The 144,179-nt window shown below is 32.5% G+C and overlaps 1 protein-coding gene and 1 pseudogene across 1 annotated transcript; one reads left to right on the forward strand and one right to left on the reverse strand.

Moving 5' to 3' along the window:
* Positions 1-7,805: 7,805 nt before the first annotated feature.
* LOC124534461 lies at positions 7,806-79,364 on the reverse strand. Its single transcript, XM_047110351.1, has 13 exons — positions 78,939-79,364; positions 42,935-43,302; positions 23,183-23,319; positions 22,812-23,012; positions 19,279-19,515; positions 18,098-18,204; positions 17,491-17,710; positions 16,872-17,021; positions 15,152-15,298; positions 13,914-14,075; positions 10,459-10,673; positions 9,450-10,370; positions 7,806-9,122 (listed from the first exon to the last, which is right to left on the reverse strand). Exons 2-13 carry the CDS (start codon positions 43,236-43,238, stop codon positions 8,576-8,578), a joined length of 3,348 nt encoding a protein of 1,115 aa, XP_046966307.1. The 5' UTR covers positions 43,239-43,302; positions 78,939-79,364; the 3' UTR covers positions 7,806-8,575.
* A 6,276-nt stretch (positions 79,365-85,640) lies between these two features.
* On the forward strand, positions 85,641-86,902 carry LOC124534169 (annotated as a pseudogene).
* Positions 86,903-144,179: the final 57,277 nt, after the last annotated feature.

Raw genomic sequence — 144,179 nt, forward strand, 5'->3', positions numbered from 1 at the left:
AGAGAGAAATCTGTTATTGTAAAAAAGAATTTTATCAAGTGATTCGTGACGCACTAGATTGAAAACGGCCCGTAATAGGTCATGATGGGTAGATAGGCAGGTACTACCCACTGATCATTTATTTATCATACAACCGCGAGTCTTAGCGTTTTGTGTTCTAGTTGGAAAAGTTGAGTCAGCTATTGTAACTACACAGCATAAGAGACTTAACATCTAACTCTCAAGGTGGGGGGGTAATATTGATATTAATTGTTATTTTTTCTTACAGCACTAATATCTGGATGGTAAGTAGTATAACGTGACAAAATTTCTCCCCACACAGGTAGTATTTCTGAAAATTCCTTGAGCGATGTTTACCCACGTGTCCTATTCATTGTGCATAGTGGATTACTCAAAAAAGGTTTTACATAATTTGATAACGTAATTTATTATAACGTAATTATAATATTAAATGGTTTTGGAAATATTAAATAAAGAACAATGTTTAATGATAGCATTCAAGGTAATCTACTTAAATGGTTTAAGCTAGATTGACTTACGAAGCTTATTACGTCATAGTTACTGTTTTCTTTGGTCAAAATAATAATAGTGTAATATATATCCATGTATGTAACAGAGCAGAGATAGCCTAGTTGATAAAGCACGTGGTTTTGCAGCTCACGTACGAGATGAATTATAAACACAAATTACGAGCTTAATTTGTGTTTATAATTCACCTCGTTCTCGTCGGTGAAGGAACACGTCGTGAGGAAGCCTGCACGTGACGGATGAAACTGCATTATGTACCCACCATCCACATTGGAGCAATCCTTCTTAATAGGATTAGGATATTTAAGAGTTGATTTTTAAGAGTAAAAAACAAATTTATTTGCATAAGAATTATCAAAATTACTGTACACGACCGCAAAGAAATAGTGGACGATTTCATCACATTTCTTCAAAATGAACCAACCCTCCTGTCACCAGTAGAGGAAATAAGACGATGTGTTAGACGTTTAGTAGAGGTTTTAACACTCATCAATTGTTGTTTTTAATTTTATATATTTGTTAAGGGTAAAAAACAATTGGAATTCCAATAAAATACATTTTTCCACTGTGACCACACTTCGTAGTCGTATATTGCATTTCGTAATTCTTGTAATTAACAAAATAATAGCGACCACATCGGAATATTCATTTAACAGCAACATCAAAGAGAAATATTGCGCACTCGATCGAATGATACGTTTAATTATGGCGATTTATAGCGAGCAATAATGGAAGTGCAGCCATTGTTATGAATTTTTGTGCAAATACAAAAGTAACGATCTTAAAAATAAACGACATTTTTGGACCATAATTACTTCCATTTTCATGAAATAAGTTGCTAAATGTTATTACATGAAAAAGCAATTATTTCATTAATATATTTTTAAATTTAATATTTTCCATAAATTATTCCAAACTTTAATATCTTAGTAAAATTTACACGTAGCTTGTCTTATAATATATAAAGATTTATATATATTAAGTATCAAATTTATTATAAAAATCTTAGTAATTGCGTTTATTTAAAAAAAAAAATTGTATAATAATAATTATTATTGTACTATGATATTTTTTTTTTATGACATAGGTGACAAACGGGCTCACCTGATGGAAAGTCACTACCACCGCCTATGGACATCTGCAGCACCAGAGGGCTAGCAGGTGCGTTGCCGGCCTTTGAGGAAGGAGTACGCTCTTTTCTTGAAGGTTCCCATGTCGTATCGGTTCGGAAAAACCGCCGGCGAAAGCTGGTTCAACAAAGTGGTTGCGTGAGGCAGAAAATGTCTTAGAAATCGCGCCGTTGTGGATTTTCGGACATCGAGTTGGTGCAGGTACAATTCCTCGGAACATTCCCCTTGACAAATTCTGTAGAAGATGCAGAGTGATCCAACATATCTACGCAAAGCCAAAGGATCAAGGAGATCGGAAAGGGCTTGATCGTTGATATCTCGAGCCGCTCTACGTTGGATGCGGTCAAATGGAAGGAGCTGGTACTGGGGAGCACCCGCCCAGAGGTGAGAGCAGTACTCCATGTGAGGCCGAATTTGTGCCTTGTAAGATTTTACGCGATGGGCCGACATGAAATACTGTCTCGCCTTGCTGATCACACCGAGCTTTTTTGAAGCCAATTTGGCTTTGCCTTCCAATTGACCTTGGAACTGTCAACGGTACTGCCGTCTGCATAGCACTGAATGTTCCCGATTTGCAACAAATCATTCATATGCAGAAGAAACAGACTAGGTGATGACCTAGCAAAATAATGAACTCCATTATCTTGGAGAAGAAAGAGGTGATGGCTATAGGCCTATAATTGGACGGATCTGAGCGGTTGCCCTTATTAGGGATCGGATGCACCAAAGCAGTCTTCTTCGTTGCGGTATTAGCCAATGACTCACCGTCCCTGTGCAGAGATGGAAAGGAAGGCTGACAGAAATTCCCTAGGACAGCCTTAGCGAGAGACCAGAACGCACGTGTTCCTGAAGGGAAGCGCACCAGTCTCTCGCCAATTCTGCCAATGTAAAATGTAACTAGAGGCAGAATTATATTCCTTTCTGAATGTGCTGGTGTATGCATCACGAAACGCCGATGCGTTAGCCCAGTGTTGGTAGCGTTCCCATTTTTGCTTTACAGAAACCGTTTTACAGAAACGACCGAACCAGGGCTAGGACTTGCCACCAATGGGCACCGCAGAATATGGAATCAAAAGTTTTTATCTATAATGGAATATTTTAACTAATAACACAAATCCAAGTCACTTTTAGTTATTCAAAACTCTATTAAAAGTTGCTATCACGAAAGTTTAGACATATAAATATTAAAATTGTAAATAAAATGATTTCGTCTTTGAGTCATAAAACATATAAGTCAAAATCTAAATATTATTTTTTGTTGGCTCCTAAAAGCAATTTTTTTAAATGAATATTTGTTTATTTTTATTTGCTTATCACATTTATATTACCATAAAGAAACTGAGATTTGACCTTTAAAAATTATTACTTAACTTATAGTATAAAAATTGGCATTGAATAATTTTGTATGAAAAGCAAATTAATATTAATTATAATTAAGCAGGTTTTGCAGCTTACGTACAAGATGAATTATGGCATAAGTCAATTAAGCCTTTTTACAAAATTTAACATAATATAATAAAAGGTAATTTACCTTATTGACAAGAAATAATTTAATATGATATCGATTAAATAAAATAGAATATTAAATGTAAGAATCATTTTCTTTTACATAACAAGTATGAAACCATAGAAATATATTGATTAAAATTTATACATTGATTGCTATTTGAATGGAAAGTAATAAGCGATAAAAGCACTTTGTAGATTAAATTTGTGCGTAGTTTCTATTGAAGATAATACATTTGCTATAAATTCAAATATCGCACGTTATGTGGGCTAACATTACAATATTAGACAGACTGTCATTTATGCGTATTTTTTATTATTTAATCAAATGAATTTTCTCACACACAAAATTTTTCTGAGATGCCGCCCGTTTCAATGGAGGTTTTAGTACATAAAATCTTCATATAAGAAACAACATTTCGCATATTCCTTTTTTAAATTTGCAGTATCGTTATGACGTAAATTTCAAGTAAAGTGCTTTTGTTTGTTTATTATTTAATTTTACTATTTTTTTTAATTTCGAACTGAAATCAGAAAATTAAATTATATTTTTAAATTATCGAAAAAGTTTCATACCATAAGAGTGCCGTAATAATCTATTAAAATGTTTAGTAAAATATAAAACCTATTTTGTGTTTAGTCTAGTTTAATAAAAGCGTATAAACCATAGATTTCAATCCTCAATTCCAATTCGATCTAAAACGAAAAAAAAGTGTATATCCTCAGTAGGTACAGGTGCACTTTTCAAATGGAATGTGGGAACAAAATTGATTGTGTAGGGTCGTTTTCCATTTAGATATGGAAATTCTGAACGTGTATATGACACCACATTTTCTGTGTTAGATACTAAATATATTCGATGGCTATTTTGCTTGGGCATTTGGTCAAGATTTATCTCTTAAAAAATAAACTACGTTTAAAATATACTAATCTTGTATTTAAAAACTGTTTTACATTTGTGCTTATAATCTTTGATTGCTCGGCGGTAATGAAAAAGATTGTGAGAAAATTAACGTTTATTAAGTTAAATTAAAAACTCTAGCTCTAAACCCAGCCGTGGGATATTTAGGTAAAGTAACATTCACTATTGAATTACAAAAAAAAAAACACTTTATTAACAAAGACTAAAATAAATTTATATGTTTCAAATATAATTAATTGCATGACTTTGGTACGCGAAAAACATTCGGTGACGAATTATATTAATTACTTAGATAATCTGGGATTTGCCTTCAATAGCGAACTAAACTAAATTAACATGACTTTTTTGTATTAAAGCACAAATATAATTCAAAAGCAAATTTAAACATTTGACCGTTCAGTAAATTTAAACTCTGATAGTTAAAATTCTGTTAATTCTTCTGTTCATTACGAATAGTTTGTTTTGATATGAAACGTCGAAAAATTAAATTCCTGAACGAGTGGTTTTGACGGCTAATTATAGCAAAATAACATAAAACAGCTTTAAATATTTTTCCTTTTTTTCATGTGTTTGATTTCATATACTATAATACGTGCTATTATCGCATGTTATTTAATCCGTGTATTATTTTAATTTGTCTGCGTTATTAGTAATAAAAAAATTCCAAACGCCTTTATTTATAAATTGTGATTATTTGTACAATGGTCCTCTTTTGAATAGTAATTCAATGTGTGACGACAAAAACCAAGAATCAAATCAATATAGGTACACTTTATTCAAGTAGAATTTTTACAAGCACTTTTCAATCTTCATTTTACAAAACAATAGTAAGTGAAGCTACCAAGTAAAGCCTAAAATGCATTATATATATAGACCTATATCTAAATCGCCCTTGGTACAGTGACTGGCTTATACGGCTGTGAATTTAGGAATTCTGGAATCGAATCTCAGGTTATACTAATAAAAGTTATTGAGTATTTATCTTTTTTTTTAATTCAGTTAAAAAAATAATACAAGAGTGGAGTTTAGGAGTTGGCAATGTTGCAGTTCAGTGCCTCGAGCTCGTAAAGCCCTGCGTTTGATCTCAATGTCGTCCCATTGAGCTTAACGGGGAGAATGAGTGCATTTATACTAACGCACACTCTTGTGCAACATAATGTTTACTGTAGTTAACTATCTATTATACTTTACTTAAATTTTCATCGTGCGTAAATTTGTTTCTTGTATTATTACACGTCTCGTGTATATTTTAAATTCCATTTTTAATTATAAATTTAAAAATGGAATATTTATGTTTTTAATTTTGCTAAGCACAAAAATCGACGGGACTGATTTAAATCATTCACGCTACGACCATAATGAGGGCAGCAGTAACCATTAACGTCAATCAATATAACAAACTGTGTGTCAAATCAAATTATAATTTGTTTAAAAGGGCTCTGAAAATCACTTTTAAATTAACATTTTACAAACTTATTAATTAAAGCTCTACGAAGGGTTACTCTACCTATTTACGTAGAGCAATTCAGTGGGGGGTACCCCTTTAATAATTTATTCATAAAACCGTAATTATTACAGGAAGTTGTAAAAGTTAAAATTAGTGATTATCGTTGCATTCGAATTTGTTTATATTTTTTGTACTGGTGATAGAGATATACAAGCTAGTCTGATTTGAATTCGCCATATATTACTATATTTATATATGCTATATTTTAAAGGGAAATAACACATGATACTATCCATATAATGGCAGAGAATCGACGGTGTACATTCGGGGTAAGAAAAGGTTCGTCACCTTAAGATATATTTTTATTTCGTATTATCGTGTGCTCAGTATGAGCGATAATCTGCTTTACCGATCGAAAATAACATATTGCGTTGCAATGATTTGATGAATAGATTCAAAAGGTACTAAGAGTTTAAGACTTGCTAAAGGAATTAATTTGAAAACTGACGAAGATTTTCTTACTCTGACTGTACATATTTGTCTGTTCTCTAGCGACAATGTCTATTTTCTCATTTCCTTTACTAATATAAAAAAAAAATATAATTGTTATTTCTCTATATGTCTAAATAATCTTAATAGTAGTAAAAAACGCATGCATTTATAAGCATGTTTCTAAGTGTGTATCGGTATTGGAATATATTTTATTTTAATATTAAAACAGGTCCGCAGTTTGACTATATTTAAGTATTGAGCCATCCTATTAAAATTCTTTAATATTGTGGTCTCAACAGATAATAAAAAACAAAATAATCGCAACGCAATAGGTGCGATTGCCTTTGCGAAATACAAAATTAAATCCAATTGTCGAATGATTCGATAAATATAAGCTTTTTTTTAATAGTTTAAAGTAAAAAGTTATTACTAAAATACTATGTATAACGAAATGAGTGAACAATAGCTTGTATACTAAAAAAGTTTCCAATAAATTAAAATTGCAATTTAATTTTATATTTACATAAGATAGTTATGAAATATTATGGAAAGCAATAATTAATACTAAATATCAAAGCAGCTTAACTCGAACAATGGGATAGAAATTCTTCATCCGTAATATTTCCAACCCTCGTTGTACTCAAGTCTGTTTCCATCAGAGCTTTAATTAGTTCATCTGATAATTTAGTTTGCGCAGCGCTCGTTACGTCAACGAAGTGGACACACTAATGCAGCCTGAGCCTATAATCTAATTATTTGGCGAGACAAATACAAATCAGCTACAACTCTATGAACTTCACGGTATTCGAATGAAAACTCTTACTGTATGTACGTATTTATCACGACCACTAAAACCTCTTTGATTTTCTAAAGACTGAAGTAAATATATATAAATAGTTTTTAATGAAAATTATAGAAAAATACAAACAGTCTTCTTAGTATTTTATTCCAATTTTATCATTTTATTTTATAATAAAAAATCTTGGTTAAAGGATGATAATATACAATTGAGCTTCAGTTATTAGACCAACAGTTACTTACACACGAATTTCAATTGAAGATTACGAGTTTAAATTCGAAGAAGCACATTATATCCACATGCGCTGAATTGTAATAAATTGTGTTGTGTGTGTGTTGTGTAAGCTCAAAAGCCTCTATTATCTCATATCGAATAACTTATTTTTTTCTTAATTTAGTAAACAATAATAATAATCTTCGTTCTTCTATTGACTTCCATACTTTGATTTCTAAGTATGTTCTATTTATTCTTTCCAATTGATTTCAATTAAAATTTAAATACGATTAAATCTGTCTGTAAGAATATGAGATCTTAAAGAAAGAAGAATATGAAATCTTTATACAATTAAACTTTACCATCGCTGTGATAATTTTATTTTAATATAGTATGTAAATTATTTTTCTATGAATTAGAAATTATCCATCATATGATATCTAAAGAGTAGCTTTAACGGATACCTAGCCTACGAACTAATTTCTATTCTAATCCATTCATCAGCTTTGTCGTGATTGAGTAATTTACATACTATGGAACCAAAATGCGAAAGGCATTCATTATATTTGCAAAATATATCATCGATGAGAAATGTATTTCACGAAATAATGTATCTCATAAGACTCGTCTAATTTACGACATCCACAAATAGTGATCTATATTAAAAGTTATATTTATTTTTTATTAAGTTTTTAATTAGAAATTACTAGAGCAAATTTTTTCTCAAAAACAAAAAATATAGGGAGATAAATAAAATAACACGGAAAATGTATTTTTAGAAATGACTTTAATATCCCTTTTACCTGGAAATTACTTACAGACTTTAAAAATTCTTATTCTATAATTTATTTACAATCATTTACGAGTTACATTTACACACATTTCAAGAAACTATATGATACACGAGGAAATTATTCAACCGTTTTAAGTTATACAGCTCTCGTCGTCTTAACTACATTTTTACAACCTATATCACATTTCATTTTATAACTAGTCATTAAAGAATGTTTATAATCAATGCGAATGTTATAAATATTATTACGATGAGTTCGCATTTATAAAACAATAGTACCGTGTTAAAGTATCTGTGTATTCAAAATGTAAAACGCTAACCCTCCACTAATAGTATTACGTTTATAATGATTTAACTTGTCTTAAAAATGTATTGTCAAGCATTTTATGTACATTCAGATATGTTATTTGATGAGAATACTAATTTATAAAGGTATATCGTAGTAAAAAAGCATAAATCAAAAATTTAAACAATTTTAATAGTCATTTTATATAATTATGTACAAAGTAATCTAGATGAGGAACGGCTTACGATCACTTAATAATTAAAAACTTCAAATCAATACATTAATAGGAAAAATAATTAAAAATATATAAAGCACGTGATGTACTGTGAGTTAAAATTGATCAACTGTAAGGTAGGCACTTACGCCAATTCAGTCTTCATTATAATTTTACAAGACAAAAGAACGAGTTTAGAAATTAGTATCTGACTGCTAAACATTTGTCTCCAAAAGATCTGGGGGTCAACAGAAGCCATCTTTGAGGTCGGGGTAACTTAGATCTGGCATCGGTCTTCTGGAGCCGTTGCCTCTATTATTTTCAGTTCTAATGTTGCGACCGGCTCGACCTAAACTAGCATATCTCGTGTCCGCAAGTTTGTCTCTTTGTGCAACTTCATCATAATATCTCGCATCGTTCAAACCCGCACTATACTTTTGACTTAAACTGTATTTATCTATTGTAGCATATTTTTGTACGGTTGCATACTGTCTCGCTGCTTCTGGTACACCGTTAGTTTTGGCTCGATCATATGGTCTTTCCTCAGGTGGTAATGCACCATCTAGTCTTGCTTTGAATTCTTTGTCTTTCCTTCGTCTTCTCTTACAAGCACAGAGGGCGATAGCTATAGCGCAGATAAGAAGACCGACTCCAGCAGCTGCTGCTACATAAGGCGGTGGTAATGATAATTTGAAGGAACAATTTGAATCATCTTCATCATAACCTGAAGGACAATGAGCACTGCCATCGCACCATAGCGTTAAAGGAATACACGCATTTAATTCCGGGCAACTGAAAAGAAAAAAACATTGAGCGATCGTTGATACACTTTGATAAAAATATATATTACCTACAGTTTTTTTTATTTTGTAATATATTGTTATGGACGATTATCTGTTTAGTTCATTTCATAATTATTGGCATTTAAATAATATTATGGTATTACACCCTATTATAAAAGTAACATGTATTTGTTATTCCTAAAAACTGACTGAACCTTACTCCAATAAACAATACAAAATACAAGCGTAATTGGTTTTCAAATAGAAAAAAAAATGATTTCATCCTACCTATGAATATCACATAGCCCAATGACCAATAAAAAAAAAGGATACTTACTTGTAACGACAGTCAAGAGTAGCTGATACAGGTAAAATATTTGTCTCTGGATCGTGTTCAATCGAAGGCTTCTTCATAATTTCAATCCATTTGATTGAATAATCCGCTTGTTCGTGTTGCAAGAAATCTATAACATAACTTCGGGCGTGCGGTTTTAATGACGATTCTATTGTCGTTTGCGCAGACTTCCATCCTGGAGAATACAGTTCCAAGGAACTGGAAATGTCGGGACAAATTTCTCTGTATAAATTAGTGTCGCGTGCTTCATATATGTATAGGCGGTTAGGGGTAGGACAAAAAGGAGAGTTGGAAGTTATTTCATATCCAGGAACTTTTACGTATAGATATCTTCCTTGCATTGGAATCACTTCATCACCCCCAGGTTCTATCAGCCATGGCCTGTGAACGCAAGCTACTTCGGCTCTCACACTTTCTGATATAACATTTCTGTCCCCAACAATTTCTGGTGCAATAGAAACTTCCCTTTTATCGTATAATCTGATCTCCCCACTGCTGCCTCTTAAACGCCGCTCACCCCAACCAGTTGAACAAATAGATTCATCACCAGGTCCCGTTGGAATAAATTTATATTCTCCCTCAAATGCAAAATCGTCATAATCTTCTGTTATATTCATCATAGTAACGGTAAAATTTACTTCAACAACAGGAGCGGTTAACGTATGAACATTTAAAGGTTCTGATCGATTTGTACATAAACAGTCTCTTTCAATTGGAATGCCTTCCCAAGGATATTCGGTAATAATGATTTGAGCTAGACCCTCGCCGCCAATTATCCTTCTCGCCGGTCTATCACACTTCCATCGACTAGTTCGAGAATCTTTATGAGTGCTACAAATCTTATTTCCGAAATAAGTATTGGTAAAAGTTAGTTGAATTCTTTCGCCATGTTTTGCTTCAAATCTGTAAAAAAATGTTATTTTTAATAATATAATGTTTGAATTTTATATTTTTTATCATAAAAATATTACTATGCAGCTGTATTTTTCACCTCAAAATACAAGTAAGATTCTGAGCTCCACCTCTTCCATAATAGAATATGGCACGTGGGGCTTGAAATCTTCCTGAATATGTGAGCGCTGACTTGAAAACCCTATCGCATGCTGATTGAGAGTCCGCTAAAGGTTGTCCTTGCTCACTCACATCTACAAACTCGTACCGTAGTAGAAACGAGACGGGATACAACGCCGAGCCCTGACGCAATTCCTGCGGGAAAATATTACTTACTTAGCTTTTGTTAAATTAGCTGACATCTGTGCAAAGTTTAATAAAGGGTTCCTATCAAACAAATTAACTGTTTACTTTGAATTTGTACTTAAATCAACAATTTGCTCAAACGAAAATGCGTATTGTTTAATTTTGTTTATTTGCAAAAGTTAAAGTCAGCGAAACACGCAAACCATTTTAACAGAAAATTACCTAATTCCATAAATATAAACTTTATATTCATTCAAAGTATGAGTGAAAATGTGAAAGAACCAATTTTTAAGGTGCCCAGAGTTCAATAACGATATGAAGTAAGGCTGTAGTTGCAAACTTCAAATATTTAGTTAAGAAACTTGCTTCAGTCCTTCTACGTTGAATTTAATATTGAATAATAAAGCAGTTCTCAACTTATGACTTTAACAACTTGCTTAAGACCAGGTTTCCTATATTTAATAGGACGCGATACGTTGCTGACTCTCTAAGAATACGAATGTAAACGAGGTTGTTTCTTATTATATGAGCTAAATTCATTATATTATTCCTCTTTAAGGGCATCTTGAATGAAGTGCTTGTCACAATTCTAACTGATAATTAACAAAAGATTATCTATAACGAAGATTAATTAGAACGAAGATATTAAATTATTTAATGGCTTTGGTTATCTTTATAAAATTATGAAAGAGAAATAATTATTTATATATGTAAGTGTAATGTTCAGTTGATCGAAAGAAAATATAATAATTGTTTTAACATTTTTAATGAAATAATAAAAGTGAAAGCTTCAACTATTAGTGTTTGTTTATTAAAATAATCAAATATTGCTCTTTATTTATTGATTACCTGTGGTATTCTTTTTGGTATTCATTGTAATAATTATCAATAAAATAATGTTACGGTTTTAATGAAGTCATCATCTTAAATAAAAGTCTTAACAATATTATAATTATTCGTATCATTAGATAGAATTACAATTATATAAATATTCGAAATAAAAGCTCAATTCGTCATTATAATTGGGATCAATTATAATGACGAATTGATTTCAATAATAATTGCAATTAAACTTCGAAAATTAGTAATACGATACGACGCGTTTACGATAATTGCTGGACCGTATTTACGACAGAATCAATTAATTGAATCTTAAAAACGCTTTCTTGAAAAAATATTCAGTACGTGTTTCATTTAGCTGTCCAAGTAGTAATATCGCGACAGCTATAAGGCATTCCATCACAGAGAGAGCTTAGAGCGGAGAGTTCACGTGCTCGTTGCATTATTCACTGTGGCGAATGCAAGTCTGCGCGTGACTTATCTTTCCTTTACCGTTGAATGTCACTCACTGGAAAAATCCTGCTCATACAATGACAACTTGAGAAATGCGTCCTCTATATTATAATACTTTACGAGTAAAAACTTCATAACATCGTCATCAATTAATAAAACAATTAATCTCAAAAATTCTAGTGAACTTTTTACAGCATTGTTTGTCGTAGATATTAAACTACGTTGTTGGTTGTTTTTAAACCAATAAACGTTTTAAAAAAAAATTAAAACCGTTCGATATAATAATGATTGCATTTTAGAATATAGTATAAAGAATTTATTATAGAAAATGTTATACGATTGCGTAATATAACAGTTTAACGGTATTGAATACTCTATAATATTCTGCTCACGTAATCGACAAAGCCGGGAATATGTCAGCGTCGAAAACGATTTGTGGCTTGTCTCGTGCGTGGATCTGGGAAGACTCGTATTATGGATCAGCAAAATTTTGATGTTTAACTAAGAGAATATCGCACGTTATATTTAAACGAGGATCAGAATGTAATTTTGGAATTATTTATTTTCTACTAGATAACCTACAAAATGGTTCATCGCGCGAATAATTAAGAAATATTTAAGGTATCAACTATCAATTACAATATATTCAGGAACACATTATCCAATTCTATTATGAATACAAATTTTCTTTTAAAATATCTATGTCTCTTATCTCATTTCATTATATAGTAGATAGATAGAAAAGTATTATAACAAAACTTATTAAAATATTTCATGTAATACATATGATCATTCAATCCACTTTTAGTACATGCGCGAACATATCACATCTCCAGCGTGATCGTAAAACACAGCACACGGTCCCATACAAACGGCAAGGCTGCAACTTCTTTGAAACTAATGACATCCACAAGTCGTGTGTCGTGCGTTATTTTTTCATGAAAGTGCAAGCTACATCAAGCCGCTCTATGCATAGCTGAGCGAACCAAAATGGAAGCACAATGTTTGCGATGTAATGAAAAGATCCCGAAAGACCTTCAAAGAAGGATTTTTATAGAACCCCGTTTGTGGAACAAGTACAAGCTTATTTTGGATTCGCTTTGTTTTTTTTAACTACCGACGTGAAAGGAAAATAAATTCTTTAGACGCTTCCAAAATATACGACAATCTATACGAAATTTTAGATCAAAAACTTTGGATATTCAATTTTTCTTATAGGTTTTCGTTTTAATTCGATTATATTCTGTGAATACTAGAGTAAATTGTATTACGTAAATATAATTAGGAATTAATTATAGACGAGTGAACAAAATCCGTTATTAGAGTAGCATCAGCATCGCATTCATCACTCCTGATAGTTAAATCTAAATTTCCCACGTCACTTAAATACACGGCTGTGATACATTGAAGGCACATTAATTGTGGCGAGCACAGTTTGCAGTTCGACGTGTACGTGATTGATACAAAGTGCTTTACAGAATCTTGTTTAGTTTATAACTCGTGAGTTTATTTAAATTAATGGACTTATTTGATAATCAAGGAATAGATCATGAGTCGAAATGGCCCAGTGGTTAGTACGCGTGCATCTTAACCGATGATTTCGGGTTCAAACCCAGGCAAGCACCGCTGGTTCACGTGCTTAATTTGTTTTTATTATTCATCTCGTACTCGGCGGTGAAGGAAAACATCGTGAGAAAACCTGCATGTGACAAATTTCATAGAAATTCTGCCACATGTGTATTCCACCAACTCGCATTGGAACAGCGTGGTGGAATATGTTCCAAACCTTCTCCTCTAAGGGAGAGGAGGCCTTTAGCCCAGCAGTGGGAATTTACAGGCTGTTGTTGTTGTTGTTGTTGAATAGATCATATTGAATATTTACTAAAAACCATTTGATTTATTGCTATGAGAAAGAAAACATTGTTTTTTTTTTAATTTTGGGTTCTTTATAATTACCTGCAATATTGTAAGGGCTGGTCCTGTAGTTATGTAGCTCTCGCTTGGTGCGCAAGGTCTCGTAGCTCGTGTGGCGTTAGAGAGCAAGGCGTGATCGCATAGTCGCGGAGATTCCTCTCGGCAAAACGAACCCAGAAGCGACTTTTTGTCACTCATATCCAACTATGGACAAAATAAATGTTGTTCAAGAGAATCTTTTACCGTACATAGTATCAAGAACTAATTTGGGATTAGTTTCCAACAACACCAAGAAAGATTTTTACGTCCACGATAAAAACGATAAAGCACACTCTTGTTTGTAACAGTCCGCCATATTTAAACACGGTTGCAATAATGTTTTCTTTAGCGTGGAATAAAGCGTGACCTACTTCCGAAGTACACAATCTACGGGCAGGAAGTGATTTGCTCCAGCCAGGTGCACTATTTACTCAGACTATCTGCTGGCGAGGAAACTTTTCTGATTAAAGTGCCAACAAAAAATAACTTGAGCGTAGCATCCATTCTTAATGCAAACCGTGGAATGTCGAATGAATAGAACGAAACACCGCAGTGCAGTCGGGAGAGAAGTCGCTAGTCGGTAAGAGTGCTCAGACACATTAAAGAAAATTAATGTTTGGCTCCCGACGTCAAGTAGCTAGCAGTAGTTGGCAAAGTGAAATGGCACGAATAAAGGCGGTGAGAACGCCACCCAATTTTATATCGCTCTTCGTATTTGTATCATCGCATTAGTCTTCCGCACTACCAAAGTTTCGGTACGCGATAAGTTATTCCACATTTCATTACTCTGAACTAGTTTCGGTTTTGCTGTGGAAATTGTTTGGTTATATTTTAAAGTTTCCGCAGTTCGCGATCCTAATTACTAGAACGAGTCGGTAAATTAATGTGTAAACTGATAACGATGGATTTTATTGGAAATATTATGTTTAAGTCAATATTTGTCCAAAAAATAAGATAATAAGAATACAAGAAAATAAGATAAGTAGTAAGACTCATAAGTAACACTAAGTAAGATTCTATTCATATCAAATATTTCACTATCTCCTGCTCCTCTAAAATGTCTTATTCATGATTGCGCACGTAGAATTTGATTTAAAATACAGTAAATCTCAATATATACCACTGATACAATAATGCCTTAGATAATTTAGCCTACCGACTATGCAAACCACAAACAATATTAAAAAAAAATCAAAGGCAATTTGTCACTTTTTTATATTTCATCATGTAATATAAATTACCTTTCTGTCAAGGTCAGCATCCGGTGCCGCCCCATCCCATATCGTGAGTTGCGAGGAACAGTCCTTTTGTTGATCAAACCCCGCAGGCTCGGTGCCCGCTGCGTGATATTTCACAAACGACACCCATACTATTTCGTTCGGACGACCCTGTAAATATTTCTTCTTAAAATATTGTTTCGCAAGATAGAACCCATTAACATGATCTGAGACAGTGTTTTAATTGTTCAAGCATTTTTGTATAACATTCCTTGAAGATTCATCTTACTCATATTTTATAATGATAGAGTACTAACTGTACTCATACAGACCCATATTGTTATAAAAATATAAAAAAAAAACATTTATTTTCATCATAATTGTTCAATTTTTAGCTAAAGCTTTGTAATCTCTTAAACCAAAATAGCAATAGGATTTAATAAAATAAAATAAAGTTCCCTAGAATTATACCATATAATATTATACTTTGGAAACTAAAGTTGCAAGTTTGTGTTACTTACGAGTAAAGTAATATTTAATGTAAAGTTATTTATATAAGCTGATGGATTATTTAATAAATAAATAAATACAGACGCTAAGCTAACAGCTTCGTACGAAGATCCTTTACATAGGAAATTGTAAAATGGTAACCCTGTAAATACAAAGTCCTACAAAGAAGAAAGTCTTGATTATTATGAACCCTTCATTTATTCAATATAAATAAGGAATTTTTCACTTTTATTTCCTGAGAAAACACATCAAAATAAAACAAACATAATCAAAGCTAAATTTAATAAAACTTCTCGTTTAAAGAATAAATATCGAAATAGTATTTTTTTTATTATCATCCTCCTGACCTTATCCCAATTTTACTTGGGGTCGGCGCAGCATGTCTTCTTCATTCAAAATTTTCCGTCGGACGACATTTCACAAGTATCATTCTTTCTAACTCTATCGTATTTCACACAATCCATCCTAACGTTATTTTTTAAATCAGTTTCATAAAAAAAATACTTTGAAACGACATGTATTGATTCAAATGTAAGTCAATTTCAGAATGTAGACTCTACCAAAAATAATCAACAAGAAACTAATTACGTGTTAGCTAGAATAAATGATTTCTTATCTCAATAAATCGAAAATTATTTACTATTTAAGTTGAATACAATCAAAAAGCCTTTCGTTAAGTTAGTTTTTATTTGCCTACAGAACGATAAGGGCTCGTCGCGTGACCCTCAGTTTTTACTTTCATCAAACTAAGTCATGTTAATAAACAAATATTAACAAGTAAGTTTCGTTGGTTACACGAATACAAAGTTCATTTTGGGCCTTTTTTCTTCCAGGCAATTAATTCCAGTCAAACATTGACATATTTACCGAATCTACAACATTACAAAACTTATGTAAATTAATTCAAATCAAAAGTTGTCTATTGTATCTTCTTTGCGCTACTCTAAAGTTTTTGGGGCACTTGTTACCTTTTATCTTATTAATCTAATGCAAATTTTACAGCTTACTAAATATTGCAACATTTTAGGCAGCATGGACTTTTTGATACAGAATTATCCGGTTTGATGTTGCTTTGTATCATAATTGAATGTAATATTATATGTTTCAGATACATAGATACATGTTTTGATTTCAAAAAATTATGAAATATTCAAATATCATTACGAAAGGTATTGAATAAAATAAACTCTCGTATATTTTTCACGATCAAAACAAACTCAAACGATCCACTTACTTGAAAATAATAAACACAAGAGGTGTTCGGAGGTAAGGAGTGTCGCGGATTCCTCAACACGCCACTCGTCTTGTCGGAGGAGCGTAAAACGAATCGACAGCGACCGTCCGGAGTCACGTACGAGTGCGAGTCTTTGTCCACGTACAACACCTGCCAAGAATTATATTGGTAAGACAAACACTTCGTGAGTTTGATTTGTTAAAGGAACAAATTTTCTTTTTAGTTTTTGCACGAACAAGTTCTATCTTTGATTGGAACAAAATTTTTACACTGCGATATTTTTCTGTTCGAAAATTAATAATTTAATGTCTCGATACTAGATTTTATTCGAAATATAAAAACGAGAATTTATATCTCAAGATGAAGCATTATATTTTAATACACAAAAACATCCTCATTTTCAAGGAATTACTTAAACTCGACGCCAAGTAAGCGTCAAGCTGTGTTAAGAATAGGGACGGAAATAGCCCAAAAGTTCGGGATCGAATCCGCAACTTTTACACCGATTGAATCCGCTATTGAGGCTACTAATATAATTGCTTATAACATTTTGAATAAAATTTAAGACTAAAATATTAAAATTGTGTAGAACAGTAGTTTATATTCACATAAATTTTACCTGAACTTCAAGCTCGAAACCGGGCAAATAGCTCAAAGGAACTGGATGAAACGGGTTGTCATAAGGTGAAGTATGAAATTCCAGTAACATATTTGGTCCTCTGCTAACTATATCCGGTACAGCGTCCCCACCGCAAAGACGTACGAGAACAGGGGAATCCCGGGTCGGACCATCCCACACTGTGAGGTAATCTTGAACCACATTACATTGATCCCATATCCTAAAAGAGTAATTTACTTAAAACATCTTTTCTAGTATAAGAAGACATTAATGTTCCTAATCGTATCGTTCCAAATTCAAAATCAATTTGACATATCGTAATTGTAATTTATTATCGTATATTAATAAACTCCATAGAATATAAAATTTCTGGTAAAAAAACTATGATTGAACAATACAGAAACACAATTACCGAACCGGGTCAACATTATTTTCAGAAAACCATTCAATGCAAATCTATGTACATTGGATATGGAATATTTTATCGTTTGATGACATGGTCACATACGAAATTACCCAGTTTATTCCTTTGTAATATGAACTTTATTACTAAGGTACGAAGAGCTAAAAATTCTTTTAACTTTTATATCCTATTCTTAATACTTACTTGAGAACTCGCTGGCTTCTATCGTATTTAACGATCTGATCTTTGATATGTATTTTGTGGCTGTTCGTTTGTCTTACCGCTAGCAGAACATGTTTATCCGCGGGTATCTGAAAAAAAGAATTTTCATATAATATTTTTGCAGGATAAATAAATGTTTTATTTTTATCGTGATAAAGTCAATTGTTCGAGCTTTGTGAGCAGAGAGCGATGTCATTCATAAGTAATGTTCGTTGTATGTATATAGGAGTGTTGCGGAGTCTGGTGTGAATTTTAAATTAAATATTAATACAAACAGCCGCATGAACCACACGGACCTACGCGATGTGTGAAATGCTCGTTTTAATGTAAATTCGCGACACCCTTAACCCAGATGTGTAAGGGTTACGTAAATTTATACGTCTGTTTTAGGCTTTTAATTTTTTTACACTTTTTATGAATTTACCTGAAAGATAACAATTCGAAATATATTTCGTTTGTATAAGTGAATTATAATAGAATAATATTATAAAATAAAAATCATTTACGTTTTGTTTTTATAAATTCTGTGCTTTGAATTTATTCAATGAATTCTTTCTCATCTAATCGCTAGATCACTCAATAAAATTTATTAGGACGGAAAGATACTGAATGCGACAGTATGTAGGTCGCAATGGCCTAGAATCTACTGGTAGCCGCATGGCCGCATTTCATTCTAACGGGAGACAAACACACCGCAAGCAAACCTTGCTACTCCTCGAAACTCCTTCTAAGGAACTTTGTATACCTTTACATTTCGTTATAATGAATACGGAATATAACAAAATTTATGACATAATAATACATAAAAGGAAGGCAGAGCATTCGTTACACGATACTGCTCAAAACACCTCGGTTACCATAACGGTCTTCTTTATCGCTAAAAGCGTAGAACCTTACCGTAGTATATAAGGTACTATAAAGAAGGTAAGGTACGGTAAGGTTTGAAGAAATAATTTTCGTACTGTTTTGCTGTCGGTATATATTTTATTGTTTTGTTTTTATCGTTACTTTTGGTATGCAGCATCACGATCTAAATTTTTTTGATAACCGATGTCTTCTACGACGCCATTTTTATTCACATTAATGCTTGTTGCTGCTTGTATTCCTAAATAAAAGTATCTGTCTTAAGAAATACGAAGTGTTATTTTATTTAAAATAATTACCTTTGTGTGTTCGATGCGATAAGTACATGTCGCATTACGTGGATATACACCAGGGAAGTTAGGCGACTGAATGCGACAAGCGCGTAGATCGCAGTCGCTGAGTATGCGGTCGCAGTAGGTGCCTTGAACGCGTTCACCCCTCCACGCCCCTAGCGTCACGTTACCGTACCGCAAGCGCGCCTCACTCCGTCTTAGAAACTTGTACGCCAACTTGAAGTCGAAATTGTACCCCACACCCTAAAACCGAAGGCATCGCTGTTAATTGCTAGAACGTCTGTCATTTATACTTGTGTTTGTGTGAATCTTAATTACAATTGTACTGCATGTGCTATTTTAATTTATAATTTTGTGAATTGTATGAGTATTAATGTATGCTCGAGAATGTGCTAACGATGGTATTTTATTACACAATATTATAACTGTCAACAAACATTATAAGAAGAGAACGGGCCGCTTATGTGTCAAGCTATGTTTGTGTAGAAGCTTTTTCAAGAGAGACAGGGCAAAACTAAGTATTAACTAATATGACAGCATATCTCACTATCATTTTAATGAATTAAAGAGATATCTTTTATAAGTCAAGCGTTTAATAAATATGGTTGGGTAACATTTTAAAATTTTAATTAGTGACTTGTTTATCTTAAAATATATTACAACTATATGTCAAGAGGTACGTAAAGAGGTCAAGTGTCATATAAATTTGCAAGGTCAGACATTTGACCTGATCGCCTCGAGCCTCATTATCGTACTCAATAATATTTTTAATACGTTATAACACTATGTTTATCTCGTAAATAAAATTAATGTTATGGAGGTATCGTTTAATATAAATTCAGGATTCAGAAGAATTTGAGTCAAGCTATTAGTGATAAATTGAATAAATTGGGATGTTAATAAATAAAGTTAATAAAAAAAGTTAATATTTTATACTTTCACTGAAAGGTTTGCCAAATTTTATTTCATATCTTAAAGTATCATTAACTAGAACTGTTATACTTACAATTGAGTTGAAAGATTTACCGTACGTACTAAACGCCAAAGTTTGATAAAATTGTAAAAAATCATTCAAGATTTAAGAAAGACGACCTCGTTATTAATACCAAAACGTCAGGTATTCTAATTGAAAGTTACCCGTAAAATCCAATTGAACGAAAATATTTTAAGTGGATTCGTCGACGCGAATAAAATTGCCATTATTAAATTATTGAATTAGGCTGTAATAATATTCATTATCGTAATTGGACGTATCCAGCGGTCCGGAGGGTGTTCGTAATCATCGCTTAATTAATTGATCGAAAGTTCAACCCTTGGTTCAGATAATACGGCTGCTAAGCCGAGATAAAGGAAGGCAACCGAACCGTTAAAAGCGGGTGATGTGAAATATTAGTCAAGTCACAACTGAAAACATGTAGTTACGTTACGTCAGTGAAACATAAAGGGATGCTTAGTAAGATACTCCTAATGAAGATAAATACTGTTGTTCATTTATATGGATTAACTTCGCGTTGTGCCGAAACTGTTAATTAGCGGGAACCGTCTCAAAGGTTGTCGCGTTGTCGATTCTGATGGCAATTATTCATTAATATTGTACTTGTTTGGGTGTAATATTTAGAATTATGGCCTACGCCTCGTAATTAATTAGGACTTCTGACTTCGACTTATGATAATATATTAGTCGAATATTTGAATTTATTTAATTTACGTTATATCATTGATTATATCAAATATTAAATATATAATCAAAATTAAGATTTATTTCTTTTGTAAAAACATGCATTTAAAAATTCAGAAAACCTAATATTTGGGTTTACTAAGTAAAGAGAATTATATATGATAATGACTATTTATGACATGTTTTTCAAAGAACGAAAAACTAGTATACATATACATATATAGGTCGTTTGAAATTGTTGCAATAAAATGTTATATCTAATCTTTATATTTTTTTTACGTGCATTTTTTCTTTGTATTCCACAAATTATTGTTACATAATTATAATTAATTACAAATCCACGAACAACAGTTAAAAATATAAAACTAAATCTATATACTTCGTTATCATATAATTTTACATTATAGAGAACAATATTAACAAAAGATCCTTAGCAGCTTACCCTCCATAAAGTTCGGGAACATAACCACAGTTTTATCGATCCCGGCTTAATTATACCTACGTACAACTTTATAATTACTAATGTCGACGTAGCCGAATAAATAATGGCCACTACAAAATTACCTATACATTTTTGTACTATTGTTTCGATCCGTGGATGTTAAACATGAATTATCATGAGAATCATTACATAGTATGAAACAAAGTCGCTTACCGCTGTCTGTACGCTTAGGTCTTTAAAATAACACAACGGATTGTGATGCGGTTTTTTTTTTGATATATTGTGATTTGAGTGGAACATTGTTTATTAGAATACATTGAAAATATAGTATCTCTATGTCTTTTCTAGTGTCTTTTGATCCTGATATTTTTTTTCATGACAAATCACCTGTGAACTTTGTAAAATATTCTGTAGAATATTTATTGTGAAGCCGGGGCGGATCGCTAGCCAAATATAATTTACATTGACGCATAGAAAAGCTTTTGATGTAAATACACCCAAATTTAACAAATATGTATCAGAATAATTTTCTATCATTAAGTTCAAAGGTATAATGAAAATTGTGATACTATATACTTTGTAACAATGTTACACTGAAATGTAATAATAAGATATCCACGATACTAATTTACGGTATTATATTTTTAATGTGTAGTTATAAAACTTTACCAAAGTCAGTTCAATTTCAAAAAAAATATCCTATTGAATGTATAATATTCTTCTTGTATTAACTTATTGATTGTCAAGAACTGCGGACTTCTATACATATAGATTAAAACAGTATATTTCTTTTTTAAATTGAGTTAATATAGATTTAAATTGTTTGATTAGTTATTTTATTGAGGTTCACATTGGTTGATGTTACGATAAAAGCAGAGCAGAAAAAACAAGATAGCAGTGAGAACAAAAAATAATTATATTAATAAATATAATACTTTGATATTGTTGTGAATAATAATATTAATTATGGTACTTTTTATAAGAATAATAAAAAATCATAACGTGTAAATTTTTCCTTAGTTATGAGCTTTATATAAGTTGTGTGTTTAAATGCTTCTTCATTTCATATTTGACGAATATAATTATCATACATCTGCCAAGTAGGTATAATTTGCATTTGTTTGCATTGTATAATGATATTATTATATGTATTAAAAAACAAACATCAAAATTTCCTTTTTATAAAAACGTGATTCCTACGTTTTTATAAATTTTTTGATTGAAAAATATTTCGTTAATAATTTTAGCAATAAATTATAAATGATAAAATATTGACATTTATCTATAACGTTATTCATAATTTTCATATGTTTATGTTCGAGGAAAAAGCATTGTATTACTGATGCGCTTAAACCAATTATGCATTAAATTACATAGTGACATAAAGTACAATCATATATCATACAGTAAAATGTCTACCTGTTGACTTAGTCTGTCCAATCTTAGTGTCATGTTAATAGAGTCCGATTCGCTGAAGTACACCGTGTAGCCCCACGCTGAGCCGCACCACTGGCCAGTGGGTGGCGAGGGACTCCTCTCCACAATCGTCATGTGTCCGTCTGGACACCCATCGGAGGTGAACGACACGAACTTACCCACTGTGAAAGTGTCGAATGTTAGCTGAAACAAGATTACGTGGTTAGTTACGAAGGGTGTCTGAATCTCGCTTCGGTTACATCCGCAGATGTGGTTGATAGAAATACATTTGAATTAACATATTTTGTTGGGATATACATTAATTAATATTATAAGGGAATTTTGTTTGTCTTTAATTTTATTTATATTCTTACCTGAATAATATCCCCATAGTTACCACCATTGGCAGTGAAGTTAAGGTGACAAACGAATGGTAAGTGGTCTTCTCTCGGCCTGCGCACTTCCAACTCATATGTTCGACCGACATCTCCCATGTAAGTTTTGTTGCACGCTATATAAAAAAAAATATTTTTTAATAAAAAGTATCAATATAATTTTAAGCGCCTAAAACTAACCCTGTCTCCCATCATATTTGTTTTCGTTTTTTTTAAAGTCAAAAGGCATTGACAATGTAAAAGTCTCTACTACCAAAGCATATTTGCATATAATCGTTCCATTTTTAAAGTTTTGTTATCTGTACCAATATTATATAACAATGAAGCATGCTTTAACCCTAACTAGTCATGGTTCCTTTTTAAATTCTTTAAAGAGGTATTGTTGGTTCAAGTATTTTTAGATAATTTTAAGCATAGTTTACTTTTAATAACAGTAAAAACATTTAAAATTTAACAAACGATAACAATTTTATAGAAAATCGCTTTGCAGTAAAATCTTAAGACTTATGGCTACTAGACCATTAATAATAGTCGAAGTAAACATATTACGTAACTCTATATTTTAGCTTCGAGTTTGTGTAATGTGTTTCAGTTGTGGTTACTTATCGATTTTACGATAGTTACGTCTAAAATATGGCATCAAGTCAATATTACATATACTGCTTTTATTAAAAAAATACATGAATCACTTGAAATAAGTCTTATTTTACTCATATATGATTAAGAATATGGTTAATTAAGAAAAATAATAATTTGTTATTAAATTGATTATATGTTAAATGATAAAATTAAAAGCTTGCTACGCAACTGGGCTAAGTCTGGCTTCCTCTCCGTACAAATTTTTGGAGCATACTCCATCCCGCGGCAAAGTGGATATATAAATGGCAGATTTTCAATATGCAAGTTTCCTTTTTTTTTATGGAATAGGTGGCAAACGAGCAGGAGGCTCACCTGATGGAAAGTGACTACCACCGCCCATGGACATCTGCAACACCAGGGGGCTTGCAGGTGCGTTGCCGGCCTTTGAGAAAGGAGTAGACTCTTTTCTTGAAGGTTCCCATGTCGTATCGGTTCGGAAAAACCGCCGGCGAAAGCTGGTTCCACAAAGTGGTTGTGCGAGGCAGAAAATGTCTAAGAAATCGCGCTGTTGTGGATTTTCGGACATCAAGATGGTGCGGGTGAAACTTAGAATTTTGACGAGATGTCCGAAGGTGAAATTCAGCAGCTGGGATTAATTCGAACAATTCCTCGGAACATTCCCCGTGAAAAATTCGGTAGAAGATGCAGAGTGATCCAACATCTCTACGCAAAGCCAAAGGATCAAGGAGATCGGAAAGGGCTTGATCGTCGATAACTCGAGCCGCTCTACGTTGGATGCGGTCAAATGGTACTGGGGAGCACCCGCCCAGAGGTGAGAGCAGTACTCCATGTGAGGCCGAATTTGCGCCTTGTAAAGTTTTAGGCGATGGGCCGACGTGAAATACTGTCTCGCCTTGCGGAGCACACCGAGCTTCTTTGAAGCCAATTTGGCTTTGCCTTCCAATTGACCGCGGAACTGAACGAGGCTCGAAATATCAACGCCAAGTATTCCGATACTACCTGTAGCGGCTATCGGGATGTTCTCAAATCGTGGAGATACGACAAATGGCGTTTTTTTAGCGGTTAACGCGCAAACTTGCGTCTTTTTGGGGTTGAAATGGACTAAATTTAGCCGGCCCCATTTCGAGACTTCGTTTAACGAAGACTCGATTTCAGACACAAGTTTGTTCCGGTTTTCTTCGACGTTTTCCCGAGAAATATTAGCGCGGCCGGTGTATAAGGTGTCAACGGTACTGTCGTCTGCATAGCAATGAATGTTTCCAATTTGCAACAAGTCATTGATATGCAGAAGAAACAAAGTGGGTGATAGAACGCAGCCTTGTGGAACACCAGCATTGACGAACTTTAAGTCGGAGCATGCACCGTCGACAACGACCTTGATGCTCCGATCTGCCAAAAAGCTGGTAATCCAATTGCATAATTTCCCGGGAAGCCCATAGGAAGGAAGCTTCGAAAGAAGCGCTTTGTGCCACACGCGATCGAAGGCCTTCGCTATGTCCAAGCTGGCTGCTAATGCCTCACCCTTGCTCTCAACTGCTTCAGCCCATCTATGAGTAAGGTAAACTAGAAGATCACCGGCCGACCGACCCCGACGGAAACCGTACTGGCGGTCGCTAATCAGCTGGTTCTCCTCTAGATACCGCAGGAGCTGGCAGTTTATAAGGGACTCCATTATCTTGGAGAGCAAGGAAGTGATTGCTATAGGCCTATAATTGGACGGATCTGAGCGGTTGCCTTTTATAGTGATCGAATGCACCAAAGCAGTCTTCCAGGAGTTTCCTGACGAACATTTCTTTTATCAGATGAACGATATGAATAATAAACAAATAATCAGCGATACTTGAGCAACTTTGAACGCATCTTCCATTAAGACTCATATGTTCTTACCACTTGGATAATTTTGGTCAATGAAAAATTTAAATTGCGTTTCAATATTAATAAAGTCTTTATTACGGCGTTTCTTTCTTTTACGATTATTTTAAAAACAATTAAAACTATTTCCATAACATTCTTCCATAAACGTATACGATTGTTTAAGATATATGTATGTTGAGTATGTTGAGCTTTTCTAACGTGATTTATTAACTCGTGACGTAAAGCTGTGAAGTTGCGTTGGGTGATTTTTGCTTTTGTTGATAACGACAAGTTAAATCTCATTTTCCAGCTTATCTTCAGGGAAGAGATTTTTTTAGTAAAATATATGTCGGGTTTATTAAAATTCAGAACGTTATATAGTTTATTTTGCATTCATTGCAGATGTTCCTCAACTTTAAATATTTCATTAAAATGTAATTATATTGAATTAACTGTATGCCTACTTGTTTAAATATTGGAAGTGTTAAGCAGAGCCATTTTTGAAACATTCAATGCGCTCGCATTATACGCAATGCTACGTATAATAATGTAAATTCGTAAATGTGTTACTGTGTGTGTGCTATAAATAATCTTTGCCAGGCTCCTCGTTAAAACATACCTACTGTTTATTACCTCTCCATATATTTTCAGCCAAGCAACAATACTATGTTGAGTTAAGTGCCAGTTTGAAGGGTAAGTGAGCCAGTGCGACTACAAGCATAGGGAACATAATAACTTAATTCCCAAGGTTGGTGCCGCATTGAAGATGTAAGGATTAAAATTTCTCACGGCGTCTAAGTATATAGTTACCGGTCATCAGGTGGCTAGTGGCCCGTCTACGTATAACAGAAAAAAAAAAACAAAGAGAAATAATAATATAATTTCTTTTGTTTTTCTACAACCGTGCGACAAACGGTTCAACAGAAATTGACATTTCCAGCTTTCATTGTTGTTATAACTATTAAGTTGTAGTCGAAAAAAATGAATCGAATATTTTCCAAGAACAATACCATTTTTGGTACCTGTACTATTGTAAATCCTTTCAGCACAAAAATAGGGAAATGAGAAGGAAAAATAATTTGAATAAAGCGAACCGCACAATGGGGAGTCGGCCATATTTTTACAATCTTTTAAAAAGCCTTTTGTCTGTCCTGACAGCGCATTAAGTACACAGCATAAGACAAGTGTTCACTTCGCCACGGAACATTATTGTTCACTTTTATTCTTTTTTTTAAACCTTAATTTTTATTATGGGCTTGTCATTTACGTATTTTTGTTACGTACGTTGCGAAAAAATACGACATGCTGACATTAATATATATATATAACGTAAGTACGTCTTGATTCAAATAAAGAATTAGATAATTTAACTGAATATATGTAATCGATATCTTAACAGTAACACTGAACAGAGGTGTGCAATTTAGCTGAAGCATTTTTAACCTTTTTTTTAACTATTGAATTTCTTCATGTCTCCTATCTAAATCTGATGGTAAGTGATTACTTTGACTGTCTATACAGCATTGTGTACTACTTCAAATCGATTCGAAGATTGAGCGAGCAAGTGTAATTATGTAAACAATAGAGATAACATCATAGATTCTATAATTAAGAGGACATTGACATTGTACGAGCTGAGGCCAAGTTGTTTGATCGCGTACATCTTAATCGATAATTGCGGGTTCAAACCCAGGCAAGCACCACTGAATTTTCATGGGATTAATTTGTTTTTTATCATCTCATGCTCGGCGTTGAAGGAAAATATCGTGAGTAACCCGCAAGTGTCTAATATCAACAAAATTCTGCCACAATTGAATCCACCAACCGCTCGGAGCGTGGTGGAATATGGTCCAAACCTTTTCTTCAAAGGAAGAGGAGGCCTTAGCTCAGCATTGGGAAGTGTTGTTGAAGGAAGTTGTTGTTGACATTGAACATATGTCTTCGTCTATGGGTTAAGACAATGTACTATTAAGTAGGAGTAAGTCATACGATTTGTATATTGTATATTTTTCTTTTGACATCCCTCGGGAGTAAGACTGACTCTTATATGACGGTGTACGGAATGACGTTCTCTTACACCATCATGTCTTGTCTTCGCCGCCGCTCGTGTTTCCTAGTTTGTAATGTCATCGTACGTCATTTTTGCGAATAACTAAATATAATTTTAAAATGGATGTCCGAGCTTAAACCAGTTGGTGTAGCAGTATGAAATTTCGCCCTGGAATGCTGTATGGATCGTACATGAGTATGAGGTTTTTTCAAAATCATCTCATGTGGAGTTAAGAAATTGTAAATTAAATATTGTATGGATATAATCATTTCTAAATATATTTGTTAATTTTTTTAAATGCGGAATTTTGTTTTGGCCTTTTTTGGTCATAAATAATAACACTAAATTTAAACATTTAAACGGATTCTATATTGTTATATTTCATATCATCCTCAAATAATCCAAATAAATAAACAAAACATTAAAATGAGGCATCTATTATGTATCCTATGTATCATTAATCAGCCAAGTCGACGGTAACTTTAATAAATTATTACGAAGAAATGTGAATTGTAACAAACGTGCATATAACTATGTACACAAGCATGTCTAAGTATGCCATTACTCTAGTAAAATGGTCCATTTGTTTCGCGTCGGCATCCAACGGGTTAAAAAAAATTCATCCCTCCGTCCGGAACGAGACATGGCCGTATTTTTTGTTCTTCAAATTAATTTTTCTAGACATTTGTTTAAGTCAAATTATAAATGTATGTTAAGATTACAAATAATTTTTTTTCCACAAACATGTTACTTTGAAATTGCTCTTTATGTAAATTATACATATATAAGAAATAACAATTTGTTAAGAACCCACTCCTGGGAATTTTTTATTCTATAGTTTGGCTTACGAGCAAATGGGTCACTAGCTGTAAGAAATATTAACGGTTCCTTACATCGCCAATACGCCACCAATCTTGGGAACTGAGATCTTATGTCCCTTGTGCCTGTTAGTTACACTGGCTCAATCACCCTTCAAACCGAAATACAACAATACTAAATACTGTTGTTTAGCGGTAGAATATCTGATGAGTGGGTGGTATCTACCCAGACGGGCTTGCGCAAGGCCATAATACCAAGAAAAGCATCCTCGGGATCCACTCCTTTCGGGGATGATTAAGAGATCAAGTACGCCCCCACCTGCATAGCATTGGAGAACCACGCTGCTTTGATTGCTATATACACATTGCAGCATTTCAGGCAAACATAAGCACAGATGTTCTAATGATGGTTTCCTTTACTGCTGAGCAAATTATAGATGAAAATACATATAAAGACTCTATGGTTCTGGCTTAAACCTGGCCAACTCTGATCTTCATATGCATAGAATATATAGATAATACAAAGACATATAAATAAATAAATATGAGACAACATCACATACATTACTCTGATCCCAATGTAAGTAGCTGAAGCACTTGTGTTATGGAAATCAAAGGTACGACGGTACCACAAACACCCAGACCCAAGACAACATAGAAAACTAATGGTAATCTACATCGACTCGGCCGGGAATCGAACCCGGGACCTGAGAGTGGCGTACCCATGAAAACCGGTGTACACACCACTCGACCATGGAGGTCGTCTATATATTATCTCAAAAGATGTTTCCCAATTTAAAAATAAAAAAGGGTCCCGTATTCTCATCTGTAATTATCAATACAGTAATTAAGAGTAAAATCGTATTTCGAATTTCATGTTAAGTCCATCCTCGATACCTTTTAACTTGCTAGTGAATACGAAACGAAAACAACGCCTATTGCTAGTCGATATGAAACTGGAATACGAATAACAAAACAAAACCAACGCTCGTGTATTTTGCATTGAATATTACTTTCGGTGCGTATTCAACGCTCGTTTTCAAAGGATCAAAGGATCGTATATCATATACAACGATATGCATGTAATAATTATTGTGTATATATATATTTTTATTTTTAATTTCGTGTTGCCACAGATAAATGTATTTTTGTATGTATGAAAACGAAGCAAAAATAAATGACAGTCGTTTATATTTCTGTATTTCGTTGAAATGGAGATATATAGAATGATTTAAATTCAGATAAATATGTAATTATCCGATTGTTGACTGTATTTTTTGTGTAGAATTATTCAAATATTAAAGAGTAAAATATTTTGACATTTAAAATTGTCACTTATATAATATATAGGCACCGTGCGTAGCGATGACTCTGCCATCTCGTGATTCATATTCAAAACTTTTACCCTCAATTTCAGAAATTCTACTGTCAAACAACGGAAAATATTTCTGAATTATCGTGTTAATTTTTGATAATTTGAGCTGTCGAAATGTATTTTTGTATTTCTGGATGCCGCAAGACATCCAAAAACAACTTTAAGGGTGTAAAATTTTACTATTTCCCTACTAATAGTACTCACATGCCATGGCTTAAGGATAAAAGAGTGAAATGGATAAATGCAGTTATAAAACACACGTGATTTTATTTACATAAAAATCAATTTTGTGGGTAACTGTTATGGAAGACAGTTTAATTTTCGTCGATCGTTGAATCTAACCTATAACCGTTGTTCTTTTAGTAGATATCCAATTAACTTGTTCCCATCTAAAAATACCACCCTCTGCAGCGCCCATTACTTTCATTGTTAATTGGTAAAAAACCATGTTTTATAATTTTGATCATTGTAAAATCATATTTACAGACTTGACAGCTGCCAGCCTGCCACCAATGTGTCTGGGAAGTTCCTTTTTTTACTCGCATGGTGTCTCTACTGTCGGGATTATAACGCCCTCTATTGTTTCTGCACGGTGCCTATACATGTATTTGTATATAAATGGATTTTAATTTAGTTACTGATTAAGATTGGTAACTTCGCCAAAGTTTTACCGATCACCAGTAAAATTGGTACTTATATGTAATTCTGTATGAAGATTTTTTTGAAATAATACACTTTGTTAGTATACCATCTTCGACTTTATGAAGCATCACACATTCAAATTAGAATTGACAAGAACAATATTTTAGAGCACTTTGTAGTTACTAACAGTTTACAGGTACAATTGCGTGTACGATGTAGAGGTTGGAATGACTAATATTTCATAGAGTGCCAATGTCTATGGGCAGCCATAAAGAAAAGAATATTTTTTGATTTTTCTTGAACTTTGATAAACGTACACTCACGTGCCTCGGATAGCACGTGAAGCTGTCCTGAATGAATTATGAGTTTTAGTATGTCCTGCATTGTTTGGCTGGTCTCTACATATTATCAAGATTGATCGCCATGGCTGAAATCGGTTAGAACGATATCATCATCATGACATTACAATATTTACATTTAAATAACATTACAATATATAAAATATTATAACCAATAAAACTCCTTAAAGGAGTAATTTTCTACTTGTACGCATTTAATGAACGAATTCAAATTTCATCGGGACACTGGATGATATTCTGCATGTTTAATTTTTATAATTTATATTATTTCATATTTTGCTTATTAATTAACGCTTAAAATATAAAAGTTTAGTAACAGAATACTTTTTGCTACTGAAGTTTTATCCTTGGCGAACATAATTGAGACATCGTAAAGTATCCAGTATTCGAATAACTTTTCTCAAAGCATTCAATATTGTTTAACAAATTCACTCTTGAGACGTGAATAGCAAGTCGAAAAATATAACAAAGCTTCGATATTTGAATTAATGTAAAAGCCTTGGGTAATTTAGATATTAGATATTTGAAATATTAATTCACAAGCTTATACCCGAAATATAATATAATTGTTTTTGTTAGGCTCCTTAGCTAAGGTCTGAGGTCAAATTATATCATTATATCACTTATTTTGTTGTTAATTTTCATAACCTTGGCGTAGGTCAGGACTTTGATAAGTTTTTGTTTTTTTTTTTTTTTACAAAACAGTAAAATTAAATAATTAGATCCCTAATTGTCGGAGGTTATCTCCACTCACATTGGAACTAAATAACATGAACTATTGTTCACCTCATACTGTAATACCTTCTTTTTATATCTTAGTGTAATAGTAAAGAAAAATGTGGCACTTGATGGTGTGTGATCACTCACGTCAATATACGTTGGTACTGTTATAAACTCAAACTCTAATAACTTTATTCAATATAGAAGCAATACACTTTCTTATTGATGGACAATTGAAGCACTACCACCGGTTCGGAAAAGAAATTACCCTGACCTGAGAAGAACCGGCGAAAGAAACTCAGCGGTTTTTTTTTTTTTCTTTTTAAATATTCCCAATATCAACAATTTACCACTTGGGATAATTATATATAGAAATATAGATATAGATATAGAAAATATGATATCTCTTATGCCAGTTACACTGACTCAATTACGCTTCAAAATGAAATAAAACAATATGAATATACCTACCACTGACGGTAACTCTGAACGAACTTATTATTTGAAACACATTTTCTGAACGTACCCCTTAAACGTCAAACATAGCCGACCGTTAAACTGTCATGTCATTGAATTGCATGGATTTTATATCGAAATATTTCGAATATATGAATTTTGACGATAATGTTGACTAAAAAAATAATATATAAAATATATTTTTTTAACGGTCTGTAATTTAGGATCGGTTGCTATAGCGTAGAACTACACTAAATTACTAATATAGATTGGTGCGTATTGGTATAATATTTGATAAGTGGTTCGACTTAGCACAATCAAATAATTATACTGATGTGATATCCATTATGTCAACACTGATTATAAAACTATAAATTTTTGCTGCTATAAAGAATTTGATTCGGTGCAACTTGCAAAGAGAACTGCACTTAAACTCAATAACTATTCTTATATTTTTAAATTAAACATTCAACGACAAATAATGTAGTATGAATTATTAGTAATACTAAATCATTTTATGAAATATAACGTAAAAAGAAAAAAAAAGTACGAACAAAATTACATACTCTTGATATGGCAACACCAAAAAGTTTTGTGTGTAAATAACTGTATACCTACTGACATTGACATCTTCGACCACCATGATTACATCAATAGCCGGTATCGCTATTTATCATAATAATAAATGTCAAACTACGTTTGCACATATCTTCATCTGACCGAATATATACTAATCTTATAAATATCAAAGTACTGTGTCTGTTTTTCTCTCTTTTACTACCAAACCGTTGAACCAAATTTGATGTGTTATGAAGCAAACTTGAACTGTAAGAGGGGATATAGGCTACTTTTTTGCCAAACACAAGTTGCCACAACTAGTGCGTTATATTTAATTTTTATTACATTTAGCTCTTTCTTGAGTCATATATATGCTTTCTGCGAGAAAAAAATTAATATAAAGTAAAATAGAATAAATTTAAATAAAATATGTATACTCGCATAATTTGTAACAGATTCGAAATAAACAGTAAAATTGTGACAAAATCTCAAGCAATTAGTATAATTGGATTTTCATCAATGCAAATTCCATTTTAGTTCTAATGGTTACATACGAAATTCGTTTGTAATTACAAGCAACTGAATCAAATCGACTATTTAAAAAACAGTCAGGTTGCACGTATTACCAAACAAAGGCGAACGGCGTTAATTATGTGTAAACTGTAGTTGTTACATACAGGGAAAGGGGTACGTTGACGTGCTAGCGATTAAGGTATCGTCAATACTTTCAAAACTTATATAAGTATTGCGCTTCCCTTATTAATATCAACTTGCATTGGCAACTATTATCATCTTAACCGATGAATGTGGGTTCAAACCCAGGCAAGCACCACTGAATTTTCATGTGCTTAATTTGTGTTTTTAATTAATTTCGAGCTGCATGTTCAATTCGATGTTCATGATTTCAAACGAAATTTTGTCAAATTTTGAATCCACTAACCCGCATTGGAGCAGCTTGGTGGAATATGCTCCAAACCTTCTCCTGAAAGGGAGAGAAGGCCTTTGTCCAGCCGTGGGAAATTTACAGGTTATTGATATTATTTTTATTTATATTCTTACATTTCGCGCGCACTAATAAAGTGTAAATTTATCGTGATACGCCTTGAGTGAAAACGTCTATAACAAATTTAAAATTGTGTGATAGATGTTTATAAAATTATTGAAATAATTAGATATAATTTTATTAGTGCCAAAACGGCGTAATTGTCTCGGTCAATAGAAAAAGTGAAAGGTTACACAAAGATCGCATTTTCAAATTTGGGATATTTATTTTATGTATTTAATATATGTTTATTTATACCTATTTTCTACGACTTGAAACACGTGTCAGGGGAGGGGTCAAGTGTTAGGTTCTCTTCGTTCTTTTCTGCACCGGTAACGAGATTCATGTGAAATTTCAAAAACATGTAAAAGCGTAATAAACAAATGAAACTCACTCTTTCATTTCTTGTATTAGTTAAGATTTTGTACTAATTGGTAAGGACAAACATCAAATGAAATTTCGAATTAAATTCAAATACCTGCAATGAAGCAACATGGTAAAATAATATACATGCCTGTCCGAAACATTCAAAGTGACGTAGTCCTAGCAGGTGAATATCAACCGGTCGTCCTAGTATACGCCCGCATACTTTAGAAAAAAAAGCAAAGTAAACTTTATTTTATGTTAATTAAAATTGGGTGAAGATGAAAATTAGGCTGTTTTTCATTCCATCAATGCTTGAAATCAATATGGAATTGACTTATCATACAATCAATGAAATTAACATTGACAAGTATATTATGCAGGTACATAAAATACACACGAAATGCAGTATAAGAACTCAGTAATTTCAAACTTTTAGTTATAGATAAGTAAATCTGTAGCAGCATAAAAACTCTTAAAAATAGAATATTTTTTTCACAAATTGGTTAAAATTATGACAAACGACACAAACTTTATTATTTTATCATTAAATACGGAACATTTTTTTATTTTTTGTCATGTCAACACTCAAAGAAATGTCACTAAAAGTGAAAAAGTTTATGTCATTGAAATTCACCTTTTTGAATGAAATAAAAATATTATTTATGCTTATGTAAACTTCTTCAAGCCTCACAAAGACAAAGGCACCCACTTATGTCGAGAGTTATTATGAGTTAGAGACAAAAGCTTAACTAAAGTAGACAGTATTTTCTTTTTTCTTCGAGTAACCTTTTTAAATAACAAATATCATCTCGTGACAGAATAAGTACAGAGCTATATTTAGTTGTCTTTAAATTTTAAGTAAGCATATTGCCCCTTATATTGCCGTTAAAATAATTCCAGAATATTCTATAAGAAGTTTTCATCGTTCGTATCGTTAGGGCTATTAACACGCAAATTATTGCCTAATTGACGTTATTTGGAAATTGCCTATTAAATATTACGTAATTAGGCATGCAAACATTCATGTAAAAGCAGCAGTTTTATACTTCAGCAGTACTTTTTGTAACACGAGTTATTACTCGTGTGCCAGTAAGCTTGTGAGTTAAACGCAAGTCTTGACTCGGCATCAGTAAAAAAATCTTGCTTTTTTATTCAGCTCACTAAATATAGTATTAATTTTTACCCAAAATTTGTCGACGAATCCGAATACCTCCGAAATTTCGACCGTTTTGACATTACAAAAAAATTGTTATCGAATACCCCACTTGAAACTAGATAAAGTCACTTTTGAGTCACGTTACAGTGTTCAATTAAATGAAAAACTACCACGAGATCGGAAAAAAGATTCTATCAAGAAAACTGGCAGAAAACTCTGTAGTAACACTTTTCCACCATTTTAATTACATAGTATGTCAGTACAGTACAACTAAATTTTTAAATATCCTGCATAGAAATCAATAGATATTGAGGCGATGCTATTTTATTTTTAATATAATCTTGTATGTATAGTAATACGTCTTACTTATCAATATTTTCAACCAACTTAAAAAAGGAGGAGGTTATCAAGTCGCCTGTTTTTTTTTCATATAGCAATAATTTATAACTACGTTATATAACGTAAATCGACTTTTAAGTAGTCTAATATTTTTCATTTCATTTTACTTAGGAGGACTCTAAACATATGCTACATACGCATTGAAGTCGGTTTTTGTTTTTTTTAAAATTTTTGACATGAGTTTAAAGAATTTTTTGTTGATCAACTTTAGAAGAATGCCCGGAAAAAATCGCCAAATAAAGCCACATTCTGTGTTGGATATATATTTGTATGGGTGAACAATAAAAATTAATAACTGCAACCAAAAGTTGAAACGTTAGCATTGTTAGAACACTTAACGTATTTTAAAGCAGCCACAACACACGAGCTCACGTTTAGAAACGATAAAGAACGTTAAAGGATGCCGTGTCAGATTACATTGGTTCGGAAACGACACGGTAAACTTAACACCTTATTAAACGGTACGCGGGTTTTTTGTTAATTGTAGCCACATTTCTGGCTAATGACTACGTACGTGGGAACGATAAAAGCGAAACCTCGTTTTCACCTACCACTGTAATTAAAAGAGGTTTATTGTTCACCTGAGTTTTTGAGTGTTTAGAATGGACGATAGATTACGTTCTGAATCGTTTGCTGCATGGATTTTTCATGTTCAGGGTTTATTTTTTGTTTTATACTAAGTATTTTTTTTATACAAACGATTTCCAATACGTGAATATTCAGTGTGAATGCTATTGAAAATAATTCTTAGGAAACTTAAAAGACATTATTTTTGTTCAGGAACGTGTGCCTTAAAGGATATTACAAAATAATTATATTTTAGACAACAACACTTCTTGGGATAGAGAAGCGGAGACTGGGGGCTACTCCACGATTTTTATAATTAAATTTTGATTCCATTTACTGTACACGTCAATTTTTATGACAAGCATATGATCTTTTTTCGTTGTATTCTTACCAACACAATTATATCGAAAAATAAAAGAATTTATTTAAAAACTGCCTATTTTAATTTTTAACACAACAATACTGAGTATTGTTGTTTTGTGACGGAATATATGATGTGCTAGTGGTAACTCCTCAGACGGGTTAACAAAAAGCGCTACCATCCATAATTTAATTTGTATGTGGAGTCATAAGATTACATTGTAACACTGGAATTTTATGATTATACTCGTTAATTAAGCTGAGATGGCCCAGTGGTTAGAACTCGTGCCTCTTAACCGATTATTGAGGGTTCAAACCCAGGCAAGCACCACTATATATACATATGTGCTTAATTGTGTTTATAATTCATCTCGTGCTCGGCGGTGAAGGAAAACATCGTGAGGAAACCTGCATACTGTGTCTAATTTCATCGAAATTCTGCCACACGTGCATTCCACCAACCCGCATTGGAACAGCGTAATGGAATACGTTCCAAACCCTCTCCTTAATGTAAGAGGAGGCCTTATCTCAGCAAGGGGAAAATTTACAGGTTGTTACTTTACTTTAATTTTACTTACCCGTTAATTTCAGAAGCTACCAGTCTGATTTAAAGCAAATCTTATTTAGAAAGGTTTTGGAAAATATAAATTAAATTATCTCAAACCACGACCTCAAAGGGCTTAGTAATTATAAATATCAATTGATTTTGAAAAATGTAATTTATACATATTTATTTATAAGGATTGGGACATTTTTATACTTAAGATTACTCGATATGAAACTCTTTTAATAACTCTCAAAGGAAATAAACTTTGAACTTATCAATATGGACAGTGAAATGCAAAAGAAAAGTTTATATTACTTGGACGCGGGGTCTCAGTCTTCGACAGTTATTAGATGATAAAATAATGTTCTAAACTTGTGGAACGTGACGAAGAAAATGGTGACATACATTTTTATAAGATTTAAGTTTTCTTTGTTTACTTTCTTTGATTATTGTATACATAAAAATACAGATACTGCTTTATAGTAATACTAGTTATCACCCGCGGTTTTGCTTGTGTTTTAGAGTGTTGGTTTTCAAGTGTTAGGCAAAGAAGTAGCCTATGTCCTTTCTTGAAATTCAAATTTGCTTCATACCAAATTTCATCAAACGCGATTCTGCGGTTTGGTCGTGAAAGAGTGACAGACAGACAGAGTTACTTTCACATTTATAAAATAAGTGTAGACATATAGATAAGAGTATTCATCTATATTATGTATATAATAATATAAAAGCGTCACTCTGTGTGATACGCTTTTACAGCTAAATCACTGAATCAATTAGGATGAAAATTGGTACAAAGCAGGTTGCCCAAAGATTAACATTTTTTCCCCTTTTTTAGATAAAGAATGTTTTTCACAAAATTAATTCAAAGTGGACAAAGACGGATATTATAATAATAATTATATAACAAACAAATAATAATTTCCCACAGCTGGGCTTAGACTATGCTGATTCAATGCGGATAAGATCTATTTGATTTCAATAACATAATAGATTTTTTTACACCTTTGAAGATATATCGCATCCAATTGAAAACTTCGAAGCATCCTATTAACGGGCAGGGTTAATAGAATGAGCAATTTCCTTCCAACTGAAGCTACAGTTGGACCCGTGCGAAGCCGGGTTCAACTAGTAACTTAGAATTCGATAATAAAGGTATAATCGAGAATCACAAAGCGATTGCCGTGCAGGACGTAAAGAAAAAAAAAAACAATATTTATGTATACGTAGAATTTGTAGTAATATCAAAAGTCAAAAGATAATGAAGTTAGGCCATCTCGTCTGCCATCTTTCCAAATGACGTTGTCCCCTCAAGAGAATCGTGGAAACCGAGAATAATCTAGTTCTTTCAATCTCCTTTGTAAGGACATCTGCGCGGTCTTTTGTGTAAGACAATTATCATTCCGGACGTTTCTCGAATAAAAACGCATTTAAAGGCTGCAAAGAAGCGACGCTAGCTATGGCCTGTTCTTAATTAGGTGTTTTAGAGCTGTTAGGTTAGTTATACGATGTGATTCGGGAAAGAGACTAGTTGAGTTCACTTTTCTTCTTATTTTTCTTTAAATATATTCAATTTCTTAGTACTGTATTCGTTTTGACTAAATAAGTTGTAATTTACGTTCAGTTGTTTATTGGCGACTTGATGTAATGAGGTTATATATGTCGTCAGATGTATGTGTGCAAATGTTAAACTCATACTAACATATCTTGTATTCATACGCTACACACAAACACATTCAAATAATAATAAACCTTTTCAATATCATATCATTTTAATATCAACAATATTTTTAGCTCAGCGAAACAACTATGTACATATGTAGTATATAAATTTTAAACTCAATTGAATGATAAATGTCTTATCGCAGAGATTTAAAACAAGCAATACTTTTGACTCGAGATATCCCAGAAGTTAGAACACGCGAATCTTAAGCGAAGATTGCAGGTTCAATCACGGGAAAACACCTTTAAATTTTATATTAATTACTCATTGCGTGCTTAAACTCCGTAAGCACTTTTGTCAGATGAAATAAGATAAAACTTTATAACGAACTAGCCGTGAACTCGATGCGACATTCCACAGGAAATTTTTATATCAAATGTTATACAGAATCGTATCAAATTTTCTCAATTTTTTTTTTGATTAAATTTTCATATTTCAAATTTACAAATGACGAACTCCCGAATATATTTCGTACTATAAATACAACGCTTACCTAACCCTCTTAAGCGATGATTTTTAAATTAGAATTCTTAATTTATTAGGTAATCAAAGATTTCTTACATTAAAGAATTAACCTCCATAGAAACTTTTTATTTAACCTTCTTAGAATATGAATTTTGAATTTATGTTTCTTTGTGCTCACCTACATTATTTAAGGACATCCTGGGAAATATTTCATCTCGTTAAAACTACCGGTTCAGGCTACGCTTTGTATATCATTCACTTATTCTATTTTTTTATTAAGTACATTGAAATTTTTAAAAGTAATATTTAATTTGCGCACCTTGGTAGCATGACTCGACTTTACGGAATCGAAAATGTTTTATTATGATTTTATTTTTGATGCTTTCCAATTCCAGAACTGGGGTAAAAGTAAGAAAATAATAATATGGAAACAATCCAAGATCATATATGTTTAGTATAACATCGATTATTCCACAAAGATTTCATTGAATGCCAAAAAATAATTATAAGTTCTTTATACCGGTCCGCGAAACTTTAATCTAATGTATTTTGGCAAAGTTTTCGTAAACATTTATGAATATTACATTCAAGTCGAGGCGCAGCGAAGTATATTCAACTGTCATAACTGCTAACGTAAACTCCTGATGTTTATTTTTGATCTAGTTTCATTAAAATACGTAAGTATTTATATCGAAACAAAATAGAACACTCTGCACTCGTTGCTAGTCGTATTACCGACTTTCATTAGTAAAAAGCAAAGTAACAGCCTGTAAATTACCCACTGCTGGGGCTACGGCCTCCTCTTCCATTAAGGAGGGGGTTTGGAACATATTCCACCACGCTGTTCAAATGCGGGTTGATGGAATGCGCATGTGGCAGAATTTCGATGAAATTAGACACATGCTGGTTTCCTCACGATGTTTTTCACCGCCGAGCACGAGATGAATTATAAACACAAATTAAGCACATATATATAGTGGTGCTTGCAGATGCACTTGTTCTAATCACTGGGCCATCTCAGCTCATTTTCATTAGGTGGTGACGGAAATATAATTATTTTAGGTTACTAGCTACTGAAACTACAAATTATTACTAATTTTAAATAGAGATTAAATAAAAAGTGTAAATTACACGGTTTTAATTTTTTGAATAAGTAAATATTACGATCATTTGTTTAGCACTCAACAATAGTGTAGTTTTATAACAGTGAAAAAAAAATGAATGAACCATTAGGTACTTATGGAGATTACCCTACATAAATTTTACCTTTTTTATTATATAACAAAAAGGTAACTTTTACCGAAGACACGATAAAATAGTCAGTTCTTATTGAAGATAGTAATGTGTCTTCGATCCTATATCACGACAAATATATATACAGGTTTTGTAGTCATTTTTGATTTAGGCTCCTGTACAAACATAAAGTATTTTATGTTTCGAAAAAGCTTTATGATCGTTTTCTTTGATCTAAAATGAAATAGTTATATGATAATTTTGTTTCGATGACATGCTATACAATATTATCACGCTTCTCAAAAATTTTAAATTAATTTCGCATTTGCATTAAAAAAATCATTGTTAAATAAAAAAGTCCAGAGATCTTCATTAAAATCATCTTATTCGATGATTCTGGTTTCTAATCATCAGAATATTTTAGGCAAATGTATTCTACATTATGTAGAGCATCTATTTGCAATTTTATGTCAGAGAAATACTTTCTGAATCTATAAGTCCGATTGATTTGAAATATTTTCCCTCTTTCCTTCTATCGATCTTTTCGCCACAAATAACAAGAATATTTGAAAATTTAAGGAAGAAAAATGGAAGAAGTCACTTTATTTTTAAATCGCGACGATTATCTAGATATTATGTTTGATATATTCTACTATATAGCATCTTAATATTTATACAGATTTATGATGATAAAAGATATCAAACGTTTTCAATTTCAAAATATAAATTAATAACATTTTTTTTAATACAATTCGTTATAATTCCACTAGCACCGAAAATGTATGCATAACCTCAAATAAAAAAAGTAAAGAATTGATAGATATTGAAATCTGTTCAATTTTAAAATAGTATTTAAAATTTTAAGTCCTAAAACAGAAATGCGTATTTACAAGATCATTGCTACTTGCAAATTAATGACTTTTTCAAGTAATTCATCACTTTCCATCAAGTGAGCCTCCTGCTCGTTTGCCCCCTATTATTAAAAAAAAGTAAATTGAATTTAGTAATTTTAAGTAAAATGTTTCAAAAAACCCCGATATAGTTTTTACTACTGTTAAGGCACTCAAAAGGCAGTCAATATTATGTATCTTTTTTCTTTAATTACACTGATTAACTTCTTTTGCAATCCAGAACACCGTTATACAAAATGACCTTTTGGTGGTAGGAAGTTTGATAAGAAATATCACCAAAACTTGCACAGAGCCTAACCACCGAATGAAGAACCATTTATCATAAAATTATATAATAAATTATTATATAATTGTATGCTCATGACGTTACTAATATATCTTGTCATTAAATAAAATACGTAACATTAATTGAAAATTTAATAATAAATGTTTTAATCACTTTAGCGAAATTAAACAATTTCCAACCAATTATACTAACAGAATAATACAATCAAATCCCAGAGAATTAGGTCTCTTAGTCTCACTGGAATTAAAAGCCTTCTCATCTAATGAGGAGGTTTTTGGACCTAAGCCCACAGTCGTGCTGTGAAAAGCGACACATTCACAATAATAAGTATTCGTATGTTATAGTTTGCCAGATATTTAAGTTTCATTTATATTATTAAGTAAGATTCATTTTTTTTATGGAATAGGTTGATGGACGAGCATAAAGACAATGACTCTGTAATAAATATTAACTTTTCCTTATATCATCATGCGCCACTAACCTTGGGAACTAAGATGCTATGTCCCGTGTGCCTGTAGTTACACTGGCTCATTCACCCTTCAAACCGGAACACAACAATATGTTATTTTTTATTTAAAAATATATTGTATTTTGAATAAATACGTACCGATATTACCGAGATCTATACTGATAGATAAATACTGATTTATTACATAAAAAATAATTATTTAATTTCATTCAAAAATCAATTTTAACTTTATTCTAAAAATATCATAAATCATTTCTCTTATTTTTCTTCTTAGTCGACTGCGTTGATTTGCAAAAGGGCCAAATTTTAAATTAAGAAACAGAGGCAGCTTTCTTTGTTAATTTAAATAATTGATAAGGATCGTTTGTTTCAATAAGTCGTTATACAATTAGTGAGTTTATAGATGCCATCACGTCTTGGGAATTAAAGGGTCGTTCCTTTTTAAATATAAAAAAATGCTAACAGTTGTTTACTTTTACAAACCAAGTGCTGGTTAGTTTTTTTTACTTTGTCTATCAAGAAAATTATGTTACAATAAAGATTCAATATTTAAAAGAGGTGCGATATGACTGATTCTAAATTTAAAAAAGGCAAACATTTACTAAGATTTGCTAGCTTGTAAATTTCTTCGCTGTATAAGGAATAAGTACATGCGTTGTAACATTGTAAATCCTCAATGCAGATATTTACGGATGCTTTGGTAGTTTAGAATGGCTTAGTATTGAAATAATATATGGGTAAGGTAAAGACAAAACATCAGTATAGATTAACTTACGTGAACATGCTTTTGGCTCGTCGCTCTTGTCACCACAGTCATCCTCTCCATTACAGAACTTATCCAGCGATATACACTGGCCCGTATCACAGAGGAGTTCACTCAACCTACACGGACTAGCGGTGTTCCTCGTTATTTTCGCCTTATTAACCCCCACAACCATACTTATGTCTGAATCTAAATTATCTTCATTGAAATCCTCGCTTAAATCCTGAGGACTGCAGAGTTTTAACGATAGTAACACAATCATGAACAATATAGTTCTGTTATTTGATATTTCGTAGAAACTTTTTATTAAATTCATTTTTAATCTTTAACAACACATTTGCCACAACATCATCTAAGACGTTTCCATTTTCACTTGATACCTGAAACAATAAAATTATATTAATAAACATTCAGTAGTTTTGATACTTTATAATTTTAATAAGTATCAAGAATATAACACTTAAATATTGTATTCAAAGTTTAGTGTATATACAATAAAGTAAAACCTTTTTTGACAAACGACTATGTAAATATTTAATTATTCTAGCAGCTAGTCGATTTTTTTAATCGACATTCAGCTTTTAGCAGCAAGGTATAATTTAAAAAGTTCTCGTTCAATTTGAGAGCTGTAATTTTATTTGTAATATTTTGTTTGGCAACATTGAATTTTCCGGTCAAAAGTTGAACGCTTCAATAAATCCGAAGTTAGAAAAGAAAATAAGGAGAGGGATGTATATAACCGAAATTCGAATTCACGAGATTGTATTCAAAATAAGAATGAAAGATTGACAGTCTAATATATATATTACAAAATCAATGCTGAGCGTTGATGTTTTTCAGTAGAATACTTAGTCATTAATAAAATAAATGTGTTACCTAACCAGGCGTTTCACAAAGCCCTACCAAGTGCGTAATCATTATTTAATTTAACGTGGTTTGTATTTAACTAAACAGTGACAGTTAGATGATCGGACATGACAAATTATAAGGGACGTCAGTGACCCGGCTCCCGAAAACAATTAACCATAGTTAATCCCCATTAATCGCAGGACCAACTGATGCGTAGTAAAGCTGGCTCGTTTAAAATTAACTTTTCCATTAAGCCTGTTGCGCTACCAATGGACTGTATCGTGGCTCGGCTTATGGAGGCTTTACATATTTAATAAAGTACAGCACTAATGTTTATGACGTGCTTCGTAAGTACACAGATCTGATTTGAGATTTTCTAAAAAGGTGTTTCTTAGAAAATTCATTAATGATCTTTATTAGCTTCATTTGTGTTTTATTTGCCATTAATAATAGGTCCTAGATGTATAGAATCTGAACCTATTATATATACCACTATTCAACAACAACAGCCTGTAAATTCCCACTGCTGGGCTTAAGGCCTCCTCTCCCTTTGAGGAGAAGGTTTGGAACATATTCCACCACACTGTTCCAATGCGGGTTGGTGGAATACACATGTGGTAGAATTTCTATGAAATTTGTCACATGCAGGTTTCCTCACGATGTTTTCCTTCACCGCTGAGCACGAGATGAATTATAAAGACAAATTAAGCAAATAATGTGATGTGCTGTGTGTGTGCTTGAACCCGCAATCATCGGTTAAGATGCACGCGTTCTTACCACTGGGCCATCTCGACTCACCACTATTAACCAAAGATATATCTTATACTCTTTCTTCTTATCATATACTCTTGAGAAGTTTCGAAGAGTTATACCACCAAGCTGCTCCAGCAGAGCCTTGGTACCAATACAATACCTACATTCAAATGTTACGTTTTCTGATTTAATATTACTGCTTTTAAAAAAATCGATCAACATTAATCAGATTAAATATTCAATCTTAAGCAAAATGTGGACAAAAGCGTTCAAATTTTCTAGAATAGACGATAATTAAACCGGTTCATTGGTTTGAATAAAATTTGAGACGTAACTGATTACACCCTTGAACTAATATAACGGTGAAGGCCTAAATAAAATGTAGAACTTTCAATATACAGACATTATTAAAAAGAATATTGTTGCGATAAGTGAAAAAAATTGGTACATTTATCTTTTTTTTTTTTCAATTTCAATAAACAATCTCATAAGTATGAAGTGCTGCTGCGAAGCTACCGTTACCTAGATCTCGATAGGTTATTGGAAGATGCTACTCTTATTCCTTGGACGCAGATAGAGGTGTTGTCGTCAATTGACGAGAAGTTGCATTTTCTGTGCTCTAAATTAATTGAATTATTCGACCGACACTCGCCTCTACGCCTTGTTAAAATAAAAAAAATTTCAAACCTTTGGTTTAATGACGATTTAAGAAAAGCGAGAGTCAAGAGGGATAAAGCCTTCCGTAAGTATAAGAGGGACCGTTCTGCTCTCAACTGGTCAGCTTATAAAGCTGCAAGGAATCGCTGCAATCAGTTGTGTAGGAAGCTCAAACGCCGATATATCTTTGACAAAATACGTGAATCTTCTCCCGAGGAAGCTTTAAAATTTTTAAATACCCTCGGTATTGGCAAGTCTCAAACTTTCTCTGATCAATCTCAATTGGATTTAAACAATCTCAATCTTCACTTCTCTTCACCTCCAGTCCTCGACTTGCAAACTAAACTTTCAACGCTTTCTGAAATACATGGCTTGCCTAGAATCACTTCCCACCTTTCAGCTTTTCTCCTATAACGGAGAATGATGTTAAGAAAACCATTCTTTCGTTCAAATCTAAGGCGGTTGGTTGCGATGGAGTAAGTTGAATTATGATTACCCTCATCCTCAATTTTCTAATTCCCTCCATAACTCACATCGTAAACTTCTCCTTTTCCACGAGTACATTTCCTGAGATGTGGCGCAAGGCTTTTGTTCTCCCACTCCCTAAAATATCAAATCCTTCGCTACCTTCTCACTTTCGTCCTATAACAATTCTCCCCTTTTTATCCAAAATCCTGGAGTCCATTGCACATCAACAAATCTCTTGCTACCTTCATAAATGCGACTTATTCAATCCACTCCAATCGGGCTTTCGTCCAGGTCACAGCACAACAACAGCATTGTTAAAGGTCACGGACGATATGCGTATTGCCATGGAAAACCAGCAACTCACAGTGCTCGTGCTAATTGACTTTAGCAATGCTTTCAATGCAGTAGACCATGACCTACTTCTTGCATTTCTTTCCCATGCTAACTTGTCAGAATCTACTGTTGAATGGTTTTCTTCTTATCTTCGAGGGCGCCGGCAATCCACACGCATTGGTCAGCTACAATCTGATTGGTGCGAAGTGAGTGCCGACGTTCCTCAAGGCGGCATATTATCTCCTCTGTTATTTTCTGTTTTTATAAACGCCATCACTAAAATTTTAACTTCGCACTACCATCTGTATGCCGATGACTTGCAGCTCTACGAACACTCTGCTGTCAATGATCTTGCCGCGGCTATTAGCTCCATAAATGATAATCTCCACCGCATTTCTCTTTGGTCCGCTAAATATGGTATCACTGTCAATCCATCCAAGTGTCAAGCCATCATTATAGGCAGCAGGAGACAGTAAGCTAAGCTAGATGTTCTGACTCTGCCCAGCCTAAGATATAATAATATACCGATAGAGTTCAGTAGTAGTGTTAAAGACCTCGGCATTATCATTGACAGTAAACTCACTTGGGGGGAACATATTAAAGAAGTTTCTCGTAGGTTCTACGCCACTATGCATTCCATGATGCGTTTAAAAAATTTTTTGCCCATGGAAACTAAAATCCAGCTCGTTACTACCCTCTTGGTTCCAATTCTTGATTACGGGGACTCCTGCTATCTCGATCTGTCGGAAGAACACCTGCATAAACTTAATCGTCTCCTTAACACTGGCATTCGCTTCATCTTTAGCTTACGTAAATTCGACCACGTTTCTCGTTTTAGGAAACAGTTACACTGGCTTCCTATACGGGAACGTAGATATACTCGGCTTCTATGTCTTCTCTACTCTATTCTTACCGACCCTAATGCTCCCACTTACCTATCCTCTAAATTTTCTCTTCTTTCCTCTACTCATAATAAGTCCTTACGATCCTCTCAATTCCTTACCCTTTTCATACCTTCCCATAAATCTGGCTTTGTTTCCAACTCTTTCTCTCTAGTTGCAGCCCGGCTTTGGAACACTTTGCCTGATTCTATTCGTAGAGCTCTATCGCGCGATTCCTTCAAGCGCCAAGTAAAAGAATTTTATCTGTCGTCTGTCAACACTGTGTGATGTCTTTTCATCAATACCATTCTCATAATTGGATTCATATATAAATATATATATACATATTTATATTTATGTATATATGTTAAATATTTATATATATGTATATGTTTGTGCATATTTATGTATATTATGTATATGTATATTTATGTATTTTATATTATGTATAACATCGATTTAATTAATTTACTGTATTATTATTATATATATGTATAGGGGTCTATAGGTATGTATATATTTTAATTTTTTCTTTAACTTCTGTGCACACCCTACTGACTTCTCTCCTGCACTATTCTGGGTTGGCTGGCAGAAAATGCTGTAATAGCGTTAAGTCCGCCCTTTGTACATGTTTGATCTGTGCAATAAAGAATAATAAAAAAAAAAGTGATATCTATACTTGCTCCTCTGTACTACTTGCACCTAATTGTTCCGTTGAACATTCTCAGTGTCAATGATAGTTACGTCTAATCATTTTTCAACCGACTTCAAAAAGGAAGAGGTTATCAATTCGTCTGTATTCTTTTTTTATGCTTACACCGGCTCTAAATATAATAATAACTACAACTACGTTATATATTCGTAAATAAACTTTTAAGTAGTCTAATATTTTTTATTTCATTTTACTTAGGAGGACTCTAAAAAATATGTTGAATACGCAATTATTTTTATTACTTTTTAGTGCGTATTTATTTGTTTTCAGATAGTGTTTTGTTTGAAGTCGCTTTTTCTTTTTGTTATTTTTTTTTTATTTATTTTAACTGCTTTATAGTAAAAAAAATAATCCATCTATTTTTTTAGCATCCTAATAGATTGATATTAGTTGCCAGTCCACTTAAAATATTGTAATACGTACAAAACATACAACGCATACAAACGGACCTTTTAGAAAGATTTTAACATAACTTCATAGTCTACATATTTATTCAATTACACAGAAATAACCCTTAAAACGTGCTGCAGACATTTGTAATATACGTTAATAACAAATATAATAAAATGAAGCATTATTTCTGTATGGTACGAAATATTACGCAGTCGCGATAAATAATATTCGCTCACTTTCTCACGACATAAATCAACGAAATGTATGTGTATATTAAATTTCTTTATCTAGACACAATCAACTGGTTACAGGTGTGCAATATTATTTATGGTCTCCACATGTCGGCAAGGGCTGAACGGATTGCCCCACTTACTGAGGGTCGATTGTGCCCATGATGGCTGCTTTGCTGCTTTGACCGTGCGATATTTGAACAAGCATTACATGGTTATATTTGTTTTTGTTACACGAAGGCTATTATCGAGTTTTACCCCAAGGGCATTTAAGTGTTTGGTAACTAGTTAGCAATTATTCATCGTTAAGAATTATAGTCGATAATTTTAACATTATTGTTTGTAAAACTAATGAAGGTTATTGTTTAAGGATTTTTGTATTAAATTTAATTAATATTATATAATAAAACACCTCTTCAGTAAGAAATTATCACATACAATTTTAATTGTAGGCACTTCGCTCGGAACCGCATTACCTATAAATGTTGTTTTAGGTTGATTAATAAAACAATGCCTTCTTTTTCTTTCAAATGACCATTCGATGATGAAGGAAAGAGAGAAGAATTAGTATATAAGGCTTGGGAGCTATAATATTATATCTCTTGTACTTATAGTTAGCCTTTCTCACGCAAAATTGAAACTAGAACACAACAATACTACAGGAAGAATTTCACAAAACCTTATCACCACAAAAAATTGTACCTAATTATAAGATTTATGACAATATTTTTCATATTAAAATGTATGAATATATTTATCAATAATTACAACCCTGTAACAAATAAAAATACAACTACCAAGGTATAAAGAGAAATTATGCAGTTGTCATTCTCTTCATCACCTTTCTTGCGAATAAGAACTCTGTTCCCTACGCCGTAAAATTTAACATTTCATGTTAAAAAACTTTTATATATTCTATTATATTATATATCCTCTATCACTAAACGTGTTGTACCTACAATAATAATGTATTTTGATAGTATTATAAAATATTAGTATTAAGAAAGACGAAATTAGACGAAACTCAACAGTAAATATTATTAAAATAAAATTAACAATATATTTAATTTCTACAAGGGATCGTTCATTCCATGCATTTTGGCAGTCAAATATTCTAATACAGAGTATTTAATAAACAGAGGAATTAACTATCAAACATTATATACTCGTGTCCTTAATCTTTAACTCTGTAAAATGTCCACATAACTGTAGATGAAATTAACGAACTTGACAAAGTTCACAAAGCAGACGTTTTAGAGTGATGGTGTTTGCATATAATATTAATAAAGAGCACAATGTGTACAATTTCGGTGCAGCATTTCGGAAGTCGCCGCAACTGTGACACAGCATGCAAATTACCGTAAAAGCGAATTTGTGTTTCCAAATGCAAAGTGCTTACAAAGGGTTTAAATTTGCAATTCCATCATAATAGCGACGCGGATAATACGTTGAAATGTTAAACCGTTGCAATAGTTTGGCGTTCGTTGCGTTCGCAATCGTTAGTTCGATTGGTTTCGCACACCGTTTAAGTCGATTAGAAAACTTGTCAAATTTTAGCTACACTAGTCTTATTATTCAGTTGAGAAATTAACGCATTGTTTGACAATCCATTTTGCTGATAATATTGATTGATGAATATACTTCTGTTTACACGAATTCGACGATCGAATAAACACGTTCGACTTTGCTAATAAACGCTGTTTAGCGGGTGAATAGTTGCACAATGATTTATCTCTTTCTGTCATCTGGAATTTGACATTTGTAAGAGGAGTATGATGTAAAATTCAAAAGTGCGATACATTTGGAATTTACTTAATTACACATTAGAACCAAATTCGTACTCAAAGTTAAATAGACTTGTTTGGTGTGAAAGTAACAGACTGTAAGTAATATTAATATGTATATAGTTATTTGTATTAAATTATATGAAATCTAAGTCATCGTAATGTTGTCATGAAGATTATTATCATTATTATCTTAATGTCCCCTTTCGACACAAAGGCCACTTTTCCTCAAAGGGGGATAGTTTTGAATGCCACCCGCATTGGGATAACCCTCAAAATATATATGTAACATAATTTCATACAAGACATACAGATTTCCGTGTGATTTTTCCTTTTACTTCCTTTTTTTGAATAAAATATGCATTATACGAGTCGAGATGTCGAGATGGCCCAGTGGTTAGAACGCGTGCATCTTAACCGATGATTGCGGGTTCGAACCCAGGCAAGCACCGTTGTTTCATGTGCTTAAATTGTCATTATAATTCATCTCGTGCTCAGCGGTGAGGAAACCTGCATGTGAAAAATTTCATAGAAATTCTCCCAACAGGGGTATTCCACCAACCCGCATTGGAACAGCTTGGTGGAATATGTTCCAAACCTTCTCCTCAAAGGGAGAGGATACCTTTAACCCTGCAGTGGGAATTTACAGTCTGTTGAGTTGTTGTTTGTTGTTGTATGTATTATAAACATGATCACATGCAAAACTTAGTGCCCAATTTTGATCCTGCAATCTTCACGGAAACGTTTTCTCTATCTATCTATGTATCATGTATTTTAGTCATGATTGAGCAACCATAATATAAATGTTATATTAATAAACTTGTTTATCTAATATGTCAATCTATTTCTATGTCATTCTATTTTAAGTCTCATAATGCGCTATCAAATATTTATATATCAAAATGTTAATCTATGAATTCATGACTATTTTAGTTTAGTTAAGCCACAAATAAAAGTTATATTCTATTTATTACTATGGTATAAAATAATTTATATCATTAGTAATATCTTTTTTACTTTTTATTTTAAATTGTCACACATCACATACATTACTCTGATCCCAATTTAAGTAGCTAAAACGCTAGTGTTATAGAAAATCAGAAGTAACGCGGGACCACAAACACCCAGACCCAAGATAAGATAGAAAACTAATGAACTTTTCCTTTATCGACTCGGCCGGGAATCGAACCCGGGAACTTCAGATTGGTGTACCCATGACCGGCATACCCACTCGACCAAAGAGGTCGTCAAATAATAGACTACACATATTATAATAATTGTCTTCAATTGCTAAAGTGCTTGTCAAAACTTGCCCTATATTCAAAATTCTCCAGCTAATATCATGGGGGTCGAAAAGACCCGAGCAAGTGGTACGTACGTGATACGTCATGAGTCAAGACATAATACGATTACTCAAAGTAGCATGTGCGCGCAATGCTTAAGCAACAATAAGAGGAAATAGGGTCAAATTTGAAGAACTTTGCCATAACTACTGACCCATGTTTTAACATAATATGTATTCTCCAAATATTATCTTCTCTTAACTATCTCAGTATACATGTAAAACGTATTTGTGAAGAAAATAGCACGAATTAACGGCTTACCGTCTCAACTACTTAAATAAATCAAGGATTTATGCTAATTGTAATTAACGAAAAACTTTTACGTAAAAACAAAGGATTACCATACCATTAACGAGGATTTCATTCGAAATGCATATAAAAAGCCATACAGTATATCTGTTGATTTATCTGCTGTCAAATAGGACGCTGGTTCTTTAAACAGATAATTTGTCGGACAGTGATAAATTAATGATAAAATAAGCGTTGATAATGATCTGAGGGAGGAACTGTCCGCAGGGGGACCCCTGACAATGAAACGCAATGTTATAAATGAATGTGATCTCAGAAGAAAAAAATAAAGAAGACGTTCGAAATCTATTTTTCTGGTCGAGAAGAAGACAATTTGGCTTCCTATTAAAAATTCGACCCCATTAGCGTGAAATATCATTGGTTTTCTTGCTCGTGTAAGATTTTGCATTATTGATGAAATTCATTTCCATGATGGCTTCGGTTGACATTAACAAGATACCTACTGCTTTTATTTCTTATTCATGTTTTATGTCATTTCAGCTTCCAATAATTTTCAATGCTTCATTATATAAAAATAGTTTTATTAGGTTTTTATTGTATTGCTTGTTTATATATTTTATCATTGTAACCTATTTCTATTGATTCTTGCGTTAAAAATAAGTCGTGTTTTCATTTAAAATAAAAATGAATAGAGAATATGGGGCATTGTGGAACATTACTCCCAGCTTTTGCTGTTACAGAACAAAGGAAACGAACAACATACTAGTTTAAAATTATGAAAAACAATACACTTCTAGGCGCAGCGGCCGTCGTAATATCCTTTGTAGCATTCCATGTGCAGTGGAATCGTAGGCGTTGTTCCATATTATAATAATACTCCACAATATAAATAAAAAATCTTATATAACGCTTGTAAAAGCCAGTACTATATGTACAGCGGAATAACGTACTTCGTATCTCTCGTCCAGTTTTAAATTAAAACGTTGATTATACGCAAGGAAAAAATAATAATGATGTTATTAAATGTTCATTATGTTTCATTTTCGTGTATATTAAAAATAAATAATAAACATGAATGACGTCATTGCTTAAAAATACAAAATTAAATTATGTGTCACGAATACATTCGACGTTTAAATTTTTTTTTTTTTAATCATTATGACGGGCCCATGTAACGTCGCCTTGCGACCGACTGTCGGGTCCTAAGTCCTAAATGATAGTTTCTGTCGCTTTAGATGTTCCTATCTGGGCGACATAATTAATTATATCTTCTTACAGTCTTACTGCAGTGAAACCGACCCTGTTTATTAATGTGGAGCATTATTCAAAAGCAGCCGCAGATGAAACTTGGTGCCCGAACATAAAACACTCTTGAATTATATTCATTCCGCTCGTTAAAAGATAGTTGAGTGGAAAACTTGACTTCCATGATAGTTGCGTTTCTCTTAAGGCTCGCCTTGAATTTCATAATGGATAACGAAAGTGTCAAACTTTAGTCGACTTTTTTGTGACCACGCAAATAAAAGTAATTACACGAAAAAATAATTACACAAAATCTAGGTGAACAGCTTGTATTACATCATTTAAATATGTTATTTTGTAACTGACAGCAATTTATGAAAATTTTAACGTCAAAATTGAATGAGAAATTTACATAATTCATTTACGGTCAATGCTTATGACATTTCAATGTAAAGTTTTTAATAAATAACTTGATAGAAAAAAATCGCACTTCTTTTAAACTTTGTTATTATTTTAAGTAACAAAATTATAATAAGCTGATTTATCGCTCTTTCGACCGTTTCCACTTCAATATGTACACTATTCGATCCTTTGGGAAAACTCCGAAAAGTCGAGAGTAATATTTTAACAAGCGAATGAAGTCAGCCCCAAAACTTTCTTAGCTGATTCGCTCCCAATAGTATCGGCATGCAAATTTCCTAAATACTCCAGAGTCCATTCCGGCAAGAGTGGATAATACGGGGTAAACTGCGTACTATGAGTTCCATAACTTGAATCGTTTATATAGGCTAATCACAAGAATTAACTTCTTAGGTAAAAACTTACTAATTGTGCTTGTTTATGGTCTCTTACTTAGTTCCAATCTAACACTATTTTTTTTATTCTACATAAAATAATGTTTAAAAAAGATTTTTTTTTTAAATATATACGTATAATATACTCTGATTTCAATATTCTAACGTATAATAAACATTTAAAATTAAATGTATACAAAAACATAATGTAAATCATAATTTTTACATTTATAATATTTCTTTTAAAAAGTTGCGTACTTTAAGCATCAAGGACCTCTTCATGGCATGTGTATAATAGCCTCACTAAATAGGTATAATTACTTTCAACGTGCCATTCTTCAACGGCCTAATTATACGCAGCACAATTAAGCTCCTTTGATTCAGAATCCAGGCCAAATCATATCTAACTTTAAAATTAATTCTCTTCAAGCTTAATGTACCTTGAATACAAATAAAAATTATTCCCAATTCCACAGAAGTATTTCTGGATTGAGCGAATTTTATTGAATAAATGCTATATATAATTTACGTTCCTTTGTAGAAAGTTCTTGGACTCAAGTACTTATAAATAAAGCCTGCCTGGCCTGGATGTTGTTTAGTTTAAGGAAACCATTTGACATAATATGTCGTATTTTATTATAAAAGTTATTGTATGTGGTGGAATAAAAAAATTGAACTGATTTTAATACAATGCCGCACCGGAAGTCAATACAATAATTTGTGATTAAAATATGCGAAAAGTAAGATACTAGTAAGTTCATAAACGTGTGCGTGTAGCACACAAGCATACGCATAAACCGATATATAACATACAAAAAAAGTCTTCAAACAATGACATGACACTGACATTCTGTAATACGCAAAATTGTTGCCATTATAATAAATTTCAAATGCGTTTCTAAATGGTATCATTTTCGATATTCTTATAAAAAAGTTAAGATTACAATTTTATTTGGAATGTATTATATAATCCACCAAATTTTGTTCCAGAAACCTTATTACGTAATCGTGTGCTCAGCCATATGATCCAAATTATATGAGCGAGGAAGAAAAATAGATTGTCATTATTCTCCGCAAACTTTCGTCGCTCACAGAGAGTCATGTCCTTTATATTACCAATTTTTCTTACCTGTCAAAATATGTATACCTACGTAATTTTCATATTGTAATACGTATCAACTTGTGATAAATTGTAAAAAGGTTTTATTGTTTCTGTTACAATATCATCGTAAAAGTTTTATGCTAGTTTTCAATTGCCATTTGCGATAAAATTATTATTAACTTTGCAACTAAGCAATATTGTTTTCGAACATATTATAAACGCTTGATCGATGACAATGTATTTACGACCAATATTTTATATTCGATTAAAATTTGAAATTCGAACAAAAACGGAATTCGATTTGAGAGATTCCATTTTTATATATTTTTAGCTATCTTTTTTTTGTAGTACACTTGACGATACTTGACAGGAACAAAAAACAAATCTGTATCTAATGCTAAAAAAAGGTTTTTTTAACGTAACGTAACTGCCGGTTTTTTCGAAATGTCAACCGTTTTCCAATAGCTTTAACTAGGAGCTACAATTGCTTTACAATTAATGAATTAATGAAAAATATAAAATAAAATAGCTAAACAGTGATAGAAATTTCTTGATGGTAGGGCTTTGTGCAAGCCCGTCTGGGTAGGTACCACCCACTCATCAGTTATTCTACCGCCAAATAACAGTACTCAGTATTGTTGTGTTCCGGTTTGAAGGGTGAGTGAGCCAGTGTAACTACAGGCACAAGGCATCTTAGTTCCCAAGGTTGGTGGCACATTGATGATGTAAAGAGTAGTTAATATTTCTTACAGCGTCATTGTCTATGGGTGATGGTGACCACTTACCATCAGGTGGCCCACATGCTAGTCCGCCAACCTATACCATAAAAAAAATCTCCATTATCAAGAAGTTGGTACAGTTAGAAAAATCATGACGGAATGCTGCAATCACATTTTCATTGAAAACCGATTTGTTACAATACTTTTCAATCCGAACTTATGAAATAAACAATACTAAAGGGAATAAACTAAACGGGGGAATAAACTTAGCAACCGCAATTTTCTCAACAAATAGAACATGTTGGACATGCCTCACTTGTTCTGAGCAGTATTGTATTATGTTGGCGGCCATCATTGTGTTTTCGAGCATTCGCTTCCTTACGAAACGGCAGTTAGGAATATTTATTGGGTAAACTTGTGGCGTGACTCCGCTTTTTTGCCAATTTTAGCCATTTTTGTATTGTCGTCTTATGTTTTCTACAGATACATTGAACATTACGATAGCTTCAATAGTCGTTTCAATTGACTTCCTTCGCGAATATTTATATTCGGCCTCATTGTTTTCGTAACAACCATAAATTTTCATGTTAAGTACTGTGTCAAAGTAAATGTAACAATATTTTATTTTTAGAAGCTCGTATTCAATGGTAGCTCTATTGATAACTTACATTATCAAACTTTCTTCAGTTTATCTTTAGAACCATATTGGCACTTAATTCTTACATAATATAGGAAACTGTGGACGTTAATATATTTAATAATAATAGCCATAAAACTTCCAAACCCGAGGGTGGTACGATACGCTATGTGTGTGAGCCACGCACGTGGCCAATTTAGTTTAAGTTACACTACTCACATTGTAATTTCATTTGTTTGCGAAAAAGATATATATTAAGCACGACTTAATTCCTTTTCAATCTTGTACAGCTAAATAAATATGAATTCATTTTTAAATTAAAGGCACAACATTATCGTTTCATAAACAGTATGTATATACAACAAACTGTACAAAATCCTTTATGCTGAAATAAATCTAATCTCTTACAAAAACGTCGATAAATAAAACTTTCACTAATGAATACCCCAATTGATACTTTAAATACTGAATAATCTGAATGAATGGACATTCAGGTCTTATTAAAGTGAACAACCCATCTTGTAACGGACGGGACTTATGCAAATGAGCGAAGGGTTAAGTGCTCCGGATTAAAGGACGAGAGTGCCGGTCTGTTTTTACAATGCCACATGGTGCTAACGCTAAACAATACAAGCAAATGAAAGAACAATACTTAAAACAAGGCGACACGTCACTCTTATTGCATTAAAAATAAAGGTCATTATGAGAAATTCCAAAGCAGTTCGTCCTGTCTGGCTGAGGCGTGAATTATGCAAGATTTTTTCCCGTCTGTCTGTCATTACAATGGACCTTGTGTGTGAGAATTGCAGACTCTAAAAGAAATGCTTTTGTTCACAAAGACTTTCACTTGTCTGCAGTCTGCACACGTTTTCAAATTTGGAAGTATATTCTGAAGTAATGAAGTTTTATCGTCGGTTGTTTAAATATGAGGATAGTGTTGTTTTGAAATGAAAAGCTTCAATCATTCAAATGAAAATAATTCAGAATGTTTTACTGAGATTTAACACCTTATAAAATTTTCTGTATTCAATTTAAATAATTTGTTCATTTCAGTCCAGATGAGTATATTTACCTACTCGTATTTTAAAGCAAAAATCAGCAACGACGCTATTCTCTCCTAATATAAAGTTTTATTAATATTATTTTTATATTACTTAGAGAATATTAAACAGTGTTATTTTCAGCTTTTAAAATGAATTTTACAAAAGAATAGTACAGAAAAATATTAAATATACATTTTAGGATACTAGTATATACTTCATAACATATTAAAAAATAAATAATATTTTATAGACGTCCTACAGATCTAATTCCTCGTTCTCTAAATAGAAGTGTTCTACCCGTGTTCTAATGTAAACACGTAATACACATAATATGTATATGAAAGATTTGAATGCGACGCATTCAGGTGGCCTTACCATAATTTTTTCTTTACCCTGACTGGGAGATGAATTATAAATACAAATAATAAAAAAAATAATAAATAATAAACATCAGACAACATCACATATATTACTCTGATCCTAATGTAAGTAGCTAAAGCACTTGTGTTATGGAAAATCAGAAGTAACGACGGTACCACAAACGCCCAGACCCAAGACGACATAGAAAACTAATGATATTTTACATCGACTCTGCCGGGAATCGTACCCAGGACCTCGGAGTGGCGTACCCATGAAAACCGGTGTACACCACTCGACCACGGAGGTTGTCGTCGAATTAAAGACGATCACTCATTGACATTTGTTTGGGATTAAACCCGCAATATTCACATAAGATTTATGTGTCCTAGCGACTGTACTATCATGATTATATATACAAATATAAAAACATATTTATCAAATAAAAAGAGACAATTTACCGTTTTCCACACAATTTCCAACTGTATTAAATAATCATAAGCTGCGGTAATGTGGGTATCTAACAATTCTATGTAATTAAAAAGATTTGTTTTTTTTTTTTAACTTGAAAGCAGATAATATTATAGTAAGAGAATATCTAAATATACCTTATTGAAGTAGATTACCGTGTTAGGGCACTTAACAGAATGTAAATTATTAATGTACTGTCATCAGCTTAAAAAGCTTAGCAACTATACATACAATTGTTTGATATCATCATATACTTTGTTGACACGGATATAAAAGGAAAAAAAATCCATTAAAGATAAATAAAGATAAGAGCTGAGAGAATATTTTCTTCTTTATTTATCTACACCGTACCGTTAAGATATTTCTAGCGAGGCCGTCTGATAAGTAGGTATATATCGCCTCTAATCTCCTCTCGTGTCTTTGTTTTAGAAAACCTCCCTAGAGCCCGGCGAACGTGTCTCACAGGATTAAGAGTACATTATCTATGTCAATACTACGGAAGGATCATTTTGAGAAAACATTTTCTTATATCACATAAACTCTTAAAATAAAGAGCCGTTTGGGAACTATTAGGACAGATTCCCACACCGCAGAAAAATTTAGGTAAGGTAGAAATGTTATTTACGTACGCCTACGGATCTTTTATTTACCTTTGTCTTCTCGACGGTAAATTCTGAGGGTGGTTTGATATATACTCGTCTTTTATTACGTAATACAAAATGATATTGTTATAGTCTATTACAAACATTAATATGTTATTATATTAACCAATCAAAAAATGATGTATATTGTTTTCTTAACATAAAAAAGACGTTTGGGATTTTTTAAATGGTTAGGTTAACTGGTTCACAGAGATACAGCGGGCATGGCGTGAGACAAATGACGATCATCCCACTAACTATCGACCTCGCGACGCGATTCCGTAACATATTGCGATAAATTGTAGTCAGAAAACTGTTCATTTATCACAATTCATCAATAGAGTCGTTTCCTTTTTATTCGACCGTGTAAAAGTAGATATTGCCGGTGTCAGGACCCGTCATATGACTGACCATTAGCGATCATTTACTGGGCTAACTACGTAGATTCAATCACAGTTTTGCGATGAATTATAACCGAGTTTTATCAAACTCTGCAATATAATTAATGTGTTATAGAAATGTATTACGTACATATGTAAGTCAAGTAACACTATTAAGGATACCGGCTAATATGGTAACGAAATCAGACAAACAAAAATTTGGATGTGTTATGTTATCTTAATCATTAATTTCACTACAGTTTTTCCATGTAAAAATCCGAGGTATGTACCATGAATATATACCTACACTAAGGGCGCAAAGTATAGCGTGTTGGAAAGAGCTCTAATTTTATTATCTTCAACGACAAAAAGAAACCTCCGTCAAACTATATATAAATCTTCCTCTTGAAACAATGTATCTATTACAAAAAAACCGCATCACATTCCGTTGAGTGAATTTAAAGATCTAAGCATACATAAGGACAGACAGCGGTAAGCGACTTTGTTTAATACTATGTAGTGATTAGCGTCAAAAGTAAGCGTTAAAACAAAAGAGCTCCTAATTTTAGGCACTTAGCTGTATTACACTAAGTCGACAATAACTTGTAAGTCACCGTACACAAACATAAATAATAACAATGGTATAACTATTTAAACAGAATTCGGTATACAGACGGCTACTTACGCCGACGTAATCCTGTTTAAGCCGGTACAAAGTAAGAGCTCTAATAAGGACACTATTTCACGTAGATAATTGGTTGGCTGGCGAGCGTTGTCCAGATTACGGACGCGAAAACGCCGCGTGAACACTGCCTTTAATACTACGTTCTTATTGGGAAGTGTTTACAGTTACTTGTTTCATCTAAAATATATACTGTTCGAACATATTCTGTTACTTCGTGATTTTAAACTCGAATGATAATCCTATAGAATACTAATGTATTATACTGTAAGATTAAGTGCAACATTTACACGCATTATAAACTCAACAAGCACTTACATTCTCAATTCATGAGGTATTATATACAAGTCCATGTACAGATACTTAGGCACACTTTTGTAAAATTGTATTGTATTTAAATAAAAATTCTTCCTTAACATGAAAGAAAGAAAGATGCCTCTTTGCCTCGTTCAATATGTTCATGTTCGATCAAAGAAAATAGTCAGAACCAAATAGGGAAGGTACGGTAGCATTAATGATTAAATGAGGAGATGCACACACAGAGAAGCACCTATGTTTGCGCCCTCACGACGAGTTTATATGTCATGCGTAGTTGGTTGAACTCTCTGAAGATTAGCCGCTGCGTCCGAAATCAGTCAAGACGAGAACGAACAAACAGTATAATTTTTATATAAGTGTTTTGTAATTAGATTGGTATATCAATTATTTTGAGTTCAATGTAACTATATTATTTGAAAAGCAAAGCCCTCTAAATGAATACTATAAAAATATTAATAACGCGCCAAGCGAACCCTCCTTTTTTACCCGGCCGAATTACCAATTCCATACATCTTACTACCAGCTCGACGCCTTTTTCCTTATGCGTTCGTTCAAAAACCTTTCCATATCGTCCTTTTTTTAATAATGCGCAATTTATTCTGATAACGATTTAAACTATTTTAAATTGATAACGTAGCTAAGTCAGTCTATTTTTAAATTGATGAAGTAAAGTAACTACTGAGTTTCAATTGAATCAGAACCGGTGGTAGCTTCACTTAATTGTTTAATGACGATTCTAAAGTGCTTCTAAAAGCCTACTTGAATAAAGTTTATTTTGATTTTTAAGAATGACTTTTATGACATTTACAATGTGCTCTCACAGTTTCATCTTGAAGGAATACTCGTTAAAATTTCCAGCGATTGTTATAAAAGGATTTTGAGGGATTTATCCCCAACATCCTTCACGCTCCTAGTTTATGCCTCAAAAGTTTCAAGTAAATCGAATTACTTATCCGTATTGAGGTCTAACTTTTCTTCTTTTTATTTCAAGTGCGTAGGCGGACTGAAAATGGTATATCGGCCACCCAACGCATTGTATTAAATATTAACCATTCCTTATGTCAATGTGCCATCATACTTGAGACACAAGACGTCATACCTTTGTATCAGATTAACCTGGCTCACACTTGAAACCGGAATACAAAAATACTAAGTATTTCTGTTTGATCATAATACATACGATGAGTCGATAGTACCTATACAAGTGGACATGCACAAAGTCTTTCCAGTACCATATATTATTTATACATTTTATTATAATTAAAAACAAAGTTAATTATTACAATCAAATTTAAGAATAAATTGCGAACAATGCGAATGCTTGAAATCAAAATCAAAATATTATGTCGTATAATGGAAATAGTTTAACTTATTCAATACGAATGTGCCTACAAATCTATTGAACACTGCGGAATATGCGTTCAATGATAATAGTCTAAATGATAATTCAGCTCCGATCCCATTTCAACAGATGTAACGGAAAATTACTAACTACGAGACTATAGTACAACTCTGTACCCTTTAGAAACGAAGATTAAAAATTAGTGCACTACTTGTACAATACATTTGCATTCTATTTAAAATTCTAATAAAGTTATATTTCGTATCCCCCAATTCATATCGTTTGATTACTGTTTTGATTACAAAGGGGCCGGTCTATTCATGCTCCGAAGGGCTGAGCATCGGAACGGTCAGTTAATCGATAATATCTCCCTCTGATGGCTCTCTTTCCACAGTTTTTGTATATTTATGATCAAAGCCGAACGAGTAGATCAATGTGAATTTATTATCTGTGTAATTTATTATACTATTATATGATTAGTTTTCTTTTTAATGTTCTTTATTCAATCATATTTCTTTTTTTTTGTTTTTCTTTTATCGTATACATCTCTATATCTCGCAGAACATTTGCTTGGTCGATGCATATATCTAAACTCATTAATTGAATCAGTACTTTTTTCTGTAATTAAACTAAAAATGGACCAATCGTGGCATTTCACAAGCTGTCAATCAAAACTCATGCAAATTTATGACCGCATAATATTATATACATTCAAATTATACATATAAAAATGGCACATTGCGTGCACAGTCGACAGAAGAACTCATTTATAGTATTACTAGCTGTGCCCGCGACCTTGTACGCGTTTGCATTTAACAAAAAAACATAGTATTGTAGCCTAAGTCACGCCTTATTATATCACTTCTCGGCCAGTGAAAGTCCGTCAAAACTTTTCAGCCTTTCCTGAGATTAAGCGGAACAAACAGACAGACAAAAATTGTAAAAAATGCTATGTTGGTATATGTACCGTGTATATACACATGCATTAATTTGAAAATGGCTATTTTAATATTACAAACAGACACTTCAATTTTATTTTATGTATAGATGTTTATACAGCTATGACTTTTATCTAATATTCGAAGCGATATTAGATGTATCAATTTATAAATTGACATTCAATCTAAATCCCAATAACGACGTAGAAATGTCACACCATTACTTAACTGCGGATATTGTCTTACTGGTCAATACTGTTTCACTTACTAGTGACGTAAGGACGTAAGTTCCTTTGTATTTTTTTTTTTAATATTCAATTGAAAACAACTGTGTCGATTGATGGTATGTGTTACCTTTCTCTCTAAAGATAACTATTTCTAACATTGCCAATACAATACAAACCTTCATGAGAGATTGTATTTCCCTTGTACCCGTAGTTCTATTGCGTCACTTAGCACATAAATACTAATTGCGCTGCAATAATATAGACTAATAAATTTGTCTATGCTTGTATTAAACATTAAAATCTTCAAAAAAAATAAATCATCTTGAACGATTAAGCTTGCTAGTTTAGTTCATTGTTAAAATGACATATTTGAATAAAAGTGCAATTTTGGTTTATGACTATGATACAAAAATGGTTAACATTTATGACACATGTCATGCTCGAACCATAAAGCCATGCTGACTGTAATGGCGTATATGTATGCAAATCTCAGAGGAGGAGAACGTTTCATACGCTTTAATTGCGTAACTGATGGGCATTCGGCGACGACCGTTGGGGGAAATAAAATTATACCTGTATTAATAACCGACATTTCCTGGTGATTCCCTTTATAGATTAGTTGAAAATATTACTTTGTTTCGAATTGTTTAAAATGTTGAGCCTTTTTAATGGATATTTGAGGTTACTGTCCCTTGTGAACATTTTTGTGGGCTATAAAATGATTTATATTATTAATTTGTGGAATATAATATTGCAAAAATACGAAGTAATTCCACAATTCATTTCAAAAAGCCTTGTGTGTCATGAATTGGTCATGAAGTCGTTACAATGTATTTACGTTAGTCAATATGATTTTTTTTTTTAAATTGTTCAGAACAGTTAACCCAACGTTGATCACGGTTTATGATGCCCACAACGCTGACTCGGTAAATTATAATTTTAATTTTAAAATCCTATGAATATTATAAATACGAAAATAATTTTCTTTGTTACGCTTACCTTCACAATCAACTATACAGTCAGGATAAGAAATTCGTCACCTTAAGATTCATTTTCGTGTGCTCAGTATGAGCGATAATTGGCTTTACCGATTGAGAATGACATAGCGTCGTAATGATTTGATGTTTAGATTCAAAAGGTACTAAGAGCTTAAGACTTGATAAAGGAATTAATTTGAAAACTGACGAAGGTTTTCTTATTCTGTCTGTGTATACACACTAGTTGCACTATCGTGGTTGGTTATCATATGTTAGGCGGAAAAAGCCTATATCCTTTCATGGAGTTCAAGTTTGCTTAACACACAATTTCATCAAATTCGGTTAATTGGTTTGGTTGTAAAAGAGCGACACACAGACAGTGTTACTTTCACATTTATAATATTACTATAGATACATACATATATATTTATGATACTTTAAAAACTGTTATAATGAAAAATACATTTTATTATATATTTTAAATAAGAAGACCCATTAAATGATCAACATGTTCTGCTTATAGATAAAATACAGCTCGACTTCATTTCTGTGAGCTTGGACAGTTTTTATTGTCCCCTGAGAAATACCTTCGTTCTCTCCGTTTTTCGGAACGGGAAGTATATATTGATCCGGTGTAATTTAATATTACGATGTAACAAGAGTTAAGCTCGCATTCGATACTATTAACAGTATTTTCAATTACTTCTTTATTATATTACATGGTGTATATATAGGAAGCCGCTTTTATATCTCAGACTTGATATTTATATATAAAGTACGAGATATAAAGCGAGATAATTATTAATACAGAGCTGAGATGGCCCAGTGGTTAGAAAGCGTGCATCATAACCGATGATAGCGGATTCAAATCCAGGAAAGCACCACTATATATATGTGCTTATTTCGTGTTTATAATTCGTCTCGTGTTCTGTGGTGAAGGAAATCATAGTGAGGAAACCTGCATGTGTCTAATTTCATCGAAGTTCTACCACATGTGTACATTCCAACCATCAACCCGCATTGGAACAGCCTGGTGGAATATGTTCCAAACCCTATTCTAAATGGGAGAGGAGGCTTTAACTCAGCAGTGGGAAATTACAGGCTGTTACTTTACTACTTTTACTTGATATTTAGTACTAAATGTTTCTTCGTTTATACTGGGTCATGAAGTAAATATGAATATTCAACTCTGAAAGAAATGTAATAACCTTTCCCATCCTTAGAAACCCTCTATCTTTTATACATTTGTTAGAACGTATATAAATACTAACTTGCTCTGGAATATTCATAAGGCTTTCAACGACGACCTCTGTGGTCGAGTGGTGTGCACACCGGTTTCATGGGTACGTCACTCCGAGGTCCCGGGTTCAATTGCCGGCCGAGTCGATATAGATTACCATTAGTTTTCTATGTTGTATTCGGTTTGGATGTTTGTGATACCGTCGTTACTTCTGATTTTCCATAACACGAGTGCTTTAGCTACTTACATTGGGATCAGAGTAATATATGTGATGTTATCTCATATTTATTTATTTATTCAATTATTACATTAAGTACATTGTAGAGGAATTTGACTACTCAACATTTTTAATCTATTTATTTATACTAATATTAAATAAGTAATTTTTTTTTTTATTGTACGAAGGTAGAAGGTAATGTATGTGTTTTCACTGGTAGAAAGCTGCATTATTCCTAAGATAAGTTATATTCATAACATAACATTTTCTTTATTAATCAAATAGATCCATACGAAGGCACGGTAGATCGCTAGGCATTAAAAAGTACAAAATAAAAATTTTACAGGACTGTAAAAATGACTTACCTCACTTTTATCAAGTGTATCAAGATTTATTTTGATTCAGATTTATTTGACTTTTTTATTGCTAAGCTTTAGCCCGAAAAGTTATTTTTAAGATAACAGTATTATTAAAAAAACTGAGCAAATATTATCGTACTCTAAAATCGCCAATAAAACATAGCATAACCACGCTTTTTTTAAATCAAACAAAATATAACTGTCCCCAAATTATTTTACAATTCCACGTATGTTCGTCCATCGGCAATATTTGGACAAATATCTAAATATTTCCGGTCCATGTAAAAATGAATGAAGTTAACCTTTCGAGAAATTTCCGAAATGGATTTTTCAAATATATCAATTACATGACACAAAGGTACAAATATATCGATATAAAAATTTACCCATTGATGTATGGGTCTGAAGTTGACTGAGTTATCATCACTATGTCCAAAACAACATATATATAACATACATCTTTATTTCATATCAAGGTACTTCAATGAGAATTTAAAATAAAATACATATTTGTTAATGAAATTGAAAAATTAATTCTTAATTACTTTTATAAAAGATAAAATTTTATCCGTATAAAATTAATTTTAATCACAAATATAGCAGTTACGAAATGAAAAAAATAATTATTCAATATTTATAAGCCCTCTCTTGAAGTGTTAAAAAATGTTGTTAGATTTTTATATTAAAGTTATGTTTACATTAACTCTGTATGTGATATTTTTGGTAGAATCATGAAAAGCGAATATAATATGATTATTTTGCAGCAACGAAATCGCTTGCAAAATGTTTATTTTAAATGTACTTTGGAGTAGAACATAGCAATGTCTGTTTTCAAGAGATTACTAGTATTTTATGCAACACAAGGTAATGTGTAATGGTAGGAGAAAGCACGTACCGTAGCTGGTCCTGCATCTGATATTTTTCTAGTCACGTGGGGTAATCGGTCCAGCAGACCATAACTGAGGAATATAAAGTCCATTTTGAGTTTGCGTACATATTATATTAATGTACTCTTGACAAACATCGCCGTAGTCAAAATGTACTTTAGGAAAACGTTGTAATAATGACTGAAACTGGATTTGAATACAAAAATATTTCAAATTTCGAAGTGATATCAGAGGTCATGTTGTGAATAAAACTATAAAAACTTATAATTAATCATTTTTGTATTTTGTACGTACGTATTTTCTTTTCTTTCTATTGTGTATGCTGTTGACCTTAAAGGTTTCTACAGCGATATATGTACCCAGAAGCGACTATACAGCGTGATTCAGAGAATCGACATTTCAATCAGCGCCATCTACCGACTCACAATTATAAATGTTATATAGGTAGTTAACATTTAAGAATTGTTACCTTAGAAGTTTATTGTCATTTCAAGGAAATTGTATTATTTTCATAGATATGAAAGTGGTAAATTATAGTTTCTGCAAACAGCACATTTTTAAAAGACGTAAAGTAAAAGTATCTTTTAAATTCAATCCAATTTCCTAGCTGAGTTTTTATCATAAATGGCGGCGTTGTCTCATGCAATCTTAACGAAATTAGAACTTATTAAAGACCCAGTCCATATAATTATAATGTTTAAATTATTATTAAAGAACTTTTTTCAGCGTATAAAACATTTTAAATTAAAAATCGATACGATTCCAATCATAAGTAGTCTCTGGGAATATTATTGAATGTTTGCATTCCCAGAAACCTTTTACTACGTTCAACGTTTGTGGATTCATATGATGCTCAACAATTGCAATTACATAGAAATTCAACGACACAAAGTATCGCGTAATCGAAGTGACCGATTTATCATTGAAAAATTTATTGCAAAAAGTCGTGGTAGAACTTTATATAAACCCGCCTGGGTAAGTACCACCCACTTAAAACTACCATCAATATTCTACCGTTACGCAGCACTACTCTATAACTTAATACTTGCTTAGTATATTGTTGTGTTCCGGTTTGAAGGATTAGTAAGCCCATGTTACTATGAACACAAGGGATGCTCCTACTGTCGGCGATAGCTATGTAAGAAATGGCAAAAAATTCTACAGGCGCCAATGTTTGTAAGCAATGGTGACCACTTATCAACAGGTGGCTAATTCGGCTACCACACTAAAGAATTACGATAGCAGCAATTCTACGTTAAAAAACAATTTTGATTCGCTTTATGAAAAAAATACTATTCTCCTTTCATCGATTGAGCCTATAAAAACCTTGTGATATCTTTCTTTACATAGTATAAAACAAAGTCGCTTTTTCTATCCCTATGTCCCTATGTATGTTTAAATCTTTGAAACTACGCAACGAATTTTGATGCGGTTTTCTTTCAAAAAAAAAAATCAAAATCAATATAAACTTTATTCAAGTGGGCTTTTACAAGCACTTTTGAATCGTCAATTTACAATTAAGTAAAGTTACCAACGGTTCGGAAAGTAGATTCTACCGAGAAGAACCGGCAAGAAATTCAGTAGTTAATCTTTTTCAACATTTAAAAAATTTAATAGACAGAGTGATTCAAGAGGAAGGCTTTTGTATTATACGTAGCCAATATAGATAAGTAACACTGATAATTTCAGAGGTTTCTAATATAATATCGTCAATAAACAAATTATGTAGTATAACCAGTATCAGTATTGCACCCGTGCGAAGCCGGGGCGCTAGTTTTGGATAAGATAATAAATAATTTAAAATAGAATTTACTGTTTTAAATAACACAAAATAAGAATGTTGCTATTACATAATATTAAAAATTAATAATAAAAAGACTTATTTAATAAAAATCACGTATTCAAAACCAATCGTATTGTAGACTATCCAAAGAAATGTTTCTAAATAAAGTAACAGAATATAAATCGTATACGTTTTTTATATATTAAATTTTCCCAATTGTAACTTTTTTTATCTCTCACGTCGTAGTATCCATAGCAGTTATAAAAAAAGCTTTGCAAACATGGCGTTTCAGTTACAGCAAATTTGTTCAAAGTTGAAACGCGCATCCATTCAAAATGACTGAAAAAAACAAGCGCGCATATTGTCGTGGTATTTTTTGTCTGTGATACATTTTCAAATTCATTTATTATTGAAGTCATGTAATATCTACATGATGTAAACACTTTCATTAATTATGCTTTTAAAATGGCAGTCAACAGAATATTTTTCAGCTTTTTATATATACAATATACCTACGAAATTGTCTATAAAGTTATTATAAATATTTACTTTGAAGAAACTGATGAAGACGATGATAAAATATCATTTTTATGTATCAAATAAAAAAAAAATTTTTGACAGTCTTTCTCGTTAATGTTCCGTAAGTATAAGGGCTATTTATATATTATAATTATATATAGAGGTGATATATATAACTAGGTTTATTATTTCATAGTAAATCACGTCTTCCATAATACTTAGTCACGACGCAATCACTTTTTTCGTATGTTTGTTAACAACGGACTAAGCGGTTATTGATCCAGTACGTCTAAAAGCACACATTTTAAATTCGTACGTGTTCTTTTTTCATCTTCAAAAGAAACATGCATTCATATTCTGATGAATGGGAGACTGTATCACACTATCTAACGAGATGGTATCATGGAATATTCGTAACCATAACGTATAGATGTGTAAATGTGTTCGATGTAGGCAGGCGCTATGACATTTCTCTCAACAATGGAGTTACGCTCCGCTCCAAACAATGACTCCAGTCAATCGAGGTATCGCTTGTTCTGTAAACAACGACATTCGTATAACCATGCTTTTCAGGTGGGTATTGTATGCACAGTTCCAGACATGTACGGTATGAATATGAAATTTAAAAAAGTCGTAAATGTAATGAAATTAAAAATGGAACAAAAATTGAGTCTTTCAGATCATTGTATGGCAAATACGTTGTTAAAAAAAATCTGTAATAATGTGTATTGTTCTTTATATATCCAGCGTGAACACGTGGACACACAAGAAACTTATACCAATAGGTGAAATTGATTAATAACTTATTAAAATTGTATCCCAGAACTCGTCCAAGTGTTCTCCCTGCGTTTTTTATTTGATGGTCGAATATAGACGATTAGATGAAAGATTCGACGGAACTATTTGAACTTCATACAAGATATATGTACCGATACTTTTTGCAAACATATGGAAATGCCTTTATATTGTAAGAGAGGTAAGATTCGCAATGACGTCTGCACATCGGTACTCGTTATTGAATTTTGTATTGTATTCTGAGAAATATAAAGTTCGACCGAATATCAAGCATTGACGTGCGATACAGTTTTGAGCAATAGAAAGCTTAATGCAAATATACATTTATACGAAAGCCGCAGTGACGGTTGAGCAATCGTTAAATAGATAGATAAATTCTGAATGCTACCGTTATCTTCGGATGATTGACACAGTAAAGGATCTTAAATGACTATACTTCGAGTTGCTTTGAAATTATACTTTTTTATTTAACTGTTCCTTAATTGGCTTGGCCCAGATCTTTAAAACTCTCGTGTTGTTATATATAGCGGCTTTCAATAACAAGTAACTATTCAACAATTGAAGTGAGTGTTAGTTGATATATCTAGGGAGTGTGCAAAGTTTTTGATCTTTTATACTACACTAATCAATTTTAGTATTTAAAATTAAAGTATTTACAGTTCAAATTGGTCTGTATAATTGTTTCATATATATGACATATTATTCGATCATTGTATTATGATGGTCTACAATCTGTTGAAAGTATGATATAAATTATTTTTATTTGAAGTTGCTTTATTATTTCGATGATTGAATCAAAGATAAGTTAATAATAAATAAAAAATCTCTTTCAGTTACATGTATGGATTCCGCTCCTCAATGATTTATTTAACACGAAGAGCCTCCCCATATAAGCAGTCATTTCAAAGATATGTAATATTTTCGGGATGCCAATTAGCATTTATTTATGTAGGGCTTCAACATAATTAGCTTCAGTGAAATAGAGCTGTAAATTCAAGGGTCCAATTTTAAAATCATTTACTGAATAAATTATTTCAAATTTAAATTTTAAATATATCAAAATTGTAAATATACAATTTTATAGGTTAACTATCTGTGTACCCATAAAATAGATATTAACACAAATATTATTCAAAAACGGTACCAAATAAGCATCAATAAATCACCAATTAATCATGATAATGTATTAAAGTAACTGTTTCAACTGGCTTAAATTTAAAAGTGTTGCTCTAAACATTTATTTTCATATTTCTGACATCAAAAAGGCGAACTTCAATACAAACTTAGAAACCCACGTTAGCCATTTCGATGACATCTGTTGGTATTTTAAAAAATGAAGCTGTAAAACAATGTTTGACTCAGTAATAAAACACCAATTTTTGTGCTTCTTCCATCCCTTAATCGATGAAAGTTGGAACCCTTCTTATGACTAAGACGTAGGTTACATTCCATAGAGCATTTATTTGCGAAATTTAATTATTTTACACTTACAGGGTACAAACTGCGCGTTTATAATAAAATAAATTTACTAGAAACAACAACAAACAAGAACAGCCAGTAAATTCCTACCGCTGGGCTAAAGGCCTCTTCTCCCTTTGAGGGGAAGGTTTGGAACATATTCCACCACGCTGTTCCAATGCGGGTTAGTGGAATGCACATGTGGCACAATTTCTATGAAATTTGTCACATGCAGGTTTCCTAACGATGTTTTCCTTCACCGCTGAGCACGATATGAATTATAAAGACAAATTAAGCACATGAAACTGCGGTGCTTGCCTGGGTTTGAACCCGCAATCATCGGTTAAGATGCACGCGTTCTAACCACTGGGCCATCTCGACTCACTGGGCCATCTCGACTCTATATATTTACTAAAAATATTTACACTTAATTCTTTTCAATATAACTGGAAAGCGGACTAGTTGATAAGCCATCACTGCTGATAGACACGGTAAAAATGTAATTAAGGTGCCTACCTTAATTATGCCTATAAATTGCGCATTCAGACTCAGAATATTTGACGCGCAATGAACACCTAATTAACTATTTAATAAAACTCAATTCAGAATTTCCTTTTAATTTCACCATTATATTTTTTTTATTTTAAGAAATTACAAAAGTAGTCCAAATACAATTTAAATGTGCAAAATGTTTTTCCAGAGACGAAAGATCATTTTTTCTTTATTAATTTAGGTTTAGGATAACGATATTTGCGATGTTACTAGTATTTAAATTATATATCCATAACTTTACATACTTTAATAATATCTGTTCACCTATGGCGGTCAATCTTAATATGTTGCGGCAAATATATAAAATATTTTATCAGAAGTATGCGTAAAAACAGCACTCTGCATTGTTACTTTTTACCTAATTAGTCTCATAGTCAAACGCGACAGGAAAAAGATTAGAAACAAGGCTAAAAGTGTTTTCGCTTTTTAATTCAGTATCTAGCGTTCACTGTAACATGACATGATTATATTCCAACAATAATACAAAATGCTATACCAAAGAATACCATATACACAAATCCAAAGAAGTCTTTCAACCTCGGCAGAATTGTACCTTACGCACGCAAATAAATAAAATTATCAGACTCGATAAATTTCGACGAAATAACAAACCAAAAGGCAAAAACCTATCGCAGATCCAGACAAGCCCTTACAAGACGCGAGTAATTTTAACCAATAAGAATTCGTTGTTCTTGACCCAAATGTATGTAATCCACTTAAGCAGAATTTATGTTATATAACGCTTACATTTTATAGCCATTTCTGTATATAATTTATGACTTTGTTTAATTTACTGAAACTCGGCTAAGCACGCTCAGTATTAAGTGGAAGGATTCGTGCTGAACCAATACAAAGAGTATTCTTAAAGTTTACGATCAATAAAACGTGAAACCTGAAACAAAAGATCTGTAATACTGTGAAGTAACATTTATGGGAACTACTCGAATCAGCTTTATTTTATTAAATTCTCAAACAACCTAAATTAAACAAATATAACAAATAAAACGAATCGAATTTGCTATCCTTAATTATTATTAATTGATAATAATAAATTCTTTCGGAATTAATTTGCCGCTATTTATTTTATATCTCATATCATAGAATATGTTCTACATAGCGTCATTGATTTTCGAACTTACTATAAAACTATTGCAAATATCTTATCCGGTTACTTTTGGGGTATTTAAACAAAATATTTATAAATAAAAATTTTTACAAAAAGAAAAACCGACTTTAAACAAATCACTACTTTTAAAGTAATAAATATGCACTAAAAAGTAAAAATAATTGCGTATTCAACATATTTTTTAATGAAATGAAAAATATTAGACTATTTAAAAGTCGATTTACGATTTTATAACTTAGTTACAGCTATTGTTATATTTGGAACCTGAAAATGAAAATATCAAAATCGGTCCAACCAGTAAAAAGTTATGAGATAACAAACATAAAAAAAAATATAGACGAATTGATAACCTCCTGGTTTTTGAAGTCGGTTGAAAAGTAAGAAGTACATTGAAAGTTTATGTGATAACGCATAAGATGTTATTGTTTTGACGTTGATATCTTCTTACGAACCCTTATTACGTGTAGCGAAAAAATCATACGTACAGATATTGGTAACTCAATTATATAGAAACTCTATATTACAAATACATACATTTTAAAGATAAACATTTTAATACACTTCTTAGTATTTCTCCTTTACAATTTATGTTTTTACTAGTTATTTAGCAAAACCAAAAGGCTTTGTGTTGTATTAATGACCTTTTTAAAATAAAGGAACAAAAAGGTTATATTATTTTTAAATTCATATTTAAAATAAAAACACAAATTTAAAAGAATGGCAGCACTCAGCAATGACCAGTGGAACATTTACATGCTGTTACAACTTGTAACTTACAAGTAAGTCACTTCTTCACTAAAAGCAAATATGTATTATTATAAATATATAATAATAGTAAAAATAGTTATTTATGTATTTAAATAATAAATTGAAAAAAAAATCTATTCAATGAAACTTCGATGAGTTTTTTTTTAATTTTCAATAATATTTTAATTTATTTATTACCGGCTTGGAATGTAGGATTTATTAAAGAAAACCGATAAAAACTTAGTATTCACTTTTTACGTAAGCACAATTTTATGATCGATAAAACTCTACAAAAAAATTAACCTAAGAATACAAACTTAATTTAAGTCTGAAAATTTTAATAAATATTCAATCACATACATATATACATCCTGATTTGTATGCATATTGAATACGGACTCAATATCCTGAGTGAGCATAAAATTATCCTTTAATCTCACAGATATTAACTATTATCGCGGGTTTTATTGACTAGATGAGTCAGAGATGCATTCACAATTATGAGTGGAACCTGTCTATCTATATATCCTTACGACTAACTGATTTATCAATTTATCATCGCTGAACATAAACTATTAAAGTTAGGGCCATGATATTTAGTGAGTAGAATCATTTATTGAGTAGGTAAACATCCGTCATTTATTAATTTAGAAACATCAAACTTTATTATTGTAATATTTATTAAAAATAAGTAGATATGTATTGAACTGTTTCCGTATATTATTCCCTTGGGACGTGAAATACATACCGGTGTGGTATACAAAGAGGTCTTAAATCAACGTCATATTTTAAGTTAATCTGTAAATATATTTCACTTGCAAGTAGGCAGAGCCGGGAAACAGCTAGTACAAGGTAATATAATGATCATAAGAACATTTACGACGTGTAATATATAATGATAGAATAGTATAGGATGCACTCTGATATTATATATAGAACTAAAATACCTGACTCTCGACCCCACTTTCTCAAACAAAGAAATCGCGGACAGAAGCTAGCATTAGTATAAAAGTAACAGAGTCCCGAATACAAGTATAGATACTTCCAGTTAAAATAAGCTTTGTCACGTTTCTAAAGTAAGTTATAGCTAAACTCCTTCTACAAGAATCCGAATAACATCTAAATCGATACCTATACTATCTGCCACAGTGCACTTTGAAACAATACGAAAGTCCAACTGTAGACAAGATATTTGTATAAATAGCAGAAAGAAGGTTTTATTCTTTAAAACGAATATACTTGTTCTATGTGTAGTACCTACAAGTAATATCAGTACATTTAATACTAGCGACGGCCCTTCGTACGGGCAAAATTAATTAATAAAGAAAATTTATGATTAAAATATATTTTATACCCCACATCAATCGAGAATTCAAAGTAAAGTAACAACCTGTACATTTCCCACTGCTGAGATACTTCCATTTAGGAGAAGGTTCGGAACATATTCCACCACGCTGTTCCAATCGATGAAATTAGACAAATGCAGGTTTCCTCACGACGATTTCCTTCACCACCGAGCATAGTGGTTGAGCTTGCCTGGGTTTGAACCCGCAATCATCGATTAAGATGCACGCGTTCTAACCAGTGGGCCAGCTCAACTCTTCGAGAATCCAATCAAGAAACATTTTCAAAGATTACCGTTTACAAATTAAATTTGCCTCATCAAAATATTTGTATAGGAAAATGAATAATGATAGGAAATTTTTTTATCGTCATATACATATAGTACATTATATAATACCTGGTGAAGACTTTAAAAGAAGTTTCTCATCCATTGTTCAAGCGGTAGTAGAAATATGTCCATCTACAATACCCTAATATACCGCTGAAGGTTGTATAGTCAGATTAACTGAAAAGAAGATGTTAAGGTTACATGCGTGCATTACAGGTGCATTACATGAATTATAATCAGGAGAAAAGATATGCCCACCTGGGCAGGTACTATCCAATCATCATAGTATATTCTACCGCCAAACAGCGATACCATATTGTCGTATACTATTTTCACTCTTAAATCTTATTATCACCCTACATGGACTGACTCTCCAATCGACTTTGGAAAATCTTATTAAACTAAATTATCCTTGCCAGTTTTAATATGTATCTGTGTGTGTTTCCTTTAATTATACATAAAAGTAAAAGTAAGTATGCTTACACAGACATTATACTTACTGTAAAAATAACTTGTATTTATTGTATAAATAAGTGATTTTAATTCTTTCATATTAAATTTTATTGTTGGGTATAAAATTAATTATCATTTGAAAAATTGTTTTATAATTAAATTTTATAATTATAAAAACAAACAGCGGTTGAATTTACAATTCGATTGCGCCTTTTCGGTAATTAACGTAGAAAAAAGTGATTAATTTCTCAATTGTTAGCATTGTTGCCAACTTTTTAACTTATTATGGTCAGGCTTAAAGCCAACAATCCTTAGCAATGAAATTCTTTTAGTTTTTGCCAAGATGCTCACAATGCAATAATCATACATACTATTAATTTTGTACGGATCAAAATTATTACTAGTATAATTATGTCAGGTTAAATAATATTTTTTCTTAAGTAGATTCTTAATAAAATCCCTTTTTTGAAACAATGTAATTATTTATATATTAATGATAGTAATACCTGGGTGGTACGGTTCAGGTAACACCTACTTGTCAATTATTATACCACCAAAGAGTGCTAACTCGAATTGTAGTGTTCCAGTTTCGAGGGTAAGTAAAACCTGTAGAATTACATGGACCTAGAATATGAGGTTTTAGTTCCTGTAGATGGCAGCGAATTAGTTATGTATAGATTCATAGTATTTCATACTCCACCAATGTGTAATACAGTTTAGTGGACCACTGGCCCTTTTGCATTTCTATAAATTATGCTCAATTTAATTTACTCAAATTAAAATATTTGAGACAGCCCAGCGTCCGAATTTGAATAAACGCGTCTTGGTTTTCCTCTTGATGTTTTCCTTCATCGCTTAATACGAAATGATTTATGAACACAAATCAGCAAATAAAAACTCGGTATTACTTTTCGGGCTATAAAACCACAATTGTCGGTTATGATTAACGTGATCTAGAACTGAGCCATCATGAGCCAACATGAGCCAGCATAAGCCATCTTAATGTAATTATTATAATTTACTGCAACGGTGGAAATGATAATTAAAATTACCTTTTTAAAATGTTTATGTAATCTTTTTCATATCTCGTTTCTATTTAAGAGATATTTTAAAATCTGCCAGACACCACCATAACCCGCTAGAGCATTGTAAAACAGGCCTTACCTTCTTCTTAAAAGAATAAAAAAAAAGGGCCACGCAGATGGATGTTTTGAATTACGTATTACATAGTCTTTTATCAAATAACATTTAAAATTGCTGCCTACTAAAAACAAATATTAGTTCTTTCGAGTTACATTTATAATTTCCAATTCTATTATGAATAATATCATTTTCTTTATTAACCGACTTCAAAAAAGAGGAGGTTATCAATTCGTTTGTATTTTTTTTATTTATAGTTTAAAAAATTATACCCATATATTTATGTATCGGAATAAAAATTGCATTTAAATAATTAAACAAAAATATTACAATTAAAAAAAAAACGTCCTCCGTGGTCGAGTGGTGTGTACACCGGTTTTCATGGGTACGCCACTCCGAGGTCCCGGGTTCGATTCCCGGCCGAGTCAATGTAGATTATCATTATTTTTCTATGTTGTCTTGGGTCTGGGTGTTTGTGGTACCGTCGTTAGTTCAGATTTTCTATTACTATTTCTACTAGTGTTTTAGCTACTTAGCTTGGGATCACATTCTCATATTTATTATTATTATTTATTTATTTAAAAATAATCGATAACACACAAAAGAACACTTCCATTACATTCATTTATATAAATAAATTTGTGTATATTGCACGTATTATCGCTTATATAAAGGGCTTTGTAACGTTCTGTCATTAGAAATTCGAATTACCGATTCTATAACATTATCATTATTATTTATTATAATTAACACTAATACTAGGCAGTCAACTAACATTTTATGTCGCATCCAATATATGTGTATGTGTATATCATCATTGTGGTTATGTCAGGTATTCTGAACGCATTGAATTAAATAATTAACAAAATGAAGGCTTACTTAAAATAATATTAAATTCAATGGATTGCATTATTTTTTTAAGCTTATATTATTAGTATAAAATTAATAAATTGTTTTAGAAAAACATTTTGGACATAAATTAATTAATATATTAAAGACAATACTGTTCCTCAACGGGGTATTCTCGGTATAATCAATAATCTAAATCGGTCCAAATGAACGGTAAAATTAAGTCTCAAGTTCTTGGTATAGCCTACTTCAATGAAGTTGTAATTAATTTTTGAATGACGTCCTATTTTTAAATATTTAGGAATAAAACAAATTGTTGTTGTTGTCATTTTACTTGTAATTTAGACATAAGTTGATTCATTCAGACTATATTAAAAGAACAGTTCAGATAAAAGGCGACTGGAGTACAGTTAGACATTACATCATCTAAGCTGTTAAGCCGACTAGACATTCAAACACCTAGATTGCATGCACATGAATACAATTATGATCACTACTATATTATTTCAATACTAGATTATTTCGATATATGGGACCAACAAAAGGTGACATACAGAATATATAATCAATTGTCTGATGGATATTTCGAAATAAGAATGAAAATTATAACATCAAAAAGAAATTTTAACTCTCATTAATGGTTGGCTGAGTTTTTTCTAAAAGACTTTTAGAAATCGCGAGTGATACCCCATTAACGAAGTTCTTTTGTCCGCTCTCACCGTAGTATCATTAAAACATAGATACGGTGTTTCCGAACCGTATTTTAATAATAGGTTCAAAAATATATTTCGACAAGACTCGTTTACATCACGTCTCATCGGGTTCGTGATAGTTGTCTGAATGATATTTTAATTTAACAAAACACGTTTAGTACAAAACAACAATCGAAACAAAAGGGTCAAGTAAATATTAACCTATGTGATTAAATTATATAACTATTCACCTCGAGAATACGTTAAATGATTTTTAATATTAGTAATACATTATTTCGTCAACTATAATACAGTTTCCGTATTTCACACATGTCTCTTTATTTAATATATAAGCGATATATTTAATACATATGAGTATATATCTATGTAATAAATAGACATACTTTCCTCGAGCGTGCGTTTGACAACTTCGTAAAATTCATTGTGAAATATTTTTACGGTACCGAGAATGACAAGTAGAAAACAAGCGAATATAAGGTTTCGCGTTCGGAAATCTTACTAAAGTGAAAGTCTGAAAAGTATATAAGAACATGATAGTTGTAAAAAGTATTAAGAAGATAAGGTAGATAGGACTTTTTTATTATAAACAAAAGTGACCAATTTTTAAACTACAAATATTTAAATTAGTTAAATACTCAATATGATCGGATACCAACGTATATCATACTTAGTCACACTACTATCAAAAAAGTTCTCTGGAATTTTATTAATTTAATATTTCAATCAATAAAATAAAGCAAATGTAAGTAAAGAAATAATAAGAACACCTTAGCTTCTAATATAAAGAACAAAATTCAAATGACGTTTTTTGTCAGATGTTTAACATAAAATTCTAATTAAAAATTTTCAAGTCAAGAATCAATAAAAACAAAAGATTTAGGACTTAAAAACTTATATTAATACTTAAATAGATCAATTAGAATAAGCTTTTTAGGTTTAACGTATTTTAAAACATCGTATTTAATATTAGATATGATCGTTTACCTCATGTGTCGTAATAAAGTATGAAATTCCATAGAAACTTGTAGTTCAATAGTTCGCTTTTAAACGTTCCACAACACTGAAACGTCACACGTATGTTTTTCCTTATTTATTTACACAGTGTTTCCAAAATAATAAAGAGCTTACTCTCTAAATAAATTAAACAGTTCCAATCCAAACTATAATCTCACATCGTTTTTGTATTTATATACGAAAATATTACGTAAACGCAGCGTAATAATTGCTTTCTAAGGGGACAAAGGCTGTCCCTTCGAAGCATATTGTCTCTGTATTTTTACGAGTCACAAAGCTTTTGTACACATTTGACAAAAAATAACAAAACTGGTTTCGCCGGCGGTCCTATTGTCCGATTATGAGGGTAGGGAACACATAGAATCGCTACGCTGTAAGCGCGTCGTAGTGTCGCTACGGCCGGATCGCCACTGGCGGGGGCTACGAGCGCCCGGACCGTGCACCCACACCGCGACGCGACGCTACAACTGAATCTACGCACTCACACAAACGATTGGATTACAAGAGGCCCGTGAGAGTAAGCGGGAAAGTAACATTTTTGAGCTCGTAAATGATGTACACACTAATGGTTATTCATTTACACACGCGCGTTCAGTATACACACTAGTGAGTTCGAGCTGTACACAAGGAAGCGATTTAAAGTTGTAATTCCTAACGATAATTTGAATTTAAAGATTTTAGCTTATCTTTAATAAAGCGAGACAAGTACAGAGACGTTTGTATAATTTATTTAAAAACTTCAATTATATAAAACAAAATAGATACGACACGAATAAGGAGATCCGATTTTATAATTATATTGAAATAGCTGTTTTTTAGCAACTCTTCCCCAAGTCAATTTCTTTCTCTTAAATCCCTTAATTTACATATCATTACAGAACCCGGGCTACCTCGATGTCAAATTTTATTATGATCGCTTCAGTTGCTTAGTCGTTTTAAGGTAAAAAAACAAAGAGGCAAAGTTACTTCAACATTTATAATGTGAAAGTGTAGAAAAACTCATTGATCTAGCAACTTTATTATGTTTATATGTATATGTTTTTATATATACATATAAATTATATTAGTGAAATTAATAATAAAATATAAGTCACGATTTGAGAAAAAAAAACGTGCTTTTCGTTAATATGTTGCAAATTTGTGCATAATATAGTACTGTCATATACATAACACGAATATTGTTTAACTACAGATTTTTGCGCCGATTTTCTCAGTATAATTTATATTCTGACTGTGTAACTAACTTAAGTTTAATGTGGGCTTAGCCTCCTTATCTAATACAATTTGATAACATAAAACTTAATTAAATAACTATTTACCAGTATTAAATGTTTATAAGTCTATAAAGTAATTACAAGATCATTACATCTTTAAGAAAAGGTATACAGCGCATTATCGGACAAAGATTTTTTAAGTAATATAGTTTCAGTATATATTTTTACTAATCAATGAAGATTTCAACCTTAATTAATCGATGATTCTGAGTTCAAGCTCGAAGTTAACACCATTGAATTATCATGTGCTTGATTTGTATTTATAACTCATTTAGTGCTTGGAGGCTACCAACCCGCATTGGAGCATCTCAGTGAAGGAAGCTCCAAATATTTAGAATTGAAGAGTTCTTACTCCGTAAAGGATCATACAAGCAACCATTAAAATAAGGCATTGCTAACGCAAAGATTATTTCATATAAACATCACATAATGTTATAATAAGCCCGTAAGCTTTTACTCAATTACAAATGCTTATTGAATTATAAAATTAACAAAGCAGAATACATAAATACAATAATTATAAACCGTAATTATTTCCTAATACTCCTATTTAACTCATACCAAAACTTAATTAAATATACCTATTTTGAAGCGAGAGCATAATGCTACATTCGGTTTCACTGATTCGTTAAATTTTGTAGTATATCATATAAACATATAACAGTTTAAATGTACTTACTTATATTAATAGTGATGAGAAATTCGATAAATATATTTTTACTGTTAAAGCGTGGGAGTAGGCTCGCGAATTATCGGTTACGAAAGATATCTTTCTTATATGACAATTCGCGAGTTTACTTGGTATTACTGCTTTGTGCAAGACTCTCTCGAAAGTACACACATATCCATAATACCGTTGTGTTCCGGTTTAAAGGTTGAGTGAGCCAGTGTCAGGTTGTAGGCGCAAGGGTCGTAGTTAGATCATCTTCGTTCTTATGGCTAGTGGTTCATTGGTGTTGTAAGGATCTCATATTTTTAACGATGCCAATGTCTACAGCAATAGTGACAAGTATCCTCTCAGATGGCATATTTGCCTGAGCTACTTATGTTTAAAAAAAAATATTAAGATCAAGTAAAACATGATTACGAAAATATCTACAAAGAATAAAAGGTATTTTATGTTTGTTCTTTAATCGGGTGTGTTAATTAAATCTAGAGTTTTTAACGTAACTTTAGTTTTTGATGACATGTTATCAAATTAAGTATATGCCTCAGAGGCAAAACTACGATTAAAATTAAACTATGTTAAAATGTTAGAAAATTCTTTCGAGGGTAGGTCTAGTGACGGTATAAATTGATAAAGAGCACCGCAACTCTGTATTGTGCACTCAATATTCTCAGAATGCACATGAAGAACGGTTCAGTATAATAAATATATTTTTTATGTTCAGAGTTTTCCATGAATTTTTGTTGAACAACAATTGCAGGTTGGTGAGGTATTTTTCTATAAACCTCACAAATCCAAGGCTGATGGGTGACTGACGCCTCACGTTCCATTTTTTCCAAATAAAATTAACTTATTTAATTAAAATGTATACAAATTTAAATCATGAGATCCCTCTTTACAAATACTTAAGCAACATTAAGCTTTATATTAATATTAAAATTAGCGTGTAAATAAAAAATGTAATATCTTTGCGTCTTTTGAACTCCCGGTAATATTTTTAAGGAAATGGCATTAAAAGGCACTAATGATTTATTAATTAAATTGAAAACATAGAAGTTTTTTTAACTGTAGTACATCAAAAGCATAATTATCTTCTTATATTTTATCTATAAAAAAATTGCGAACATTTGTTTGAAAGTATCGTTGATTTTTTATTCTGTACTTAAATTTCATCATGATAGACTTTTAAATTTTGAGTTACTAGAATCAGTTGCATTTTGCTATGCGCAACACATTTGCACGGATGCAAATTTTGAATTTCGAAGTCATTTTAGGCCCAATAAGAAGAGAAATATATACTACGAGCTGATTTAATTACAATATTATACAATGCTCTTGAGACGAATTACATAATCAATAGATAACTTTCTGAAATCAAGACAATATATTTTTGGAGTAGCTTTCAATTGTTTTAAAGGAGCAGTAATTTCGTCCATCATCAAATCGTTCTCTTGTCTAATTGGACGCAGAAATCATTGACTACGCCTTTTCACGTCTCTATTCGACTGCTTGACGTGAAAATTTGTCAAGAATTACACCCACACAACAGCCATTATGACCCCCCCCCCAGCCGAGTTTATGATATACAGTATTGTCGAAGTTCGTCGGGAGAAAATTTTCAGATATTAAAGTTGACTGAAAACTTTTCAATGAAGATGTCGCAATTAATTTTCGATAAAATTTAGCTCGTTAACGTTTGAAAATTACAGGCTTCGAAAGAGGCTAATTGAAATGTACAAAAGTTTTTTCATTAAGCAACGACCGATCTACCCCGGGCGTGTATCAATACGCGAGCCGGAGAATTATGTTATTCTAAAGTGAATTTGTCTTAATTAGGACAATGTTAGGAACATATCACAAAAACAAGCCAATTTAAGACCATTAAGGACATTTGAAACATTACATAAAATGTATAAAGTATTTTTTTTGGATTATGTAATTTTTATTATTATTTTACATGTTATCATATGTGTGTAGGATTTAAATTAATTTACATAATTACCAATGCATGTTAAGAAGTCTTTGTTTCTTTGAAATAAATAAATAAAAGCTATATTGTGAGGGATGACAGCTGGAGCCCTCGATAATGTAGCAAATGTTTTAATTGCTTGCTTCGTTTCTTCCTTACGTTAAAACTTTTCAATGAAGATGTCGCAATTAATTTTCGATAAAATTTAGCTCGTTAACGTTTGAAAATTACAGGCTTCGAAAGAGGCTAATTGAAATGTACAAAAGTTTTTTCATTAAGCAACGACCGATCTACCCCGGGCGTGTATCAATACGCGAGCCGGAGAATTATGTTATTCTAAAGTGAATTTGTCTTAATTAGGACAATGTTAGGAACATATCACAAAAACAAGCCAATTTAAGACCATTAAGGACATTTGAAACATTACATAAAATGTATAAAGTATTTTTTTTGGATTATGTAATTTTTATTATTATTTTACATGTTATCATATGTGTGTAGGATTTAAATTAATTTACATAATTACCAATGCATGTTAAGAAGTCTTTGTTTCTTTGAAATAAATAAATAAAAGCTATATTGTGAGGGATGACAGCTGGAGCCCTCGATAATGTAGCAAATGTTTTAATTGCTTGCTTCGTTTCTTCCTTACGTTAAAACTATTAAATATTTTAAATAAAACAAATCTTAATGATTAAATTAATTATTTTAATCTTATTTTTTTCTATTGTGATATTTGTAACACAAGTGCTTTAGCTACTTACATTGGGATCAGACCAATGTAAGTTATGTTGTCTCACATTTATTTATTTATATCAATTATACACCGTAAATAAATGAACTGCCCTCGATAAATTACAAAACCGTAAATGGTCGCGATATAACAAAAATAATAAAAAGTTACATATTATATCAACAAAGAGACAGACAATTATATTATTTCGTACATTGTTAATACGCTTCCAATCACGGAACTAGAGTAGTTACGTCACTCTTGCCTGTAATTTAACTAGCTCAGTCACCCTTCACAACACAAGGCTATTCTGTATGAAGCAACTCGACACTAGCGGTAGAACTAGATCATGAATAATGATAAAGTGATATACTGTTCCATCATGACTCAATAGCTGAAATATTTAATGGGTCGATACTCGGACATCAAAGAAGTGTGTTAATTAATTAGTTTTTAGCGAATTAAGACGATTGATACGTTATAGTTAAGAATATTTGGCAATTTCTTTATCCATATGAAATATTTTTACTATATTAAATACTTCAATGTAAACGAAAAACAGGAACAGCGATGACCCAGTCGCTAGAGTGCACTACTGAATTTTGATGTGCTTAATATATTTATAATTTATCTCGAGCTCAGTGATAAAGGAAAACATCGTGAGGAAACCTGCATGTATCTAATTTCAACGAAATGTTGCCATATGTGAATCCGCATTGGAGCAGCGTGGTGGAATATGCTCCTAACCCTCTCCTCAAAGGGAGAAGAGGCCTTGGCCCAGCAGTGTGACATTTACTATAAACGAAATAAATAAAAAATAACTGTTACAAAATGTTTTCTGTTCAAAGTAGAGAAGAATTATTGCTACATTATTAAATATAAAGCCTCCTATTATATCTTTATATACCTATTTACGTATCTTCCACACGTGTAACTGAATTCTTCCAAAAACTGTTGGACCGATATCGATGTTTGTTTTTTATTTATTATTCCTTGGATGGCTTAGATTGAACCCAGTAGGTGGTACTTCAATCGGGTATAAATGTATGTTACAAATAAATATCGATGTGAAAAAAGATAAGTACAAAAAAATAATTTATATAAGTTTGTTTTTTTAGTGTTAGTTACGTGGTTATAAGTTTAAGGCCACTGCTCAAAAAGAGCAGATATGCTGTTACTCTTTAATAACAGAAAAAGTATATTATAAGTTCAATTATGTATTTGTCTTAATGGTCTCATAACTCGTAATTTAAATTTTGATTTACTTATTCATTATATTCTAAATAAAACATTAAATAAATTAATGTTTTAAATTGTGATAATTTGTAAGATACAATGAGTTCATAGCTACAATCACATTGTACTGATATTCCTTTCAATATTGATACACATATCAGCTTGAGTTATTTATTCCGAGCCGATTTCATTGGCATAATGTAACAAAGACAACCAAACGCGTTCAATTCATATTAAATATAGAAACAGTGAAATAGTATAGAAATTTCCATATCAATACATATAATAAAATTGTAAAAGGTCGGTGTCTGTACATGCAAGATAAATAAGAAAAACTTTGTTAGGGGAACTTTATATACGCAATAGAACCCAAATTAATGATTTTTAGAATTTTTGTCTGTTTGTCTGTATGTCTGTATATCTGTTTGTCTGTACGTTTGTTCGCGCTAATCTCAAAAACGGCTTAATCTAATTGAATGCAGTTTTCACGATTTCGTTATGGTTTGCAGGGATTAACATTTAGTCTTTGTTTTGTTTCAATTGGTTCATAAATAAAAATGTTATGTCAATCTAAAGAATTGCATCATCACATCAATCAATCTGATCGAATTAAAAACAAAATGCCACAATATTGTATTCATCCTTACCGTAATAAATTATTTCATATTCAAGTCTGTTTCAATACCTACTAATTACTTTTTGAATTACTCAAATCGCACATTCCATTCAAAAGATATTAAACCCAAAGCGCAGCGGTTTAAATTTTTTAGTAGTTTCCGTTTGATTTTGTTAGATGGCGCTGTACCGTCAGTCACAATTCCTAAAACGCAGTGTCAAGATTTTTGTCAAAATAATGACCTTCCCAGGCAGCTTTCCACCGTGCAGGTTCTATCCCTGTTAATAAATCTGTTTGAATGTCGATGTGAAAGTGATAAATATTTGGGTCGTTTGGTCAAAAATAATAATAATAAGTAATCATTTATTAGATTAAAATAATTGTTTACTTTAACGTTCTGCAGGTTTCTATCCCTGATTGGCTTCGTTAGCTTATGAGAAACGGTCATTAAGCAAAATTAAAATACGGTCTCAACTCAGGTTCTTTCCCTGACGCGAATTGTATGTGGAATTGTGGAGTCCACATTCTAATGAGATTTAATAGTTTTTTGTTAAATTAGTATTAAGTTTTTAATAGTAGTTCTTTCAATATTTTCAATTAAGAGATTTTATTGCAGTATTTTGTTTAGATTAGTTTGTTTTCTTTAATTTTTCTTTACGTTGGTAGTAATAATTTGTCTTACGTAGGTAAAATAATAGTGTTGTACGTGCATTTCATTATTAACATTTTCTTAGTACAATAATTAAGCAGTAAGAAGATTTTAATTTAGTTTTTTTGTTAGTTTCGTTTGTTGTTTTACTTACATTAATTTGTTAATATAATAGTTGTATCATAGTTAGTGAGAATGCCTCGAAAAAAATAATCTCAGCCAATGTAGCAGAGATGCTAAACGGATGAGAATAATTCGATCATAGGAATCGGAACAGATTCATGCAGCAAGACTTACTGCATCTCAGGAACGTCAGGCCAGGTTACGTGCGTCAGAAACATCACATCAGCGAGAATCACGGCTGAGGTCAGAACGTTCTCGATTGATGGCCTTTCGAAATAGAGAGAGTAGTGAACAGCGTAATTCACGTTTAGCAGCCGATCGTGAGGCGCATGCTCTATCGCGTGAGTCTGAGAACTCGATTGACAGGGAATGTCGCTTGATTTCTCAAAGAGTGCTGTCTGCTCGAATTCGGTCTCAAGAAACAGATGAACAACGTGAAGCACGTTTGACTGCTGATCGAGACGCTCATGCTTTGTCGCGTAAATCTGAGACTTTTACTGATAGGGAATCTCGCTTGAGTTCTCTAAGAGCGCTGTCAGCTCGAATTCGATCTCAGGAAACAGATGAACAACGCAAAGCACGTTTGACTGCCGATCGAGAGGCTCATGCTTTGTCGCGTGAATCTGACACTTTTACTGATAGGGAATCTCGCTTGAGTTCTCTATGAGCGCTGTCAGCTCGAATTCGATCTCAGGAAACGGATGACCAACGCGAAGCACGTTTGACTGCCGATCGAGAGGCTCATGCTTTGTCGCGTGAATCTGAGACTTTCACTGACAGAGAGTCTCGCTTGAGTTCTCAAAGATTTCGGTCTTTGCAGTCTAGAGAGCTGGAAAGTAGTTCAGAACGTGAAGAGCGTTTAAGAGCTGATCGTGAGTGAAATAACAATGCGAGAATTCTTGAAAATGAAGATGAACATGGACATAGACTACAAACAGCTAGAGAAAATTATAATCTAACCCGTCAGGAAGAGGAATTGTTTTTATTAGCAGAGAGAGAAAGAGTGAGGGAAATACGGCACGAAGAAACTGTAGACCAACGTCAGTCACGATTAAGTGCGGATCGACTTCGACATCGAATTAATAGAATATCCTCGAATTCGATAGAAGGCTCGGTTGATCATTCAGATAGTGATGTCCCTCCTTGGGTCACAAAGGAAAAATCAGGATTTCTGTATACGCCCAGAATAAACAACTCTGGATTCTTCTGTAGGAGGTATGGAGATACGTTGCCAGTTTTGTAACGCTATAAGATGGAGAAAAGAACCAAATGGAATGTGCTGTTCACGTGGTAAAGTGCTCATTAATAATTTTCGTGAGCCTCGAGAATTCTTAAAAGCATTACTCGATGGTAACCATCCTCAGTCTAAACATTTCTTAGATAATGTACGTAATTTTAATAGTGCATTCCAAATGACGTCTTTTGGCGTCAAACAAATTACAGAAGAACCATTTATGCCAACTTTTAAGGTCGAAGTATATCATCTTATAGGATCGTTGCTTCCCCAAAATGAGCCTAGATTTTTACAAGTATATTTTGTATCAAATTATAATGAACAGGCCAATATCCGTAACGGATATTTTTCAGATCTGAACATCAATCTAATAGCTGAACTACAAAATATGTTACACCAAGTAAATCCATATGTTAAGAGTTTTAAAGCTGCTTTAGACTCTATCTCACGAGATCAAAATAATGACTACAAAGTTGTAATTAGGGCTGATAGACGTCCTGCAGCAGAACATCGTGGACGGTATAATGCTCCTGTTGTAGATGAAGTTGCAATAGTCATGGTTGATCAGGAATGCGATAGACGAGACATTGTATTACGCACTCACGACGATCGCTTGCAGCGTATTTATGAAACACACCGAGCTTATGATGCCTTGCAATATCCTATAATATATTGTCATGGGGAAGACGGGTACAATTTTGGACTCTACCAAGTCGATTCAACTACCAGGGTTACAAATTATAGAAAAAAAAATTCTGCCCTTCAGTTTTATTCATACCAAATACAAATAAGACAAAACAATTTTAATTATTTGCAGCGATTTCGAGGATTGTTTAATCAATTCATCGTAGACATGTATGCCAAAATCGAAACAGAAAGGTTAGTTTATATACGTACTAACCAGACACGATTACGTGCTGAGGATTATGTGCATTTGCGAGATGCAATGCAACATGATGAAAACGTGGAGAACTTGGGACGATTAGTCATTTTACCGTCGAGTTTTATAAGAGGTCCACGTTACATGCACGAACGAACGCAAGACGCGTTTTGCTATGTTCGTAAATACGGTCGTCCTGACCTTTTCATTACTTTTACAACGAACCCAAAGTGGATTGAAATTTCAGAACAACTTTTTCCTGGTCAGGCATCACATGATAGGCATGATATAATAGCCCGAGTTTTTCATTTAAAGCTTAAGCTGTTGATTGACATAATCACTAAAAAAAATTTTTCGGATTATCTTTATGCTATATGTACACCGTCGAGTGGCAAAAACGAGGATTACCACATGCCCACATATTGCTATGGTTAGAAGAAAAAATTAGGCCTGATGCTATTGATTCTATTACAAGTGCTAAATTTCCTGATCGTAATCAAGATTCTGTACGAAATTGTAAGGACTAACATGGTACATGGCCCTTGCGGCACATTAAACAGGAATTCTCCCTGTATACAAAATGGTCAATGCTCTAAAAAATATCCTCGAGCACTTTCAGACCACACAATATCAGGGGAAAACGGATATCCTTTGTATCGCAGAAAATCCCCCCAACAAGGTGGTTTCACAGCTAAAATTAAAGTAAACCGCCAAGAAATAGAAGTGGATAATAAATGGGTAGTACCATATTCACCGGTGCTATCCAGAACATTTCAAGCTCATGTTAACGTTGAAGTTTGTAATAGTGTCCAATCGATTAAATACATATGCAAATATGTAAACAAGGGTAGTGACCAGGCAACAGTAGGATTCACAAATAATAATAACGATGAAATTACAAGATTTCAGTCCGGTCGGTATATTAGCTCTTCTGAAGCTGTTTGGCGTATTCTAAGTTTTCCTGTCCACATAAGATATCCACCCGTTATCCACCTCGATGTACATCTGGAAGGTGGACAACGGGTTTATTTTAACCCCGATAACGTGAGAGAACGCTTAGTAAACTCAAGACGAACCACTCTACTTGCATTCTTTGAACTTTGCAACACAGATACATTTGCTAAGACATTACTTTACAATGAAGTTCCATTATATTATACTTACAATAAACAACGGGGTATTTTTAACCGCAGAAGACGTGGCACACCCGTAGATGGTGAATCAAGCATTTATAAAGAACATGTTATCGGTAGAGTATAAACTGTACATCCCAATAATTCTGAATGCTTTTACCTGCGCTTGCTTTTGCATACGGTTACAGGTCCTACTTCTTTTGAAGAACTTCGAAAAGTTAATAATATTGTCCACCCTACTTACCAAGCAGCTTGCCGGGAACGTCACTTGCTAGACAATGACCAACACTGGGATAATGCTTTGTCCGAAGCAAGTGTCAGTGATAGTCCTCAAAGAGTGCGTCATTTGTTTGCAGCCATGCTGGTATTCTGTGCACTTTCAGATGCCACACAGCTGTGGCATAAATATCAAGGTAAATTATTTGAGGACTTTTTCAGGCACGCGCAGCTATCGACTGACAACCACGATAATGAAAGATTACGTGAAAGTCTTTTGAATCGTTGTTTGCTGGCTATTCAGGAAACTGTAGAAACATATGTCTTAAGACTATCAGCAGAACAGCGTTTAATATTCGATCGTGTATGTCGGAGTGTAGACAACGCAATAGGAGAAATGCTGTTTGTAGATGCTCCCGGGGGAACGGGAAAGACTTTTCTTACCAAAGCAATTTTGGCAAAAATAAGAAGTCAAACTAAAATTGCACTTGTTGTCGCTTCATCGAGTATAGCAGCCACTTTGTTGCCAGGAGGTAAAACAGCCCATAGTATGTTTAAAATTCCGATCGAATTAGAGCGCACAGAGAGTGCAGTTTGTAATATTTATAGAAATAGCGATAAAGCCAAGGTATTACGTGATTGTAGTCTTATTATATGGGATGAAATCACAATGGCCAACCGTAAAGCTGTTGCAGCTGTAGATAGGACATTACGTGATATTAGGCAAAATAACCAACCTATGGGTGGTGTAACTGTACTTTTTTGCGGTGATTTTCGTCAGATTCTGCCTGTAATACCACGGGGAACTAGGGCAGACGAAGTTGGAGCATGTATAAAGAGTTCTCAACTATGGCACCACATTATACCTATGCATATGACAGTAAATATGCGTGTGCAAATCGGAGACAACGAAAATGCACAGGAGTTTTCTGACTTGCTACTTGAGATTGTCAACGGTTTGTATCCGCAGGAACAAGGAAAAGTTATTCTGCGCGAAAACCTATGTTGCACAGTTACTTCGATGCGAGAACTTATATCATCTGTACATGGAAATACATCACAAATATCCAGTAACGAAAACTCCTGGTTATGCGAAAGAGCGATTTTAACTCCACGTAACGACCAAGTGGCAGCAATAAATGCTGAAATTTTAAGTTATGTTTCGGGGGGTAGTGTAGAGTATATCTCCATTAATAGGGTGATGGATGAAGGAGAATCTACAAACTATCCGGTTGAATTTTTAGAATATCTCAATGCCCCTGGATTACCGGCTCACAGAATAAATTTAAAAGTCGGGGTACCTATAATGCTGCTTAGAAATCTTAGTCCCCCAAAACTTTGTAATGGTACTAGGTTAAAAGTAATTAATTTGCAGAAAAATATCATAGAAGCAGAAGTTTTAACGGGGTGTGGAGCCGGTGAGAGTGTTTTTATACCTCGAATTCCTTTGATTCCCAATAACTTTCCGTTTTCATTCAAACGGGTTCAATTCCCAGTAAGCATATGCTATGCAATGACCATCAACAAAGCGCAAGGGCAAACGCTGAAAGTTGCGGGTTTGGATTTAACAGTTAACTGTTTTTCGCACGGCCAACTTTATGTAGCTTTATCGCGCGTGAGCAATCCCAAAAACTTATACGCTTTGATTCCAGACGGCAATACAACTAATATTGTTTACAGAGAAGCATTGTTGTAATTACAACATATTAATTACTATTATCCTCATAAATACCCAGTTTCATACCCACATCCAAGCGGACGAAGTCGCGGGCACAGCTAGTCAAACATAAATGCCTCGAGGTACATATCTATACAATTAGTACACCCTTCCATACAATTTGATGTGTACCAAAGTGGTTGTATTCAGAAACATCCAAGACCCAATCATGTTTTACGGTGTCTAGGTTGCTCGGAAATCATTATAAGGTACGGTACGCATTGTACAAATTGAATGGAGTAATATTATATGTACCTAGTTTCTAAACTATAAATGATTCACTTCATTTAGTATTCATACATGTAAAATGTATATATATTTCGTATTAAACAAAGTTTCTACCAGACAGTCTAAGATTATATGTATGATAATGCTTTCCATTGATGAAATATATATGTACTTTATTAATTGTTATTTAATTAACTCTTCCAGTTTAAAAAAATTGCAAAATGACTCAAAAAATACTTGAAAATTTACTCGAAATAGTGTTATTTGTTTTGTCAAAGATTGAAAATATTGAATATACGATTTATATACATAGGTTTTTAAAAGCTATAAACGTTGCGTTACCGCAAAATGTCGTATTTGAATCATCATTAGAGGCCAATGTTTTATATAAAATATATCTCTCTTCTATGTAATTCAACGAACCACATAATAACGCGAATTAACTTACCACTAACGCCATCTATTATCTCGGGTAAAAACATTATAAAAGCAATTGTAATTTCCGTCGATCAGAATGACAAATATATTCCAGCTTTATAATAATTCTCCAACAAATGTTTTTTTCAATCCCTCGTAATACTCTGATTATTTCTCGTAACAGATCAATCTCTTTAAAAAAATACAAAAACGCATTTTTGCCGGTGTGAAATATTATACCACATAAAATTATATCTGTTAACAAATTATTAAACACTAATTACCACAATCATTTTATATATAATTTAAAATAAATATTTCCAGTAAACGGTAAAATAATTATAATATTAATGTATACTCATTATCATCATTATTTCAGCCGAAGGACGTCCACTGCTGGACATAGGCCTCCCCCAAAGATCGCCATAACGCCCGGTCTTGTGCAGCCCGCAACCAGCGACCTACGACCTTCACCAAGTCGTCGGACCACCTTGTGGGGGGCCTACCCACGCTGCGTCTTGGTTCTACGAGCAATGTGCCCCGCCCACTGCAACTTGAGTGTGGCAATTCTTCGGGCTATATCGGTGACCTTAGTTATTCTACGGATCTCCTCATTTCTAATTCGATCTCGCAGAGAAACTCCGAGCCCATGGTGATTACTCGCTTACACTATATGTATTCTTTTATTATCATTAGAGCGCTCTTATATATATTATATACATAAGTACACCAGTCAATTATTGATGACTTGGGTTGGATGAAAAATTTCAATGAAACCGCGTGACTATTTCATCTGTAGGTACATCGTTTCGGGCGGGACATTAGCGGACGATCATTCTTTCTTCGCACTTACCGGTCCCGAGCTAGTATAGCGATGTTAGTTCGCATTGTATACCACGTCACGTTTTTACATTTATAAAAAATATCATCACTTTCTTGTTACGTTTTCTGTTAATTGTTGAAAATAAATCAATAATATAATATCATTATTACCTGTAAGTTATGTAGGTATATAACAAAGAATTAAACAATTTAAAAATTGAGAAATTCCTTCGAATTTTAAAATTCGAAACTTTTTTTTAATTCAAAGATAGATTTTTAAGTTTTATATTCTTATGAATTTGTAGTATTTGTCTATTTAATTATATGGAAATGATTTTTTTTTTTCATAGATTATTACCAAGAACTATGTTTCCAAATATTTTGTAGTTAGATCTTATTTAATGCTATTTACCAATCATTTAAAAGCACATCTTTCTCTTTAGGTATAAATTTAAAAACAACGAATATTAACTAGTTTATGCAAGAAATGCTTAATTTCCATATGAGTAAGGCGGGTGGGCCGTTGGATAATGGTGGTAGGTGGTCAATGCTAAAACGCATTGGTGCCGTAGTATAACCGTTCCCTACATCGGCGATGCTTCACCAATCTTGGTACCTAAGATGTCATAGCCTATATGCCTGACACACAAGCTCATTCACCCATTAAACAAAAGTAAAACAATGCTTAGTATTACTTAGCGGATTATCATGAATGGGTAGTCACAGCCCTACCAGCAGCCAAAGTCTTAGTATACGCATAGTTGTTTCAATCGCTTGAAATTTAGAATATTTACAAAACTGACAGAACTTTACAATCTAGCGTTTAACTTTTTTACAGTCATGATAAAATATGATAATTCAGTTTAGTTACCGTTGAAAAAAATACTTGAAACCAAACAGTATTTTGGTCATAATATTATACTGATATGGTGTTTATGTATCTGTTTTATAAAGTTACGATGCATACATTAATTAATAACTGTTGACTTCCAGGCAGGATACATTACATACATATACGTACAATTGTATTCAACTAATATGATTGTATGTTTTAAATCGTGAAAAAAAATACCTACTGAGTTTCATGCCGGTTCTTTTTGTAGAATCTACTTTCCGAACCGGTGGTAGCTTCACTTAATTGTTAAATGATGATTCAAAAGTGCTTGTAAAGCTCCACTTGAATAAAGTTATTTTTGATTTTGATACAACTAAAAGTCATTTATCCATTAGTAATTAAGAAATACGTTATCAAAAACTTCTTCTATCTTCGTTTTCAAAGGCTTCTTTTCAGTTTACTCATAAAATATACGGTTATATATTTTTAAATACATTCGAATGAACAACCCAAGTCGATATCTTATAATGGAGACACGTCTTTAAGGAAACGACTCGAGAGAAAATGTAGAAATTGTTAACCCAGAACGAATAGTATCAGTCGTTAAATAAAATAAATGTATTTCATTTTAATTGATTTTATATTGTTTTCATGAACAAAAAATAAGCATTAATTAAAATTGGAGTAATGGTTTACTGAGTTTGAACCTGATAATTTCGGTTAAGATTCACAGAACAGTGGACCATTTTGACTTTCATTCGGGTTTATAATACATAACGTGTTCTGTGATGCCAGTAAAAAACATCGCGGGCTATACAGCATGTTTTGTAATAAACAAAATTATCTTTCAGGTATATAATCACCCAGGTACAACATATATTATGGTGATATCCGTTTTCTCTCAAAGACCTTGTGGGCTGACCGATAATCTCATTCTTTTCTATGTTCCACTAGGCGCCCCCAATGCGTGGGATCAGCATTTAATGCATCATAAGCACACTGGGTTATAACGGTTCTACTGCATCAAATTGTGCTGGTTACTAACTGATATTGCTTAATCCTTAGTTGTATTTTATGTTACTTAAGATTTTAGTTTACCAAATAAGCCTGAAATCATCCTCAAAATCAATACCTTTTGCGACACGTTTTATTGGTATGCGCAATAAAAATGCACATTTCCCAACAAGTTTCTATGAATTAATGATATCAAAGTACGCCATAATTGCTAATAATCCTACCATAATGTATGAAAGCTGTGATATATTGATGCCTTTTACCCTCCACAGTCCATGGCGAAGTGAGAGAAGGATTTCTAAAGGTACGCCTTATGTACAAATACCTTATGTAACAATAAATGAGCACCTGCTGAAAAATTGATAACAGAAAACCTGTTGAGGATTTATCACAAAAATAAAATTTTAAATAAAACTTTGCAATCGACCTTTTTAGTTTACCTCCATATTTCTTCTATTCCTTTTTTAATTTTAAAATTTAATTTATTGTAAAGATACAGTGCACACATGAGACCTAATGTGTGGTCATTATACATAGACGTTAGCATTAACGAATCTTAAATTACTGTACTACTAACTTTGATAATTATCATGTATAATTTATATCAGTGTCGTATCATTATTAATAGCATTGCATTAAGTACAATAAATAATGAGTAGACGGTACCCAGGGGAGCTTTCACGAGAACATATCTAAAGTAAAAAAAACACTTTAAAAATTTAATAGTCCACTGGTTTATGCTCTCAAATATTCTCAAATTAAAATAATTCCAAGTAAATTTTTTAATAAAATATGGGAAAATGGGATATTTCAAGTTTCATAGAAACTATGTTATTGAAAAAGCTAAAGCACTTGGTACAGAAAGTCGATCGGCGATTCCTATAAAGGCAGCTTAAGATATTGCGGCTATCGAGCCCTTTGAGACTTCCTTCTGGCGGAAATTTAATTTAATCGCATTTTCTTCTTTGCTAAACGACCGTCTATGCTCTGGTATTCGTTTCCGAACGGACTTTCTTTTAAACTGCAAGCTATTAGATGAATCTCGACATGAATTATATATACACATTCGATACAAATCATGGCATTTTTTAATTCAATTAATACATAAATATTAAAAAAAGTTTTTTTTAACCTTGTTATTTTGAATAAGTCATAATAAGTATAAACATTTCACAATAAATACAAATTGTAACGAAACATTTGACATACGTTGATTTATTCCAATTGTCTTGTAATATTACATAGCATATTTAAATATATTAGAAGAATATATGAATAATTTTTTGATAATAATAAAATCATAGTACCAATATTTTGGAATGTAGATCGTCCTGAGAATAGGCCAATAACTCACTTGTTACTTTTTATAAGAATTATAAATAAACATTAACTTATTTAGTTATACTTTGCTGAGATTGGATCATGTCTAAATAAGTTAAGCCTAGTCCTTTTCGTATAAATAAAGTAAGCAAATATAAAATGAGAATTAATAACGAAAAAAGTATCGAAAACAAACTTCTAATATACACACCACCACATTTAAAGTAATTTTTTTATCTAATAGGTAGGCAGACGGCCAAATGAGCCTCCTGATGGTAAGTGATTAATGCTACATATAGACTTTGGTGCCGTAAAAATCTAACATCAACTAATATTTCCAATGTACTACCAACCTTGGGAGTTGGCGTTATGTCCATTGTGATTGACAATAACTCGACCATCAAACTGAATCACAATAATACAATTGTTGCAGCTTAACGATAGAATATAATATATTGAGTCAGTGTACAACACAAATTCCTTCCACTGAATATAGAAAATGTATGTGAGATAATTATTTTATAACTGTAATTACTTTTAAATAATACTAAAACTAATTTAAAAATATAATTAATTAAGACTATTTTCGAATTCATTTTCAATATCTAACATTAAATTTCAGCACACTATTCGAATTTTAAAAGCTCGTTAATTTAATAAAGTTTTGATAAAGTACATTTAAATAAAGAACGAAACGAATGACGACCATCAAACGGGCTATTGCCAAACAGAAAATACGTCAGAAATAGTTTTGCAAACAGAAATCGAAGCCAGCTCAAAGCAAGAGAAGGCCACAAGTAATTATCGTAAAAGGGAACGTTGGAAAATAGCCTCTCCATTATTATACCTATTGTAAGCTATCACAGGTCAAATGCTACTATATAGATTAAGGAATTGAATTATCTAACTATAGTTATCGGCCGATCATGTCATTATACTTGTGGAAACTCGTAATAGATATTGACCGGGTAATGACTTTGTCGTTGGACGGAAATGACTTTGGTAACCGGAATGACCTCTTTAACATGCCCCCAGTCTAGTAAACACTATTTGGTTGGAATGTATTACATATAGTTGAAGAATTCATATAAATACATTAAATATATTCAACTAGTTATCGCATGCGATTATACTAATTACTACATTTTTTATACGTCAAAGATATGAAATTAATTTAATATAAGTATGACGTATAAACTAAATAAATAGGACCTACGTTTGGTTTTTTTTAATTTAATTGATTTTCATCAAACCTTGAGTCACATTCAAAATTTAAATTATATAACCCAAAATCAATGTATAAATGGTACTCACATATTTAATAATACGAGCAAACATTGTTACTTAATTGGGTAGTGATCTTAATTAATAAATGCAATAATTTCTTAATTATTTCTAATTCACCACGCAGTCAGTTTAAATCAATTACAACATTCCACATAGCGAATAAATATCCTAAGCGACAAAATAAAATGTCCTATTAGAAGAATTACAAAATGAAATTTGTTTTCGACGTTGTACCTACCAATATAAATTTGTATCTGTTTTTCATACTCTTTCTTATCATGTTTGAGTTAAGCCATTATTCTACTGGACGATAGGAGTAATAAATCATGAATGCAGTACCAGCATTATCAATGGAAGTTAACAAAAGTTCTGCCATAAATTCCGCTGAATAAATATAATTTACATTCGAGTCGGAAACGTTTGCACTGACACCGGACAGATTAAAAGCTCTTAAATAGCTACTCCGGCCAAGTTATCGGTAAGCCAACTGCAGCAAAACTTACTCTGTTTCTTGCGAAACATAATAAATCTTTCGGGCTGTCATTGATATTTAGCCGCGCTGTAAGCCGCAGCAGTACGAAGTTTTAACGTGACATGCCAACGCGTTTTTGTGTCGCCAAATCAGCACAAACACAAATTAAATGTGTACATATAAATACATTACTTTGATTTATACTTTAGATTTAATTTATTAATCATTATATTAAAACTGAATTTCATTATAATAAAGTGCTATGGGCCCAGCACGCTTCCACTGCTACATTGTCGAGAAGGTTAGAACGCGTGCATCTTAACCGATTATTGCGGGTTCAAACCCAGGCAAGCACCGCTGATTCATGAGCTTAATTTGTCTTTATAATTCATCTCGTGCACAGCGGTGAAGGAAAACATTGCGAGGAAACCTGCATGTGACAAATTTCATAGACATTCTGCCACATCTGTATTCCACCAACCCGCATTGGAACAGTGTGGTGGAAAATGTTCCAAACCTTCTCCTCAAAGGGAGAGGAGGCCTTTAGCCCATTAGTAGGAATTTACAGACTGTTGTTGTTTGTAAAGTGCTATACGAAGATTAAAGTCAGTCGTTATTTAATTAAACATTTTTTTTCATATGGATTACATCAGTTAAGTATACAATAAGTAGATAAAGTGCTTCAATGTTCGAGTAAACTTTAATATCGTCATTTCCTAGAACGAACACGATTAAATCATCATTTCCAATGATGATTACTGCATATTTTATAATAATTGCCATCAAAGCTTGTTATACACTTAATTAGTTTTATAATTAAAATGGCAAGTAGGTATAGCACAATCTAAAAATATATTTTTGTAACTTTAGACACAGAAATACACAGAAACTACGCTCTTGCTTGAAGAAATTTATAAATATGTTTATCGTTTCTTGAACTTACGACAATTAGCCAATCAATCTCAACCTTTTGAGGCGCTTCACATTATTTTTATCTGATAATGTCACACATTTTACTAATCTTAATACAATTAAATTCATTATACATATATGTAGGCATATTTTTAAAGCCAAAATTGAATGTGGACAGGTTTTTTACTTTTTCCACAATCATTATCAATCAAGGTACCAACTATATGTGGAAGATTTTTATCCGACATATGCATGAGTTATTATATTGGGCATAGAGCATATAAACAAATATTGGCTTAGTGGTCCTTAAACTCGTCTGAACTAACTATTTCCGGTTATATAATAAGGTCTAACCGCTATAAAAGCTACTAATCATATACTTTGTGTCTGTAGTTTGAAAGGATTTATATCACATCACTTAAAATATAAGTTTAATAAAAAAATAAATAAATTTAACAACAGGACTTATGTTACGGTGTTCGGAGAAAGACTTTTTAAAAAAGTATTTATTTATTTAAAATTAACAAAATTATATATTTTATTAATTAATTACATTTGACTTATCTATCTAATGCTATTACAAGACTGATTTTAAATTCTAATATTAATTATTTACGAAAACAATATGGAATGTGCGTGTAAGCAGTTTGATTGTGTTCTATATTCCATCGTCAGCGGTATGTGCGGGGTTACTGCACTATAACTCCTCCCCTCTTTAGATGGAAGCCTGGCATCTCAAGGCTTTCATTGTTCTCCGGCTGGGTATCTTCTGGATGAGCATGTTTTTTACTTCTGCATTTATATATCTTCCATACCAGAAACGCGCTTCCGATTATGTATAACAGGATTGTAGTCCAACTAGGAATCGCCATATCGAGAGACCAATCATATGACGTGTTATCTTCGGCAATATTCTCTATCTTATTAAGAAGTTGATGAATATTATCTAGAGATACAACTTGAAGTTCTACTTCATACTTAATGTTTTCAGTATGGATGTTCTTTTCCTTTGGTAATGGGATGATTTCATTCAGCAAAACTATTTGACTGTTAGTTTGCAAAGTCCTGTTCAGGAACTGTAGTTTGCAGCCTTCTTCGATGGTGACCAACTGAACTCCGTCTATTTTCTTGTATGTTGTTCTCCCATTACACATTGAGCGGACAACTTCTTCTCTGTTTGTGATAAGTAACCAAGTGTTATCATTAACTCTCTGGATCTTGCTTTCCTTCATATTTGTTCTGGCTAGCGTGCAGTTTGCCTTCTCGTGGCGAATTAAAGAGATGATACAGTCGTCAGACGATGCTATCGGCTTAGTATCCAACTGCCTACAGAGATGTTGCTCTTCTGTAATTGTTCTACAGTCTTCTTCTATGTAGGAGTAGTCTTCACTTCCAAGTGCTAGGAGATTGGACTTAGGAATAATAGTGAAATTGTGGATATCAGGAATGGAATATAGATGGATCAAATCATATATATTGGGTTCAACAGAGGGAATTTCTAGAATAAAATTCAAAGTATGCTCTGTGCTGTAAGCTTTAACTTCGATAGATCTTTCAATTTCGTGTATGTAACTTAAACTTATCGGTGCTACGGCATTAAAAGGAACATGATTTTTTATTTCTATAATTTCTAATATTAAATGTTGAGGGCTTAAAATAGTGGGGTGCATAATTACGAATTGAGCAAATGTAATAGCATCTTCTAAAAACATTAATCTATCTAATAATATTTGTACACTATAGTCTATTTCTATATAAATTTCTAAAAAGTTTGATTGATTTTTAACTAAATTAGAGTTACTGGTAACATTGAGTAGAAATTTAGAAATTTTTAATTGATTATTGTTAATTTTTCTTACTTGATTACTGAAATCTTCAATTGCGTTTTTTGCTAAAATAAGGGAAGATTTTTGTGAATTCTGAACATAGTTCATACGATTCTTTAATTCTATTATTTGTTGTTCGAATTTAATTGCATCATTATTATCTAAATTACCAGAAACGGCCTTAACTACTGATCCTAACCCGTCGATAAGACCACGTTTGGCTCTTATTCGAGGTGCAATAAATGTTAGTTTCTTATTTATTAAATCTAAATTATAACTTATCTGATCTTTATATGTTGCATGCAAATGACCAGATTCTGAATATTCTTCTGCTTCATTAGCGCTGTTATATAACGATATTAATTTAATGGATGCTGATTTTAGTTCAGTTATGTCATAAACACTAACTAGTCTAATGAAATCGATTTGTCTTAAGATCCGTCCTTGTTTTAGTAACAGGATACCATTGTTATTATCAACTGGATTTATATTTATTGTGGCTGTTGTGTAGAGCACGAAGGCTAGAATTAGGATGGTTGCCTATTATTTCGGCTATGTTTTTTGGGTGCAAATGGATTATTTTATAGGGTCCTTTAAATACCGGTTTCGTCTTGTCATTCCTAGCTGTTTTGGCTACCCGTTTATATACTTCTTCACCTACCTTGAATGCGATGTCTTCTGCTGCTTGATTTCTTTTAGCTATTACTTGCTCTTTATTCTTCGATGTTAATGCTGCTACACATTCTTGTATAGCTTCTGCATTACGCCTTTGTTTTATAACATACTCCTGATAAAATTCCCTAGGATAATGTAGTTCTAGAGGATTCCTAGCCGTCGTATGTCCGTACAGTAGTTCGTAAGGTGTATATCCTGTTGTAGAGTCAATTGAATTGTTATAAGCTATGATAGCATATCGCATTAGAAGTTGCATTGGGTCATCTTTATTTGTCATTCTATACATTTTATATATATAATTCTTATAATTTCACCTAAAGTAGAATGAAGTCGTTCCACTGGTGAGTTTGAGTTAGGATTGTAAGGTGTGGTGAAATTAATTTCAATGTTATGGGATGCAAAGATTTCTTTTATTACGTCATTGTCAAATTTACTGTCAGAGTCTGTAGTTATTTTATGTGGTAATCCTAAAACTGAAAATACTTGAAGTAGAGCCTCTGCAATATGAATACAACTCGTTGCTGTCTAGTGAATAGCTTGTGCGAATTTAGAGAAATCGTCTATTAATGTCAAAAAGGTGGTACCTCCAGTAGAGTATAAGTCCATAAAAAGATGTTGCATTGGTTTTGTTGGTGTTTCAGTAAGTGCTAAAGGGGGTCGCAAAGGGTTCCTTTCATATTTGGCCTTGATACAAGTATCGCATTGGTTGATATATTTTTGGATAACTGGCAGCATATTAGGCCAATGGTAATTGCGGTGTAACTGTTTATAAGTTTCCTGTATACCTCGGTGAGTCGTCTTACCTTCATGATATTTCTTTATAAGTTCCTGCTGTTCTGATTTGTTTTCAACTAAGGTTACACGAGAAGTACATTTAAAAAGCTTGGGGCCTCTATTATTGAAAACAGTTGTGTAAACTCTAGAAAAAGCGGGATAAAGTTCATCATTATAAAAATAACAATGGAAAACACGATCGGCTATCGTATGTTCTTTTAAGAATTTAATTATTTCTTGTTCGGTATTGTTAATTGGTATAAATACGTCCTTAATAACAGTTTTGGAATTAGTCGATCTATTTTATACTCGGTATGTTGACCCTGGTGTGGATCTAATGTGAAATTGTTTAAGCTGTCGGTCTATAGCGTCTGACAATATTGGGATTCCTCTATTTTCATTATCTAACTGAGTATGTGTAGTAGGAGCTAAGTCGTCCTCGTTATCTAAATTAGATGGGTTGGTACTCATAGGTTCCTCTGTCTGTTGATAATTGTTATCGTCAATGTGGTCGGTGTCTGCGTCAATTTGGTCAGTGTCTGCGTCAACGTTTCTCGCGTTATTAATTCGAACATTTTCAAAGATGTCGTTAATAATGTCATCGTTTTCATTATCATCAAAGTTAACCATAAGGGATTCTATGCTATTATGGAATATTTTAGCTCGAGAAAGGGCGTCAGCATTAGAGTTTTGTTTTTCTTTTTTATAAACTATATCATAGTCATATTCAGCTAATTTAAGTTTCCATCTAGTTAATTTTGAGTTTGGATCTTTTAATGACATTAGCCAAGTTAACGGTCGATGGTCGGTGTAAATGGTGAAGCGTCTTCCATAAAGATAAGGTCGAAAGTATTTAACTGCCCATACAATAGCTAACAGTTCCTTTTCTATGGTCGAATATTTTGTTTCAGTATCTGAAAGTGTCCTAGAAGCATATGCTACTGGTTTGTCAGAACCTACTCGTCCTTGTGACAGAACTGCACCTAGAGCTACGTCTGAAGCATCTGTTGTCAGAATAAATGGTTTGTCAAAGTCAGGAAACTGTAAGATTGGATCGTTCGTTAATATTTCTTTACATTTACTAAAGCAATCTAAAAATTGAGGTGAATGAATAACTTTAGCATTATTTTTTAAGCAAACTGTCATTGGCTTCGTCAGTTTCGCGAAGTCCTTTATAAATTTTCTATAATACCCGACTAGACCTAAGAAAGCTTTTATGTCTTTTTGTGATTTAGGAAGTGGAAAATTTAAAACTGCTTTAATTTTATCCTTATTGGGTTTCAGTCCTTCGTCAGTCAACTCATGCCCTAAGAAATTTACATGTTTTTGGAGAAACTCTGATTTGTCCAAAACTTACCTAATTTTATTAATTTGTTCTTGCAATGAAGTTGAAGCTATGATAACGTCATCTAAGTAAGTAAATACTCCGTCTAAACCTCTAAGTATATGGTCCATCAGTCTTTGGAAAGTACTGGGTGCATTCTTCAGTCCAAATGGCATTCGAAGAAATTCGTAATGTCCTCTTTCTGTCGTAAAGGCTGTCTTTTCTATGTCCTTCTGGTGCATTTAAACTTGATGGTAACCACTAGAAAGATCAAGAGTTGTGAAGTATTGTGCACGTCCAAGTCTGTCAAGTATGTCATTTATATTGGGTAGGGGGTATTTCTTCTATAGTCTTGTCGTTAAGTCGTCTATAATCAATAACAAGTCTCCACTTGACCTTTCCTGATGCATCTGGTTTCTTAGGTACAATGTGTACGGGGCAAGACCATGGAGAAACACTATGCCTAATTATTCCTTGACTTAATAAATTGTCAACCTGTTTTTTGATTTCCTCGCGTTGTTGGGGTGCGTGTCTGTAGCTTCTAACGTAAATAGGGGTATCGTCAGTCAGTCTTAACTGGTGTTTAACAGCATGAGTAAAAGTCAGAGGTATATTTTCTGAATAAAATAAGTCACGGTACTGAAAGCAGAGTCTATTGATTTCTCTTTTCTCTTCTTCATTAATATGGCCAGTACGAATTTTCTTTAAGTTTTCCCTAAGGTCTTTGTCTACATCTATACTATTTACTTGTACTGAGTTAAGTTCGAAACTTTCATTAGTTTTAGAGTTTACTATATAAGGCTGTAAGCGAAATGGTGCAATATTAGATATGATTTTCTTATGTGAATTAAAATTAATAATAGACATTTTAAATTTACCAATCTATATTACTTGAAAGCACTTTTAATAAATCTAATCCAATTAATCCTTTATACTTAGGGTCAAAATCGAAAATGAGAAATTTATGGATAATGTTAGTATTAAATGCAGGAGGAAGAGGTAAATATACTACATGATTATGTTGTGTAATTGCATGTGCTGTCTTAACTTCGAACGGTTCATACTCCACAAAATTTTGAAAACCCGAATTGAAAATAACTTCAGGGGATATCATAGATCGAGATGCACCTGTATCGATAAGAAACTTACCTTTAAATTCCGGAAGCTCTATGTACGGAAGGTGATCTTTGTCCTGATGATTCAGCTTCACTATTTCTTTTCTTCTTGGATCTCTTCTAACTGAAAATCCTGTTGTTGACTTACCTCTTCATTATCACTATCAATAGGTTCTTCTGTAGCATCGTAATTACTTACCTGGTCCTGGGACATGGGATAGTAATATGGCATAGGATAACATGGATAAATATATGGGTGTGTACTAACATGAGGCGTATAAAACAACTCTTCAAAAGCATATTGTGGTTTGGCTTGCTTATTTACTGAACGCATTGTTACATCGGTATTATTTTGTTTATTAGTTTGTGGAATATTTGGGAAATTGCCTGAATTCCTATTAGGGTTAAAAGCAGGTTTATTTCGCCAGGGTAAAACTGAATTAACTAATTGTTGTCGTTGCACAGGGGAAAGATTGTTGCGTTGGGGAACATAAGTGTTAGGGTTAAACATCGGCATCTGTGGGTGATTAGGCAAAGCATGACATTTAGATGGATCAACCTTCGACTTGTTAGGAGCTGTTGATGGCATATTATTATTAGGAGTACGACTACTATACTGAGCCCTAGCTTCTTCTTGTCTAGCAGCTGCTATGGCTAACTCTAACGTAGAGGGGTTGGCTATTCGAACGCCAATAGAAATTTGAAATTCTAATTGACTAATAAACTGATCTATAGCCATTTTCTCGTAATAAAGCTTATCCGGGTTATTGCCCACGGAATAAAGTATATTTAATATTTCTCTTAAGCGCTTGCCATAACATTCAGAATCCTCAGATTTATTACGCCTCGTACGCATGAGCTCTTGGACTAATTGAACTTCTGTTCTAGGATCTCCTAACCTACGAATTAATGCACCTTTAATTTTATCCCAACTATCTAAAGATTCCTCGTACATTATCGCGTCGATTGCTGCACCACTTAACCTATTTTTAATCATGCATACTATAATTTGATTCGCATTACCTTTAATTTCAATTAATTGCAAAATGTTATCAACTTCTTTAATATAAAAATTAAGATTTTTAGGGTTGCCGTCGTAACGTGGCACTAAATCAAAGATAACCTTATACATGTGGCTATCTTCCATTTTAAAAAAAATAAACAAAATTAAATTAAATTAATGTAACTAAAGTATAAAATATATTCGATATTAGATTATAAAGGAGTCTATTGGCGATAATAGCCGAAAGACGAACGTACAACTAAAGTATATAATATAATCGATATTAGATTAGTCTATGAGTCTATCGGCGATAATAGCCAAAAGACGAACATACAATGATTTTATTATTTTTATATATAAATAACGACAGGAAATATAGAAGGAGCTTGGAAGGCTTACCACGCTGCTTGCATCTCCCGCCGGGTCTTGTAAAGCGCAGGTCTCCTTTATTCCGGATTCCCGCCAGGTCCGATCGCCGTAAGGTTCTTCTTGGATAGCAGTAACTAACGATTGGAATCGTTCGCTAAAGTCTTATCGAGAAGATTTTATTCTCCAAAAAGACTATAGTGCCGCTATCCTACCGACTGCGCCACTTATGTTACGGTGTTCGGAGAAAGACTTTTTAAAAAAGTATTTATTTATTTAAAATTAACAAAATTATATATTTTATTAATTAATTACATTTGACTTATCTATCTAATGCTATTACAAGACTGATTTTAAATTCTAATATTAATTATTTACGAAAACAATATGGAATGTGCGTGTAAGCAGTTTGATTGTGTTCTATATTCCATCGTCAGCGGTATGTGCACTATAACTCAGGTATTGATATATTTATTGATTGAGCCTTACATATTGTAACGTGTGTTTTCCGTTAACACTGATGAAATGAGTGTTACTGCAATAATTTCTATGAATTAATTATATTTAAATTCATTTCATTATCTTGTAAACCTTTCCTGCGTTTTTTTTAAATTTAACTGATGGGGAATGCTTTTTAAGTAGCCGATGTCGTTTTTTGGAGTTCAAGTTTGCTTCATACCAAATTTCATCAAAATCGGCTCAGCGGTTTGGTCGTAAAAGAGCGACAGACAGACAGAATAACTTTTACATTTATAATATTAATATGGATTGTCAAAAAAATATTTTATGTATTTTAAATCCACAGTAATGTAAAAGTAAAATTACCGACGAATTTGTCAAAAATATCATTTATCACATAATTCAACTGCCTTTATCATTCGCTTACCATTATTTTTTAATTGGAATCGAAGCTCAGTAACATTATTAAGTACATCTTATTTTATATATTCTCAATAATTAAATTTTAATGGTCTACTAATGAGGATCCGTTAAATATCCTTAAAACCAATACATTTTTGACAAATTATGTTATACTATTTGTCGTACGCGGCTTTGCTCACGTTTTAGGGGGTCGGTTGTCATGTGTTAGGCAAAAAAGTACCCTATATCCTTGACTTTCACTTCAAGTTTGCTTCATACCGAATTTCATCAATATCGCTTCATTGGTTTGATCGTGAGAGCAACCGACAGACAAACAGACAAAGCTACTTTCACATTTATAATATTATTATAAAATATAGAAGTAAAGATAATTGAGTCTTTGGGAACCAAAAATGAATTAGTATTTTAAATTACCTAATAAATAAACAAGCTTGCATAAGCAATACAGTACTAAAAAATCTAGAAGATGCAGATACTTGGCGGTAGGGCTTTATGCAAACCCGTCTGGGTAGGTACTACCCAATCATCAGTTATTCTACCGCCAAATATCAATACTCAGTATTGTTGTGTTGCGGTTTGAAGGGTGAGTGCGCCAGTGTAACTACAGGCACAAGGGACATAACATCTTAGTTCCCAAGGTTGGTGGCACATTGACGTAAGGAATAGTTAATATTTCTTACAGCGTCATTGTCTATGGGTAATGGTGACCACTTACTATCAGGTGGCCCGTCCGTCAAACTATATCATAAAAAAAAAATTGATTTTCTTATAAATATTTACAAAAAAAAGTAAATAATTATTCAAGAAATCTGTAAATAGTACAACCTTAAGAGTCACTTACGAAGGGATGTGTGTGAAGACTATAAAAAGACCTTCATATAGATAGAATAAATATTTATTGTGAGGGAAAAGGGAATCCATGTTATAATATCCAATATTGTTTTCTACTTCAACATTATTATTATCATCGTTATTACAAACAGTCTTAGACCGTAACATATATTAACTTCCAAGTAATTGGAAACAAGCTGGTATATTATCAGCTAAAAAAAAACTATGAATCTGTACACAAACTTATACGGAATCGACTAAGACTTCATGAATTATTAAGAGCCAATTAATAAACCGTGGGAAAGTTTTTACTGTGGACACTATTGGAATTATAAACTCGGTCATAAAGTGTTCCTTCACACTCATTAGTATTAAAATATTCTCGTGCCTTGGCAGTCAGGCTTCACCTGGTTGTAATAGTCTCTGGAGTCATTTCTCTTGTTTATTAAAGCCCTCACTGTCCCCCGTTTGTTTTAGAAGAGAACTTTATTTCTTAATACTTGTAATTAATTTCGTTATGGAACCGAGGGTCGGTGTAAGATTGCTTCGCAACTACGCGCTCACCTGGTCTTTGTTTGTTTTATTTTTAATCATTTTTCCAAGATGTCTTGAAATAATTTAATTGATAATGGCTATGTACCTTTGTTCTTAAATATTAAATTTCAAATCAAAATATTTATCTTGTGATTTTAATTTCAGCCTTATGTAACCCGTAAACCGTACTCCTTAAGAAAAACATGTTCTGAAACACAATTAAAAAAATTAGACTCCCGAACAATGATCCTGTACTATGTAGTCTCGTTAAAAGAAATCTCCAAAACCGCCCTTAAATTAATTGAAATGAAGACGATGAGGATTGTATTAATTAAAATACTTGATTTTGGTCTTCAATGGCCACAGTAAGTGCCTTTTTAATTAAAGTTACTCAGACTGAATAAATAATACTGTTCGTTTCTTAAAAACTTTCAATGGAATCCTTTAACATTACTTTTATCGGACGTAACCTGAAATTCTATGCATTAATTCATGGATATTTTATACAAAAATACATGAAAGGATCTACTTATGAAGTCATTGCTTTTCTCGAGGAATTCTTACGAGTCATTCAGTATTCGATTTCTCAGTATAATGTAAAGATGTGCTGAATAGTGTCTTGTACCAGCGAGTGAATGTGCCACTGATTGGCCGAGACCTCCTTTCTGTCTTTTCTCTCCTAAAGAGAAGGTTTAGCGTGTATTCCTTCAAACTATTCTAACGTGGGGTGATGGGTTCACAAATACTAGAAGAATTTCAGTTGATATCAATCACCACCTGATGTTGGCTCGGATTTGAACCTGCAATCCTCTATTGATATTCACGTGTTCTGGCCTCCTGGCAATCTAGACGAAATTATTGAATCTCTTATTAGAAGAATTATTATTATTACTCAAATTAACTTTTTTTTATTTTATTAGTCGATAAATTTTAAGCACAATTCATACAACGAAACAAGAAACTAATTACTTTTAAGGAGTAGTATTTTAGTTCTTTTTTGAAGCAATTCCAACTGAAAAATCGAGGAAATCGTGAGAGTTTCTCACTATTTTTATACGTGTGCTTAAAGTGGAGCAGCCTGAATTACGCTTCATACTTTACTTAACTAGAGTTGAGTATTATTGATGGTATATTTGCCTCGTTTATATAGATGCTAGCTTATATGGCGGTAGATCCTGAGTACCCGTTTTCGATTATCGAATTGGGCCATTAAAATTTTTTTTAGATTTTCCGTTGAAAATTTCTCAGTTAGCCACCCGAAGCTATTAACTATACTTATCTTTCGACCGAAATGTAAAATCGTTGTTTCAGGTTTTCTTGGTCGTACAGAATTTGAATCAGACTATAATAGTTTAGTACTATAAAACCAGCTTGAGGACATAATTATTATTCACAATACCGATTATACGATTTTACGATTTTTTAAATTAACCTAGATATATATTTTTTTCCTTATAGTGGTAACAAATATGTTACCAAGACATCATTGGTGTCTCGAACATGAATATCACACCTTTAGGGTTTAAAATAAAAAATATAGTTAAGATATTATTTTCTTAATCCAAAGTTTTTATATAATTAGTATTTTTAGTCTACATTTAATAATTTTAACTCATATCAGCATTTTTTTAATATAGGTACAGTCGGGGTATGAAAAGGTTCGTCACCTTAAGATCTATTTTCGTTCGCTCAGTATCAATGATAATCTGTTTTACCGATCGAGAATGACATATTGCGTTGCAATGATTTCATATTCAGATTCAAAATGTACTAAGAGCTTAAGACTTGATAAAGGAATGAATTTGAAAACTGACGAAGGTTTTCTTACTCTGACTGTACATGGATAGGCTGACAATAATGTCACTTTATGTTACTATCTATCGGTGGTGGTGATATTTTAGTCATCACCGCGCATAGATATTAACGCTATACTATATTTTAAACATTCCTTAGTTACAGATTACACCCTGTGCCTACAATTATACAGGAACAACCTTCACATTGGCAAACAGCAATACGAAGTATTTGCCATTGACGGCAGAATATCTGATGAGTGTGTGGTATCTATCCTTCCCAAAGAGGTTGCGAAAATCTTTAGACTATATTTCATTGATAAAAAGGCCATTTATTATAATTACTAAATTAATATCTCAATCAATACACAGCTCGATTCAATATTAAAAAAAGTTTGAAAAAAAAATGCCTTATATTATTAAATACTGTTCTACATCCGATATAAAAAAGTTAATCCCGTAACTAAGAATAGCAGTGTATCAGGAGTAATCTAAAAGGGGGCAAGTTTTTATAATAGAAGCTCAGGGGGAATATCGAGTAATTATAAGAAAGGAACTGTTCTAACTAATAAAGCGATTGGAAACCCCTGATAACAATGCGTAGTATCGAGGTCAGCTTGATTTGTTGTTTGTCGAAGACAAGTAGAGAAAGCTGACCTTCTTATGTAATACGTATAACATACTAATAATGTAATATGTGTATAGCATGTATTAGCGTAAAAATAAAAAGTCTTTTCATTCATCTTGATATGATCAATGTTTGTAATGAATATTTATACCACGAGCAAACATAAACTTGTTACCTCTGTTACACCGACATAGGGTTAGTATTTCGTTTGAGGGACAAAGTACGCTTTTACAATCATCACCGAAAACGTTCCATTTTTTTTAATGGCAACTTCGAAACCACCTCATTGTCAATAATGCCCTTTTAAATTAAATATTTTGTAGAAACTTTAGTATGTTCATTTATCTAATTATGCATTCGTCTATGTCATAGACGGCTGGACCGATTATGACGGACGTTTGGCCGATAGCTGATTTAAAAAGTAGTGACTTGGGCTACTTTTATTTTAAATTTTTTTTTATTGTATAGGTTGGCGAACGAGCATATGGGCCACCTGATGGTAAGCGGTCACCATCACCCATAGCCAAGGACGCTGTAAGAAATATTAACTATTCCTTACATCGTCAATGTGCCACCAATCTTGTTAACTAAGATGTTATGTCCCTTGTGCCTGTAGTTACATTGGCTCACTCAACCTTCAAATCGGAACACAACAATACTGAGTACTGTTATTTGGCGGTAGAATAAGTGATGAGTGGGTAGAGAATATATATAAAGTCACGCTGAAATGTCCAAATAGTGTGCATTACCGTAAGCAGCCCTCGTACGTGCCACCAATCCACCGACATGTCGGGTTCCTCCCACCGACGATTTAATACCACGAAAGCAGACATATAGATACAAAATACAGAATCAATAAGTTACAGTAAAAACTGTGAACTGAACAATAGTTTTTTTGTTCAATTTAAACTAGTCTATGAATAAAATTAATTGAAGTATCTTTCATCGACAAATTGCCGCATTAAATAAATATTTCTAATATCAAAATGATAATGATCAAGCTAAATTCATTAAATCGAGCTAAAAATGTCTGAAGTGCGTTTCTATACGAACATACTATGTATATTACAGTACTTGGAAACTACGTTTCGTTCTAACACGCACTTGACCGATTTTTTATTACATCTTGAAACGAATACTTTTTACGAGGTGCATCTTATAATGGCCTGGAAACTTGACTGAGGGATTTCTTTCATATTTTACTTTGATGATCCACTTCACGCCTCTTATTATGAGATCTTCAAGTTCAAGATAATTCAATATTATAAGTGGTCCCTTAGTAGTTCAGTCAACTGGTGATTATAGATACGTGCCCCTGCATGAGAGGGGCAGAATTTTCGGCCCTGATTCTCGAGTTAAGTCGTTAAATAACTGACATATACGTTCACTAAAAGTCTCAGACGTTAGGAAAAAACACATTTCGCTCATAAATACAGATTATAGAATAAGTTGAACATCTCTTTGTACATATATTTCCCTGTTTTTTCGCGCTGGAAACACGCGCTACCCACTTCCCCCAGGTGATGGAAGTGGGGAGGTATGTGGGGCTCCCCGTTGACCTGGACGCCGAGTGCGCCTAGGTACACCGAAATACCCACTAAAAAAAAAAGACCAGGGGTACCCTCTCCGTCTTTTCGGTGGGCGCCACGGGATCGCTATCGCATGCTACCGTAAGTATATAGGTATCCGCTGACCAACAGATGGACAACGCATTTGCTTAACTGTAATGCGTAAAATTTTGGAATGCAAGCTTCTGCGAATTTAAAATTTGATTTTATATACGCCGCTGTCTCTCTCCATCGATCAGATCAAAGTGCTTGTCTTTTTTAATATAAAAATAAATTTGGTACGAAACAAAAGTACAAATGAACAATAGCATAAATGTAACAGGTAGGTTAAAAATTAAATGCTGTTGAAGATACGTGTGAGTTTGTAATATTTTCCATGTTTATAAAATTATCGCAATCGCATTTTATAAAAGAAAGAGAAAAGTATGTTCTTTTTTTCAAATTGGTTAAAAATAAAAATGCAATTTATTTTTAAAATTAACATATATTTCCTACAATGTAACCTTTTGCAGAGCGTTTTGAAACGTTTAGTTTTTTACTAAAAATTTGAATTCAGAACATGATGCATTTATGACAGGAATTAATTTTTTACAAAGTAATATGTAACTGGAAAATATTTACAATGCAAAGGGTTACATACATTGTATTTAATAATTTCAAACGTAACATGTTCGAAATAAAAGCTATTAACAATTCACTTATGACATCCGAGCTATGCAATAAAGTATTCTAAAATAAAAATATATCATAGTTTGTAATAAAAAAACGAGATGGCCCATGTTGGAAAATGTTATTTTTGATCGATTATGTGGAAATAAATGTAGGCAAACAACACATTATTTTTGTATTTTGAATTGATTTCATACTCGATTGTGATATAAGATATCATGGAATCTGTATATGGCTGTCTTTGTATTCTGCCACATGTGCACCTGCCAGCTTGAATTGCCATCAAGGCTTCTCAAAATACAAACCCATTAGTAGAATATTGATATGCATTTACTTTACAAAAACTTTAAGGCGGATACATACAAATTTACGTTGAAATTTTTAAATTGAAATTGGCCCGTATTGCCCAGTAAGTACAACTGCGTTTTCGTAACAATGAAAATTATTTTTGGTTACTTAAAAAATATCCAAAACCTCTTGTGACGAAATCTGAAATGTTGAATGTAAGTTTGCACCGTGTATGTAATCATATCTTAAAGAACCTGCAGTAAAAGAGCGAGGTAGAAGAAAAGTATTTTTTGTTAAGAAAACTACGTTTACCCAGCCTTGGGATATTTAAGAGCTGTAACTTTAAATGTTCAAGAATATCAGTAACATAAAAATGTCTGGCTATTTATTATATGGGGGTAATTTTATAAATAAAAAAACAATTGGCTATCAACGAAAAATAGTCACCCGATGGAACGTTTAAAACCTGCCCTTGTGAATTGACAATTATCAGCTTTGTGAATAAGCTGGAGCGACCATCGAAAATCCGAAGCACACACGTCGAAACGCGTATTTTTCTACAGCGTCCACTTTCAAACGAAAATTAGCCCGAAAAAGTTGCCGAGCGACGTGCGGGTTGCGCAAATTATATCTTTTGTGCGGTGCGATCTATGTTTTTTTCTGTGAATTTCACAGATTTAAATATTAAAGTAACTTTAAATCCACATTTTTTTCCTACTGTTTAACTTGATTTAAATTTTATCTAATATATTCATTTGATGCACATTTAACATAAAAATAAACTTTAAGTATCGACCTTCCTAGTATGTAAGTACTTATCTTTATAGCGGAAGTTTTATATCTGAGCTGATATGTCTTCGACTAACGTATTATGTTTTTGTGATAAGTAGTTTTAATTATGGAATTATGTGTGTATGACCAAGTTAAGTACTCAACGCGGTGCAGCTTAGAAATATTATCTATATTTTTCAGTAAACAGTATGTGTACGTAAATTGAATAATTTTCTACCGTTGTACTAACATAATACAATAAAACGATTGGTTGAAAATTAAAAGTGAAGCTATACTGACTGCATAGTATTTTTTTTTTATTTACTAACGATTTAAAAAAAAAAGAGATGGAAACATTAATACGAGACGTAGACAAATTTTCTTTTGTATTTTACCGCTTAATGAGATTTTGAAGATAATTAAAATATCAGTTTATTTTATTAAGAAAACAGTTTAAGTAATAAAAATAACCGAATCTATTTATTCGGTATAGTTTTAAACGGTTCATCAAAAGTTTATGAAATCTAGAAATACTAAGGTTTATTTAATACTAATTTACTTTCATCGCATTATAACAGCGTTTTCTTAAAAAAAAATACAATTCAATTTGTAACTTCAACAATTTCTGTTTATTACAGTACATTACATTCTAATTTCCTCAGTCCCAAAGCGTTAATTCGAAAAACAACTCAAAAAAAAAACTTCGAAGAATTCTTGAAACTTTTTCATACCATTAAGCGAAGTCATTTCAGAAAAGTGAAAAGACTGACACCGAGTTGCCCCTTCCATTAACAAAGCAGAAATAGCTCGCAGGCGAGTTCCGATAAATCAAACTGGAAAAAGTATCGAACTTTCTACTTGAACTGTGTATTACGTATTTTATGTATCCTACCACATCCACGTTTATGTATCATTTTATGGATTGCGCTATGGTTTCATTGCTTTAATATGCTGCTGTCTTTTTTAGGGTATTTTTAATATTGGATATGGACATGGTGTTTTTTCATGCTATAGTCGAGAAACAAGCAATCAACTCATCTGATCCCTGCTCCCAAGTCAGTTCGGAAAAAGCGAATGCTTCTGCTAGGCAGAAAATTCTTTTAAACCGACTAGCTGCCATGTATTGTTTCCTCGTAATTTAAAAGATGGCACTAGGCGCTGCCATTTATATTATACCAAAGCAGAAAAAAAATTTGAACTCAACAATGCCAAAACATTTTTTTGGATTGATTTGTGTTGTATAATGAACAACAAACGATATGTACCCAATGCTAGTCCTCAGAACAATACGAGACTGAGTTCCCATCAAAATAAACTTTGACGTGCCTAAGGAATGAGGTGCCTGTTAAACAACATGTACAAACCTAAGAACAAATAAACGGGTGCTTTATCTGTCAAAGAGCACTATAAAGACGCATTCTCCGAGATAAAACCGCTGTTTACAAGAGATTTGTACGGAGTAGTGGAAAATAGAAATATTTACACTTATGTATCACTATTTCTATATGAAACGCACTGATGGTATCTGATGTGATATGTAGGTCTAGATATCATAATATTTCGGATTATGAAATTCCATTTATTTTTTCTGACAATAATTTTTGAAACCTGGATTGATTGATAATAATTACACTCATTTTAGAAGCACGACACAGAAGACAAAGTTTTCATTCCTGAAAAGATAGCAAACAACCTCAGGCCTCTTGTGTTGCAGATATCCATGGACAGTGGACACTTTTTATGAGTTCAACCACTTGAAAAAAATGCGCCATGAGTATGAGGGAAATCATTTGAGTTACTACGCAACGTATTTTGACAGTAGCTTTCTTAACATGAATCGGTATGAAGTATCATCTCTTCTTATCGTCGATTTATTTTCGAAGCATTTTTATACATCTAATAGTCAGTTTAGTTATTCGATCAACATTCTAGACTTGTAAATACGAACAATACTTTTTCATAGTGAATACAATGTGAACAAACGAATACGAACGTAAATAATTTCTCATACACATTAAGAACTACATTAATGAGATGATAATCAAATCAATAGGTATAATTATAATGTATCGATTAAACAGCCTTTTTTATATAAACAGTTTCTATATAAACATATGGCAAAAATACGTCTAGAAATACGTGTAGTATTCAAATTTATTTAGATGGAAAATACTGGAACAATTGTTTTATCCTGAATGCTGCTAGTGAGTAATACAGCTGCCAAATTTAAAAACATTTTAAAAGCGATCACTTTTGACGTTCAAATATGCTTTGAAATGTGTTAATTTATCGCAAACTACTCGCTTTTAATTGACTTTTTATATTTTGGCGGACTGGCGACTGAGTGACCTGACAGTAAGCGATTAACTTAAATCAGACATTGGCGCTGTAAGAAAAGTAACCATTTATCATATCGCCAATGCTCCGCTGATCTCGAGAACTAAGATTTTATATCTCTAAATAATTATGTAATTACTCTGGGTTAAAACCCTTCAAACCGAAAGACGATAGTACTAACGATTGCTGCTTGGCGATACAATTTATAAGGTAGGCGTACCTACCCAGATCGGCGCACTAAAAGTAAATCATTGAGTTTTCTTAGTAACTATTCTCTCACTAATGACTAAAATAGTGTTTGACCACTTGTTGTAATGCGAACAAAATCAATAATTTTTTTTAAAAAAAATCGAGTGAGAAACTGACAGACTGTTTTCTCTTTGGCAATTTTTATAGATTATATGAGTCGAGATGGCCCAGTGGTTAGAACGCGTGCATCTTATCCGACGATTACGGGTTCAAACCCAGGCAAGGCTGATTCATGTGCTTAATTTGTCTTTATAATTCATCTCGTGCTCAGCGGTGAAGGAAAACGTCGTGAGGAAACCTGCATGTGACAAATTTTAAAGAAATTCTGCCACATGTGTATTCCACTAACCCGCATTGGAAAGGCGTGGTGGAATATGTTCCCAACCTTCTCCTCAAAAGGGAGAGGAGGCCTTTAGCCCAGCAGTGGGAATTTACAGGCTGTTGTTGTTGTTGTTGTTATAGATTATAAAAAACGATTCTGAAACGAGGATTTATATGTGAAACGTATAACCTTACTTCGGAATCACGGTAGTGCATTGTGTTGTAAAGAATGGTTTATATTTCCTACAGTGACAATATCTATGGGCGTTGGCGACCACTTGTCAGCAGGTGGCCCATTTGTCAGTCTACCTCCATCTTTTCTACGAAATATTGCATAAATACTGACTATTAAAATTTAATGAGCTGTATGTGATATTAACCATATATCGCCAACCTTGGGAACTAGTATATTATGTACGTTAGCCTATAGTTACAGCGGCTCTTTCACCCTTCAAATCGGAACACAAAAGTATATCGCTAATAATGTGAGTGGTACCTACCCCGATGGATTGCACATAGCCCTACCACCAAGTAGATGAATGAGTTTTACAAGAAAAATATCAAAATAAATATTAAAGTCGTATCAAACTTAAAAATACTTCAATATAAAATAAACTTTAATAACCTATATACTATTTCCATTTTTTAATAAGTAACATTATTCGAAAATGGTACTGTAATCTCAACTTATATTAAAAAGAAGATTAGTTTAATCTCAGTCTATGAAAAGAACCCGAAATGGAATTATACTTATACTAAGGCCCTTATTACCAAAACCATTGTAAGTTATAAAAATATGCCAAAAGAATTTCATCCAGGATCACATACCTTATAATTTAATCTTATTTTTATTGCGATATATAATATGTTTAAATCGTATCATTTTATTTACCGACTTCAAAAACAGGAAGAGATTTCTTGTTGTTTTCGGTGGTTTATAACAAACTAGTTATCGCGGCTTCGGTCGCGTTTTAGGGGTTTGGATTTTATTTGTTGGCCTGTGTCCTTCCGTGGAGTTCAAACTTGCTTTATACTAAGTTTCATGAAATTCGGTTCAGCAGATGGTAGTGAAAAAGCAACAGACAGACAGATGGAGTTACTTTCACATTTATAATATAGATTAATTGGAATACATTTTATGATTATAAGAGATTTATTACTGAAATAAAACATAGCATTTGTTTTTTTTTTCATAAAGTTTCTTTCTAATAGTGAAATAAATCACTTTCCGTCAGGTGAGCCTCCTGCTCGTTTGCCGCCCATAACATAAAAACTATCCGTTCAGTGATTACAGACTTTAACAATTACACAAAAAGAGAAATATTTTTTTCTTTATTATATAAGTTTAGTTTTTTTTTCTTATAGACAGGACGTGGACGGACTAATTGGCCACGTGACCATAGGAGTAATTAACTATTCCTCGCATCGCCAACATGCTTCCAACCTTGGTAACTCAGGTGTGATCTCCCTTGTGTCTTTAGTTTCGCTGACTCATCCTCTAAGCCGAACAATAACAATACAAACTTTTGCTACTGTACCTACCCAAAGGCTTGTGCTTTTAAGGATAATTGAAAACAATTGGATTTTGACAGTAGTAATTCCACTAATATGATTACTTTTTATCCGATTCGGATTATATAGAAGTGCAACAACAACAGCCTCTAAATTCCCACTTCTGGGCTAAAGGCCTCCTCTCGCTTTGAGGAGAAGGTTTGGAACATATTCCACAGGTTTCCTCACGATGTTTTCCTTCACCGCTGAGCACGAGATGAATTATAAAGACAAATTAAGCACATGAATCAGCGGTGCTTGCCTGGGTTTGAACCCGCAATCATCGGTTAAGATGCACGCGTTCTAAACACTGGGCCATCACGACTCTCAACATTGGGCCATCTCGACTCTCGATATAGAAGTGAAAAGTTATACAGTATTAATAAAGAAAAATGATTTATTAAAGGTAGGTAGGTATATATAATGATGACACTCTCACATATATTTCATAAACGTTAACATCAAGAGGCGTAAACTCTTGATGTGTATACATATTTACTTCATTACCCAAGTCACAACTTACACAGTTATTACTCCCAGTACATAGCACATAACGCCAAGGCGAATCGTAAACTCAGACATAAAAACCATAGCCTCATCAAGTTTTCGTACGTTTCCCTTCTGTGAAGATTCATTCCCAGATCACGTCTCGAGACACTTGCAGCGCTGTTCGACCAATCGCCGACAATGTTTTGAACGAGAATACGTTAAACTACGACCTACTTGCCGAAAATATATATATTTTATTGAAAGTAAGTTCTCGATAAGAATATGTTATTTAACATGTTTCTTTATACGCAACATTTTTCATCTCAAAGGTAATTTTAAGTATTTTTTATATATTTCATGAAAGTATTAAAGCTAATAAGATATTAAATTATTTTCGAGTGTTCGATATGAATTCTAAATTTAAATTTAAATATTATCATTTTTTCTTTCTAAGAAGATTGATTTAATCAAAATGTAAAATATCTAGAAATTGAAATGTAAAGAAACTCGTTATATTTCTTGAGGTGTATGATATACATATTTAACACAATATTTTCTAAGAGGCCCACAATAAAATGGTACGTTATATAAAATTGTACAAGAGACACTTCAAACTTTACTGTGTAAAGAGGATTCCGTCAAAACTTTTCCACTCGTGTTTGGAGTTCTTTACGCAATAATTTTATTCTTATAAGATAAAATATGTAGTAGGTGCTGCGAGACGTGAAAATATGTTACAATAAAATGTGGTAATGTATGTAACTTTGTTAACGCTAAAAGTAATTTTAATAGAATATATTTATTCGTCTAAAATCAGTATTTTTTAAACGTCTTATAAAACTTATTGTATAGGTAAATGAGATTATAAGACAGAATATATGTATATTTATGATGACTCAGTTAACAAAAACATGAGCCATAATCGAAAAGGATTACGGCTTCTAAATAGGGTAAGCAATATCATAATTTGTGTGACTCTTTCTGTCATATTTTTTACGCTTTTTGTAAATTTATTTGAATATTTGAAACACAGAAAAAAATCACCAATATCCTTTATTCATACCTTCAAATTAAAATATCATTGAAATTACACGAAAAGCAAAATGTAGAATTCAAGAGCAATTCGAATCGAAAGACGGCAAGCAAAGCGACTAAACAGATGTGGACGAAGATGAAAAAAGTTTCAGAATTGGGAATTCGAGATGATTACAGTACAGCGAATGGAGTTGCGGCGTTTTTATGAAGTCCCCTTTTTGTGCTGATTTCGAATGTTTTCTTTCGCTCGAGAACTTTATCGCTGTTATACAAAAAAGTTTAATTTTCACCTAATCCCCTAATTTCGAAGTATCCTTGTATGCGATACTTCTTACATTCCTTTGTCAAAATTGATCAATATTTAGCAATATCTCTTTGAACGGAGATTATAATGGATGTCTTATTTTTTATTAAATGTGAAAGATTGAAATAATCCTTAACAATAAAACGGGCATTAGTAATGTTATTTACTCTCCAACTCAACTCAGGACCATTTTGTTTGCAAAGATATGTAAGTATTTTACAATAATCTGGTCTATATTTTTTTTCAAGTCAGTTTGTAGAATGTATATCCGTTATCTTATTAGTCATTTATTAGTATGTAAAAGCATACACTTAACAATAACAGCCTGTAAATTTCTCTCTGCTAGGCTAAGGCTTTGAGGAGAAGGTTTGGAACATATTCAACCACGCTGTTCCAATGCGGATTAGTGGAATACACATTACATGTGGCAGAATTTCTATAATTTGTCACATGCAGGTTTCCTCACGATGCTTTCATTCACCGCCGAGCTCGAGATGAATTATAAACACAAATTAAGCACATGAATATTCACCAGTGCTTGCCTGTGTTCCGCACCGGTGTGCCCCGCAATCATCAGTTAAGATTCACGTGTTCTAACCACTGGGATATCTGGGCCCTCAAAAAAATACAAAATCATAAAATATATAATAAATAAATAATATATAGATAATTAAATATCTAATATGCATGTCAATTATATTTAATTTACAGCACCTCCAAATATTGAAATTAAAAGCAATAAAAAAAAATCATTTTTTACACATCAAGTAAGAATGTTAGCAGCATTTTCCCATTGAATATAAATTCCAATCCTCTGGCAAAAATGTGAACCAGCCCTTCTGTTTGAGTTTGCCATATAATTTCAAATGTTTCAATAAAGTTGGAAGAAACGACAAACATTTTATAAATTGTATGTGATATAGTATGGTATTGATTTTCTTCTTATATGTTAGAGCATGGCCAGCATTTAGTTGTGACCTAAATGTTTTGTAGGATAAATCCTTCATTCCAATATTGCATTGATTAATAGTACATCCATTCAGCAATCAGCCTTGTGTCGTCAATCGAAGTGAACCCCTTGCACCTACGATTTATACTCCCTGTATCTAAAGATATCCTATATTTGCATTGAATTAAAGTACAAGGTATTCCGTAACGGCATTGTACTGCCTCTAGCAATTCGATGATACTCAGATTCATCTGGGGAGCTATTCTATAAGATCAAACTCGATACTGGACTTTGAACCCGATTGCCCAATACTAAAACGTGATATATACAACATTGAGTACAATAATCATCATATTTTAAGAACATTATTATAACGCATTATAAATGGTTATTATCTAATATTATATTGTTATTTTAATTAACATATTTTTAGTTTTTTTTTTTTTTTTTAAATGAATATTTTTATGTATCATATGTACGCCACGTCATTTATCTTTGATTTTTCCGATTCACGCAAATATGACCACTCCAATTTAAATAGAACTATCGTATTATGATAGTTTACAGTTTCGGAAACTACCCTAACCTATTTAGGTGAAGTTGGTTTTAAGAAACACTAAAGAGTGTACCTGAGTGTACAAATACAAGTGCACACTCAATTCTTTCACTCTTATTATAAGATGATATTATGGTAAGTAAGATGACACGTTCGGATTCTAGTTCAAGCCCACTATTTTTATTTGAACTTCAAAACATCGGTCTGCTATTGAAAACTTTTGATAGAAAAACCTCATAACATTTTATTGGCCGACCATTTAAACCTGAGCCTCAAGGTTAATACAGCTGATGATATCAACGCAGTTGGGGAGAAAATTGTCTTTCCAAGTAAACGCTGCCGAAACCATAACATATAATAACTATAACAAGAAAACTTTATAACTAAAAATCTCTAGAATATCTACAGCTAGTCCTTGGCATTTATGTGTATATGTATGTATCTGTTATTAGATTCAAAAACATATTATTTTAAACGCCAAAATTACTGGTAACATCGAAATTTATTTTAATAATAAACATATAAATAAATATCCTCAACAGACAATACATACTGCTTGTATCATCTCTAATTGTATACTAACTTAAATACATATAATATATAATACTTATAACTCTCAAAAAAAAACTTAGTAATGAAAAACAATCATACCTTTTCCATGCAAACAAACGATATTAACCAACTCTTAATAGAGGTAGTAAAACGTTATCCAATTAAATTAAAAAAAAAAAGAAAAACATCCTCACAAATAATATAAAATGTATAAAAACGATAAATTCAAGAACCATCTCGTTACGTTCCAACTATTCCAATTCATACAAAATTTTTACAAAGGATTTCATCTCTAACAAGGCGTACAATTAAAATCGTTTCACCTGAATGCCGCAATACATCAAATTAATCAACGGAGGGAACTGGCAATGGTCCAAACCTCTAGGAATGAGAAATCTAACCGTCTCAAAACTCGTCAGCTCGTGCGTGTTATGTAAAGTAATTGCCATTTTTATAGGACTTTTGAATTTGGAATCAGTTTAACATTCAAATTCAAATCATTATAATTAGCGTTGAATGTTTTTTTTTCTTCATTAAGATGTAATATAAATAATTGTAACAATAATATATTATACTATATGATGTATTTTGTATGATATTAAAATGCAATATTATATATCTTGGTATATATGTATATAAATCTTGGTGGTAGGGATTTGTGCAAGCCCGCCTGGGTAAGTACCACTTACTCATCAAATATTCTACCGCTAAACAACAGTACGAAGTTTTGTTGTGTTCCGGTTTGAAGGGTGAGTGAGCCAGTGTAACTACAGGCGATGTAAGTAATAGTTAATACAGCGTCATTGTCTATGGGTGATAATAACCACTTACCATCAGGTGGACCATATGCTCGTCAGCCAAGCTATTCCATAAAAAAAGACTAAGAGTGCATTATCTGTTACATCATTGTTACAAAAACCTACTATTACAGGTTATCAAAATAACACGCTCACAAAATACGAAGAAATCAGGCGCAGAATACTCTTAAATTATTCAGGAATCATGGTATACATACAAGGAACTTTGTGTTGTTGCTCAATTTTCCGGGACCTGGACTCAAATACAGTATAATAGTATTAAAAGCTAGCCTTGCTGTTTATCTTATATATCCAATCAAATATATAACATAAACACTTCCATACGATAAATGAGATGAAAAACGATTATTTATATATTTAGTTTTATTACCTGAATCTTTAAATTAGTCCATACATTCTTTGAGATTTTGACAAACCCACTGGCATAATATGGTTTAATTAAACAGAGCATTACTTCCATATATAGAACGTAACACCATTGCAGCCTGAATAAATAGTTACAGTAATATGAAGAAGCTGACACAAATTAATCCTATTTAGCTGACAAGATAATCTAATTTGAATATTCATAAAGCCTCAATACCATTCTTCGGAGGACTAGAGAAAATGAATTAATAGAACAGATGCCTCGTAATTCTTTTGTTCGTATTGCATCTAATTTTCTATGCATGTGCCAAGAATATAAAATACGTTGAAGACTTTACAGCAAAAAAGCGTAAAATAAAATTCCTGCTTTTATGAGAACGATAGCAAAAAATAATTTCGTCCAAGTTTTTACGTAAATCTCAGTAAGAATAAATGTTCTAGATTTTTTTGTATTAAGAATGCCTCATTATTGTGTCTCTTATTTAGGGATGAAGAGAAATGGTTTTACTAATGTAAATATTATTTTAAAGAATTCATTTTACTCAGACATAATAGCAATCTTCTTAAGTTAAAAAAACCATTTAAAACAAAAACTTTAATGAAAGTAATTGCTATATTTCTATTAAAATATTGCGGTTTTTTTCATAATTATTCTTAATTTAAATTTTTAACGATAGCAATCTATGTTCCGCCATTAAAGTGAACAATTACAATTTTCGATTATCCTATTTGCATATTAATAATTGAATAACTTTACTAGGTGTCGGGAACAGTTTTTATTCGTTTAAAACGCTCACCGCAATTACCTGTATTAATTTGCGTGGTGGGGTTCCGATAAAAGCTAGCTTAACAATGGGGAGATAGAGGGAGGTCGCTGTCAAATTTCATGCACTAAAGCTTCAAGCTATGGTCTTATTCGACCCCGGTATTTCGTTCTGTACAATCGAAGTCAGAATAAAACAATGTTTTAAGAATGCTAACATGTCATCAACACTACATATTATAATTCAATGTCACCCAGCCGCGTCTGTCTGTCTGTATGTTCGCGATAAACTCAGAAAATAATGGACGGATTTTCATGCGGTTTTCACTAATAGACAGAGGATTTAATAAGCGAGGTTTAGGTGTAGAATGTATTAAGATTTTTGTGAAAATTAGTTGAAATAGAACGACAGTTATTAAACGTGTCAGGAAAAAGCAAGAAAAATATATAAATTACAGGTAAAAATATAAAGAAAAAATTTATATCCACCCGTGCGAAGCCGGAACAGACCGCTAGTTTACTCTTACATTATTAAATATAAAATAAAACTTTTTTTCAAAATATCTCACCATCCTCTTGAAAGACTAACTGAATATTATGAATAAATTAAGCTCAACGTAACTCCCGAGGCATATACCACTTACTTCAACTTTAACACAACATAGTCTGAATCCTTATTCAAGCAAGGCTACTAACAAGTTGATATACAAACATGAGCTAACTAAGATTTATGAGAATAGCGGATTTTCATATTCGTATAATTTGACCGCGACTGTACAAAGTGCATTTCGCTAGACGGGACCATTGGTGCGTAGTTTGTTTTATCTTCACCGTACACTTCTGATAAGGAGCTTACCAGGCAAAGTTAATAAGAGTTGACGTGTCGCATCTGGACAAAAGAGAATAGCTCTTTTGTTGTTAAAAATACGGGCTTATTTAGATTAACGGCTTCGTTAGTGCTACGGGTCACCTGGGTACTATACTTCGGGAGCAGTTTATGCATAACGTCCCGGCTTTTTGGGTATCCTGTGTACAATAGATGTTATAACGCTACGTGCGCTGTTCACAACGGTTTGCCGCAGAGTGGCACGGAACAAAAATGAACATTGCGAATGATGCTAAATGTGTCGAGTTTGTATGCATAATGTAATGCCCGACTTATGTAAAGCTGGGTTTTTATGTGGAAGTGGTCGTACGGGTCATTATGAAAGACGGAAGACAGTGGAAATCCGGTCAAAAGGTATTGTACATTTGCATTAAATTTGAATTTATAAACTTATCATAAAAGAATTGACAAAAAAACATCGTCTAAAATACTAGTCACGCTTTACGTTGCTTTTGAAAAATAAATTAAAAAAAAAACAAATAAAAATCAACGGTCGTCATTATATTGATCGACGTTATTACCTAATTAATGATTCTTACTTTACGTATAGAATATGTAGTAAATAAGGTCGTAGGTTTATACAAAGAGCTCTTAAAAATATTGTCATTATGTCTTTTTATGGATAAGCTCGTCTCGTATACTCTTACTGTTATTAGATACCTAGTTTTGCACGCAATACTTAAACTATACTTATCATTAGTCTAATAGTATGGCTCTTATTTTATAGGTGTGTTAAATTTGTACCAGGTTATACAGCATTGTGCAGACCCAGTACGCCGTATTACCTTAGCCTCATTAATTATTCTAGCTCCATACATTCATTACCTTTCTTTGATGTGTTTTCGTTTATAAATGAGCAAGTGTACATACATAAGGAAAAATCTTAGTAATAATGATTTATTGATACATAATCATAGAGTAACATGAAGAGTGTTGTTTACAATTATTACTATATCAGAGTGTATTGGTTAAAGTACCATGAGATGTACTAATTATGCGTCTGCTATTGCAAAAAATAAATAAAAAACAGTCATATGGAAATAAATTATGGATAAAAGAAAATTTGTAACTATACGGCCCAACTTATCATTTATAGATAACAACCAACCAGTTTTTATAGCACATGGAAGACAGGCCAATGGTGCAGCTGATGATAAGTGGTTATTTCTACCCAAAAATTTGGTATCATCAGAATTTTCAACTACATCGTCAATACGCTACTAACCATGGGAACTCAGGTGTGATCTCCCTTATGCCTGTAGTTACTCTGGTTCTATCCTCTCCCAAACCATAACCCAAAAACCTAACATAGCAGTAACGTTAATGACAGGCATACATTTGCCCTACCACCAATTAACACGCTGCGACCACAATACAAATATTTTAGTCTAAGTGTGAATAATTATTAAAAGACTTAACGACGCTACTGTTTCATTATGTTTGCTTTACTTCGTTAAAGAGGCAGTTTTCTGTGATCTTTACACGTCATTGTAACAATAATAACACTTAGGATTAGCGACGTCGCATAAGATTAATTAACAATTTAAATGCTAATAAGACATTTGTGATGATAACCCGCGCGCGGTTACAGCCTTAACACATGTTTGTTAACTACATAATTATAAATAAATGTGTAAGCGCGAGAGATAAGTGTACTATATTAAGATGAGTAAAAAAGGGGGGCACATTGCTCGAAGAACTGACGGCCGGATGACGTAGCGTGGGTAGCCCCCCACAAGATAGTCCGAAGATCTGGTGAAGGGCGCGGGAAGCCGCTGGTTGCGGGCTGCACAAGATCGGGCGTTGTGGTGATCTTTGGGGAGGCCTATGTCCAGCAGTGGACGTCTTTCGACTGAAATGATGATGATGATGATGATGAAAAAGGGAGGTTGTTACCTCAAAATCCATTCTTGAAAGCACTTTCTTCGAGGTAGTGCTTGGTCTTCACACTTGGTGATTATTTGTGGGATAAGAGGAAGACAGAGAATACTATGCTACCTAACTTAACTTTAACTTTTAATAGTGTCTTAATAACTATATACATTCGTTGCGATACGCAGCGCACACGAGAAGGGAAATACGCCATACGTCAAATTAAATTATCATGGATAATTATTAACGTTTCAAAAGGTATATACTTATGTATACATATACAGTCGTAAAAGGTTCGTCACCTTAAGATCTATTTTCGTGTGCTCAGTATGGGCGACAATCTGCTTTACCGATCGAGAATGACATATTGCGTCGCAATAATTTGATGTTTAGATTCAATAGGTAATAATAGTATTAGACTATATAAAGGAATTAATTTGAAAACTGACGAAGGTTTTCTTACTCTGACTGTACATTATCAACAACACTACAAAATTTCATAGTTAAGATTCCTAATTTATTTTAATAATATATATGTCTTTAAGATTAATGGACTATTAACTGGCATAACTGATAGACTGGTTGGCATTCATGACAATCATGAAATTTACCACATACATATTGTATTTTTGAAGGTAAAGGTATATCTACTTTCGATGGCGCTTCAGTGTTTCATTTTCTATGCAGTCTAGCCAATTGTTTTGACAATTGGTATTTTATATTCACGGGCAGGACAATGACTACCGAGTTTTGGTCGTACAAAGTAAAAATATAGAATTTTTGTTTAAAATTGAATGGAAATAATCGATTTTCCACTTATATTTGTATTTTTTTTTCTATTCTTCAGGAACTTACTGTCCTTAGTATACCATAACTGATAAGCATAAAAAATGTAAATCCGAAATTGGATCGGAAAAAAAAAATGTATTTTTCTTTATTAATTACTTTTGTATAAGCTGTGGATTTTGTTACAAATAAATAAATAAAATATATACTTATATATACCTTGTCGCTCCGATTCACTTTTTTCAACCATAAAATATACTTGATACCGCATATATGTTTAATTTGTACATAATACTTGGTACCGCTCAGTCTTACAACGCCATTGTCTATGGGTGGTGGTGACCAAACCCAAATGTTCGTTCGTCAAAGTATGTCATTAAAAAAAGAATTATTCAAGTAAGCTGAAGGTTTTATTTAAAGTAATTTAATAGAGTCGATTTAGACCGTAGATTTTACCAAAAAGTACCAGCAAGATTCTCACTATAATATAGTTCCACTTTTAAAAAAATGAAATACATTTTGAGACGTATACACTAACAAGCTAAATAACGCATAAAAACTCTGTGGTAAATACCGTCTAAATATTTTTTTTATGTCAAAAAGCTAAATCAAAGCTTTTTGACATAAAAATATATATTCATACGATTTAACTTCTTTAAGAAAAAATAAATCGTACGATATCATACCTTGCTTCAGAACGTATTTGTATTGACTTTGCGAATACAGAAATTTCATCTAAAGGCATAAAAAAATAGTAAAAATATTCGTCAAAAACTGAACGGAAATATAAACATCTTCCCTCTCTTTCTGCGTCCAATCCGCCCGACGTAGTTGAAAGTATTAAAAAAATCCTACAAGTCCATTTCACAATTTCCGAAAGCAAATATGGGATAGAACATGTGTGAGAGGGTGCGGTTTTAATATCTGCGCTAAATTAGAACGAGCGGGCCAACGAATTGGCTTTGTTCGACGCTCATGTTTATTATTTCACTAGTATTTGTGCAGTATTTCATCTTAATGCTATTACCGTGTAGAGGCAGCCCATTCGAAATACTAGATTCTCGAACCGTGTTAGATACTGTGGCATTTTGCCATCTCGACTTGACTAATAGACCAATTTTCATAACGATTAAACGAGTGGAGAATGAACTTATATATCTCAAATTAATTAAACTAATTATTTACTTTACTTACTATTGTTTTGAAAGTATTCCATGGTATACGTATGAATTAATAACTACGCTACGCAACAACAAAACAATACCCTATTTAAAAATAAAACAATTGTTTTACAACAAAGCGAAATTTATACAATAAAAATATACTTTCATAATGAGAACAAGTTGAAAAACATAAAATTTAATCATGAAGTTGTGACACTAATGTCGCAACATAACCTTTTATTCAATCTAACTTTGTAAACGAAATAGGCTGAAGTAATTCGATGTTATTTCCTCATTAATGCGACTCCCGAAGTTCTGGGTTGGATTAAAAACTCCTGTGAGGATTCACGCCCGCGCAATTACCCCGAGTAGGTTAAAAAGTCCAGACCGGCTCGTGTCACTAATTGAGAGATGCTGTTATTAGCATACCATGATAACTCCGCACAACTCACATAATATGTTCAAGCTAAGTTATTTATGGAAAATTTATCAGTATATTTGTATTTACTAAAACGGAATGTTTTTTTTCTTATTATTTTTTCTTTTGATATAATAGATCGTGATAAAAATAAATCAATAAATATTTTTACCTTTCTTCTGCGTTAGCGTTTAATTGAAATTATGTCAAAAGAAAAATATTAAAAGAACATATATATGTATATTCAGACATAAAAAATATAACAAAATTACATAAAACATAATTTTTTTGGAGCATTATATTTTTTCCTCTAATAGTGTAGCGGAGTAATTTTCGAAACGAATATGAAAATGAGTTTAAAAAATATAATTCAAAATGAAATTAAAACGAATGCATTAAATTCATGGTATCTTAATATTATTTAACCGAATTCAGTTTTAAATATCACGAAAATTAATATTAAATTATGTATATATATATTTCATGCGTTTTTTAGGTCACCAAAAATTCATCTAATTTTTAAGACATATCATCTTCATTTAGTATCTGTAAATATCTTACTCAACTAGCTACATATAAAAAGCCATTACAAAATAGCAATGAAGGATAATTAAAAACGCAGTACCTTCGAATATTAAATCGTGTAGGTTGTTACCTACAAGAGAGAAACTTGGATAATTAATTTTCCGTCCAGAACCCGTCTCAATGGATATCTTGGATACATATCTGAATGAATCCATGTAACTAATCTCAAGTTACAAACAATATGTCTTAGTTAAGTAGTTTGTTTCAATATTAATCTATGAGACTTGAATCTATCTCTGGAGTTAATAATGAACTATAAAGTTACAACACACTACTATTTATTTTTTTGTACTTGCTATTAACAACTTAACATTATCTATTTAAAAAAAATCATAGATTTATAATTAATTAAAAATTATTCAATACAAGATTATATCGATGATAAAAATGTAGATTTTGTAATTGTATTAAATTAATAGTGTTTTATAAGTATGACGTTTTTTGGTTTAATTTTTAGATTTTATTTGTATATGAATTATCTGAGATTACTGCCTAATGATTATGCCAGACATTTTAACGCAAGTACCAGCATACCAAAACAATACCAAACTTTATCAAATATGGATAAATTATGTTGAAAATTGTCGAAGATTGATATATTGCAGCACCGTGCTTTACTTTATATAATATAAAAATTTTCGTTGTTAATTGTGGGTCAGTTAGGACATTGTCTTTTAGGTATAAAACTCTAAGCTCCACGCGGTTTTACCCATTTAAAATTTTATTGCTGCAAAAGATTGCCTGGGTCGTAACTTGATTTTAAATAATCAGTATCAATCAATGGATAATCTAAAGCATTTTCGTTTTTATTATAAGCAGTAATGTAATGTTAACGTTTTCAAACAAATGAACAAACTCTTCAGCCTTACAATATAATGTTGATTTAGATGTATTGACACAAACCATTCTTTTATAATATCGACTAAAAATATTTTAAAAGAAAAGTTAATTATAATTTAATTATACTTACTATCTTATGGAGTAAAAAAGTAGTAGAACTCTTTCTGTCTCCAGAAAGAGATTGAGCTAGATTTTCTAATTAATACTTTTAAATTTCGTATTTTTTATTGTCTCGTATATTTTAATGTTCTAAGATTTTATCAACATTACATAGGAAATAAAATGTGATATAATCAAGTCGAAGTCAAAGTAAAACTCACCAGTTACTCATTTTCAATCAAAAACAATTCAGAGATGACTTTTTGATGTAAACATCCCGTGAAGTCGTCGTCGTATTATTATCTACTTTGAAATGAAATCTTAGACGGAATTTTATTATTAAAAAAGCGATTACATTCTATAACCATTGAAATCGAAATTAAAATGAAATAAACGTCAAAATAAAATAGCTTTGATTCACATTTAATTCAATACAAGTTCCAAGAGAAAACAAATATCACGTAGAAACAAAGCAAAGCAGTTGAAGTTCGACATAATTGAAGCGAGTAAAACGTTATAGATAGAATTACAAAGGGCACTAAGTCCGAAAATTTCGAAAACGACCCTATTTTATATTGCCCTAATCTGTTCCCGAATATTACTAGGCGACTTAAAAAGTCATTAGCGAACAGAGGAGAAAAGTTTTAATCGAAGATAGTATTACAGGGATATCTCATCTTAAATGACTGGTACTATCCGGGGAGTTCGAGATTGTTTCACTTAAATATAAAGTCTTCTCTGAATGAGACAATATATAAATATATTTTAAACCGTAAAAAAAGAAGCATCAATCAATATAAAACTCACAATTCTACTACTAAGGAGTCAAGTGGTGAGTGGAATAATTCCCACGTTTATGCAATGCTGAACCAATATTACTGAGTCTACTAACCAATATTACTAAATTACTGATCTATGTTAATGGAATTTTGATTAAATAAAGGTTTTTTCTGTATCGGGTTCGATTCCCGGCCGAGTCGATGTAGATTATCATTGGTTTTCTATGTTGTCTTGGGTCTGGGTGTTTGTAGAACCGTCGTTATTTCTGATTTTCCATAATACAAGTGATTTAGCTACTTACATTGGGATCAGAGTAATGTATGTGATGTTATCTCAAAATTATATATTTATTTATATGTTTCTTTAATATATATATAGTAGGACATATATTCAAAGATATAAATTTATCAAAAGACTAAAGACAGTCTATGATAATATGTACCTACTTACATCAATCTATTTTTATAATATTTTCTATTCAAAATAGATATTGAGTTTTGAAAAGATAAATCTTATGACATTAATAAATATGATTTCTTTATAACGAAATAATTTAAAAAAAAAAGTTGTATTAAAAAATTATTGTCTTTTTTCAAATCTGGTTACAAATGTTAAGGTACATTTAATTGTTTACCCTGGGTCACTTCCTCTCTTTTAACTGGAAAAATAAGATGATATGATGACAGTTTACATCAAGAGACTTGGATGCAGTGCTAGTTTAGCATATACGAAAACTTAAATAAAAATAAACTCAAACCAATTCAAAAAAGTATGATCTTATAAGAGCTGAGATGGCCCATTGGTTAGAACGCGTGCATCTTAACCGATGATTGCGGGTTCAAACCCAAGCAAGCACAACTATATATATGTGCTTAATTTGTGTTTATAATTCATCTCGTGCTCGGCGGTGAAGGAAAACATCTTGAGGAAACCTGCATGTGCCAAATTTCATCGAAATTCTGTCACATGTGCATTCCACCAACCCGCATTGGAACAGCGTGGTGGAATATGTTCCAAACCCTCTCCTTAATGGAAGAGGAGGCCTTATCTCAGCAGTGGGAAATGTACAGGCTGTTACTTTACTTTTTTTTTACTTAACTTTTTTTTTACTGATCTTATATCCAGCAGATATGTACTTTAATAATTCTAAAAATAAATTTAAATTCATAAGAGTTTATCGTATAAGAGGATGTGAAAACCCTTTCTCGATAGATCTTAAAACTAATTGTACTCACAGCGATGCGTCGAATTGAAAGCATTCTATCTTGCGTTCCATTTGCTACAAATGCATTCATTCTATCTTTAGCTGTGCATATTTAATTTAGTCGACATAAAAGTTTTAAATGTATGCAATATAAAAAGGTCAAATTATTTTATAAAAATTAAGTTTTAGGAAATTAAAAACATGTTTTGTCAATTTAATTATTAATGGGTCAGAACAAACGAGCGCAAACTATAATGGTTTTTTTTTATTCACTTTCTAAGTGCATCAATAGATGAATTGCATATAATTGTAGGTAACAGATTTGTCAATCTACATGTAACATTAAACATGAACTATACCATACTAAGAAGTAGATTAAAAACGACTGCTTATATACCGTTCCGTTTTTTTTAAATACATAATGTAAATTTAATTATATTTTATAAAGAAGTCATTCCCTCTGCATGTAGAAGCTAATAAAAGTAGTAATATATATCATTATTTATATCACAAATGACAAAGAGGAAGATTTTTACCGCGCATCAAATCGGGATACGATTACTACATTATACAAAATGTGTTCAATAAATAATCATAGCATATTGTAACTGGGAGGCATATCTTAATTACTTATATCGTATTATTAGTAAGCAATTAATATATAAAGAACTCAGAGTCTTTGAATGTAGTATATGTAGATGAATTTGCCTTCCTTGTTTTAATGTCGATCCAACAACAATAATCAGCCAAGTAAGCTGACTAACATTACCCCATTACATTTTAATACTTTCAGAACTTGCAAGCATTAATATAATTTATCATTGACATTAAATCACTGTTTACGTGTGTTCATTACGCTGTGTATTAATCGAGCATGAGAGTTTTGATCGTGTATATTTTAATTTATATGTGATATATGTATAATTTGTAGAATTATTAAAATAATACTTTTCTACACAAGTTCTTCAATGTTCAATGAGAATAATAAATTCGTGGATCACCTATTTCTTCCTTGGTAACTACCGCTTTACAGCAACGCATTAAATCTTTACCTACCTCTTTTAATAATTATAAAAACTATGAAACTAATAACAAAACTTCTTATATATGAAAAAATAAAATAATTTACAAAAAGCTAATGAGCTATGTCATAAAAATTTGTATGTCATTAAAAGTAGATATTAAATAATTTCATTGTAATTCTCGACACAAAAGCAATGAATTCTATAAACGACCAAAGATAACGCGTTATTTGAGTTCATTGATAGTTCTTTGTGAAGTGCAGATGCCAACATTTGTAAGATGATCAGGTATGACAATACAATCTTTTAGACGGCATGACTTCACAGTTTCATTTCAGTTGAACTTTTGTTCGCATACTAACATAATGGAATATATAAAAATGCATTTTCAAAAATGGTTTTATGAATTACATTTTTAGGGAGGGAACTAGAAAATAACCCACCTGTTAGAAGTTCACAACCTGCTTATAGCGTCAATGTCATACGTAACCTACGTTGAGTTGTAATTAGCCTTCTGCCTGTGATTGCACTCCCCACTCACCCTTCAAACCGGAACAGGGCATCATCATTACTCCATAGCACTTTTATATCTCATACATTTGGGTTAGTGTGCTATAAAATAGTGCAAGAAAATATATTTAATAGACTTTTACCGCTGGTATTCGTAATGCCAACCTTCTTTTAGTAATGCATATTCGTGAACTAGATTCTTGCAGTCAAGTAAGAATTTGGAGATCATATATCACTAACAGATCTATAAATATAACAAAAATCTCCATTAGGATTATACGACGCCCATGGGCTCAAAAGTAACATGTAAATTGGCTGATACTGTAATCAAACTTTGCAAAGTAAAAATAAACTTCTCAAGACACGGTAGTACATTTCTTTTCTATAAACTATTTAAATTTTTATTTTTACTCACGTACACATTCTGTAAGCGAGCATTTGTATACAGTAACAAAGTTTTTCCTTTTTACTCATATTATGCTAACTACATATATATACTTATGAGAATATATCCTAATGCAGATACAATCGAAGAAAAAGTAATTCGAAATATAAAAAAAAAATTAAGATTTTTTTTTAATTAATTAATTAATCTATGGTAACGCAAGCTTAAGTTAAATTATTTGTGTTAGTTACGAACATTTTCAAAAATCATTTCGGCTCAAAAAATTGCATCTATATACAAATACTACTACGATACTCTTAGCTATGATATAAAGACAAAACACACTGTACCTTGAAATCTTTTAAATCTGGACTGATCTATAATCAAACCTACGAGCGTAGAATTCGAATAGTTCAGAGAAAAATTGTAAGTCATCGAGTTGTTTAAGTCACATCTTAACGCACCATTAGGATCAGATTGCGTGAGCAAAATACTGGTTATTTGCTTAATGTTCCCGAGAAAAAGCTATTTGTATCCTTGGTTCGCTCCTTGAGCAATTCACTGGTGATCTGATAGTTTTTAAATTGTTCCATCCGTGTGTAATGTGCTTAAGGGAAATAATGGGGCGATATAGAATGATATACAATGTTTTGAGATAAAGAAAGATAATGTTGCAATAAGATCATATATTCATGTTTATTACTATAGATTATAATTAAGTAGAAACATTTCGGTACACATCAGAAACAAAAGATTATTAATGACTCATTTTTGCACTTATGTCCTAAATATATTGGTTTCAAAAAAATAATGATTACCTTTATTTAAAATACAATAAGACATTTGTTAAGACTATTATACTGACGATATACTTCAAACTTTTTATAAGAAAGTACCTAAAGAGACGCGACTATATTCATGTGGATTTAGAAAACTGTAACAAAATCAAAGTCAAGTGTTATTCATGTGTGTGTTTTACACTTATTAGCGCGTACACCTTACCGAAAAACCAGGTGGTTTTCGTATGGTCTATGATTAAAAATATATTGAATAAAAGATCATTATATAGTACACATATTTTTAAAAACAATCTTATCGTCGAAATTTATTATAAATATTTATTGAAACATCGAGTAACAATGTCTGTCATAATTATGATCCATTGGAATTATGTGTGAAATAAATGAGCACCCACGTATTCTGCTAATAAAATTTACTATTTACTCGCTGAGATGAAGTACAGGCTACAAGTGACCAGAGTTTAGTTATACATATGAATTTCGAGATGAATGGACACAGGAAGATGGTAGTATCTCCCATCAAAGATCGTTCAAATAAATTCGCTTCCCTTAAACCGGGTGCGCGAAACGGTTCCCTCCCTCGACGTCAAAAAGTTGAGTGAACTTGTTTTTATTTACACAGGCCTTTTAAATGAAATCTCTTGAATTTACTCAGGTCTTATTGCGTCTAATTCAAAATTCTTAATCATCTAAGATTGTTAGATCACCATCGAAGAGAGCCAGCAGGCATACAATATTTTGGATTTTATTTTTATATGTGATAGATGGCAAACGAGCAGGAGGCTCACCTGATGGAAAGTGACTACCACCGCCCATGGACATCTGCAACAACAGGGGCTTGCAGGCGAGTTGCCGTTCTTTAAGGAAAGAGTACGTTCGTACTTTTTTTGAAGGTTTCCAAGTCGTATCAGTTCGGAAAAGCCGCTGGCGGAAGCTGGTCCTACAGAGTGGTTATGGAGGTTGAAGGATGAGTAACAGGAACAAGGAACATAAAATCTTAGCTCTTAATTTTATTGACGTATATACGTGGCCCATTATTGACGTATGAATTAATATTATTTATGAACATGTTCCGAACATTCTCATCAAAAGAAGAAGAGGCCTTAGCCCAGCAGTTGAAAGTTTATAAGCGATTGTTGTTGTTGATTGGTGACGTCAGGAAAGGGTAATACTTATAAGTATAAATTATTAAAAAAAATGGCACAACTTAAATTGTTCGATGGTTCATGGCATAAAGATTAAACGTATGTAATAATTTTATAATAAAAAGTACTGCAAAATTTTATTCTCTCTAATTATTACACCTTGAATCTCATTAACATGAGTGGTAACTATATATTATGCAGGTATTCGAGTTTTCAGCGCTTCAGTTACTTAACACTCTGTAATTTACAAACATAACCCAATATTTTTGCTTAAAGCATTATAGCCTTTATTTACAACAATATAAAGGCTATAAAGCCGTCCACATAACTACAGTATATTTCTCAGTCAGGTACTATACTCTTGGCTCGTAAGTCAGGTTATCTAAAATCTGGACATGCGCTAACCGTTACATATACCTGCAATATTTTAAGCCGCGGTTAAAACCCTCTACTGTAATGTAATACGTATTACATCTTATTTATAAAACTAAACTTGGTATAAAACTTAACACGGTATAATTTTTAGTGAGAAATTAACAAAATTTTAAAGTATTAAGTTTGCTTTTTATGAAACGATTAATGTATTATAGTGGTGCTATATTGATATCAGCAAGCGATTTATTATCTTAAAGGCCGTAATGCGCCTGCAAGCCCAGTGTTGCAGATAGATGTCCATGGGGTGTAGTAGTATATGCTGCTGAATTTCACCTTCGGACATCTCGTCAAAATTCGAAATTCCACCCCCACCACCTTATTGTCCGAAAACCCACAACAGCGCGATTTTTAAGACGTTTTCTACCACGCACAACCACTCTGTGGAACCAGCTTTCGCCGGCGGTTTTTCCGAACCGATACGATTTGGGAACCTTCAAAACAAGAGCGTAGTCCTTCCTTAAAGGCCGGCAACGCAACTGCAAGCCCCCCGGTGTTGCAGATGTCCATGGGCGGTGGTGATCGCTTTCCATCAGGTGATGTCTTGCTCGGTTGGCCCCTATAACATAAAAAAAAGAAACAAATCTATCTTTCCATTAAATGAGACTCTGTTCTTTGCCACTGAAATGTTTCAATAAAGTTGGAAGAAACGACAAACATTTTATAAATTGTATGTGATATAGTATGGTATTGATTTTCTTCTTATATGTTAGAGCATGGCCAGCATTTAGTTGTGACCTAAATGTTTTGTAGGATAAATCCTTCATTCCAATATTGCATTGATTAATAGTACATCCATTCAGCAATCAGCCTTGTGTCGTCAATCGAAGTGAACCCCTTGCACCTACGATTTATACTCCCTGTATCTAAAGATATCCTATATTTGCATTGAATTAAAGTACAAGGTATTCCGTAACGGCATTGTACTGCCTCTAGCAATTCGATGATACTCAGATTCATCTGGGGAGCTATTCTATAAGATCAAACTCGATACTGGACTTTGAACCCGATTGCCCAATACTAAAACGTGATATATACAACATTGAGTACAATAATCATCATATTTTAAGAACATTATTATAACGCATTATAAATGGTTATTATCTAATATTATATTGTTATTTTAATTAACATATTTTTAGTTTTTTTTTTTTTTTTTAAATGAATATTTTTATGTATCATATGTACGCCACGTCATTTATCTTTGATTTTTCCGATTCACGCAAATATGACCACTCCAATTTAAATAGAACTATCGTATTATGATAGTTTACAGTTTCGGAAACTACCCTAACCTATTTAGGTGAAGTTGGTTTTAAGAAACACTAAAGAGTGTACCTGAGTGTACAAATACAAGTGCACACTCAATTCTTTCACTCTTATTATAAGATGATATTATGGTAAGTAAGATGACACGTTCGGATTCTAGTTCAAGCCCACTATTTTTATTTGAACTTCAAAACATCGGTCTGCTATTGAAAACTTTTGATAGAAAAACCTCATAACATTTTATTGGCCGACCATTTAAACCTGAGCCTCAAGGTTAATACAGCTGATGATATCAACGCAGTTGGGGAGAAAATTGTCTTTCCAAGTAAACGCTGCCGAAACCATAACATATAATAACTATAACAAGAAAACTTTATAACTAAAAATCTCTAGAATATCTACAGCTAGTCCTTGGCATTTATGTGTATATGTATGTATCTGTTATTAGATTCAAAAACATATTATTTTAAACGCCAAAATTACTGGTAACATCGAAATTTATTTTAATAATAAACATATAAATAAATATCCTCAACAGACAATACATACTGCTTGTATCATCTCTAATTGTATACTAACTTAAATACATATAATATATAATACTTATAACTCTCAAAAAAAAACTTAGTAATGAAAAACAATCATACCTTTTCCATGCAAACAAACGATATTAACCAACTCTTAATAGAGGTAGTAAAACGTTATCCAATTAAATTAAAAAAAAAAAGAAAAACATCCTCACAAATAATATAAAATGTATAAAAACGATAAATTCAAGAACCATCTCGTTACGTTCCAACTATTCCAATTCATACAAAATTTTTACAAAGGATTTCATCTCTAACAAGGCGTACAATTAAAATCGTTTCACCTGAATGCCGCAATACATCAAATTAATCAACGGAGGGAACTGGCAATGGTCCAAACCTCTAGGAATGAGAAATCTAACCGTCTCAAAACTCGTCAGCTCGTGCGTGTTATGTAAAGTAATTGCCATTTTTATAGGACTTTTGAATTTGGAATCAGTTTAACATTCAAATTCAAATCATTATAATTAGCGTTGAATGTTTTTTTTTCTTCATTAAGATGTAATATAAATAATTGTAACAATAATATATTATACTATATGATGTATTTTGTATGATATTAAAATGCAATATTATATATCTTGGTATATATGTATATAAATCTTGGTGGTAGGGATTTGTGCAAGCCCGCCTGGGTAAGTACCACTTACTCATCAAATATTCTACCGCTAAACAACAGTACGAAGTTTTGTTGTGTTCCGGTTTGAAGGGTGAGTGAGCCAGTGTAACTACAGGCGATGTAAGTAATAGTTAATACAGCGTCATTGTCTATGGGTGATAATAACCACTTACCATCAGGTGGACCATATGCTCGTCAGCCAAGCTATTCCATAAAAAAAGACTAAGAGTGCATTATCTGTTACATCATTGTTACAAAAACCTACTATTACAGGTTATCAAAATAACACGCTCACAAAATACGAAGAAATCAGGCGCAGAATACTCTTAAATTATTCAGGAATCATGGTATACATACAAGGAACTTTGTGTTGTTGCTCAATTTTCCGGGACCTGGACTCAAATACAGTATAATAGTATTAAAAGCTAGCCTTGCTGTTTATCTTATATATCCAATCAAATATATAACATAAACACTTCCATACGATAAATGAGATGAAAAACGATTATTTATATATTTAGTTTTATTACCTGAATCTTTAAATTAGTCCATACATTCTTTGAGATTTTGACAAACCCACTGGCATAATATGGTTTAATTAAACAGAGCATTACTTCCATATATAGAACGTAACACCATTGCAGCCTGAATAAATAGTTACAGTAATATGAAGAAGCTGACACAAATTAATCCTATTTAGCTGACAAGATAATCTAATTTGAATATTCATAAAGCCTCAATACCATTCTTCGGAGGACTAGAGAAAATGAATTAATAGAACAGATGCCTCGTAATTCTTTTGTTCGTATTGCATCTAATTTTCTATGCATGTGCCAAGAATATAAAATACGTTGAAGACTTTACAGCAAAAAAGCGTAAAATAAAATTCCTGCTTTTATGAGAACGATAGCAAAAAATAATTTCGTCCAAGTTTTTACGTAAATCTCAGTAAGAATAAATGTTCTAGATTTTTTTGTATTAAGAATGCCTCATTATTGTGTCTCTTATTTAGGGATGAAGAGAAATGGTTTTACTAATGTAAATATTATTTTAAAGAATTCATTTTACTCAGACATAATAGCAATCTTCTTAAGTTAAAAAAACCATTTAAAACAAAAACTTTAATGAAAGTAATTGCTATATTTCTATTAAAATATTGCGGTTTTTTTCATAATTATTCTTAATTTAAATTTTTAACGATAGCAATCTATGTTCCGCCATTAAAGTGAACAATTACAATTTTCGATTATCCTATTTGCATATTAATAATTGAATAACTTTACTAGGTGTCGGGAACAGTTTTTATTCGTTTAAAACGCTCACCGCAATTACCTGTATTAATTTGCGTGGTGGGGTTCCGATAAAAGCTAGCTTAACAATGGGGAGATAGAGGGAGGTCGCTGTCAAATTTCATGCACTAAAGCTTCAAGCTATGGTCTTATTCGACCCCGGTATTTCGTTCTGTACAATCGAAGTCAGAATAAAACAATGTTTTAAGAATGCTAACATGTCATCAACACTACATATTATAATTCAATGTCACCCAGCCGCGTCTGTCTGTCTGTATGTTCGCGATAAACTCAGAAAATAATGGACGGATTTTCATGCGGTTTTCACTAATAGACAGAGGATTTAATAAGCGAGGTTTAGGTGTAGAATGTATTAAGATTTTTGTGAAAATTAGTTGAAATAGAACGACAGTTATTAAACGTGTCAGGAAAAAGCAAGAAAAATATATAAATTACAGGTAAAAATATAAAGAAAAAATTTATATCCACCCGTGCGAAGCCGGAACAGACCGCTAGTTTACTCTTACATTATTAAATATAAAATAAAACTTTTTTTCAAAATATCTCACCATCCTCTTGAAAGACTAACTGAATATTATGAATAAATTAAGCTCAACGTAACTCCCGAGGCATATACCACTTACTTCAACTTTAACACAACATAGTCTGAATCCTTATTCAAGCAAGGCTACTAACAAGTTGATATACAAACATGAGCTAACTAAGATTTATGAGAATAGCGGATTTTCATATTCGTATAATTTGACCGCGACTGTACAAAGTGCATTTCGCTAGACGGGACCATTGGTGCGTAGTTTGTTTTATCTTCACCGTACACTTCTGATAAGGAGCTTACCAGGCAAAGTTAATAAGAGTTGACGTGTCGCATCTGGACAAAAGAGAATAGCTCTTTTGTTGTTAAAAATACGGGCTTATTTAGATTAACGGCTTCGTTAGTGCTACGGGTCACCTGGGTACTATACTTCGGGAGCAGTTTATGCATAACGTCCCGGCTTTTTGGGTATCCTGTGTACAATAGATGTTATAACGCTACGTGCGCTGTTCACAACGGTTTGCCGCAGAGTGGCACGGAACAAAAATGAACATTGCGAATGATGCTAAATGTGTCGAGTTTGTATGCATAATGTAATGCCCGACTTATGTAAAGCTGGGTTTTTATGTGGAAGTGGTCGTACGGGTCATTATGAAAGACGGAAGACAGTGGAAATCCGGTCAAAAGGTATTGTACATTTGCATTAAATTTGAATTTATAAACTTATCATAAAAGAATTGACAAAAAAACATCGTCTAAAATACTAGTCACGCTTTACGTTGCTTTTGAAAAATAAATTAAAAAAAAAACAAATAAAAATCAACGGTCGTCATTATATTGATCGACGTTATTACCTAATTAATGATTCTTACTTTACGTATAGAATATGTAGTAAATAAGGTCGTAGGTTTATACAAAGAGCTCTTAAAAATATTGTCATTATGTCTTTTTATGGATAAGCTCGTCTCGTATACTCTTACTGTTATTAGATACCTAGTTTTGCACGCAATACTTAAACTATACTTATCATTAGTCTAATAGTATGGCTCTTATTTTATAGGTGTGTTAAATTTGTACCAGGTTATACAGCATTGTGCAGACCCAGTACGCCGTATTACCTTAGCCTCATTAATTATTCTAGCTCCATACATTCATTACCTTTCTTTGATGTGTTTTCGTTTATAAATGAGCAAGTGTACATACATAAGGAAAAATCTTAGTAATAATGATTTATTGATACATAATCATAGAGTAACATGAAGAGTGTTGTTTACAATTATTACTATATCAGAGTGTATTGGTTAAAGTACCATGAGATGTACTAATTATGCGTCTGCTATTGCAAAAAATAAATAAAAAACAGTCATATGGAAATAAATTATGGATAAAAGAAAATTTGTAACTATACGGCCCAACTTATCATTTATAGATAACAACCAACCAGTTTTTATAGCACATGGAAGACAGGCCAATGGTGCAGCTGATGATAAGTGGTTATTTCTACCCAAAAATTTGGTATCATCAGAATTTTCAACTACATCGTCAATACGCTACTAACCATGGGAACTCAGGTGTGATCTCCCTTATGCCTGTAGTTACTCTGGTTCTATCCTCTCCCAAACCATAACCCAAAAACCTAACATAGCAGTAACGTTAATGACAGGCATACATTTGCCCTACCACCAATTAACACGCTGCGACCACAATACAAATATTTTAGTCTAAGTGTGAATAATTATTAAAAGACTTAACGACGCTACTGTTTCATTATGTTTGCTTTACTTCGTTAAAGAGGCAGTTTTCTGTGATCTTTACACGTCATTGTAACAATAATAACACTTAGGATTAGCGACGTCGCATAAGATTAATTAACAATTTAAATGCTAATAAGACATTTGTGATGATAACCCGCGCGCGGTTACAGCCTTAACACATGTTTGTTAACTACATAATTATAAATAAATGTGTAAGCGCGAGAGATAAGTGTACTATATTAAGATGAGTAAAAAAGGGGGGCACATTGCTCGAAGAACTGACGGCCGGATGACGTAGCGTGGGTAGCCCCCCACAAGATAGTCCGAAGATCTGGTGAAGGGCGCGGGAAGCCGCTGGTTGCGGGCTGCACAAGATCGGGCGTTGTGGTGATCTTTGGGGAGGCCTATGTCCAGCAGTGGACGTCTTTCGACTGAAATGATGATGATGATGATGATGAAAAAGGGAGGTTGTTACCTCAAAATCCATTCTTGAAAGCACTTTCTTCGAGGTAGTGCTTGGTCTTCACACTTGGTGATTATTTGTGGGATAAGAGGAAGACAGAGAATACTATGCTACCTAACTTAACTTTAACTTTTAATAGTGTCTTAATAACTATATACATTCGTTGCGATACGCAGCGCACACGAGAAGGGAAATACGCCATACGTCAAATTAAATTATCATGGATAATTATTAACGTTTCAAAAGGTATATACTTATGTATACATATACAGTCGTAAAAGGTTCGTCACCTTAAGATCTATTTTCGTGTGCTCAGTATGGGCGACAATCTGCTTTACCGATCGAGAATGACATATTGCGTCGCAATAATTTGATGTTTAGATTCAATAGGTAATAATAGTATTAGACTATATAAAGGAATTAATTTGAAAACTGACGAAGGTTTTCTTACTCTGACTGTACATTATCAACAACACTACAAAATTTCATAGTTAAGATTCCTAATTTATTTTAATAATATATATGTCTTTAAGATTAATGGACTATTAACTGGCATAACTGATAGACTGGTTGGCATTCATGACAATCATGAAATTTACCACATACATATTGTATTTTTGAAGGTAAAGGTATATCTACTTTCGATGGCGCTTCAGTGT

The sequence above is a fragment of the Vanessa cardui genome, chromosome 12 (assembly GCF_905220365.1).
Source record: "Vanessa cardui chromosome 12, ilVanCard2.1, whole genome shotgun sequence".
NCBI classification, from domain to species: domain Eukaryota; kingdom Metazoa; phylum Arthropoda; class Insecta; order Lepidoptera; family Nymphalidae; genus Vanessa; species Vanessa cardui.

Bases quoted from the DNA above. Each gene is read 5' to 3' on its own strand.
- LOC124534461 (XM_047110351.1), bottom strand. From the start codon at position 43,238: ATGAATTTAATAAAAAGTTTCTACGAAATATCAAATAACAGAACTATA. The intron at 23,320-42,934 runs GTAAGTTAATCT...TTTTTTATATAG, and splicing joins CGAGCCAAAAGCATGTTCAC to CGTGCAACAAAACTTACATG. The intron at 18,205-19,278 runs GTAATTATTTTA...TCTTTTTTTCAG, and splicing joins ATCGCATCGAACACACAAAG to ATACCCGCGGATAAACATGT.